Source organism: Adiantum capillus-veneris, chromosome 14 (genome assembly GCF_014529385.1).
Source record: "Adiantum capillus-veneris isolate H3 chromosome 14, ASM1452938v2, whole genome shotgun sequence".
Lineage (NCBI taxonomy): Eukaryota > Viridiplantae > Streptophyta > Polypodiopsida > Polypodiales > Pteridaceae > Adiantum > Adiantum capillus-veneris.
The window spans coordinates 46,601,257-46,745,435 of NC_140944.1; the positions used below are offsets into that span (position 1 = coordinate 46,601,257).

The 144,179-nt window shown below is 41.5% G+C and overlaps 2 protein-coding genes and 1 pseudogene across 2 annotated transcripts; 2 read left to right on the forward strand and 1 right to left on the reverse strand.

Annotated features, from left to right (window-relative positions):
* Positions 1-4,650: 4,650 nt before the first annotated feature.
* On the forward strand, positions 4,651-5,007 carry LOC147442320 (large ribosomal subunit protein uL15x pseudogene; annotated as a pseudogene).
* A 25,162-nt stretch (positions 5,008-30,169) lies between these two features.
* LOC147442321 (uncharacterized) lies at positions 30,170-72,822 on the forward strand. Its single transcript, XM_086528541.1, has 4 exons — positions 30,170-30,280; positions 30,455-30,500; positions 70,375-71,908; positions 71,980-72,822. The coding sequence occupies exons 3-4, from the start codon at positions 70,385-70,387 to the stop codon at positions 72,748-72,750; spliced, it is 2,295 nt and encodes a 764-aa protein (XP_086384667.1). The 5' UTR covers positions 30,170-30,280; positions 30,455-30,500; positions 70,375-70,384; the 3' UTR covers positions 72,751-72,822.
* Positions 72,823-73,601: 779 nt separating this feature from the next.
* On the reverse strand, positions 73,602-76,747 carry LOC147442322 (uncharacterized; the record flags this gene model as incomplete). The annotated part of the gene is made up of 8 exons (XM_086529360.1): positions 73,602-73,678; positions 73,843-73,927; positions 74,028-74,099; positions 74,317-74,379; positions 74,994-75,101; positions 75,829-75,939; positions 76,022-76,162; positions 76,298-76,747. Coding segments are annotated over 8 exons (1,107 nt in total), but the record flags the coding sequence as incomplete, so codon positions are not given.
* Positions 76,748-144,179: the final 67,432 nt, after the last annotated feature.

Here is a 144,179-nt window from a genome sequence, read left to right on the forward strand (position 1 = left end):
CATCTAGTTTATGGACAGGAGGCACTTGTCCCCATTGAGGTAGAGCTCTCAAGCTTGCGTGTTCTTGAAAGAGTGGCAAAAAAACCAAAAGAGGTTCTACATGAAAGGATCTTATATCTCCAACGACTTGAGCTAGATAGAGAAGAGTCCATTGATCACTACATCACCAAATCGACAAGCCAAAGGGACAAAATCAACAAGAAGCTCAAGGGGAAAGGATTGAAGGAAGGTTTGTTGGTTTTTCAGTATGATAACCGACTTGATACTCGACTTGACAAAAAAAAATTGTAAAGATGGGAGGGACCTTTCATGATAAAAACAAAGTTTGGGAATGGCAGTTATAGATTAGCAGATTTATCAGAAAAACTCCACAAGACCAGAGTCAATGGATGGAGATTAAAGCCCTACTTTCAACGTATCAATCCGTTGATAGGAAGTCATCTACCTACATCGTCTAAGCTCCAAATTGGCATGGCTCCCTTCGGCTTGGCAAATGATCCACCTATTTTTAAAGCTTTGATGTGCAAAGAAGAACCAGCCTTGGAATCTGAACATACCCAAGGCAACCCTCCCATCCCCGATTTATGGGATTGAGGTAATGAAAAGCAGCTCTAATGGAGTAAAAGAGTGCATGTCGCTCCTCCTATTATTAAAAAAAAAAGGAAAAGAAAAAAAGAGAAAAAAACAAGAAATAGAAAGAAACAACACTATCCTCCTAAAGATATGAATATCTCTAGGCTTGGGGGAGGGCTAATATGAATGGCATAAAATGGTAACCATCTTTTTGCAACATTTTTCAGCCTACTCAACGTCCTCTTCCTCATATGTGTATATATTTTTCTACGCTATTAAGTTATCTAGAGTAAATTCCCCCTCTTCGTTTAACCTTTGTGGCGACACATATATTGTACTCTTCCCAAAAATGTCACCTTAGTCATATATTTATATTACCACCCTTTTCTTTCTTGCTTTGTAAATAAAATTAAGCATACAATAACCAACTATCTACCCCCAAACTTTCTTACCTCTTGTGAATTAGTAGTAGAAAAATAATATATCCATCTTCCATCCCATATAGATGAATTACCATGGAAAATAAACTCTCCACTTGTCTTTACCAAAGATTCTGGTCCATCTCTACAAGTCTTCTATGCCCCCTACATAGGTGGCCCAATATATCTTAAGAATATACATATAGTTTTTCTCCTTTCAAAAAGACTCAAATTGTATATTCTTTTCACAAGAAAATAATATTGGGCCCTCCTCTATTTGATTAAGCATCATACCCTTTTGAAAAAGCAGGATTCCCCTTGGATGCGTACAAGCAAAGGGCCGATACAAGAAGACTTGGAAGCAAAAGGTTCCCTAGCCTAGTGTGGACCTTCCAAACCGAATTCCTTGGTACATGGGCGTGAAGAATAGTCCAAATTCATATCAAACATGTTGAGAAGGTCAAATTTTCCTTTTGAAGCATGTCATTCCGAGCTACAGGTAAAAAGTTATGGTCAAAATAGTGTAAATCTGTCAGATTCGCAGCAAAAGGGAACTGTAAATCAAGTAAATCAAGAGGGGTGAGATCTTATTTTTCCCCTACTCATCTTCTAGAAGAGCAATGACTGTTCAAAGTCACTTGCATGTGATGGGACCAACCTAAAGATGCTTTCTAAATGCCAAGACAGACAAGTTGAGATACCCCGCAGGAGCCACCCGTAAGGCCTCATGGTGGGGCCCACCTACATTATGCACCCCTATGGAGCCTTCACGGTCTAAAATGAAATTTTTGGTGAATAAATAGTCCCTTTTATGTCTAATATGCAATGAGTGGTCAAAGGACACTTAATTAGGGCTAATCACTCACCCTAATTAAGTGTAGCATAATCCCACTCCTACACAACTATAAATAGCCCCCCTTGGAAAGACTCAATGACACACACCTATATTTTCAACTTCATGTTGTTCTTGATCAATAGTAGAGAAACCCCCAACTCTCCCTCTTTCATATCCTCCCTCCTAACTCTCCTCTTTGGTGGAAGTGCAACTCTATCCTCCACTCTTTCTATTCTACAATCTCTTACTCCATCAACCCAATAAATCATTGTAGCACCTTAATAACTTGTAAATACATCATGATCTCTCTCATGGTTAGGTTAATGATCATTAAATCATCTTCAAACAATCAAGTGTCACAATTCGTGATGGTTAGCCAACGTCTGTCTACCCCTTAAAATGTGTGCAAGAAATCAAGTAAGTGTTCTACTCTCAATTTACCATTGGTTTGTTTCTCCACACTTATTCAATTAGTCTAAAGAAAATTCTCACTCCAACTCTCTTTTGCTTCATTACATATGCATGTGGCTACCTCTCATGGTGATTTTATTTGTCACGGCATTGCATAGATGGAGATGAGCTCTCTATGCAAAGTGTGTTAGTTCAATGTAGGTGATTCTCTTGTGTGTTTGAGAGGCAGGTCTTGTGCGCATGATTTTTTTATGAGTGTTTGAGAGAGGAGGAGTTTAGATGTATCATGGGTATTCTTATGGGGAGAAGGTGAATGCTATTCCACAAATTGCATATTTACATTTGATGCACGGCATTGGGTTGCATAATCGTTGATGGTGTCAAGTGTCCAAAGTGTACATAGATTAAGGGTTCTCAAAGTGTGTTGCTTGAGTGGGTGAGTGCAAATGTTATTTTGATTGGTTTCCTTCTCCAGTCCCAAAAGAAGGTGGTGCCCCAAGTAGTGTGCATACCTCTTTACGAACATTTTGTGAGGGTAGGCCCATTGGTTTGGGTTTAGAGGCCCCATTTCAAAAAGCTCGCCCTCAGTGCTTATAATAGGTGAAGAGGGTGCGATGGATGTTGACTCTCGTGGATCAAGACAGAGGTTGGACCGTTGTTTGGTGCTAGATACTATTGGAATAAAATAAAAATATGCCAGCTATCATTCCTCGAGAACCCAAAGGGTAAGGGTATGAGCATCCGTTCAGATCACTCATCATCATCCTATTTAACTACCCTATGTATCCACACATATCATCGCAATCCAATAACGCCTAACCACCTATCTGTGTGTATTGTCTCTCTCTCTCTACCTTTGCTCTTCTCCTTCTTTGTGTAACACACACACACACACACACACACACTAATGGAATATCTCATATACTGCACAGTCTTTGTGCCTCTGATAGTGGGAGGCCTCCTGGCCTTTCACTCCACATGGTATCAATCGCCGGGTACGGGCCCGGGACCTGCACCCTATGTCTGTTGAAGATACCCTGCATGGCACCATGCACAAGGCTTCAACAATCGCCACGCTGCACGTTGAGCCTGCATTCAATGAGAGATCCCTTCAATTATTTACCTCTGGTGGCAATGACGATACTTCCTCTAGCCATGCCCTCTACGGTGCTGAAAAGCCTCTCCATGAGAAATCCTGTAATGCGGCTCATTCTAGCTGTAATTCTCAAGCGGCCTAGGCCGGATGCCCACCTACAACCACTACGCATCATTCTTTTGAGAGAATCCTTTCCATGTTTGAAAGATTTTATGCTCCTGACGAAGAGAGTTTGGGCCTCTCTTACCATACCCACAAGCACACCCCTGGATGTGATGCCCAACCTGTCTGTTCTAGTCTGTTGCAGCAATTATATCAACCACATCTGACTCTCTAATTGGCATTGAGCCTCTGTGGTCTGCAGTGTCATCATCATCTGCTATGGTTTTTGAGGTCAGGATGTTGAAGATATCACGTGCTCCTACGTCATGCTCATCAAGAGTGTCCAAGAAGGTTTTGATAGTAGCAACCTCATCATAGGTTCCAACAATGAATGCTTCATCTAGACTATTAGCATCACCATTGTCGAGAATGGCGGCATATGTGGTTGCATGCAGGTTAGTAGGTTTTGCAGGAGAAAATGCGGAAGCCACGTTGTCAAGGTAAAGTGTTGCCTCTGGCTACCAGCTCAGCCCACGTAGCCACTCTCTGCTTATTCCCCACACCTGCTCCAACCCTCTTCTTAGTCTCTCCATAATAGTGCTCGGATAAGTTGCTCCAACCCTCTGCTTAGTCTCGCCATAAAGGTGTGTGTATGTGTGTGTGTGTGTGTGTGTGTGTGTGTGTGTGTGTGTGTGTGTGTGTGTGTGTGTGTGACTGAGAGAGAGAGACAGAGAGAGAGAGAGATAGACCCAATTCAGACAGCACGACGGAAGAAAGGGATGTTTTCAACAGCTTCCAGGAGGAACTTGTGCATAGCCATAAATTCCACTCTACAGCCGTTCACACAGAGCGGTGGTAGAGAGAGGGGAAAAATCTTGCGTGGAGACTTAAGTTGGCTGCAGGCTACCGTGTCAGAGCGGAAGAGAGGTTCGGGCGGGGGGGGGTCGGCACAAAAATTTGGGGGGGTGGAAGAGAAGCACCCCTTTTCTGCTGTGACGTGGAAGAAACTTTTCAAAGTTCCACCGCCCTTTGTGAACAGAAGTTGTCAAATGGAAACCTTTGATTGGACCATGCTACACATAGCCTTTTCCACCGGCTTGATTTGAACCCAGCCATAATAGTGTGTGAGAGAGAGACTCCACTTCAAATAAGTAATCTTTTGTAGCAGAGAGAGAGAGAGAGAGACTTCCTGGTTCGAGAGTAGGGAGGCTTCCATGACGACCAAGTTGAAGAAGAACAGGAAGAAGAGAGGTCACATCAGTGCATGCCACGGAAGAATTGGCAAGCTGCATAGGAAGCATCCCGGAGGTCGCGGTAATGCAGGAGGTATGCACCACCATCGCATTCTGCTCGACAAATATCACCTTGGGTACTACGGGAAGGTAGGTATGCGCTACCTCCACAAGACAATGAAAAAGTTTCACTGCCCAATTGTGCGAAGTCTTCTCCGGAAGGAAAGGGGCCAAGGTGATGCTCCGCCCACTCCTCTGGTCGTTAACGCCAAGTTCTTCTCTAAGCTTGTGGAGAAGAAGATCAAAGAGACTTGTGGTGTTGTCCTTATCACTGTTTAAGGCCAGATCTTCCCTTCTATTCATGTGTAGGCGGATGACGAGGTTTTTTTGCTTCTCAATAAAAAAATTTGTATGAGGACTTGCAAAGATGGGTTTTGATGTCCTAGCGATGATTGAATTTAGCGGACTTTCCCTTTATTAAAAAAAAAAGAAGAGAGAGAGAGAGAGATAGATAGATAGATAGAGAGAGAGAGAGATCTGCTTGACGAAGAGGAAGCAGAAGCAGTAGCGGCATAAGCAGTCATGGCGGTAAGCACCGCAACAGTGGATGTAACAAGCACGGAAGAGAAGACACCAACCCCATCAGGTGCTCCAATCGTGGGCGACATGTGCCCAAGGACAAGGTTGTCAAACGGTTTCTTGTAAGGAACATTGTTGAGCAAGTTTCTGTGTGAACCCAAAAAAAGTTCTCCCCAATTTCAATAAGGTACAATCTAGCACCAAAGATTGCAAATACACATTGTTCATATTGGCTCCAACCTACCAATACGATCTACCAAATCTACTTCCTCTATAACTTCCCTACAAGCACTTGCCATAATATTATGTATTGAGAAACCCTCCTCCACAACATTACACGCGCACACACACACACACACACACACACACTTTTACTTGTCCAAGCATCTACCATGGCTTGAATGTTGATGACCACAAGCCATGATTGGAGGAGAGAGGATAACCTTGGATGATCAAGGAGTTAATATAAGTGTGGATGATTAAAGTTTCCATAAGTAATGCTCTACACATTTAGAGACAATGATAGATAGGTTGTAATATGTAATTTGATGCTAGATGTTTCTATTATGATTTAAGTTCTATATATCTTGTGGGGTTTTCCTCTTTTTTATGATTGCTCGGAAATGTTTGCTTGGAGTTTGGAATTCCTCATCCTGCAGTCAACCATGGCTAGGCACATAACCATTTATGGATGACAATGTGGACACAAGATTGTTCTTATGTTTGACGATAGCATCTATGCACTTTCTATCTCTTTTTTGATACAGCATTATGAAATTACTAATGCATTCAATTTTCATCCATTAACTCTAATGGGAGAGTAGGTGAAGATAAAGGCTATTGAACATGCTAGTGGTGAGTCATGGCCAATGTCAGTTCTAGAAGGTCCACATTGCTATTGAAAGTACACAAGGCATTGGAATGAAGGACACACTAGTAATAGTCCGATGGTCCCTCCAGAGTAGTTGGTATACTACATGCAATACCTTCACACAAAGCAGCCTACACATGGAACTCAAGCAAGCAAAGGATATCATTTAAGTTCAAGAGCTACCTATGTATTATGATGGACATGTGGCACTTGTTACCATCTTTTGATCTATTTGTGCACGAAATTATGACAATTGCAACATGTTAATTTACCATGGAGAATAAGTTTGCACAAATAGAGTTTTGGAATATGCTTAGGAAGATGGTCTAGAAGCAAGGATATGACTGTGTATCAATCTGTGTGTGAACACATTAAAGGAAGAGTATGGCTCTTTTGTTTGAGACTATTTTAATGTGTGTGTTAAAGGAAGAGTATGGATCTTTTGTTTGAGACTATTTGAGATGCAACATGGTTACTTTGCTACAATATACTCTGTAGAGTAACTATTGATATCTTGATCTAATATTTTTCATTGCTTATGCTCGCTCGGTTTCTTGTTTTCTCGGAAGTACTCGCTCGAGTATTGGGATTCCTCATGGGCCATAGACCTACCAAATCTTGTCCAAATCACATGAAACTTGCACAACACATTCACCAACACATCACCAACCAATTTGTGTGGTCAGAAGCAAAAATTGGTGAAGTAGACATCCTACAGAGGATGTCTATTTGAATTTTTTGGCCTACAGAGGATGTTTGTTCATTCCATATCCAATCACCTCATCATCAACAGCTCATATATCAATTTTGAAGCCATTCTAATCATTTTTGACCCCAACCATCAAGATACACTTTTGGAGTCCAAAATACACCACACAGGCTCTTACAAGAATCAATCCTTGTCCAAATCCAAATCCAAGATTATAGCCATGTTCCATCGACCAAGGACTACCCACATAACAAATCTCATGTCATTTTGATGAAATAGACATCCTACGCGTAGGATGTCTCCAGCATAATTTAGGCCTTCTGTGCAAAGAGTGACATCATGGGAGCCAATACCATGGTGTAATGTCATAAAATCTAATATCTAATATCTAACCAACCCAAATGATTTTTTCGTATTAAATTGATCACTTAATGTGGGAGAATAAACGGGAACGAGTGTTAAGATATAGACATGTGCTTATAGATCTATCTCAACACGAGGCCAATGGTAAAGGGGCCCAAATGAGAGATGGTCTATCAAAGAGAAATGCTAACAAATGGAGCACAAGACCTTAGGGTTAGCTTCATTGAAGACCTCCAATAATGTGTGTAAAAGGCCTTTGACCTTAGGTAAGCTAGGGCTGAGCTTGAGGCGCGGGAACCCGACTCAGCTCGAGGTGCTTGTCATGCTTGATGACTAAGGTGCTTGAGGTGCTTGATGATTGAGTTGCTTGAGATGCTTGAGGTGCTTAATTATTGAGATGCTTGAGATGCTAGGGTTGCACTTGAGGTGAGAACCCAACCCAAGCTTAAAGTGCTTATGAGCCAAGCTTGTGGTGGGAACTGGGCCTATGCATGAGGGGCTTTAGGTGTCAAAAAGTCAAACATTCAATCCCTACAAGGAGGGGGGTAGCCCTACATGAGGGGGGATGAGAGAGAACACCCACACACTCACACAAGGCATGCATGGTACAAATAAAGCAAAAGGGACACTTGTCAAGTTCCTCCTCATGTTGCCCTCATGTTGCGCCTGAAGCCTATTGGTTGGCCACCCAAGGGGTCCAATAATAATTTAGGAGATTTAATTAATTGATTTAGCATTTATCTAGCCCTCTCTCTCAAAAGGGAAAGGGGGACACTTGTCTCAAGGCTACCCTTGCTGCTTGTAATGCCTCCTGCTTGTGATTGGCTAGGCTTGGAGGGGTCCAATGAGCTTCAAGCATGAGCTACAAGGGGGGGGGTCAAACCAAGAAATCTAGGGGGTTGCGTAGGGGGTATACTCACCCACACACACTCACAAACACTCTCATTGTGTGCTATGCAAAGTGAAAGAGCTCCCTCTCCTTCTCCAAGCAAGTAGAGGTTGAGAGCCTACACCAACCCTCTTGGATATGGAGTGCAAATCCAACCAAGAGCCATGCTTCAATGCTTAAGCTTGCCATCTCCTTCTTCTTCATTACTATGCTATTATGTATGCTACCAACAAGAGTTATGATAAGTGAGGAACTAAATCTTTCTCCTACGAAATGTTTCTTCTTCCTCGTCCCTACCCTCATTCCCTGCTAGCTCTCTCCACCTTCGAAGGTGTTAGAGGTCTTGGGACTAAGGCTTGGGATAGTTAAAGATTTCTTCAAGTTTATGTTATGTTTGTGATGCATGAAGCTTTCCATCTTCATTGCATTACCTAAGTCACAAGGAACACAAAGATTGTATTGTAACAAGTCTCTCTTAATGGGAGAAATCATAATACAAATGCCTATTGGAGGGGGGACCGTATCCACATAAATCCGGTCCTCAACTGTTGTCATGTTCTCTAAATTCTCTCTCTTGCAAAAGTATTGTTCATGCCAAGTTAACTAATTGCTATGATTATGTTGCTCTCTTCAATTATGTTCACCCGCTATGCTCACAAAGTCATTTCTCAAAAGTACTCTCATTAATTTCCGCTACTCTCAAATTAAATAGGGAAATTTCATTACATTGGTATCAGAGCATTTGGTTTCTCTTTTCTTGCTTAAGAAGAGAGGTCCTTAAGTAGCCTATAAATGGTTGATGTTGTTAATTATATTAGGGTAAGTGGAACTGGGATCTATTATCGGTTTTGTTGAGCCCACTATGTGGGGGATGGTGCACACCTCGGGAGCTTTGGACTTAATAATGGAGTCTTTTTAAACTTGCCTACGGCTTTACCATTATTGAGCCATAAGAAGTCCGAATGGAGCTAGCCCTTGGAAACTCTGCTATGTTAGACCTACTGCTCTACTCTCTATAATTAACCACTTCGAGCTGTGGGTGTAGATACGTAAGAGCCGATTTTCAAAGGCTAAGAGGAGTGGCAACTAAGGTTTTGAATTGCCAAAGCATACACTAAGTACATACATAAATTTTGTTAACATGGCTGACAATAATCAAGAAAGTAGAATGAACATTGATAGCTTTGATTTTTCACATGAAGGTGCTAATGATGATGCTCCCATGTTTGTGAATTATCTCATCACTAGGTTGCAGCAAGCTATTGGCAACCCTACTTTGCAAGCCGAAGTTACTCAACAACTTCGTGCTTATGGAATTTCCCTTCCTCTCCAGAGAGCTTAGGAGGCCTCTTGAAGAGACCCCCAAAAGAAGACTCTCTCTCATTTGAGAGGAGGAATCCAAAGAGCAATAAAGCAATGAAAGTTTAAATTCCTCTGAAGATGTGTCTCCACGAAGACGGAGGTCTAGACGATCGCCCACTCCTCCCAAGAGGAAAAGATCAACACATAGTCCTTCTCCTCATCACTCTGAAAGGCAAGAGAGGAAACAAAGGAAGAAAAGGGCTAGGAAGAGGTCACCCTCTTCTCCTTCTTCTTCACCTTCCTCCTCTTCTGACGAAAGTTATGGTTATTCTCCTAGAGAATACAAGAAGGGAGGACATCGCAAATCATTTCCTCCATGGCGAAGGTCACAAAAGCTAAAGAAGTTCAAGGAGGGAGGAAAGAGTATCTCTTTTCTCACCTATGATGGCACTTTCGGTGCTACAGACAAAGTGTTGGCCTTCATCCAGCAATTTGATGCGGCCTTTGGAGATGAGGGATCCACAAAGTCCTCTAAGCTACGCCATGTAGCTATGTACTTCCAAAAATCAGCTCGTCAATGGTGGGCTAGCCTTCATGCAAATGGTGAAGCCCCAAAGACATGGAAAACTCTACGAGTTTCCATCATGAAGCAATTCCTTGCAAGCGATGCAAAGGACAAAGTGCTTACCGAATGGCGCAGCTTGAAGCTCCTCTCCCATGAGTCTATCCACAAATATGTAGACAAGTTTTTGGATTTACATCTCAAGGCTACTGTCTTTCAAAAGATAGACTTTGCCGAGCAAAGGCAGCAATTTTGTGCGGGATTACCTGAAGAGATGGCCAAATACATCAACTCTCAACGGCCTGGTACTATTAGCGAAGTAATCCATCACACCATGGTTGCTTCACGCATCAATTTCCATCAAGGGGCTAGACGTAATGTCAAGCCCATGGAAAACAAAGACAAAAATGATGCAAAGGGAAAAACCAATGTTCAAAATACTTCCCAAGTCAATTCCAACAACAAAAACAATCGGTCCAAGGATGTTAGAAGCGGCTAACGGCTACACCAATTATGCACCAAGCTATGGATCTGCCATAGTGCACAATATTTACTTTTAATTGTATAGGGCTTGGGCTCATTTAGGAGTTCCAAAGTTGTATGAGTCTAGGCTAGAGAGCTCACTTTATCCCATAGTTGAAGGGTTTGAGGCCAAAAGCTATGAAAGAGCCCTATGCTTAATGAGAGGTCATTCTCGAGTGGTCCTTTTGAGAACTCTCTCCCTAGAGGAGTTCTTGATGGCCTAGCCTTTGAGCTTAATGCCCACGCTTAGAAGGCTAGTGCTATTCACATGTAATTAGTGTAATCCTCTCTTAATTAATATAGTCTTCATTATGTTGTCAATCATGTTTATCTACTTTCCTTCATTGTTTTGAAGTGTTGATCTTCTCTAATCTAACTCTTACTTATGCTAAGCTACTCCGATTAGTGAAGTCCTTATCTAGCTCTCTCGATTAAGTGGAGTGGACGTACTCGTGATTGAGGGATTAAAGTTATCCTCTAATGGCGTGCTTGTGTGTGTGTGTGTGTAGGTTTAAGAAGCCTTGAGCTTAATTTGATTATGTGTGACTTGATTTGGACACCATGATGGGCATGGTTGGGATGGCCGACTTGAATGCGATCTTGTGTGCTTAATCGTCAACGCATGTAATTAGAGTTGTGCTTGAGAGATTCCAAGATTAGTGTGTTTCACTTCGTTGCTTGACGTGTGTAGATGATTTCTTGAAATTGATGCTTGATGTGCGATTAGCATTAGTTGATTTGGGATGATTTCTATTTGCATTGGAGGATGCACGCTCTTGAATCCTCTCAATCTTTGCATCGGATGACGCTCTCGCACATTCTTTGTGTCATGCTTCCAAGCCCTAGCCGGGTCATGCTCTTTCTCTCCAAATTGATAGATTTTGTGGGAGATTGCCTATGCTATAGCGAGCCTCTAACATTGGCGCCGCTGCCGGGGACGGGTTGCCTACGCTAGTGGAGTTGAGGTTGCAAAAGATAAGAGTAATTTGATTACCGATTTCTTGTAATTAGGTAGGATTTGATTTGTGTGTAGTGTAATTAGGTTTAGTTTCCGCACACCTCACATGGGCAAAACATTGCAAGAAAACATACTCACAAAACCTCAAGCTTTATTTAGAGAATAAGGCGATGAAATGGGGAGCATAGGGTAGGGGAATGAGAAGGGAGAGAGTGGTAGAGCACATGGCGGATAGGTGGGAGTTGATGGCAAAGACTCGCACGAGGATTATGGCCATCATCCTTCATTTAGTTGCCCTTCATCTTCCATAGCCAAGGGTGTAGAGGTCAGGCTCAAGACAAGCATGGTGATTGCGGTAATGGTGATGGTGTGGATGTGTGTGTGCACTAGGCACACACAGTGCATAGTGTATTCTTTGGTGATGTTGTCTGTGTGTTTAGTTAGGTAGGATTTGATTTGTGTGTAGTGTAATTAGGTTTAGTTAGATGTGTATAGAGTCATTTCACCCCAAAAACCCCTAAAATTCTCTTTTGATTTTGCTAATTTTTCACTAACCTTTACTAATTTTTGCATCCCATTCATGCTAATTTCGTGCTAATTGTACTAATTCCATGCTAGTTTCATGCTAATTGTGCTAACCTAACCACCACTAATTTTTATTTGGAATGTATGCTAAATCCCCTTAATTGAGGAGGATCATCACTCTTAGTTGCTCTAATCTATGCCTAATCATGTGATTGAGTGTTGATTTTGGTTAATTTTGGACCGAATCGGAGTTGCACACATGTGTGTGCATGATGGAATCGTCGCGTGGAGCAAGGATTAGCTCGGATACAATCAATTGTAAGTGGATTGACCTGCTCCGTTTAATTTTTGATTGATTAAGTTGATCCCATTGAGTTGCTAAATCATTGCTAAAATTAGGTGTGTGTGCCTAATTGTGTGTGCAAATCACTAAATTGATGCGTATGTGAGGCTATTCCAGTCATGGAGTAGGCCTAATTGCCAAAATTTGGGCAAAATTTGAATGTGTGTGCCCATTTTAAATAACTTTGATGAGAAGATTTATGGTCAAATGGAACACCTAAATGCTTGTAGATTGATGATTTTGCAAGAAATGTGTGTGCAAACATTAGGAATTGGCCTAATTTCGTTGCTAATTGAGCAAAAAAATTGGATTTGTGCACCTAATTTTTGTGTGTGTGCAATGCTAAATTGAGTTAAAATTGGATCAATTTTTGATTAAAATTGAGTTGATTTAGCATGTATATACTCATGTAGGTGTGATCAAGTGTGCAATTGATGAAATGCAATGAGTGTTTAATGAAATTTTTGCACAAATCGACGGCCTAAATTTAGGTGTGTGTGCCTAATTAATGGCCAATTATGCCTAAATTGGGGATGAATAATTGGTATTTTTACCAATTATGATGATTGATTTGGCCTAAAAGATCGGTGTATTTGATTGATTGACTTTAGATGACTCCATTGCGCATAATTGAGAATGATTTTATGTATTGCCATTGACTTGTATGCCATTTCGATTGGATATGGTAAAAATTTCATTAAATTGTGCATTTACGAGTCGCCATAATCATGAGCATGTAGCCTCGCATACCAAAAATGACAAGCCGATTCGGTTTGAATGATTAGGGTTTTGAGATATGAGCGATTAATTTTGCAATGATTAAAAATCGTGTTTGAATTGGCCAATGTCTTGTGCCAATTTGATATGCATAATTGAGGATATCAAATATGAGCCAATGAGTTGCGATGATTGATAATTGGGTTGAAAATAGCCAATAATGATTGGATTGCTCATTTTGTGCGTATGCAATTTTCAATTGACGGATTTGAGATTAACAATTGTGCGTGGAATTTTTTCGATCCAAAGTGTGCATTGAAATGGATTTTTGATATATCTTCGACTTGAGACATCCTCATTTTCTATCATATAGTTTAGTCCATGAACTTTGATACGAGAGTGTCCCTCCCATACATGATCTCTCATCTCTTCCTCGATTCTAAAGAGCCCCAAGAAATTTGCCACAACGGTTATTCTCAAGCTCAAGCACGCATCATCGCCCTTAGGTCATCACGCGAACACTCTCTAAGCAAGAAATATTCCAAGTATTATTTTTGAAAAAAAAACAAGCAAACAAAAGTGGTCTTCAGCGCTGGCACCGAACACACACACCACACACACCTTTTTTGTACTACAAGCCAAGCTAAGGCCAGCCTGGCAGCCTTGACGCACCACCCACACACACACACTGCAAGAGTCCCAATTTCTCTCTCTGTCTTGCAGAGGCTCCAACGCCGAGCTCCCCGTATCCCTTGGCTCGTTTGTCGCCTACATGCCAGGCTCACGCCAATGGACACACACACAGCCCTTTTGTCTTTTTTCACAGACCCCGCAATGATGCGCCATCCACACACCCGTGCTCGGCTCCGTAACTCTCCTCTCTCTCGTGGCTTGTTGTAGCCCAACGAGATAGCTGGTGATGCCTTTCTCATTATCCTTGCTCGGCCTGCCACGTGATCAGTCGAATGATCACACTTTGGCACACGCGCACACGCACCTTGCCATGCTTACACAAGCATTGTCACTGAAGTGAAAAGAGCTCTTTTCACTGAAGTTTTAGAGTTTTTCACTGAAGTGAAAAGAGCTCTTTTCACTGAAGTTTTAGAGTTTTTCACTGAAGTGAAAAGAGCTCTTTTCACTGTTCTTTTCACACTAAACAAATGTTAATTATTCAAGCAATATTTTTCACACAAATCAGAAAAAATTGACAGATGAGAAAAGTTATTCACTACTATGAAAGAAAGAGTTAAACTTTTGCCTCAAGTGAAAGATTCTGCAAAAAAAAAAAAAACATGTGCTACTCGCTTTTAACTTCAATGAAAGAATTGTGTGAAAAAACTCACATATGCGAAGTCTGAATTGACTCAAGGGAAAAATGACTTCTTGAGTTCAATTAAGAAGAGTGAAATGTTAAGATATTCCTCTCTTCAATTTAAATTATATAAAGAAAGTTTTATTTCAAGCCTGCCTCAATTAAATAATGAGAATAGCTAGCCTCGGGTTAACCTCTTTACCTGTAGAGTTAAAAGACCTTGTAATATACAATAAATAGAATTTTGCATTTTAATAGCCATAGCAATGATCATATCATGTATACCAAGTGAAACACAATAATAGAATTTGCATTTTCATATCCAACAAGGTGAAGAAGGTGAAAAGTCACAATGGCCTACATAAGAGAACGAGGGCGGGAATGGGAATGCGTACGTGACATTGTCCTCAAAGCCCCTTTTTACAAAAACCCCTCTTCATATAAATAAAAAAGCAAATGTCAGCATTGCCACACAGTGGTCAACATATACATATGACAATGCTTAGTTAGTGCCCCGGCCCTCTTATCTTAAAAGTTTTGCCATCATTAACGTGTCGTGTGGCGCTAATCGACAAACTTTATCCAACAATCCACAATTGCTCCGAACAATTCAATGGCCTTTTTTTTAGACGAACAAAAGTTAATTAAAAAGAAGAAAGATACAAGGCTGTTCCATGGTTTATTACTAAGATCGTAGTAGCACAAAAAGAAACCCCCTCCCTCTCCCCCACTCTTCTCGCGGCCTACTCTCTTTTGAAATTTGCATTTCTATTCATAATTTCAATGCTAAGTTTGCCACTCAAATAGTGGTAAGAGTCTATACATGATATCCACATCCTGGATATCCATTTCTTTTACAGCAATGGCCTCCATTTCTTCACGGTCTATGATGTCCATCAACCTAGTCACCTTTTATCAACAATACAAAACTATGTGAAAAGTAAATTAAAGAGGATCATACAAATTCTCTTTTGCATGAAACTATACCTCACATTGCTCTTTATTCAACTCTTTCTCAGGTGAATCTTTTGATCTTGGGGTGACATTGATTTGATTTTCCTAACATGCACATCATAAAATTAAAAAGAAAATAGAGGTACTTCTGCGTAATTTAAATGAAAAAATATAGCATACAACAATAATACCTTCTCATCGTCTTTCTCCGTATATCTTAGTGGTCTCTTCCATTCTCTAGAGGGCCTCGATACACATGGAATCTAAATAATATGCCTCATAAAATTGAGCAATGGAACATTATAATGCATAGTATGCAACACCAATGCTTCAATATTACAAGCAAAATAAAATTTACCGTCGAATCTTTTGGCATGGAAGAGAATTGTTTACTATTTGTCTCCTTCTCCTTCAACACCTTCACCTTCTGTGAAACCTTACAGTTTAATTCTCCATATCTTGTTAGATATTTAAACTCATAAATCAAGATGATAGTAAAAAGTCACCTTTGTTGCTTTTGATGCAATAGGTCGTTTTCTTTTGTTGGTGCACCTTTGGTTTTTAGTGCTACCTTGTTGGTTTTCATTATTTTCCTAAGGTTTACAAACACTTTTATTCATCAAGAAAGACAAACTTTTTCACATGCACTACAAGAGGCTATTCATATTAGCGACGTTCACATAGCGACGTTAAAAAAAAAAAATTCGGTATCGTTATGAGCGTCGTAAATTTCTTTGTAACTTTGCGACGTTCATGGTGACGCCGGTTGGACTAAAAAAATAATCGAGCGCGCTCAAAAATTCAGATCTCAGATCTGAGTTTTTCGACACCTTCAAGCAAGGAGCAGATAACGCTCTCTCTCACTCTCTCTCTCTCTCTCTCCACACACACACACACACACACACACGAGGAGAGGAAGGAGAGCCAGGTATGCTCCTTCCCTCTCCTCATTCTCATGTTCCCTTCCCCTCTTTCTCTCTCCCTCTCTCTCTCTCTCACACACACACACATAGTGTTTTTGAGAGAGAGAGAGAGAGAGAGAGAGAGAGAGAGAGAGAGTACAAACAAAAACAAAAACGCACACACACATACATAAACAAAGAATGCACACACACATTGAGAGAGAAAAAGAGAGAGAGAGAGAGCATGCATAAACAAAAAACGCACGCATTGAGAGAGGAAAAGAGAGAGAGAACATGCATAAACAAAAAACGCACACATTGAGAGAGGAAAAGAGAGAGAAAACATGCATACGATCCAAAAAAACGCACACACATTGAGAGAGAAAGAGAGAGAAACTAATTTAACGTCATAGGAAACTAATTAAAATTAAAAGACCTAAAGATCTAGCCGACGAGGAGTTGAACTCAATACCTATTATTCAAGAGGGAAATGGCATAATCAATCTATTATACTTGGCATGGGTGATAGAAAGGTTATACCATTTATCTCTTTTTATTGGCACACACATCCACACACGCGCACACACACAAGAAGAAGAGAGTTATAACGTCGTAGGAAACTATCTTAAAAGACGTTAAAGATTAGGTTATATGTAGACTTACATTAAATTAGATTTAGGTTTATTTTTAACTAGATTTACGTTTATTTACGCTAGATTTAGATTTACGTTATATTATATTAGATTTAGGTCTCCATAGACTGCGATGCCTGCATGAAGCGGGTGAAGAAAGCCCTCAATGGAATATAGGGTATTGCTGCCTTCACTCATGGTGGGCTCCGTCGATCCAAAAGTACTGGTGAAATGTCTTCAGAAGATAGGGAAGAAGGTGGATCTTCAGGGCGGCAAGAGTCACTACATCCCCGACACAATGACCATCTAGACAACCTCTAATCATTCAACAGCAACTTCAAAGCTAGTAACAAGAGCAAGAATGGTCTAAAGGGCCAATTGCTGTTGTCAGATGTGGATGGAGATGAGGCAGCGTCACCGCCGGAAGTTAACTCTCACATCTTTAGTGATGAGAATGCCAACTCTTGCCGAGTTATGTGAAAAATTATGTGTTAAATCAGTTTTAAGGTTCTTATAACCCCTGTTAGTTTAGTTCTTTGTTTTTAATATAACATAATTTACGTTAGATTTAGATTTATGTTATATTAGATTAGACTTAGGTTTATTTAGGTTTACCCACACACACACACAAGAAGAAGAAGAGAGTTTTAACGTCGTAGGAAACTATCCCAAAAGACGTTAAAGATTAGGTTAGATGTAGACTTACGTTAAATTAGATTTAGGTTTATTTTTAGTTAGATTTACGTTTATTTAGATTTACGCTTATTTACGTTAGATCGAGTCCACGCAAGAATTGCTTACGGTTTAGGGTTTAGAGTTAGACGAACAGTGAAAAGATCTACTGTGAAAATATGTTAAGATGCTGTGAAGTGCTACAGCTAGAGAAGAGGCAAAGGGGTTTTGTCCACTACATGCAGTATCATGTAGACGTGGGTGTGTAGATTTCTTGTACCCACAAATATAGGTATTGACCAATAAAGACGAGATTATAACCCGGTGGTTCTGATCTCCGTGCACCTCTAGACCGAGGTGTGCGGGGATTGGACATGACTAGAGAATGTGAGGTAAAGAGAGAGAGAGAGAGAGAGAGAGAGAGAGAGAGAGAGACAGAGAGAGAGAGAGATAAGACGAAGAATGCCAATAGAATATTAAATTTGTTGTCCAGGTTATAAGTTTTTTATCCTCATTATGAGTAGCGACGAGGATGTGGGACCGTCCAACCGAAACACCTATCTCTCAACGAGGGTCTTATGTCCTTGTAATCAATGCAAGCATGCTGTGCGACGGACAAGACGTGTTTCTTTGCAGCACGTTCGCGAATTTGGCGAGTTCGATCCATCTATTATAGATCGAGTTGTTGCAATTATAACTCGTCGGACTCTGACGCTGGCCAACAAGCAGCAATCTTGCAACCCAATAGACGTGTTCGCAGGCGCTTTGGTCAAGCAGCATATGTGAGGCCACAAGATGTAGCCTCTGACAGCTCGGGGGATGATCATGCAGAGCACATTCCCAACGAGGCAATGTTTGAGCCCGAGATTGATGAAATGATCGAGACGATCATGGATTCAGAAAGGCTTATCTATGATGATATAAAAAGTGAAGCCGATACGCCATTGTATAATGGAGCACGTATGTCTAGATTGAAAGCACTCTTGTTTCTTCTCAACATGCAGGCAAAGTTTGGATGGAGTGACACTAGCGTCACAGCGCTTTTCAGGTGATCTATTACAATTAGTTTACTTTAATGTAACTCTAAATGTATAATGATCTGATAGATTTTTACACGACTGTATCATATTTTTATGTTGTGTAGATTGCTGAAAGAGCACATACTACCAGCTGACAATGTGATGGCAGATTCCCGAGATGAAGCAAGAAAGATTTTGCGAAACTTGGGGATGGATTACAATTCTATCCACGCTTGTCCTAATGACTGCATTCTTTTCAGAGGGGAATACATAGACATGGAGAAGTGTCCGAAATGTGATTCCGAAAGATATCGAGTAGATCTCCATGGGACAAAAATTCCACAAAAGGTTTTGCGACATTTCCCTCTGCTTCCTCGCATCAAGCATTTCTTCGAATGTAAGTCCATGGCCGCCCTAGCATCATGGCATGAAGAGAATAAATCTTCGGATGGTGTGCTACGAATTCCTACAGATTGCGTAGCGTGGAAACATATAGATGGAACATGGTCGGATTTTGCCAGGGAAGCTCGAAATTTGCGCTTAGGCTTGGCTATGGATGGCGTAAATCCATTTGGTCAAAGATCAACATCTTACAGTGTATGGCCCGTTGTCATCGTCAACTACAACATTCCCTCGTGGTTGACTACGAAGAAGGGGCACCTATGGCTAAGCTTGATTGTGCCAGGGCGATATAAAGTGGGGAATATGGATGTGTATCTTCGTCCACTATTGGAAGAGCTACAACAATTGTGGATTGGCATAGAGGTGGTGGATATGAGCCGACACACAGAACGACGGAATGCTTTGATCAGAGGCATTCTAATGTGGACCATGCATGACTATCCCGAGCTAACAGAATGCTCAGGTGATCTATTGACACTCCTCACTCAGACACTGTAAATCTTGTTTTTTTCCATAGTTGATCTATTATCATGTGTATACATGCAGGGCTTCAAACAAGCGGATACAGAGCATGTGTCACATGTGGACCTAGACTGAATGCACGTAGGGCACCCTCACTGAAGAAGCAAATCTACGAAGGTCATCAAGCGTATCTTCCAGAGAATCATGTGTTACACGACGGCTTTTTGGGAAGAGAGCCACCAAGGATGTCTGCACAAGCATGGTTAGAGCAGAAGGAGATGTGCGATGACGGATTGCCTCCAGGGATGAAGAGACTATCTCTATGGTACGAGTTACCATACTGGCCCCGACTCATGATCAATCACTTGCTCAATCCAATGCACATATTCAAGAATGTGGGTAATCTACTATGGGACCATCTGATCGGCAAGAAAGATACTTTGGGAGCCAGAGTTGACCTTAGAAATGTGGATCGTATGGAGCAATATTGGCCGCAAACAGCGTCTGATGGATCGATAAAACTCCCTAAAGCACCATGGATTTTCACAGGAGCCCAAGAACGCAAAGTAAAAGAGACCATTCGATCTTTGCGGACCCCCACTGGCGTAATGCACTCGCTCCGAACGTGTTTTACTAAAGAAGGAAAGCTTACCGGTTTGAAGTCACACGATTGGCATAAAATGTGTCAGGTACGTTCATAGTGGACTTTAATATCATTGCATAAAATGTGGACTTTAATATCATTGCTGCATATACTTTACAGTTTATTTTACCGGTTGCCATTGAGGGATGTTTGTCTCTCGACATCCGTAACACAATCTACAAACTTGCAAAGCTGGTGCAATGGATCTCACAAAAGGAGATCAACGTAGACTCCATACCATTCGCCAAACTAAATGCTGCGGAGCTTGTGTGCATGTTTGAGAAACATTTTCCTACTACAATGCTAACCATTCAGGTGCATCTTCTTGTTCACATAGTTGATGAGGTGGAAATAGCTGGCACAGTTCATTCCAGATGGATGTTCTTCTTAGAACGTTTCATGAAAACGCTTAAGGGATATGTGCGTCAAAAGGCACGTCCGGAGGGTAGCATGGCAGAAGGTTGGTTGGTATCAGAGTCCCTAGTGTACATTGGAGAGTGGCTAGATGGATTTGATAAATCCCGGGGCACGCTATGGCGAACCATAGATGATGAGCGCATATCTGGGATTGTCATGTGCAATCTCGGTGTTGAGAAGAAGATGACGGAAGATCTAGAGGCTAAAATCAACCGATTTTGCATGCTTCACAATCCAGTGATGCAAAAGTGGATTTCACAATATGAGGATGCAAAGCAAGAGCGACAAAGGGCACGAATCGAGTGGAGACGGGGAAGACGACCACCGATGCACTATTCAACGGTTTTGGAGAGCCTACCAACCTTCATGAGCTTAAGATGGTTGCACAACCAATTGAAAAGCGCACAACAATGCGGTGACGAAGTGACTGAAGAAGAGTGGGAGTACTCTCGGGGTTGCGCGAACAAGGTAAGTTTGCAATGTACGACTAGCAAGTGACTTTATTTATAAACGTTTGAACGGCCACTCATAATCTTTGTTCGTTGTAGTATAAGTCATACACAGCAGCATGGTGTAAAGGTCGACATTTTAGGGTGGAACGAATCGACAAAAAGTGTTTTACTCAAGATTGTGGAATCATGGCAAAATTTGAACAGTCTAGTCGACGACGTTCCTCTGATGCAGATCCTGTGGTGGCGGAACTCACTTACTTCGGCACGCTGCAAGAGATTTTGAGGATCGATTACAGAGGATTTTTTGTCGACTTGTTCGACGTGCAATGGTTCAAGATAATCATGGAGGGTCGCAACGCTACTGTGCGTAGAGGAGAGTCTGGTTTTCTTGAGGTGGATTCTACTAAGAAATGGACTGACCTAAGAGACACTTTCGTACTACCCGAGCATTGTGAACAAGTAAGTATGTAAATAGTTAACATCCCCCTTTTACAAGTTATGTGCTTGAAAGCTCTCATGTAAGTTATGTGGCTCTGGCAGGTAATATTTCATCCTACAAAGTCTACATCAAACTGGTGGTACGTCATAGAGGTAGCCCCTCGTAGTGCAAGGACGTATGAAGGCTACCATGTGCCAATCACAACGGCATCAATGGAGGATATCAGAGAAGATGCTCAATCAGAAGCCGCTGCGGTGGTGCCAGACGAGCATCAAGATGCTACTACTCTATATGGGGTGCATGCAGAGGAGCTACAAAATGAAACAGAGGATATGTGTTTAAACGGAGAGCTCTATATAGATATAGGAAGTTATGCTGAGTTATGCGAGGATGAGAGAGAGATCTCTTAAAGCCACAAATATTGTATTTGAACAATTTTGCTCCGTGTTGTAAAAGCTCTGGCTCTCTAAGTACCTTCCATGGTGTATAACGCTCTTTTCTACTCGCGCTCACATCTTTTGATTGAAAATTCTGAGTTTTCGACTTGCCTCTTCTATCACTCAATTCATTGCGTCATTGTATTTATATGCGTCATTACGTCATTGTATTTAATGGTCTTTGCGTTATTGTCTACTCTATTCATTCAATATTAAGTTTAAATATTTGTGTGTTTAATGCAAGTATGGATGATGAGGAGTTTCTTTCTTCTTTGTCACCGCAGTAGAGACAGTGGTACGTGGAGCGTCATCGCTCTGGCGCATCATCGCGCGTTCCTACACCATCCGCATCTCCCTCTCTTTCGGAGCATTCGGCGCGCTCCGAAGCTTCAGCGTCGACGAGACGAGCTTCACACTCGTTTAGACACCGGCGCTCTAGTGGTGGCGGTGGCGGTTGTTGTGGAGATTCCGCCACCGATGCCTCCACACCGCCACTTGTTCGACGAGGCTCTTTACCCTCCCCTTCTTTGCCCGCCCCCACACCAGCCACAGCATCGCCATCTACGCCAGGTTTTGCACGGCTGACTGTTCCTAGAAGCTACACACCTCTACCTACTCTGCCAGAAGCCAGCCCACTCGACACTCCTCGCTTCGGGGCCCAGACGCCGGTGGAGACACCTGACGTCCGTACCCCCATCGACACGCTGCTAGAGACCCCTGCCGGGACACCCAGGTTCACGCGTCACCGGCCAGAGGGCTTGTCTTACTCCATCGACTTCAGCGGCGACACCATCATGGATGATGACGGCAAGAAGGTGATCTCGCGCATGCGTGGTCTTTGCTTTCAGCTGTTTAGACACTACATACTAAACAAATGGAGTGAAGTACCAAGTGATTTAAAAAACAGAGTCATCAGCATACTTCATGATGAGTTTCCCGTTCCAACACGGTATCAGCGCTTCAATGAAGACCTGATGAAGATTCGAATGCGCGAATACTGCAAACACAAGTGTTCCGAAGTGCAAAAAGCAATCAAAAATGGGTGGAACAGGCCAGATTGGCTGGCCAAAGAAGATTGGAAGAATGCGAAGAAAGCAGCGCGCGAGAATCCCGACAAGTGGAAGCAACAAAAAGATGCAGCCAGAGCGCGAGTAGAGGCAGGGAGCTCGCACCACTTGGGGAGCGGTGGATGGGCATCATTTGAGGCCGATTTTGTAAGTGTTTTCACATTGCTCTTTATGTTCGATAGTTTAGGGTTTATGAGTTTTTTAATTCTAACATAATGAAATCTTTGTATGTTTTGACAGTGGTCGATGACAGGACGTGATCCCACACCGTACGAGCGGAGTACGCAGGCAGGAAGGGCTTAAACGCCCTGATGGACATTCTCAGTTCTCGCAGCGGCATGGTTAGTATTAGGGTTTACTCTTTTTTATTTTTTGTATTGTTTTATAAATGTCGTTATATGTTTATACTTACTGAAAGCTGTCTTATTGTCTTTTTTTGCAGAATCCGACGGATACGCTGCTTGGACGCGATGAGACGTCTGACTAGACGACGTCAGTTTAGCCGTAGCTAGATAGCATTAGTTTAGGGTTTCTCATAGCTTATGTATCATGAGACGGATTTTATACGTCTTTTTAAACCATGTATATTATTACATTTGTCACCGGAGTTCCTTTTGCCAATCAATTCTTTATGCCTATGATGTTGTACAATTGTCATTATTACATTTTCCAATCAATTCATTTTGCCTATGATGTGTACAATTGTCAATTTTGCAAACAATGCGTCTTTTGGGTGACTATTTTGGGTCTATTATCTACCCTTGCACTTTTTTTAAAAAGTGAATCAAGTACAATATGGTTGATGGGTGGCAGGGCATTCAATGCCCTACCACCAAAAAAAATTCTCTCGGGCGTCGCTATAACCGTCGCTATTTATGGCTCTGTAGCGTCGCTATAGTCTTCAGTGTAAACGTCGCTATAATCGTCACTATAGTCTTCAGTGTAAACATCGCTATAATCGTCGCTATGAGCTTTGCAAGAAGGATGGAATGGTAACCCCTTAACCGAGCGTTTGTATATCTTAGAAAAACGAGAGGAAGAGAGACAGTTGGCTGTGAAAAATGCTCTTGTGGAAAAGGATAGGAGAAAGAAGTGGTTTGATCGCCATGTGAAGGACAAGGACATCAAAGTTGGTGATAAAGTCCTTATGTATGGAGTACGTAAAGAGAAGAAAAAGTTGAAATATGCTGGTAAAGGACCATATAGAGTATGTGAAATTACCCCACAAGGTACCCTTCGTGTGGAAACTCTTGATGGAGTTGAAACCATTGGATTCCTCAATGGGAGTAAATTCAAAAGATATTATGATCCTTTAAGCCAAGAAGAACTACGGGCCATTCATCAAAAGAAGGCCGCCAAAGCACAAACCGAGTTAAAGAAGATACAAGCTCAAGCTGAGGCTAAGGAGCGACAACAACGTATAAGACAAAACCGAGAGGCTAACCTTGGAGTCACAAATGCATTCCACGTGGAAATCGAAGAGGATTGGTTGGACTCTCACACACCTCTACGATACCCTATTGAGTTAAGTGCCTATGGAAAAGTGCTATATAACGCCTTATTGGACACGGGTGCTAAATATAATCTGCTATCCTATGGGGTGTGGTGTCAGTTAGGGAAGCCACCTCTATCTGAGAGTATTATCCAAGTCAAGGGTGTCAACAAGAAAAAAACTATGGTTTTTGGAATCTGGCACACTTCTGTCAGTTATGACAATGGAATTGTAGCTCAAGACTTTTTGGTCATGCCTACTGGAACTATGGAGGGTAATATAAACCTAGGACGCACGTGGATGATAGCCACCAAATGCACTGTTGATTGGGGGACTGGGGGTGTCACAATGCAAAAACCAACTCTTATCCCTACCACTCAAGCCATAGTCCCTGAGATATTGCCTAAGGAAATAAAACCCAAGACATTGCATGTCCAGGAGGTTGAACCATACGTCCCCATAGCTCAACTCTCTAGATCTTCAACTGATGTAGTTGAAAGAAAGCTTGAGACACACAACAACCATCCTAATATAACAAAGAAAGCATACAAGTGGGTCCCTTAAGCTTCTTTAGTAACCATGGCTGATGCTAAAAAACGGAAGCCTCGTAAGAAACGTCCCACTCGCTCCAAGAAATGAAAGAAAACGTGGCGCTAGATTCCTAAACGACTATTAAAAGCCCAAGGATACTATAAAGGAAATGATCAAATCTGGGTGCCCAAACGTAAATTTTACTCTTACCTGTCACCTGACCCATGTAAACCAAATCCTGTGGCTCCAAAACAAATTGAAAATCGTGGAAAGGAAAAAATCACGGAATGCGACACACCTGCTCCAGAGCTAGTTTGGGTACCAAAAAAAAAACGATTTGTTCCACCTAGCTCGGGAACAGTAAAAGCAAATGAAGCTTCTTGCTCTTCATGTAGTTCCTATACGGAAATAGAAGCTTCGACACAACATCCACCTACCATTGTACATATCCGTACAAGCAAGAAAGAGTTTGCACCTCCCGTTGTAGATTCACCACCTCCAACAATGTTGCAAATAAAGTCATGGGCGAGTACCTTACCACCCTTGCAACTAGATGAAACACATAGGGTGATCGAAAACTATTGGTTAAAGCCTTTACCCATAACAACTTGGAACAATTGGTTTCAAAAGGTGACGACATCATTCCAAAAAGTATGATCTACCCAAGGAAGGGGGGAGTGTTTGCTGACATCCGTCATTCACTTGCTTCCCTCTCAACCTTCCTCCCTGACCTCTCAATCTCCAATCTTAGGGAATGTATATATAAAGCTACCCTATGATCTAGATATATCCTATGAAATAAATGTCAAATAAATATCCACATATATCTAATTCACAACAATGGAAACAATATAAATAAATAAAAAACCTTCAAAAGGTAAGGCTTTACCATTTCATTTGAAGTGAGTGGTTGTAGACGGGCCTCTAATTCATCAACAAACAATTGTTCCTTACTAGAAAGAATAGGTGATTTATGCTTGTACATACATTGAGTAGGCTCCTTAGCAAACAAATATATGGTTAGTTACCATCTCCAATACACTTTGAGCTAAGTAATTGAAACAAGAACTGAAAATATAGATGCTCACAATAGAGGAAGTAGAGACACTTATTGCACTTGTCATCATTTGTAAGAGAGAGCCCGATCCTAAAGTCAAACCCTCCTCGTTTTGAGAAGCATAAATCTCCTAGGAAAAAGAACGATGAGCATCATGACAAAAAGCAAAAATAGATTTCACCCTAATTGAAACATGCAATATTAGAGATGCTACCTCATTTTGTTGGAGGTAACTTCGGACTTTTAACACCTCATTTTGATGGCCCTATTCCACGTGCAACAAATAATTAGTTAGTGAATACAAACATGTCGGCATGCTTTTATTAACATTAGCTTAACATTACCATGTAACCATTCAAGTAGCTTTTGTCTTGTTTTTGGTTGCAATCCCTTTCCTAGTCATGTAAAAAGTAACACATCAGACTAAGCATATCTCACACATTTAAAGAAAGGCAAATATCTCTTACCATCTTGCCAATATCAACATTGGAATTATCCTACAAAAGATACAAAATAATTTTTTCTAAATTTGCGAATCACAAACCACAACATAGTAACCTCAAATAAAATTTTGATTACCATATGGACACTTGAAATAGATATATCATCTTCCCTTGTATCATAAAAGTATGGACTTTCAATTTCCACCACATAGTCAAGTGGTTCAACTACAACATTGCTCTAAAGGAGGACAAAAAACCAAAATCTAAATTTGTCATTTATAGATGTGGCAACAAAAAAATCTAAACCACCAAAAATTGGGAAGCAACTTACATTGGAAATATTTGAATTTAGATTAGCGTTGAGACTCTCTTCTTGTGCGTAACATCTTTTCCTCGTAGCATCAATAGGCATATTCTCGTCTTCATCGACATGTGATGGCAATGAGGGGAGGTTATCGTTTTTAGAAGCATTTGTGCCTTTATTCCTATTGTAATGTCTCCACCCAATTACCTTGGCATAAGCATCCGACACTTCCCAATGTATTATATTATCCTTGTCAAAGTATAATGGCTTTAGAGTATGCATTTTAGACATAATGAAGCTCTTAAGGGCCTCTCTTTTCTCCACATCTCTTCTCAAATTAATTTGAGAGAAATCCTCTACTGCCATATTGTTGAATCCATTTTTGAACCAATCCTTTCGAATTAAGTCCATGCTATCACAATAAGACTTGTGTTGCACCTTGTGAAACTTTTGTAAGAATTCTTTTCCTACAACCGGAAACAAGTGGCGAACTTCTTTCGGGCGAAAAATTCTTTCATAAGTGATTGGAGTGGCATGAGGATGGGGAGAGGGTTCCGATGATGTTAATGCAAGATTGGATGCTATATTACGCTCAACACGGGAAATAACTAGTGAAGGATTTTGTTGAGAGAATCCATGGGAAATCTCTTGCCCTTTCAATAGGTTTCGACACCATCCCACTAGCATATGTCTATGTGTCATAGAAACTACCCCCAATTCCAACCAACCCTCTGCTGTCATAAAAGCAAGGCATTTACCATTCACTTTTCCTACCCTAATGTTGTGGTAATATTCCATCGTATCACAAAAATTTTCCACAAAATGTATCACAGCTGGTACATCCCAATTCAAAAGGGTACTAGCATCCATATTGGGTGTGCAGCTAATGAACAAGAGAATGAAAAGACCATTTTCTTATGCTATGTTTTAAGGAAGCATTTTCTTTCCGTATGATGAACAAAAGAGAGAAGGTTACCAATTAATTAAGCTTGTCATCGTTTAATGGACAACACCAAGGCTCCGTTGTCAAGCTTCAATCTTTAGAAGGATGAACAAAACAAAGAAGGTTGCCAATTAACCGAGCTTATCATCGCTTAATGGGAGAACACCAAGGAGTTGTGAAGCTTCAATCTTTAGAAGAAAGACAGGCGCTGTTGTAGCAAAACTAAGGTTGCTTATATGCACTATGGGCAAATCCCCAGATCTCCTTGGCCCTACCCAAGTTGGGCATATCCTACAATCAATGCACTCCTTGAGACAACATTGCATATCCCACAATTAGTGCTTTTCAATAGACGACATCTTGGACAGGAAGCTCCTAAAGTATGTTCTGTGCTTTATGAAGTGTACCACATTAGGCATACATGTCGACCAAGGTAGTGCAAAGCATGATGACCAAGGTAGTGCCAAGCACGATATTTTGTTTCAACAACTACTGACTAACAATATCATCCCGAATTCTTTTGTCCATATTACCATCTTGTGTAATGCCACATGCCTTCAAGGTGCCAGTGTACTTGATCGCATTTGGAGAGATGCCCTCTCTCTACAACTATTAAAAAAGATCTCTCTCTTCCTTACCTGACCTTGTTGCATCAATGCACTCCTTGAGATAACATTGCATCATGAGAGATGCCCTCTCTCTGCATTAGCTGAAAACAACCTAGAGCATATGCATTTCGATAGACACCCTCGCTTAATAGCCGCTGAAAAACGCCCGACCTTGCCCAAGTTGGGGCATATCTTGCAATCAATGCATTCCTTGAGACAACATTGCATCATGAGAGATGTCCTCTCTCTGCATCAGCTGAAAACAGCCTACAACGTATGTGATTGCATTTGGATACACCCTCGCTTCACATCCGCTAAAAAACGCCCAGAGCTCCTTTGCCCTGCCCAAGTTGGACATATCTTGCAATCAATGCACTCCTTGAGACAACATTCCATCATGAGAGATGCCCTCTCTCTGCATCACCTAAAAACAGCCTACAACGTATGTGATTGCATTTGGATAGATACACTCACTTTGCATCTGCTAAAAATGCCCAAAGCTCCTTGGTCCTGCCCAAGTTGGACATATCTTGCAATCGATGCATTCCAAGAGACGACATCCCAAACAGTAAGCTCCTCAAGCACTTTTGGTGCTTTATGAAGTGAACCACATTTGGCATACATCTAGACCAAGGTAGTGCCAAGCACGAGGTTGCATTTGCTGAAAATGGCGGAGAGTTCCTTGGCCCGCCCAAGTTGGTGGGCATATCCCGCAATGAGGCATGAGAAGCAGAGATCCTAGAATGCAACCACCACATTCGAAAGGGAAAGTGAAAAAAGCTGAAATGTAGCAATGGGGACTCAAGAGCCCATTGGCCGTGGAGTTTCAATGTTGAAGGGATTTGTTAGTGTAGGTTGGATTTTCTCATCACGTGTGACGTCTACACTCTACCTAGAGAGAGAGCATGGAGAACATCTGGAAGCCAAGATGGCCTCACTATATGAAGATATTTCTATGGAAAGTGATGTGGGGTGCTCTGCCAACGGGCAATAAGATACAAGAAAGAGGAATCGGGTCCGATCGTTGCTCGGGGTGCAAAATAGCTAGTGAAGATCTAGCCCACCTTTTCGTTGGGTGCTAGGCTATCAGTGGCATGGCTGGAAAAATGTGCAAGTGGGTACAAAGGACATGGCAAATCAAATTCTTCAAGACTGATCTGTTCTTTGGTAACAACAGGATGGGAAGTCCTGCTCTTCTTGTTTGCACTCTAATAATAAGATACTACTTCTTTCACCATATATGGCAAGCAAGGAACCAAATTTGACCAACTCCGACAAAAGAGGAATTCATTTATTGAAGAGATTGTTAGTCATGGGCTGTTGAAAGAAAATATCGTCCTCGGCAATGCCTTGCTCGATATATATCTCAAATGTGGTGAACGCATGTGGCACTACGCAAGACACTGATATGGGGAAAACAATTCACGACCATGTTGTTAGTTAGGGGCACTACGCAAGACACTCATATATGGACAAAAGAATTCATGATCGTACTGTTAGTCAGCGGGGCCGTTGAAAGATAACATCGTGCTTGGCAATGACCTTGTCAACATGTATGCCAGATGATAAAATCCCTAGCTCTTCAAAAGGACATCCACTTAAGAAGTTCAATTCGATTCGATGATAGAGATCGACATGTATGCAAGGTGTGGTGTACTTTAGTATGAGTTTGTAATATGCAATATGGCTAGAGAATATGTGGCTAAAGTAATCACGTTTGATAATACTATAACATAATTGAGGATATATCTTGATGTTACGATGGACTTGACCTTCGAAATTTTATACACTAAACATAGCTTTTTTTCGTGGACTTGAGCCTCAGCCTGAGGCAATATACTCTTTCGAATACTGCCTGGGGTCAATACGATGTGTAGATTATGGTTTGGAAATATTTTTTAATCCAAGAGGGATACACGTTTTCGTAGCTTTGCAATTTCTCAGGCGTTCAACATAAAAAACAAAGAACAGAACGTCGACAGAGGCGGGGAACGTCGAACGAGAGACAGAAGGAGACATCGAACGAGAGACAGAGGGAAAAACGAACGCCAGAGAGGAGGGAAGGCTGGAGGAAGGAAATCAAGGTTTGATCATCTCTGGAGCTTTGTCTGTACTTGGGGAGTGTGTGTGTGCGCGCGCGCGCACGTGCGCGCGCGCGAGAGAGAGAGAGAGAGAGAGAGAGAGAGAGAGAGAGAGAGAGAGAGAGAGAGATGTCACTATGGTAAAAAGGAGGAGCACACAGTTTGCAACACGTGCAGGTCCGAAATTTCTCAAAGCAAAGCGAGGAGTATCACTTTCCCACCGGTATGCAAGACTGACTCCATTTCGTAATAGCTAGTGTATCTGTGGGTGACGATTGTGTGATTTTTTGTTGCCTTGTATTATTTTGCGAATGAAAATATTTGTTCAAATCTTGGAGTAGACATCGACACCCTATGTTGGTCAGTTTTTTTTCGAAATTCATGCCTGTAATAAGAAATACCCTACCATAATTGCTTCGGACCTCGCCTTTTTGATCAATTTCTTTGTTTATTATGAATCAATGTGTGAGTATCTGATGCTTATGAGAGCACGCATTAAACGTATAATTGTTAAGCAAATTTTAAAGCTGATTATCTTGTCTTTAATATAAGGAATAGATGTACGCTTGTTTATCTTTGGCCGTTGGTCTATAGTAAAAGTTGAGTTTGTTAAGTTGAGTTTGTTGATGCATCAATGGATAGAAATGATATTAGATATCTTACTCGTCGTAGAAAGTTTGAAATATAGAGTCTTACTTATTTTGCCTACGCCTATGCCATAACTCGTAAGTTGGAACCTTACAGCCTGATTATGATATGTGATATCAGTTGGTTAGTCGACCAAGTCTCTATCTTGGGTGTGAGCTATTATATACACTACAACATAACCCAAGATCTATGCACGGTCTATGGGATCTCCCCAGGGACAGATATGCTCGGCTTGCCCTGGAGTCATCTCGACAACTAGCTCTACAAGGCGATACAACATGTTGCTATGGACAAATGACAGCATGGTTTCAGTCGCATGGTCTCAACATGGATAGATTACCTCTGCTTCAATACTCCTTGGATGCACCCTCCCTGTCTCTCACATGGACAGAGATCACCAGACTCATACGTCAGGATCTGATTCAGCTAAATACCAGGATAAGATGCGCTATTGGACAGATACACACATCTCACATTAGCTCCAGATCGAGACTAGCCATTTTCGACGTAAATATGTTTTTGCTACCTCGTGCATGCCAGTAGATGCACAAATATTACTCATTAAGACATAATGCTTCCGTATCACTTTCATCTAGTTGTGCTTCACGCTCAAACCCAAGCTTTGCATTTTTCCATTTCTGACAAGCACCTAGAAGGGTAGACCAAACTAGAGGATGTTCAGATGATGGCATCATCATAATTACTCTCATAGCTTCATAGAAAGGCCTTTCTTGTCCAAAAAGATCAACCATGCAAGTGTAGTGCTCTTCATTTGGTACAATGTGATATTTTTTCCTCGTGTTATCAAAATACAATTGGCCCACATTGACCAGGACTGAATGAGTGCATGCATCGAGCACATTAATGAAAGAGGCAATAACTGGGGAGATGCCCTCTAGTTGCATGCATCAAAAACAGTCCAGAGCTTCCTTGGCCACCAGCCCTTGTTGGGCATCCCCTCCTATGAGTACATTCCAAGAGACAAAATTTGGAGGGAATTCCTTACTCCACATTCGTTCAAAATAGTCTAGGGCCTTCTCCTCCTGACCATGTTGGGCATATCTATAATCAATGCATTCCAAGAGACTGCATGTCGGGTATAGGAAGCTCATTAAGAACTCTGTGATTTCAAAAATACATCACATTTGGCATACATATTGACCAAAGCTTGACAAAGCACACCATTTTTTCTTAAGAGCCCCTAACTAAAAATCTCATCATTAAATGGAACCAAACTTGCTAGATGGTCAGGTAGCCTCTTTTAGTGAAATCATTCAATGTCTCCTTATCTCAAAGCTTACTTTATAAACATTTGTTGCGATCTTGGGACTTCCCCCTGAACTCTTTTCTACCGCAGTCAATAGTATGGGCTAAATCTTGCATGCCTTAATCTAGAAACTTTGGTCTAATCTCCTCAAAAAGAAAATTGTCGACTACATCATGAACGTGTAGGTATCATTAGCGGGTGTAGAATTACTAACATCGGTAATGGATAGAGCGCGTATGGCAAGCCGTAGGTCAAACAGATAGAAGAAACGTCAAATACACAAGCCGTAGGTCAAATCCGGTTGCGTTTTTCTACGGAAAAACGCAAACGGACTTCGGAAATGGCTCCTATGCCTACTGAAACCATCCGTAGACGATTAGGTAGTCTTTAGGCAATGTCAATAGCGCGTATGGCAAGCCGTAGGTCAAACGGATAGAAGAAACGCCAAATACACAAGCCGTAGGTCAAATCTGGTTGCGTTTTTCTACGGAAAAATGCAAACGGACTTCGGAAATGGCTTCTATGCCTTCTGAAACCATCCGTAGACGATTAGGTAGTCTTTAGGTAATGTCAAGAACGCGTATGGCAACCCGTAGGTCAAACGGATAGAAGCAACGCCAAATACACAAGCCGTAGGTCAAATCCAATTGCGTTTTTCTACGGAAAAACGCAAACGAACTTCGGAAATGGCTTCTATGCCTACTGAAACCATCCGTAGACGATTAGGTAGTCTTTAAGCAATGTCAAGAGCGCGTAAGGCAAGCCGTAGGTCAAACGGATAGAAGAAACGTCAAATACACAAGCCGTAGGTCAAATCCGGTTGCGTTTTTCTACGGAAAAACGCAAACGGACTTCGGAAATGGCTTCTATGCCTTCTGAAACCATCCGTAGACGATTAGGTAGTCTTTAGGTAATGTCAAGAGTGCGTATGGCAAGCCGTAGGTCAAACGGATAGAAGAAACGCCAAATACACAAGCTGTAAGTCAAATCCGGTTGCGTTTTTCTACGGAAAAACGCAAACGGACTTCGGAAATGGCTTCTATCCATACCGAAACCATCCGTAGTTCATTAAGTACTCTTAAAGCAATGTCAAGAGCGTGTATGGTAAGCCGTAGGTCAATGGGTTTGAATTAACGTCAACTACACAAGCCGTAGGTAGCCGTAGGATGTTGAAGAAACTATGGAACTAAAAGAGGCAAAGGGGTTTTACCCGCTACATGCATTGCCATGTACACGTGGGAGTGCACGTATGTGTCTACCCATATAGGATTTGACCAATAAAGACGAGATTTTGAATCGGTGGTCCTAATCTCCGTACACCTCTGGACCGAGGTGTACGGAGATTGGGCAAGACTAGAGAATGTGAGGTAGTTTACATTGTGAGGAGTATATATATTAAAACAACATGGATAGCATGTAGGAGGCGTATACATGGTATATTTTTTTTGAAAAGTTTATGTAAAAACGAAGGGAACTCTGCCGAAATTTCTCCGGGAGCACGGTTGATTTTGGTGCTGCTCGCTTTCTTGGGCAGAGGGCAGGAAGTCTGGCTGTGGTGCCTGTGTCCATCTTTTCATAAGGCACAGGCCAGGCTACCTGCCCTGTACCAAGAATTTTTTTTAATTGTTATGGTCGTCGATATACGCGTTGCTATACCCGTCTATACCAGTGTCGATATACGCGTCGCTAAGAAAGCCTTTCCACGCGTATATCGACGCTCTTTGCGACAGTTTCACAGGGACGCGTGTATCGACGCGTATAACGACGTTAAGCGTCGCTATATACATCGATAACCCCCTTTTTTGTTGTAGTGTTATGAAGGAAGTATTGCTAGATAATACATTAAGTATTAAAATCCCCATGTGTGTATCTTATCAGGTCTTATGGATGAAGCAATTGATCGAGATTTAAATGATGAAATATTGAATTCAATAATAGGATTTCAATCTATTTGTGATGAGCACCATGCTTCTGTGGATCTGCAAGATAAACTCCTCAGACACCTATTTGAAGGAATAGGTACATCAAAGGGAAAGCGCTCCACATCTGAAACGCAAAAGAAGCCTCTGGCTTCTCTCTTGATGCAAAAGTCGATGGATTGGGATGGGAAACTTAACGACACACAAGTCCCATGCAAGTGGTCGGACATAATCAAGCTTTACAAAGATATGGGGATGGTTCCACTTGAAGAGTGGAAGTTATGTCTTGGAGATGAGGCCAACTCACACCCTCCCCACTTAATGAAACCAAGCTTGGAGGATGAGCATGACCACAAAGATGCACTAAAGTGTCATTGCCCAAATATGATTCTTCTAAGAGATTGTAACATATGCTGTGAAAGATGTCCTTTGTGTAGCAGAGGTAGAAAGGACATAATGTCTTTTCACTTTGTCTCTTTGATAAGCGAGCTAAGACTCTTATGTAAGAGCGAAGCAATATGTTGGGATTTTCTTGCCATGTGGAGAGCAAGAGAAAGATGGCTAGGCAAAGCTAGTCATGAACATCCAGAGTTTATAGATGAGTTTTGGGATGGAGAGAAGACAAGAATCTACCAAGATTTTTGGAATCCGGACAAGGAGTGGGAAGCACCTGTACTATGTGATAATCCTAGGTGTATGCGAGCACATAGAGCTTTTCCAAAGGAGCTAATGTGCAAGTCCTTGCAGAGAGGATGCATCGCTGACCAAGAAGAGTATACTTTTAGGTGCTCAAAGTGTGCAAAACAACTATGTGCGAGAAGGAATTGGGTCAAGGTAATCCTTTCCTCTTTCTTGATTCTCAGACATATGCTTTACTCTATGCTAATAGAAGCTTGTGTTATAGGGAGATCCAAGAAATTTGGCTCTTCTTCTTCATTGGGATGGATTTCAAGCTGCATCAACAACACAAAAGGATAGCGCTGTTGTGGAAATTGTTGTTTTAAATGGTGGCAAGAAGTCAATAGTTGGATCTATACCTGTTCTTTTCTTGCCCTTGTCTAATGAGCAGCTTAAAAGAAAGCATGGCGACGTGTTTTCATCTTTTCTTCAACCATTAATGGATGAGCTTGAAACAGCTTTCTTGAATGGCTTTGATGTTGACTATGCTATGCCCAATACGGCCATTTGTGATGACCTTCAAGAGGGAACAACAAGATTAAGATGCATGTTGATGGTGTGCGCGGGTGACCACCCTGCTCAGTGTAAACTTGGTCAAGTAAAAGATGGCAGAATGGCCTTTTGTAGGCGAGACAAGGCAACATTAGAGTTTCAGCGAGATAGTAATGGCACACATTGCTATGTCTATTCAAACAATAGATATCAAGGCAGATATCCACCTGAGCGACGACATGTAGATGACTTGTGGGAAAGTATTAAAATGTCAAAACGATGTACAACAAAGGAGAAGATGGAAGAGACTTTAAGAGATGCAGGTTTAGTAGGTGAATCTGTGCTGTGGAAACTCTATCATCTTTATGGATTCGATATCTCTAAAGACCTTGCATATGATGTAATGCATGTGCTACCCTTAAATCTCTTTCAAAAATACATAAAGAGATTGATGTCATCAGCTTCTACTCAAACTAAAAAGAAGATTGATCTTGCCGTCAAAGAAGTTACCAATTCTATTCCAAAGCCTATTTTGAATGCAGATAGATGGCCAAAACATGCTACTACGCAATTCAAAATGTTCAAGGCAGAGGAATGTCAAAAATTTATTCAATGGTGCCTACCGCATGTCCTCAATGTGGTCGATGGTATTAGTGAAGAGGATAAACAACTTGGGATACTTTTAATTGACATCGCCCACATATTTTTTGATTGTAGCCGGCAAAAGGGTTGGACCCAAGAATACATTGATGTTTGTCGCTCCTTATTCTTATCATGGCGTATTCTTTCTGAGGAGTATTATGGTGCCAACTCTTCTCCTCTTGAACACGTGGCAGGTATGGTTAAGTGAAAAAGTAATTCGTTTTGGTTAAGATAAAAGAATTTCTATTCCTATTCCTAAAAATGTTTTGTTTTTACTTGAAGGTAACGGAGAGATCCTAGATGATGTTTATCGACATGGATCTCATGATGGCACATGGTGTTTTTCGCATGAGAGAAATGTTTCCAATTATTTGAGCATTCACACCAACAACAAGTCTAATGAGATATCTTACAGCAAGTATCATAGTCGAGTTTTGTGTACTGAAATACACAAACAACTCGATGTAGAGAAGGATGGTCTCACAAGTTGTGAAAGAGATATGGTTCTTATACATTCATGCTTGATCTTGCCTGAAAGTTTCGTTCATGGATCAAAAGATAAATGTTTCCCGATACATGAAAAATTTGCTTTTCATACATCTTCTGAGAAGAAGGCCAAAAATATTTGGAATGCTTGTCTTCGATTGGTGTCATGCCCATGTCAGAGCATGATTAAGAAGAAAGGAGTTCTTGTGGGATCAAAGAGACCAAAGCCAATGGACCTCGGCATATTAGAGAAAAATGGGATGATAGAGTTTTGGTTGAGCAGAGATGGTTATGCGTTTACCTTGGATGAAATCCACGCAAATGCATAATTTTACCACAAGGTGTTTATGAATAATGTGAAGTACACTGTGGGGGAGTTTGTGGTCATCCAAGTGCCCAACATTTTCAGGGGATGTTTAAAGAAAATATTTGCTCATGAACAAGAAGGGGAAGTGAATGTCTTTATCATGGTGAACAGATTACTAGACAACCTTGAGACACTCGATGGGATCTCTGGAATGTGTCTTATCCGCAAAAGCTTGAAGACAAACTGTTCTCTCATAGTTTTGCCTATTGATTGTTTGCAATGCAAGTTTTTTTGGCTTAGTTCAAGGTTGGATGAAGAAGAGATACTTTATGAAACTAGCGGCTCCAAAGTTCGCTCGAGATTAGTATGTCCAGGAGAGGTGGGGTGTATCTCGCAATGGATTGAGGAGGGTGACTTTGTCCTTGCAAGGCAGACTCAAGATTTGAATAGCAATGCATTTGTGAGAAGTGTGGATATGGACAACAAAAGGGCACTTGTAGCATGGGAAGATGAGGAACATGGACAAGAGTGGGTGGATTGGAAACATATCTACAAGGTTATGCAAGGTATTTAACTTATGTTCAGTAGAATACATCTATTTTACTTTGTTGTTTTTCTTTATTTTGTCATGGAATCATGTTTATATTACTTCTCTGTCTTATGGTTGTTTGTAGATAATTCTATGCATTGCAATCCTGAGACGACTTGACTATGGATTGTTCGATCATCCAACGAAACTATTTTATTTTTGTTAGCTGGTGCATAATACTTGCACTAGCAGTTTTGTCAAACAATGATTTTGATATGTAAGCAAATCTATGTTTCTTGTTGGACTTTGCCAAAAGCTTAGGTGACTTATTTACAGTTTAGTTTCACCAAGTTCCTGAGGTCGATGCAAGTATGTAAGAGATCAAAACAGGTATGTAAGAGATCAAAACAGTGACGCAATTAATGCATTTGGGCAAAATTGATAACTTGTGCGCTTTTTGTTAGTGGTGGGTTTTTCTCCGTTTTTGTTTTTGTTTCTTTTCTTCCTTTTTTATTTTGTGGGACAATGGTGGTAAATGAAAAGGCACGTATTGTTGTTGTATTGCTGGCAAGACTGGTGGTGGGAGCAGCAGAAGAGGGTGCTTCGGTGGAGCTGAAGTATGGACAATGCTGTTCCCCATGACAGGGACAAGCCGCAAGAAGGCAGCAGGATTATGAGGGAGCTTAAACAGGATTGAAAGCAAAATGGAAAGGACTGAATGACTTGATTCATTCAAATGATTCGGCCATTATTCTATGCCTCTTGACATTGCCAGTAAAGGCATCCCCAGCTGTGTCTTGGGGTCTGTGGTCTCTTATGGATGCTTGTGGAGGGGATTCTAATCAACTTCATCATTTACTTCATGTGCACTACCTGTTGCCTAGTGGCATGCTGTGGCTTTGGGAGCACGTATTTTCGCACAGAAACTTCATGGGTGTTAGCATGACGAGTCAGTGACTCAGGAACTTTAGGGCGAGTCAGTGGCACAGAGACTTTAGGGCCAGAATCCAGCATGCTTAAAGCCCTTGGCAACAAGCCTTGCTTTGTACTTTGGCTGACTATCATGAGCGGTGATCTTATACCTGTAAACCCATTTACAAGGTAGAGCCTTTTTGCCCTGTGGTAATTTAACTAGCTTCCATGTCTTGTTTTTATGCAGAGCTGTCATCTCTGACTGCATGGCCAATTGCCAATTCCCGGAGTCCTTCATTTTCACTGCTTCCTTGTAACATGAAGGCTCATTGCAATCAGTCAACATGACATAGTTCATAGATGGAACAAACCTATCAGGAGGTCGCGTGATACGTCCAGATCTACGCACAATAGGTGGCTCAGGCTCAGCCACAACCTGTGGTTCCACTCTATCGTGTCCTTGCTCCTCTTGAGCCCTGACATTTTGTCTTGCACGTGCAGGTCCATCTTCTTGGAAGACAACTCTTCTAGTCTCCTCAACCCTCTCTGGTTTAGAATGATATTTGGATTCATTAAAGTGAACATCATTGCTGCGGACAACCTTTCTGGATTCGGGATCCCAAAGTCTGTACCCCATCTCACCAGAATTACCATAGCCTAGAAAGATGCACTTTCTACTCTTTGGCTCAAGTTTGTTCCTAAATTCCTTTGGAACGTGAGTATATGCCTCACAGCCAAAGACTCTGAGATGCTTGTATGAGGGCATTTTGCCTGACCATACCATCTCTGGCACTGAATCCTTCTGCAAAACCTTGCTAGGAGATCTATTTACAAGATGAACAACTGTTGATACAGCTTCAGCCCAAAACCCATTTGGCAGCTGTGCATTAGACAACATACTTCTGACCTTGTCTTGTATGGTCCTATTCATCCTCTCAGCAACACCATTTTGAGGAGGATTGTAAGGAGCAGTAAGTTCACGTTTTATACCTTTTGACTCACAAAAGTCCTGAAAGGCCTTTGAAACATACTCTCCACCATTGTCAGTGCGTAAGCATTTAAGCTTCTTGCCACTCTGATTCTCCACAAGTGTCACAAACGTTTTGAAAACACTAAACGCTTCATCCTTGTGCTTGAGAAAGTAAACCCATACTTTCCTCGAGTAATCATCTATAAATGTCATAAAGTAAGAAGCTCCCCCTAGAGATAGGTTAGGCATAGGTCCACACAAATCACTATGAACAAGTGCCAACTGTGTATCTCTTCTACTACTTCTATGCTTATGTGGCTTTTGTGTTTGCTTACCATATAGACAATGTTCACAGAATTCAAAATCATTAAATGAAAATCCAGGCAAATAACCAGAACGAGACAAGATTTCCATTCCCTTCTTGGACATATGTCCTAACCGGCTATGCCACAAAGAAACGTTCGGCTGCTCGGTTACATTGATTACATTTTTAGAGACATTTGATACATAAATCATGTAAAGTCCTCCAGACTTTACTCCATGTGCTACTGTCATAGAACCCTTGGATATCTTCCACATGTTCTGTCCAAAAGTGGTGACGTAGCCAGCATCATCAAGTAAACATGTGCTGATCAAGCTCTTTGTAATTGTGGGAACATGTCTCACATTCTTCAGCATGAAAGAAGAGCCATTCTGAAACTTCAATTGAACATCTCCAACACCTAAGATCTCACATTGCCTAGCCGAACATGATCTTTAGTGGTCACATAAGAGGTAAACCACTCCTTGTTTGGAGACACATGAAGTGATGCCCCTGAGTCTATAATCCAGTCACTCAGTGCATTTCCATCAGATGCTGTAAGAAGAGCTGAGTCCATTGTATTCTTCAAGAAGTAGATGTCTCCTGACACTAGACTGTCATCCTCTGCAACAGTGTTTGTCACATTTATTTCTTGAATCTTCACTGAGGACTTGTTCTTCTCACCATGGTCTTCAGCTTTCTCTTTGCCTTTTTCTGCTTTCCATTCTCTGCAGTCTCTTTTCATGTGACCCTTCTTGCCACAATGGTAGCATTCTATGTCACTCTTGCCTTTAGCACTGTGGGACTTGCTACGAGATTGATTCCTCTTTCCACCTTTGTACTTTTCTTTGGTCCTTCCCCTGACAACTAAGGCTGTTTCTTTGCCTTTGTCCATTGTCTTTCTATTGGTTTCTTCAGTAAGCAGACTTTCTTCTACACCTGCTATGTTCAAACCATCTGGAGGTGCAGAATTACTCAAAGCTGTGCGAAAAGTGTCCCAACTTTCCGGCAATGTGATCAACAGGAACATAGCTCTAACAGGTTCATCAAACTTGACACCTTGAGCTGACAACTGACTATAGATTGTGTTGAATTCATTCAGATGATTGGACATAGGTGTCCCTTCTTTCATCTTCAAGTCAACAAGCTTCTTAAGCCAGTATACCTGTGAAGCTGCACTCTGCTTCTCATAAAGATCACTCAGCTTTAACCATGCTTGATAAGCCGACATCTCGTCTGCTACATTGAAGTAAACGCTTTCTGCCAAAGTCAGCATAATGGTAGAAAGTGCCAATTCATCCATTTCGCTCCATTCATCTTCGTCCATATCTTCTGGTTTTATCCCCTTGAGCTTTATAGGTTTTACCTGCTTCTTTTGTACCAACACGTGCCAAATCTGCTTCTTCCACAATGGTAAATTGGTTCCATCCAGCTTCTTGATATTGTAAAGAGCAGTGTCCTGTGATCCAGCCATAGCTACGCTTCACAGTGGTTTACTTTCCTGGGAAAAATTCGGCAGAGTTTCCCCTGTAAATTGACCTCTGAACCAATATCAACTTGTCAAATGAACCAAGAAAGCTTCAGATTCTACATAAATTTTGGCAGAGTCTCCTTTGTAAAATGGCTCTGGTGTACTCAAAAAACAGACCAAAAAACAGCTCAAAAAACACTGTCTCTCTGACACTGTAAGCTGCGGGTAAACCTGTCCTGCACCTGTACTGTCTCTCACTGTCCTGTCACTGTCCTGCAAGCATAGACTGTGATAATGCCTCAACGGCAGTAAAGCAAAGATGCAATCCGAACTGTCTAACTCACAGTCAATACATCCTAGCTGCCTATCTAAGGGTGCTCGAGGGATCGCTCCAAGACCTGTATCACCGAAAGGATCTCAACATTCGAGAATCCCCCAGCTCAATAAAACCTCACTCGACCCTCAACAAAGGCTGCAGTAAATCTGACAGTACATAGACTTCCCACAAAGTCATACATCCACAAATTTCCCACTGTATGTTGTAACCGTTGCGGCGGTTGTTTGCTGCGTGACTTACAGCCAGCAAACCCTCAACAGACATACATCATCTTTGACAATACATCCCATGTGGAAGTACCTGCAATGTCAGGATGAAATCTGGAATATCAAGCAGCAAACACAAGCTACCTGATGAACTAGTGGATGTCGCCTACAGTCTGTGTGTAGATGCGCCCGTGTCGTATGTGACACGCCTCCAAGAACTATGAGCCGTCCTTCGATGAGTAGACAGCCACAAATCAACACTCTGGGAGTGTCGATATCCTCAGCACCTGCAGTCGTAGGCCGAAAACCCCAAATTTGCAGAGTCGGATCTGCACCCGCCGAGACCACGTAGTCGAAAATGGACTGTGCAGACCTTTGTCGAAGCCGAACGGTGACCGAGATGACCTCAGAATGAAATTCTGAGCACACCAAGCCCTTCGGGATCTCCCACAAGATTTGGGGCCGTGTCTTTGCCTATCGAATTTCACTCCAATCTGAGCTGGTGACTCTAGCCTCCTGCAGTGCTGCCCCGAGCCTCGATCTGAGCTCTGATACCAGTTGAAGGAGTACGAGCGGAAGTGCGACGCGAGAGAGAGTGCAAGAAGAAGAGCACGACGATATGGTGAACTCGCTCTATCGTAATGTGTAGAGCATAGTGAGTTCTTATTAGGTTTTAACAAAAGAATATGTGTACATACCTGGCGGCCCGCCCACTTATTTGGGCGACCACATTGGGCTTTATACCCCAACAAGAATGCTGGTCGAAAACTGTAGCTCCGCGAGCTGGCGAATTCGCTGTCTCATCTCAGTCCCGACTCTATCCATGTCAACAGAACTATCTCCCGTACAGTATAGAGCTTGGAGACACTAGGATCGTGTGCCCCCCAAGGTGTTTGAGGTGTGCCAAAAGATGTGTCGAGAGGTGTGCCTGGGTAGAACGGGGATCGTGAGCGAGGAGGGGTTGAAGCATCTGTGGACCCTCCTCCACAGCAACCACCACCTCCACCTGACGATCGCCGAGATCGGCGAGTGCACCTGTGCTGCGGAGATGAGGACAAACCCGTCTCTGCCCCACCCCTAGGTGTCAAAGCGACCGTGATGGGAGAAGCAGGCGTCGTACCCATAGGCGTCCCCCCCCCCCCCCATAGGTGTCCCCCCCCTCCCCCTAGGCGTCGGACTCTCGGGTGTGAAGCCCGGAGGCGTAGTACCCGTGCCTCTGGCTACCGAGTACTGAGAAGCCTCTGCCATCTGAGCAGGCGTCATTCGTGTAACGAAGCCCACGAATGCATCTGCACTCATAGAAGCGGGATCTGGAAACTCGTCTGCCATACTAAAGTCCTGCACAAAGAAAGTAAAATAAAGCGTCAGAACACAGTTGTTTAAATTAACTTTAAGCTTAATTTTAAATCAACGTCTTGACACAAACACTTACAAGCCTAGGCCTCGACGAGTGAGGCATCATCAATAAGATCTTGCACCGTATCATCGTCTATCTCTAATTGCAAACATAACTCTGTCCCAACTCGTTCTGACAGATTGTTTTCATCTATTGCATCTTCATCTACAAGTGTCAATTCTGGCTCGTCTGCGTCATCCCTCGTATATCTGTCAGCTTCCTCTGCCATACCTTCGTCCATCTCATCTAATGTCATAGTAGTATGGACGTCGTCTGACTGACTTTCCTCCAAGAGATCTTGCCCTTCAAATACTTGTTTATTTCTTGGAGCAACCTGAACCACAAACCACCATTGTCGCTCTCGAGGGTCCGGTACAAAGACCACTTGCTCGCAATGTTCGGGGAGAGCAAATGTGTCGCTCGCATCTGTCCAAACCTTTGTAGAATCTATTTGCACAAGTTTGTTTCCATCTCTGTGTATGGTTGCATTGCGACTAGAAGTAATCACCTTGAACCACTTCACATCCAACAAACACATCTCAAACCGCCTCAAGCTTACTTTCAGGATATCTGACACCAGACCACAGTAATCTAGGTTGCTAGTGCTCTCATTCGTGTCTCTGGCACTGGCCCTGCTCTTTTGCATGAAACTAACCATTACCCCATTGTCAAACGTGTTTCTTCTGCTGTCAATTTGTTGTGTTCTGAAACGCTTTCCATGCGACCACAGTGCCATGTATGTATGATACTTCCAGTCACATCCAATAGCCAGCTCTTCCTCTTCTAGAGATATGGGTTCTCCGATCTGTCGAGCTGCTCTCACTGTCTTGTCCAACCATGCCATTGTAGGGAATTCAGATAGAGGAGCGAGATAGTCTGGCCATTTTCGAAGTCCGTTTGCGTTTTTCCATAGAAAAACGCAACCGGATTTGACCTACGGCGTAGAAGCCATTTCTGAAGTCCATTTGCGTTTTTCTGTAGAAAAACCCAACCGGACTTAAAAAACGGCTTGTATTTTGGGCGTTTCTTCTATCCGTTTGACCTACGGCTTGTTATATGTCCCCATCCAACCTTTTTTGAGGAGGAAGCTTGTCTCTAAGAGCAACGACGGCGCTGTTGTTGCTTCCTAGATGACTTTCATGTGTAAAGGTGAGAGTTGAGCTTCGAATGTATTTTGAGCTGGTCAAATGAAGTCTGAGGCTACATCAGACGATCCAGGTCACTTTGGCTCGACATGCACAACGCCCGGTCAGACTACTGACCATGGAGGAGATTGATGAGGTCCGCCAGCGACGCGACAGATGCTGGATCTCCTATGATCTACCTATCCCAGCTAGCTGTTTTCGCTGCTTAGTCCACACCCAGCAGTTTAGGATTCCATAATATTTTATTTTGTCATTTTGTCATCTTGTTATTCTGACTTTGTATCAGTCTACCACATTGTAACTTTCTGGTCTCATAGGTCACTTTGGCCTTTTGAAGAGTTAATATAACATTTCATTTCATTTCCTTCTTCAATTTTAATTTTTTACGCAAACCATAATTCTCTCTCTCTCTCTCTCTTTAGTTTTAATTTCTTACGCACATTTTTCTCTCTCTATCTCTCTCTTTAATTTCCTACACACACACACTTCTCTCTTTCTCTCTCTCTCTCTCTCTTTCCTACACACACACACACACACACACACCTCTCTCTCTCTCTCTCTCTCTCTCTCTCTCTCTCTCTTTCCTACACACACATACACACCGCTCTCTCTCTCTCTCTCTCTCTCTCTCTCTCTCTTTCCTGCGCGCGCGCACACACACACACACACACACACACACACACACACACACACACACACACACTCCGCTCTCTCTCTCTCTCTCTCTCTCTCTCTCTCTCTCTCTCTCTCTTTCCTACACACACACACACGATGTGGAGAGAGAGAGAGAGAGAGAGGGGTTGGGGGGGGGGGGGGGGGGGGGGGGGGGGGGGGGGGGGGGGGGAAGAGTGCCATAATACCTGCTGTGCAGGTTTCGGTCAAGATATGAGAACGCGCGCGTTGAGGGCGAAAATGGCCCCTTCGCACGGGTTCGCCTTTTTTTCCCCCAAATTTTTAGCGTCGATATGTCCGTCAATAACTGCGTCGATATACACATGGAAAACTTTACCTTTCTAGGCTAATATCCACGGGCATATCGACGCAGTTATCGAGGCACATATCGACGGAGTGTAAGAACATCTATATGGATGTGGAAAGGCACGGGCGTCGATATATAGGGCATCGATAACTTTGGGTTATGTTGTAGTGATTGGGTGGATTTGTCTTGGCTTTTTGCGTGTAATCGGATTTTCATACACCATATATACGGTCAAGCTCGCGCATTGCATTATGGGAATATATCAGCATAATTCCATTATTGGAATCTATCTATCTACTCTTCAGCGGCCTCTCTCTCTCCCCCTCTCTCCCTCTTTATTGCGTACAAAGGGGCTTGTTTTTGTTTTGGACTTTAGCTTTCAGGTCGCAGATTGTGACATGTGTAAAGGGCTCCCCCTTCCGCCATATTATGTTAGTAGATTCCCATCTCATCGAGATTCGAGAATGTGTGGGACAGTTACTTAGAATATGTGGAAGATCCCTAGTCTACTGAGAGGTGGAGTCCATCCATCATGGCCATGAGTTGGGTTCACGCTGATTGACAGACATACATGGAGGGAAATGCACGATGGAGGTAGGCTACTGCGTCGCGCAGAGAGAGAGAGAGAGAGAGAGAGAGAGAGAGAGAGAGAGAGAGAGAGAGAGAGAGAGAGAGAAATCTTGAGTAGTAAGTTTTTTTAATTTACGGGATCGGGTCCACTCACACTCACCCACCCAATAACTGTGGGGATTGAACCATAGGGGGTGCAAAAATGCCCACAACCTCTAATCTCTCTTTAAAAAATGAATGAAACACCAAGGTAAATCAATTTCACACGAATTTGAGGAGCATGAGAATGTGGCAACGTATAAGGCAGAGGGTGAGCGCGTGAGAGCTGAATTTTTGCAAGGAGCGCGCTTGCAGCCCCGGCAACACACACACACACACACACACACACACACAGAGAGAGAGAGAGAGAGAGAGAGAGAGAGAGAGAGAGAGAGAGTTGCAAGGTCGAGGAGCTCAATCGCCCTATGAAGGCTCTCGTCTGTATGTAGCATTGCGCTATAGCGAGGAGTTGAAGGCTCGTTCAATATATCTATATATATAGGTAGATGTGCGTGGACTGAGGTGCACGAGATACGTAGTGGGAGGCTCAGAGCTTAAGAGTGCCCACAGCTCTAGGAGTTTATCCGCAGCTCGAGGCTGCAATAGTTGAGGTCTCGACTTGAGGGGAGAGCACCCCTTGAACTGTAGGTACCGCAAGCTCGGTGCATATTACCCGCAGCTCGAGGGGACACTTGCTAGCATTCAACCTGTGCCCGCCATGCCATGTTGGTCAATAGAAAGGGATCCAACATGCGCATCCACGTTGGCTGCGGGCATGTTAAATCTACACATTAAAGTAGAGATTCTAAAGGGAAAATAAGGGAAATGTTGCCATGTGGATGAGCATGTCAGTCTTTTTAATATAGATATTAGATATGGCGGAAGGGGGAGCCCTTTACACGTGTCGTAATATGCGACCTGAAGGCCAAAGTCCAAAACAAAAACAAGCCCCTTTGCACGCGATAAAGAGGGAGAGAGAGAGGCCGTCGAAGACGGCTAGCAGTACTAGTGTATATTCATAGATGAGTTGAACTGGGACAAGCCTTATTCACCGGTGACCCATCTACCATATATGCCACAAGGTTACGTAGATTTCACAGCCACGCCCACGGTATGTGTGCACAATTGAATGTGTGTGATGTTTTGAACACGCTTGAAAAGTGTATTAGCCAAGAATTTTTTTACAAATTCCCACTATAATTCACACTTTGCGGATTACGACAACATCATGAGCTTCTGTACGTTAGGCGGCTCGTCTTATATCACAGTGTGCTATCCTCTTGACTGAGTCCCACGAGGTTCTGGAGAAGTAGGCACCATGGGACAAGGGCTGGGAACTGCGGCGGTCAAATCACATGAATCTGGGCCGTCTGATCGACAAAACTCGGCCAAAAAAATGGAACTCAGGTGGTAGCAAAAGTGCATGCGTGGCAAGGGGGATTGCATGCGTGGCAGCACAGAGAACAGGCAGTAGGTACAGAGGCGGGTCGAGAATAAGATTTCAAAACAATGTGCGGCGCATGCTCATTTGAATTTTCTGCACACAACACACTCCAGAATTGGCTTGGGTAAGCTTGTGCCTCAATTGCTTTTGCATGCTCTCTGTTTTCTTTTGCAAGCTTCAAAACTCTTTGTGCGAAGCCATAGCCCTTGTTCTCGGTAGGGTTTTGCAAGGCACAATCTTCCACAATGGGGCAGGGTTTGGAGGGTTTAAAACAAGGCATGGCGCCTAGGAGCTAGCAGGGGAAAGAGGGGCTAGAAGAGCTTGGCTGAAAATCTGGGAGAAACCAGAGCACTTGTGCAAGAATATAAGGAGCTTGATGAATGAGCTTCACCATCAACAGCCATAGCATTTTTGAGATGAAGGCGAGACGCACACATGGAGCCCAAGCACATTTCATACTTTCCTCCATATGGACATCACCATTGTGATGAATCTCTTAAGAACAATGCCTACTTGATGTTGGAAGTACTTCTCGGCAAGCATGTGAATGCCAATGCAAACCTTGATCCCATTGAAAGAGCTTAAGGATGGCTGTGTGTGATATATTGAGGAGGCCTTTCCTTTTCTCACTGCGATCGAAGTCGAACTCAAGCTTTTTGGCTATGGAGACACTAAAGCTTCATCTACACTCTTCTTAGCTGGCACCCTCCTGCTTTTTTGCATAAATTTCTACTCACTCTGCTCTAGATCTCCTCTCGAGATTGTGCCTTGGCAAAAAATTTCACAACTTTTTTCCTTTCTGATCTAGATCTCTGGAGCTTGCCCTATCAAGATTCAAGCGATTTTCAAAAGCCAGATCTTTAACAAATGCATGACACGAGGCAAATCCATGACAAGGGGAAACAAATCCATGACAAGATTGCAAGGCAGGGTTTGTTGCAGAACCACATTGCACTGGGCAGTGCTCTAGTGGACATGTATGCCAAGTGTATTGTTGTCTCAAAGGCACAACAAGTACTAGATTCTCAGAATGTTACCTCTTGGAGTGCACTGATTGCAACATATGCACAAGCCGGTCAAAGCACTTGACTGATTTGAAGAGATGAAGTACGAGGGTAGTGACATGTGCTTATGTGCTTAATGTGTGTAGTCACGGAGGTCTAGTAGAAAAGTGCCAAGCATTTTTTGTGAATATGGGCACCAAGTCCAGAGTGTTAATGTTACAGTGCTTAATGTGTGTAGTCACCGAGGTCTAGTAGAAAAGTGTCAAGCACTTTTTGTGAATATGAGCACCAAGTCTAGAGTTTTATTGCTACACTTGCATGGTTGGACATTTAGAAAAGGCAGTAAGACTGATCTAGGACATGCCATCTTCTGATTATTCCATAATTTGGCATACCCTCTTGGATGCTTGCCACAAATGGACAGATGTCAATGTAGGGAGATGTACGGGTCATGGGACAGAAGGCACAAAAGATCGAAGCCATGACGATCAGGCATGTGTGGAACAACTCGAGTACTGTTATTCATGATTTTTCTATTGGGGATACAAAGCATCCACAAATCAATGTATCGATGCAAAGCTAGAAGATAATGTACATAAAATCTCATAGAAAGGGTAGGCTTGCATTGGGTTTTATGGGATATTTGCTATGTCATCATTCTGAGAAGCTCTATACAATTTCATCCACCAACATACACACTGATCTTGACGCTTGTGCACAGAGGCTTGCTTGAAAGCTAGTCAGATGCTCTAGTCACCATGTACACATAATGCGGAGAGCTCGGTAAGGCAAAAGAGTTACTTGACATACATAAGATAAGTGATGTTTTCACATGGTGAGGGTATTCTTCCAGATGCAATGATTTTAAGACAGGAGTTTCTTAAGAATGACATTGTGCTCGGCGGTGCTCTTGTGGACATCTATGCCAAATGCAACACTCTTTTAAAGGCATGATAAGTGCTTGAGGGGCTGCCTTCTCGAAATGATGTCTCCTGGAATGCACTTATTGCAGGATATGCACATGAAAGGTCAAACTGAGATAAGGGGAAACAAATTCATCACGAGATTATAAGGAAGGGATTGTTGCAAAACCATACTTATTTGGGCAAGGCTTTTGTGGACATGTATGCCAAGTGCAGTGCTGTTGCCTATGTCTTGAAAGAAATTGGAGTTGTTCTCAAGGGGAAACAAATCCTTGATGAGATTGCAATGCAATAGTTGCTATATAATAATATTGTGTTGGGCAGTGTTCTTTTGGACATGTATGCCAAGTGCGGTGGAATTTCAACCACCCGATCAAGATTCAAAGCGATTTTCAAAAGTCAAGTATTTACCATGATGAGATTGCAAGGCAGGAGTTGCTATAGAACAACATTGTTGATCTAGTGGACATGTATGCTAAGTGCGGTGCTGTCTCAAAGCCACGACAAGTGCTCAATGGGCTGCCTTCGTGGAATCTTATCTCTTGGAATGCATTGATTGCAAGATATGCACAAGAGTGTCATAATAAGCAAACATTAGATTGCTTTGAAGAGATGAACTACAAGAGGTTGTGTGCTCTTGTGACGCTTTTAGCGACGAAAATACACTAGCTTTTTATAACCTCCGGCGTCGCTAAGAGCATCGATACGAGGACGTCGCTATACGCGTCACTATGACAGTCGCTATATGTTAACCCTCGTGGCTCACGGACACCCTATCGCCTACGACGGACACTGTAACTGTATTATTTATTTAAGTAGAGTCAGGCACCGGGCTTGTCGGTCCAATAGGGAAAGGTAGAGTGATCGTCGATGAGAGGCGCACTCTAACACGAACATGCTAGGGTTAGTTGGCTAAGCATGGGCGCCCAAGTGTGAATGGGGTGAGCTCACATAAAAGCCAATTAAACCTAAAATTGAGTCATTCTCTCATTGTGCAATAGAAGCTGCTCTTGCTCCATCTCCACCTTCTCCTTCACCATCTCCTTGTGTGTGTGCGTGAGAGAGAGAGAGTGTGTGTGTGCGATCGAGCGTTGCGGCGGCACGACGGCGGCGAGGCGGTTGAGCGCGGCGTAGCGGCGTCTCCCTCTTCTTCGCGGCGAGGAATCCTCTACGGCAGGAGCATAAGGCGGTGAGTGACACACCCTTTGCTCTCTTGAGCTTGCTAGTTTAGGCTTGTTGTGTACTTGGAGCCATTTGTGGCTCGCACACGGTGTATCGGCAAGTCCCTTGCTTCGACAGTGCGGCAAGGAGCGCACATTTTTGGCGCCGCTGCCGGGGAATAGCCTTGCACTATGCCCAAGAGGCACTTTGTGCTTCTTGTATGAGTGGTCTGCAGTAGGAAAGAAGAGGGAGAGGAAGGCGTATTTTTTCTGCAAGTTGTTAATTCTGGTTTTCTGTTGCGCACAGTTTGCAGTTTTTGTTTTTCTGCTACGTACATTTAGTATTAGTTAGACAGTTAGCAAAATTCTGTTTTTCTGTTTGTACACAGTTAGCATTAGTCACACAGTTAGTATTTCTTGCGTTTTTTTTCATTTTTCGTGTTTTCACTGCAAAGTTCTGTCAAGTTTCAATTTTTGTATTTTTTGTGTTTTCTGGTTTGTGCACAGTTAGGTGCACAGTTAGTTAATTAAGTAGGTTAGTAATTAGGTGAACCACTGATTAGCAGGTCAGTAGGTAGGTGGGACAGTAAATAGTTAGGTGAGGTCAACGCGCACCAAAACGCGTACCAAATAATATCTCAAAAAAAAAAAAAAAAAACGAAAAATAAAAACGTGAGCTAGGGGGAGGTTAGATTTTCGAAAATAAAAAACGTGAGTTATAAAACCGGACGGGTTGGTTTGTATAAAAGTTAGATCGGGATCATTTCCCCAAGCCCAAGCCCAAGCCCAAGCCCAGGGCTCAGTCCTATGATATATACTAGACTCACTCTTATATATATACCTTACCTCCTCAAGAGGGAATGAGAGCATGTGGGACAAGTCCTCCACTCTCCTCCCTTCTCTTCCCACTTGCACCTTTAGACTTGCTATTTGGAGCCTAGTTCCCCAGCTAGGAAAAGACTGTTTCGGGCTTTTCTGGAGCAAAATAGAACCAAACGGTGGGCTGTAAAGCACAGCGCGTCCCTCCTAGCGATACGCTTGTTTCGAGCTATCACACGGTACATTCCACGACACGCTCTAAAAAATCTAGCAAAAAAACAAACAAAAAACACGCTAAAAACTAGTCACAAGGCCTCCTAGAGCAGCTTTTTGACACCTTAGGGTATCAAAAGCACATGCACTTACGCTCTGGGCGAGTGCTAGAACACGAGCATATTGAGGGTGCCTCTGTTCATACGGACACCCATTACCCATCCACGATAGGCTCTAGACCCTCAGCGGGGACACAAGGTAGCACCACCCAAGACCCTAAAATAGCCGCTAGTGATTCCTCCTCCGACTCAGATATCATGGAAGCATACCCTACCCAAAACACTGAGAGAGAAGGCCATGCACCTCCCGAAGCTCCACAGCCTAGTACTAGTATGTTTAGCCGTTTCATGGAAACATTAGGTAGAGCTACTCGCTCGGAACCTGATGCAAATGAAGCACACGAAGGGGGTGGGGAAGTGGACTCTCCTTTCACATCACACGTGGACCCCACACCCCCAAAGAGTGTCCATGTGGATATCCTGCCAACTTCTTACCAAGAAGGCCCTGTTGAGCTGCCTCCTTCAGAAGTTCCCTCTAGAGTACCGTTGGTGACAAGTAAAACCACGGGGAGCAACATTGCTTCTACCTCACAAGAAACCGTTAACACGTCGACTCTAGAAGGATTGTTCATTAATGATCATTGGATATACGACCTCCACACTTAGGTGTTGACGGATCTACACTCTGGCCACACCTACCATGTAGGATGGATAGAGATTGTACAATCCACCTCTAGTGCCACGAGCATCGAAGATCAACAGAAAATGATCTGTAATGTTATCCATGGCATTATTCAATCAGAAAGGCAAAACTGAGGGGTAAATATACTCTCAACTGGCCCCATGAGATTTCTGGATACGAGCAAGGCTCACGAGCAAGGCTTAACAGCCTACTCTATCACAAATGGAGACTCCTCTAATGAGCCCCATGGACCCATCTTACGTCATTTCACCTGGGGTCTCTATACAATCTGAGCCTCCGAGCGACAACTTTCGCTTCCCTAACTTGGCTCAACCCTCTATTAAGGAAAACACAGTGCTCACTCCAGGGATAAGCCTGACAGAGAATGTACCGATGACATCTACGGTTAGCGCAGTGCCACTACCTAGTGTCGTAGTACCTAATATGGGGCCTCGACCGTATGTGCCTCTAGCCCCTTATGCACACATGGCCCCCACACCTCCAATTGTACCACTTGTTTATGCTCCTCGAGTGCCGCTCCCTAGCCCTTATCCGAGTGGACCTATGCCCGGTTATGTTCCATATCTTGCATCATCCACACATATGCCAAGACCGGTACCCGTCCCTCTCCCACATATGATTCCAAGAGTACCTCCACCGGCCCTGCCTCCTCACATAGGTGACTTGGCAGTGTTTGCTCAAACCATAGGTCGATCTATCGCGGAAAATATGCGTCATGCATCTGATAGAGAGCCTAGAAGTAAGGCAGTACAAATTGCCAAACTCACACAAAAATTCAATGGGGACGAAGATGCTAGAAAACACGTTGAAGTGTTTGAACAAGTATGTGATTCCTTAGGGGAACGCAACGAACTACATAAGTGCAATGCCTTAAGCTTGACATTAAGTGGGAAGGCTGGAGATTTGTATAGAACCCTAAGGGTGGACGAGAAAACAATCTACCCTACCCTTCGAAGGTTGTTTCTAAAGGAGTACATGTGAGAAGGTGTGCTTTGGGGTGTAGCATCTCAGCTACAGAAGGCCGAACGTAAGGAAGGAGAGTCAGTAAGGGACTTCATTAGTCGTCTAAAGCACTTAAACTCACTGCCCTGTAAATGAGCGCTTCAACAATAACCAACTGCTTGATTGATTCATTCGAGGGTTGAGGAATGAAGGAATCTATAATGGACTAGTGATTAGAGGTATCACAACCTGGGAAGATGTCACTGCCAATGCAATCCAATTAGAGGACAACTTGATGATAGCAGGCATGAGGGTGTCTACTGACACGAGATCCACTAGCTCACAAACCATTGAGTATGAACCCATGACTGCAAAGCCCATTGCCAATGAGCCAAAGGTATTTGAGACATTCTTGAGAGACCTCACCAAGGCAATCCAAGAGTCTCTTAAGGATAATCGACCCCCTCAAAAATAATCACATGTATCCAAGAAGGGAGCAACAATGGTGTTCCATTTGCTTAGGTCCACATAGCACTAGTGAGTGCCCTACGTTTAGAGTAAAATTTAATGGAACTTGCAACGCATGTGGTAGGTATGGTCACCAAGCTAAGGATTGTTTAATGATCAAACGTATGATGGCAAATAGACCACCTGTAGCCTGGACGGATGCACCTCGAGCTCCTGTATTGATGCCTGCTCCACCTGTTGAGCAACTACCGCAACACATGGTCCCTAGATCTCAAAATGTTGTACAAGCTACACCGCTACCACCTCCTGTGCTAGGACCGCAGCCCCCGCATCCAAGAGTCGCCCCTATGAACCAAGTGGGTTGCGAGCCATCAAATGCTTATGCAGATGGCTGTGAAGAGGAAATAGACACTAGTATTGCCTACGGACTTGATACATTGGAAGAGTGTCCTATATACTACATGGAAGATTGTTGGGGGCAAGTCAAGCCAGTTTATCAAGCTGCTGCTCTCGCATCCAGAGGTCAAAATATCAACACCCAGGCTAGGAGGCCACCTCTTCAATGCTACGAGTGTGGTGGACCACATCGGGCAGCGGAGTGCCCTATTAGGCTGCAAAAGAATGCTGCACAAATGCAAATGAATCAAGGGAGCACTTCTGCAATGCCAATACTCACATGTAATCGTTGTGGCATAGATCACTTGATTGCCCAATGCCCCTATAACCCAAATGCGCCTAAAATCACACCCCTAAATTTGGTCGAAATTGCTAGTGTGACATCGCCAATACCACCCGTCGCACCCGCTTATGCGATTACACGGTCCATGCTTCAAGGGCCAGGCCATATCCTCGAAGAGAGAGATACCGCGTTAGTTATCTAAGCAAAGAAAAAGAAGACACGAAGGAAGAGGTCGCAGAATACGGGAAATTCAAAGCCAAGTTCCAAAAAAAACATAGGAACAGGAGATGACCCCGTGTATATGAATGACCTCGAGGATGATTCAGATTCAATCGAGACAATGGAGACTAGAACCAATACCACAAAGGGAAAGACCGACAAAGAAAACCATAACATGGAACCAAATGAAAACCGAATAAGAGAAAACCATAAAGAGCCTCTGAAAACACCACAAGTGTTTCCAAATCCAATCCAAGACCCCCAAGATAAACCGCAGGGGCAAAAAGGGAAGAATCGTAAAAAGAAGATTAGGACGTACCCAAACCCAGTAGACGAGATTAAGCAGGTGAAACATCTAAGAGGTTTAGTGGAGGAGACTCAAAGGAAACCAGAACCAGAACCCATGCATGTCAAAATTCATGACACAGTGTTTCCCACGCAAGCTCATCCACCCCACATGAACCATAGACCGTTAGCCATATCTAGTATCATCCAAGAAGGGAGTGAGGACGGGACATCAGAAAGTGAGCATACACCCTTCTTGTTGGAAAGGATGTTTAACGAAGGAATACCTGATCCCATTGAGGAATATGAGATTCCATCCTCACCAGTTCCTAGTCAAGGACCTACACCCTGCAAAATGCCAATGAATGTTGCCAAACTAGTGGACTTCATGTCTTCTGAGGTCCGAACCACGATCATAGCAAAGCTGTATGGAGATCCTGAGTTATTCCTTGCACTTCGAGCATTCCTTAATGGAGAGCTACGAACGGGATTACCGCAGTTTGCGCAACCAAATAGGCCTGACTCGATTATGATTGATGAGGAAAATCATGTGCAATCACTTGACTTAGATGGACACGAGTCTGTGATCGAGGTACCCATTAACGAATTAGGGCAGTATTTTGAAGGCGACGAGTCTAATGCGACCCTACCCATCACTACCAAGGGATTAACTATAAAGGGAATTCTTGATGGTGGTGCGGGAGTTAGCATCGTTACAAAAGATTGTTGGGAATCCATGGGAAAACCCCGCCTCAATGTCACTAACATTGTGGTAAAGATGGCAAATGGTACCATAGCCAAACCTATGGGGATGCTCAAGGATCTTAAGATCAAAGTTCTAGGACACAAGGTACGACATACGTTCATTGTAATGGATTTTTCTAAACACCTTATGTCATATGAAATGATTTTAGGACGACCATTCATGAGGGAAGCACAAATGGTTCATGATTGGTCTAAAAATCATGTCTATTTGCAATTCCAAGACTCTGTCCTTAGAGTGGATTTGGTGACTGGTAAGGTACACCCCTTAGGGAGTAAAACCATTATTGATCATCGCTCTGACACCACAGTTCACTCGGCCCCACTACAATATTGTTACACTTGTAAGAAGGATACAGACATTGGCCAAGATTCTCCTTACATGGATGTGTTACCGGGTATGAAAGAATCAGACAACGTAGACTGGGTACACCTAGCTGCAACCATAGATACCTGGGGAAATAGAGGAACCACTTGGGTCACACCAGAGGGGGAAGAGGTACCACAAATTGCACCTCTGAACATGATAAGTGCCATACATGCATCTTCTAAGGGCAAGGCAATTGTGGACCAATCTGACAGTGACACCGATAGCTCAATAGAAGACTTTGACCAACACGACTTGGACACTGACTCCCAGAGTGAAACGGATTCTGAATCTCATGAATTAGAGAGTGGAGCAAGTTCAGAGTCAAAACATTCGGAAGGACCGAGCACATCAACCGATTATAGCTCCCCCGAGAGTGAAGAGGACACCAACGAGGACTCCTTTAGTGAGCCAGATCTAAATGCAAATCAAAAGCAGGTCTCAAATAAAAAAAAGAAAAACCTTAAGAGGCGTCGATATCGAGCCAATGTACGTGCTAGGATAAAAAAGAAGAGATCCTCAGCAGAATGGCTCAGTTATATAGGAGCATGTGATGCTCATCGAAAATTGGTAGACAATTGGGGTGAATATCTCCAAAATGTTATGTGGTGTAGACCACGACCCCATGACATAGCCCAATTAGAGATCATAGACAAGCCAAAGTTGAGCCGCACTGCAAGGAGGCGTCAAAACCAAGAGTTAGCTCGACAACACAAGAAAGCAGAAATGGAAGCACAAACCAAAGCACAACCAGAATCCACAGACTTGCATCCTGCACCAAAACATTTCAAATCTTACACCACAGGGGAAGTAAAGGTTGTGTACACAAAAGCCCAAAGAATACCTATCGATGGGAATAATGGAATCTATGATGGTCAGGAAATAGTTAAAGAAATAGAATTAGCTGACCCTGGTGAAGAATCAAAACCTGTTTTTATTGCCCAAGACCTCACAGAAGTTGAAGAGGCGGTCCTCAAAGAGCTTCTCAAGGAATTCAAGGACGTATTCGCTTGGACATACCATGATATGAAAGGTGTTCCACCTTTTGTGGTCCAACATACAATCCCTATGATTAGCACTGCGAAGCCCGTACAACAAATACCCTACCCGATGAATCCTAAGTACGCAAAGATCATTCAAGAAGAACTAGAAAAGCTTATCAAATGTGGGTTCATATATCCTATTGAACACTCTGAATGGGTGTCTCCAATAGTTATCGTGCCAAAAAAGAATGGGAAACTCAGGGTGTGCGTGGACCTCAAAAAAGTTAATGCAGCTACTAGAAGAGACCATTACCCCCTACCATATTCCGAACATGTACTCGAAAGAGTTGCAGGCAAGGAAGCTTATAGCTTTCTAGATGGGTACTCAGGCTACAACCAAATCACGATAGCGCTAGAGGACCAAGCTAAAACTGCCTTCATCACAGAATTTGGCGTGTTTGCATTTCGTTTGATGGCTTTTGGCTTAACAAATGCCCCTGCTACATTCCAACGATTAATAAACACTGCTTTTAAAGAATATTTGAGAGAGTTTTGTGAAGCTTTCTTAGACGACCTTTGTGTTTACTCTTCTTGGAAAGAACATCTATCATGTTTGCGGAAGGTGTTTGAAAAGTGTAGGTTATATCGTATCTCATTGAACCCGTTCAAATGCCAATTTTGGGTCAAGCATGGAGTTATTTTAGGGCATATAGTATCCAAGAATGGTATCTCAACCGATGAGAGCAAAATTAAAGTGATTCTAGAGTTACCACCACCAACCAATTACAAGGGAGTTCAAAGGTTCATGGGACACGTGGGTTATTATCGACGGTTTATTTTATTTTTCGCTGAGATAGCACGTCCTTTGTACAAGCTTCTCATTGAATTTAAATGGACTGAAGAGTGTGACCAGGCCTATGAACAATTGAAGAAAACACTAGCAAGTGCTCCGATTTTAAGGACACCTAACTGGGATGTCATTTTCCATGTGCATATTGATGCATCAAACTTTGCTATTGGGTGTGTTCTCACTCAACCAGGAGAACATAAATTGGACTATCCCATTAGCTTTGCAAGCCATCAATTGAACGATGCTGAAAGGAACTACACCACTACAGAGCAAGAAGGTTTGGCAATGGTTTATGCAGTAAAGAAATTTTGCTACTACCTTCTGGCAAACAAGTTTGTATTTTATGTGGACCATCAAGTGTTGTTGTATCTGGTAAACAAGCCATGCTCCACAGGAAGAATCACACGATGGTTGTTAATACTTCTGGATTTTGATTTCACGATTGTAGTGAGACCCGGTAAAAGGCACGTCATGGCTGATCATTTGTCTCGCATACCCAATGGTGAAGCCCCTACAGGAGTTGATGATGAATTACCCGATACTTCCCTATTCATAGTTGAGACTATGCCTGAATGGAGTGAGAACATTGTTAACTTTTTAGTTAATGGTTTTCCACCCAAGGAACTTCGTAAGGATATCGCTCGAAGGCTAGTAAAAGAATGTGAACCCTATTGTTTGATTGCCGGAACTCTGTATAGATTAGGCAAGGATGATATTCTTAGGCGTTGTGCCGGCGAGGATGAATATTTGTATATCTTGCAAGAAGCACATATGGGCATAGCAGGAGGACATTTTTCAGGAGACCTGACTGCTAGAAAGGTGCTGCAATCAGGCTATTGGTTGCCAACTTTATTTAAGGATGCATCACTTTTTACAAAAGGGTGTGATGAGTGCCAACGTTACAAGACCACATAGCGCAAAGACAGAATGCCCTTACATCCTATTAAAGTAACCCAACCATTTGAAAAATGGGGCTTAGACTTTGTAGGTCCAATTAGTCCCGCAGCTTGCAACACTCAATCTCGATATATTCTAGTTGCTACGGACTATGTAACAAAGTGGGCTGAAGCTATGGCTTCACAAAAAGCTGACGCAAGGACAACAGCTAAGTTTCTTTTTGAGAACATTATCACAAGATTTGGTTGCCCTTTTGAAATTGTTAGTGATAATGGTACCCATTTTATAAATGAGGTAATAAGAGAGCTTACCACGACCTTTATGATATCCCACCATAAGTCTACACCTTATTATCCGCAAGCTAATGGACAAGCCGAGAGCACCAACAAGACTCTAATCTCTATTTTAACCAAGATGGTAGAAGCTCATCGCATTGATTGGGATTTGAAGTTGACATCTGCTCTATGGGCTTATCGTACTGCTTATAAAGTGGCTATTAATTGTACGCCATTCAAAATGGTATACGGCCAAGAAGCGGTTATGCCTTGGGAGTTTGTCATTCCTAGTCTTAGGGTAGCTTCGCAAGAAGGATGGAATGGTAACCCCTTAACCGAGCGTTTGTGTATCTAGAAAAACTAGATGAAGAGAGACAGTTGGCTGTGCAAAATGCTCTTGTGGAAAAGGATAGGAGAAAGAAGTGGTTTGATCGCCATGTGAAGGACAAGGACATCAAAGTTGGTGATAAAGTCCTTATGTATGGAGTACGTAAAGAGAAGAAAAAGTTGAAATATGCTGGTAAAGGACCATATAGAGTATGTGAAATTACCCCACAAGGTACCCTTCGTGTGGAAACTCTTGATGGAGTTGAAACCATTGGATTCCTCAATGGGAGTAAATTCAAAAGATATTATGATCCTTTAAGCCAAGAAGAACTACGGGCCATTCATCAAAAGAAGGCCGCCAAAGCACAAACCGAGTTAAAGAAGATACAAGCTCAAGCTGAGGCTAAGGAGCGACAACAACGTATAAGACAAAACCGAGAGGCTAACCTTGGAGTCACAAATGCATTCCACGTGGAAATCGAAGAGGATTGGTTGGACTCTCACACACCTCTACGATACCCTATTGAGTTAAGTGCCTATGGAAAAGTGCTATATAACGCCTTATTGGACACGGGTGCTAAATATAATCTGCTATCCTATGGGGTGTGGTGTCAGTTAGGGAAGCCACCTCTATCTGAGAGTATTATCCAAGTCAAGGGTGTCAACAAGAAAAAAACTACGGTTTTTGGAATCTGGCACACTTCTGTCAGTTATGACAATGGAATTGTAGCTCAAGACTTTTTGGTCATGCCTACTGGAACTATGGAGGGTAATATAAACCTAGGCCGCACGTGGATGATAGCCACCAAATGCACTATTGATTGGGGGACTGGGGGTGTTACAACGCAAAAACCAACTCTTAGCCCTACCACTCAAGCCATAGTCCCTGAGATATTGCCTAAGGAAATAAAACCCAAGACATTGCATGTCCAGGAGGTTGAACCATACGTCCCCATAGCCCAACTCTCTAGAGCTTCAACTGATGTAGTTGAAAGACACTACAAGAGGCTCTTCACATTAGCGACGCTCACACAGCGACGCTCAAAAAAAAAAAATCCCGGCGTCGCTATGAGCGTCGCAAATTTACAAAGAAATTTGCGACGCTCATAGCGACGCTTACAGCGACGCTCATAGCGACGCCAGCTGGGGTAAAAAAAATAACCGAGCGCGCCCAAAAACTCAGATCTCAGATCTGAGTTTTTCGGCGCCCTCAAGCAAAGAGCAGGTAACGCTCTCCCTCACTCTCTCTCTCTCTCTCTCTCTCTCTCTCTCTTTTTCTTTTACACACACACACACACACACACACACACACGAGGAGAGGAAGGAGAGCCAGGTATGCTCCTTCCGTCTCCTCATTCTCATGTTCCCTTCCCCTCTTTCTCTCTCCCTCGCTCTCTCTCTCACACACACACACATACACACACACATAGTGTTTTTGAGAGAGAGAGAGAGCGAGAGAGAGTGCAAAAACGCACACATACATAAACAAAGAATGCACACACACATTGAGAGAGAAAAAGAGAGAGAGAGAGCATGCATAAACAAAAAACGCACGCATTGAGAGAGGAAAAGAGAGAGAGAACATGCATAAACAAAAAACGCACACATTGAGAGAGGAAAAGAGAAAGAAAACATGCATACGATCCAAAAAAACGCACACACATTGAGAGAGAAAGAAAGAGAAACTAAGGGAGCGTCGTAGGAAACTAATTAAAATTAAAAGACCTAAAGATCTAGCCGACGAGGAGTTGAACTGAAGACCTATTATTCAAGAGAGAAATGGCATAATCAATCTATCATACTTGGCATGGGTGATAGAAAGGTTATACCATTTATCTCTTTTTATTGGCACACACATCCACACACGCGCACACACACAGGAAGAAGAGAGTTATAACGTCGTAGGAAACTATCTTAAAAGACGTTAAAGATTAGGTTATATGTAGACTTACATTAAATTAGATTTAGGTTTATTTTTAACTAGATTTACGTTTATTTAAGCTAGATTTAGATTTACGTTATATTAGATTAGATGCGGGTCTCCATAGACTGCGATGCCTGCATGAAGCGGGTGAAGAAAGCCCTCAATGGAATATAGGGTATTGCTGCCTTCACTCATGGTGGGCTCCGTCGATCCAAAAGTACTGGTGAAATGTCTTCAGAAGATAGGGAAGAAGGTGGATCTTCAGGGCGGCAAGAGTCACTACATCCCCGACACAATGACCATCTAGACAACCTCTAGTCATTAGACTTACGTTAAATTAGATTTAGCTTTATTTTTAGTTAGATTTACGTTTATTTAGATTTACGCTTATTTACGTTAGATCGAGTCCACGCAAGAATTACTTACGGTTTAGGGTTTAGAGTTAGACGAACAGTGAAAAGATCTACTGTGAAAAGATGTTAAGATGAAGTGAAGTGCTACAGCTAGAGAAGAGGCAAAGGGATTTTGTCCACTACATGCAGTATCATGTAGACGTGGGTGTCTAGATTTCTTGTACCCACAAATATAGGTATTGACCAATAAAGACGAGATTATAACCCGGTGGTTCTGATCTCCGTGCACCTCTAGACCGAGGTGTGCGGGGATTGGACATGACTAGAGAATGTGAGGTAAAGAGAGAGAGAGAGAGAGAGAGAGAGAGAGAGAGAGAGAGAGAGAGAGAGAGAGAGAGAGATAAGACGAAGAATGCCAATAGAATATTAAATTTGTTGTCCAGGTTATAAGTTTTTTATCCTCATTATGAGTAGCGACGAGGATGTGGGACCGTCCAACCGAAACACCTATCTCTCAACGAGGGTCTTATGTCCTTGTAATCAATGCAAGCATGCTGTGCGACGGACAAGACGTGTTTCTTTGCAGCACGTTCGCGAATTTGGCGAGTTCGATCCATCTATTATAGATCGAGTTGTTGCCAATTATAACTCGTCGGACTCTGACGCTGGCCAACAAGCAGCAATCTTGCAACCCAATAGACGTATTCGCAGGCGCTTTGGTCAAGCAGCATATGTGAGGCCACAAGATGTAGCCTCTGACAGCTCGGGGGATGATCATGCAGAGCACATTCCCAACGAGGCAATGTTTGAGCCCGAGATTGATGAAATGATCGAGACGATCATGGATTCAGAAAGGCTTATCTATGATGATATGAAAAGTGAAGCCGATACATCATTGTATAATGGAGCACGTATGTCTAGATTGAAAGCACTCCTGGTTCTTCTCAACATGCAGGCAAAGTTTGGATGGAGTGACACTAGCGTCACAGCGCTTTTCAGGTGATCTATTACAATTAGTTTACTTTAATAGAACTCTAAATGTATAATGATCTGATAGATTTTTACACGACTGTATCATATTTTTATGTTGTGTAGATTGCTGAAAGAGCACATTCTACCAGCTGACAATGTGATGCCAGATTCCCGAGATGAAGCAAGAAAGATTTTGCGAAACTTGGGGATGGATTACAATTCTATCCACGCTTGTCCTAATGACTGCATTCTTTTCAGAGGGGAATACACAGACATGGAGAAGTGTCCGAAATGTGATTCCGAAAGATATCGAGTAGATCTCCACGGGACAAAAATTCCACAAAAGGTTTTGCGACATTTTCCTTTGCTTCCTCGCATCAAGCATTTCTTCGAATGTAAGTCCATGGCCGCCCTAGCATCATGGCATGAGGAGAATAAATCTTCGGATGGTGTGCTACGAATTCCTGCAGATTGCGCAGCCTGGAAACATATAGATGGAACATGGTCGGATTTTGCCAGGGAAGCTCGAAATTTGCGCTTAGGCCTGGCTATGGATGGCGTAAATCCATTTGGTCAAAGATCAACATCTTACAGTGTATGGCCCGTTGTCATCGTCAACTACAACATTCCCCCGTGGTTGACTACGAAGAAGGGGCACCTATGGCTAAGCTTGATTGTGCCAGGGCGATATAAAGTGGGGAATATGGATGTGTATCTTCGTCCACTATTGGAAGAGCTACAACAATTGTGGATTGGCATAGAGGTGGTGGATATGAGCCGACACACAGGACGACGGAATGCTGTGATCAGAGGTATTCTAATGTGGACCATGCATGACTATCCCGGGCTAACAGAATGCTCAGGTGATCTATTGACACTCCTCTCTCAGACACTGTAAATCTTGTTTTTCCCCATAGTTGATCTATTATCATGTGTATACATGCAGGGCTTCAAACAAGGGGATACAGAGCATGTGTCACATGTGGACCTAGACTGAATGCACGTAGGGCACCCTCACTGAAGAAGCAAATCTACGAAGGTCATCAAGCGTATCTTCCGGAGAATCATGTGTTACGCGACGGCTTTTTGGGAAGAGAGCCACCAAGGATGTCTGCACAAGCATGGTTAGAGCAGAAGGAGATGTGCGATGACGGATTGCCTCCAGGGATGAAGAGACTATCTCTATGGTACGAGTTACCATACTGGCCCCGACTCGTGATCAATCACTTGCTCGATCCAATGCACATATTCAAGAATGTGGGTAATCTACTATGGGACCATTTGACCGGCAAGAAAGATACTTTGGGAGCCAGAGTTGACCTTAGAAATGTGGATCGTATGGAGCAATATTGGCCGCAAACAGCGTCTGATGGATCGATAAAACTTCCTAAAGCACCATGGATTTTCACAGGAGCCCAAGAACGCAAAGTAAAAGAGGCCATTCGATCTTTGCGGACCCCCACTGGCGTAATGCACTCGCTCCGAACGTGTTTTACTAAAGAAGGAAAGCTTACCGGTTTGAAGTCACACGATTGGCATAAAATGTGTCAGGTACGTTCATAGTGGACTTTAATATCATTGCATAAAATGTGGACTTTAATATCATTGCTGCACATACTTTACAGTTTATTTTACCGGTTGCCATTGAGGGATGTTTGTCTCTCGACATCCATAACACAATCTACAAACTTGCAAAGCTGGTGCAATGGATCTCACAAAAGGAGAATGACGTAGACTCCATACCATTCGCCAAACTAAATGCTGCGGAGCTTGTGTGCATGTTTGAGAAACATTTTCCTACTACAATGCTAACCATTCAGGTGCATCTTCTTATTCACATAGTTGATGAGGTGGAAATAGCTGGCACAGTTCATTCCAGATGGATGTTCTTCTTAGAGCGTTTCATGAAAACGCTTAAGGGATATGTGCGTCAAAAGGCACGTCCGGAGGGTAGCATGACAGAAGGTTGGTTGGTATCAGAGTCCCTAGTGTACATTGGAGAGTGGCTAGACGGATTTGATAAATCCCGGGACACGCTATGGCGAACCATAGATGATGAGCGCATATCTGGGATTGTCATGTGCAATCTCGGTGTTGAGAAGAAGATGACGGAAGATCTAGAGGCTAAAATCAACCGATTTTGCATGCTTCACAATCCAGTGATGCAAAAGTGGATTTCACAATATGAGGATGCAAAGCAAGAGCGACAAAGGGCACGAATCGAGTGGAGACGGGGAAGACGACCACCGATGCACTATCCAGCGGTTCTGGAGAGCCTACCAACCTTCATGAGCTTAAGATGGTTGCACAACCAATTGAAAAGCGCACAACAATGCGGTGACGAAGTGACTGAAGAAGAGTGGGAGTACTCTCGGGGTTGCGCGACCAAGGTAAGTTTGCAATGTACGACTAGCAAGTGACTTTATTTATAAACGTTTGAACGGCCACTCATAATCTTTGTTCGTTGTAGTGTAAGTCATACACAGCAGCATGGTGTAAAGGTCGACATTTTAGGGTGGAACGAATCGACAAAAAGCGTTTTACTCAAGATTGTGGAATCATGGCAAAATTTGAACAGTCTAGTCGACGACGTTCCTCTGATGCAGATCCCGTGGTGGCGGAACTCACTTACTTCGGCACGCTGCAAGAGATTTTGAGGATCGATTACAGAGGATTTTTTGTCGACTTGTTCGACGTGCAATGGTTCAAGATAATCATGGAGGGTCGAAACGCTACTGTGCGTAGAGGAGAGTCTGGTTTTCTTGAGGTGGATTCTACTAAGAAATGGACTGACCTAAGAGACACTTTCGTACTACCCGAGCATTGTGAACAAGTAAGTATATAAATAGTTAACATCCCCCTTTTACAAGTTATGTGCTTGAAAGCTCTCATATAAGTTATGTGTCTCTGTCAGGTAGTATTTCATCCTACAAAGTCTACATCAAACTGGTGGTACGTCATAGAGGTAGCCCCTCGTAGTGCAAGGACGTATGAAGGCTACCATGTGCCAATCACAACGACATCAATGGAGGAGATCAGAGAAGATGCTCAATCAGAAGCCGCTGTGGTGGTGCCAGACGAGCATCAAGATGCTACTACTCTATATGGGGTGCATGCAGAGGAGCTACAAAATGAAACAGAGGATATGTGTTTAAACGGAGAGCTCTATATAGATATAGGAAGTTATGCTGAGTTATGCGAGGATGAGAGAGAGATCTCTTAAAGCCACAAATATTGTATTTGAACAATTTTGCTCCGTGCTGTAAAAGCTCTAGCTCTCTAAGTAGCTTCCATGGTGTGTAATGCTCTTTTCTACTCGCGCTCACATCTTTTGATTGAAAATTCTGAGTTTTCGACTTGCCTCTTCTACCACTCGATTCATTGCGTCATTGTATTTATATGCGTCATTACGTCATTGTATTTAATGGTCTTTGCGTCATTGTCTACTCTATTCATTCAATATTAAGTTTAAATATTCGTGTGTTTAATGCAGGTATGGATGATGAGGAGTTTCTTTCTTCTTTGTCACCGCAGCAGAGACAGTGGTACGTGGAGCGTCATCGCTCTGGCGCATCATCGCGCGTTCCTACACCATCCGCATCTCCCTCTCTTTCGGAGCATTCAGCGCGCTCCGAAGCTTCGGCGTCGACGAGACGAGCGTCACACTCGTCTAGACACCGGCGCTCTAGTGGTGGCGGTGGCGGTTGTTGTGGGGATTCCGCCACCAATGCCTCCACACCGCCTCGTGTTCGACGAGGCTCTTTACCCTCCCCTTCTTTGCCCGCCCCCACACCAGCCACAGCATCGCCGTCTACGCCAGGTTTTGCACGGCTGACTGTTCCTAGAAGCTACACACCTCTACCTACTCCGCCAGGAGCCACCCCACTCGACACTCCTCGCTTCGGCGCCCAGACGCCGATGGAGACACCTGACGTCCGTACCCCCATCGACACGCCGCTAGAGACCCCTGCCGGGACACCCAGGTTCACGCGTCACCGGCCAGAGGGCTTGCCTTACTCCGTCGACATCAGCGGCGGCATCATCATGGATGATGACGGCAAGAAGGTGATCTCGCGCATGCGTGGTCTTTGCTCTCAGCTGTTTAGACACGTGTAGGCTCAATTTGCTCTTCCATTAGCTGAACATGACGGCTTATTGTATGGTAGCAGCAGTCGAACATGCAGGTGGAATTTCTGGTCCGCATGGACTGTTGAAGCTATGAGCGCAAGAAATTTTCTCGCCATTTCTTTCAAGCGTCGGCAGCTCTCTAAGTTGCGCCTACACGAAAATCTAAATCTAACCTTATTTTAAATAATAAAAAGAAGAAAATGGTATAACCTTTCTATCACCCAAGTGTGGTAGATTGGTTATGCCAATTCCCTCTTCAATACCAGGTAAATAACATAAATAAACCTAAATCTAATTTAATATAGCGTAAATAAACTTAAATTAATAAACTTAAATCTAATCTAATATAACGTAAATCTAAATCTAACGTAAATAAACCTAAATCTAATCAAACATAAATCTAACTAAAAATAAACCTAAATCTAATATAATTTAACTTAAATAAACTTAAATCTAATTTAACGTAAGTCTACATCTAACCTAATCTTTAACGCCTTTTGGGATAGTTTCCTACGACGTTAAAACTCTCTTCTTGTGTGTGTGTGTGTGTGTGTGTGTGTGTGTGTGTGTGCGTGCCAATAAAAAGAGAAAAATGGTATATATAACCTTTCTGTCACCCCCAAGTGTGGTAGATTGGTTATGTCATTTTCCTCTTGAATAACAGGTCTTGAGTTAAACTCCTCGTCAGCTAGATCTTTATGTCTCTTTAATTAGTTTCCTACGACGTTAAATTAAACTCTCTTCTTCTCGGGTGTGTGTGTGGGTGTTTGTGCACGCTAATAAAAAAAGGAAAAAAATGGTATAACTCTCTCTCTCTCTCTCTTTTCCTCTCTCAATGCATTCTTTGTTTATGCATGTGTGTGTGCGTTTTTGGTTTATGCATGCTCTCTCTCTCTCTTTTCCTCTCTCAATGCGTGTGTGCATTCTTTGTTTATGCATGTGTGTGTGCGTTTTTTTGTTTATGCTTGCTCTCTCTCTCTCTCTCTCTCTCAAAAACACAATGTGTGTGTGTGTGTGTGTGTGTGAGAGAGAGAGAGAGAGAGAGAAAGAGGGGAAGGGAACAGAGAGTGAGGAGAGGGAAGGAGCATACCTGGCTCTCCTTCCTCTCCTCGTGTGTGTGTGTGGAGAAGAAAGAGAGAGAGAGAGGGAGAGCGCACGTTACCTTGCTTGCTTGAGCGCGCGCCGAAAACTCAGATCTGAGATTTGAGTTTTCGGATGCTCTCGGTTATTTTTTTTTTAGCCATGGCAACGTCACTATAGGCGTCGCTATGTTACAAGTAACATAGCGACGCCGTGGTTTTTCATGTTTGAGCATCGCTACTATTAAGTATCTCTTGTAGTGATGCAGTGTGAGGGCATCCTTCCAGATGTTGTCTCTTGGAATGAACTAATTGTAGGGTATGCACAAGAAGGTCACTTCCAGCAAGTGCTTCACTGCTTCGAAGACATGCAGTGTGAGGGCATCCTTCTAGATGTAATAGCATGTGCTTGTGTGCTTAATGTGTGTAGTCACTGAGGTCTAGTAGAAAAGGGCCAAGCACTTTTTGTGAACATGAGCATTAAATATGGTGTGAATCCAACTCTAGAGTGTTAACTCGCATGGTTGAGCTTTTTGGGCATACGGGGCATTTAGAAAAGTGTGACGAGCGGAGGCGATTGTCTGCCCAAAACCTTCTACCTGCATGGTTAGTATCAAACGTAGAGAGAGATACACGTTGAAGACTTGCGTTTTCTTCATTATTGCTGTACATAGTTTACATGGGGCTGTAACCTACATCTACAATGCTGTGGGGATGGATGATGTGCTTGCATGACATGAATGTGCACGACTATGGGAAATGCATTGGCCCTAAGGACCCTACTGCTGACCTTGATGCCTACCCTATGGCCTAGCACAAGATGCTACAAATGAAGCTAACGCTTCACCTAAATACTCCCCTACAATGCTGGTTGGCTGATTGTACGACAACAAATAGGAATATTCATTAAAAATACGATATTAGCTTCTTGCTAAATTGATAAAAATATCAGATAAAATCAGTGATTTATCTAATGACTTTTCTGATGGCTTTTTTGATGAGTCTGCTGAATCTTCTGTTGCGAGAACCATGTCCATGTGCCCAATGTGCATTGGCACGTGACACCCCTCCGACTAATCTTGAAGAAAGGATTTCAGCTTCTGACTCCTGCTGAACTAGAATGCTTTCTTTAACCTTCTGACTATATCTTCTCTGACATGTAAGTCATGGAATGGTGAAAACCACCTGATCTTGATCCCGATCTCTGAGAATGAATGGATCCCCACTGCCCGACTGTTTTTTTGATGGTTTTACCAATGACTCCATTCCGACGGTGTTTCTGAAGAGTATACTGATGTTTACGATTTTTCTTAGTAAGCCATTTTCGTCAGTAAAAATGTCGATATTGGGGTCACCTGTATGTAGTAGTGAGGTCTTCTTTGTTAGAGCAGAGCTTTGCGAGGAAAGCTCATCGTCAAATGATTGCTACCAGGTGTGGTGAGACCTAAAATGAATTGTTGCTATAGAGAGTACAATGCATTTTTATTGAGATATGGTGAGTGGGACTAAGCTCAAACTTTGAAGGCTAGTAGCCTATCATGGACCTATACCATCCCTCTTTCAACAAGCTCGTGATTCTCTAGAGTAATGTGCATTATAGCCTTTGATTTAGAGCCGAATGGTGATGATACAACATGTCCATATGCTTACGGCTCTACCTCACTTATTCTAGGAGGAGTAACTAACAAGTGTGAGGGGAGCACCCCACATGTGAGGGCTATTCTAGAGACCTGGAATCAGCCCATTGCCACTCATGATGCGAATTAATGGATGGGAGCCTTCACACACCATCAAGGTCATCGGTCGGGGGGCAACCGATCAGGACCGTACATCCACTGTCAATTACTAACGGTAATTTGACCATGCGTCGTCAGATTAAAGACACATCAGCAGTCGTAATATCCAGTGCATGGCAGCCTGAAGGTCAGCGTTTAGAGTGGCGCAGTTAACAGTCTGCAGGCGAATAAATGCTCTCCACCTCAGTCATAAAAATTCTAGCTCATCATTGCCAATCATCTCATGGCAACTCAGCAGCCGGAATGCATAATACCATAATCATGGCCTCTTCATTCAATCGCTGCAAGCCACATCAGCGCATGGAATAGCTTCTCCTTGCAAGCCAAGCCATCCCTCGCCTACTGCTGTGCTCTCGCCTTGTCAGACAACACCATCCACAACTGTACACATTATGATTTGCTTGGCCCTCCTCCCAGTGACCTTGACGGCCGGGAATAGTCATTTACTGACCATTCCCATAATATTGACTCCCACCATGGCTCCCGGCCTGGTCAATATTATGGGGAATGGTCAGTAAATGACCATTCCCTACCCCATAAGGTATTTATTACAGTTCAAATCTCATATGAGACCATAGGATGTATATGCTTTAAGTGGAAGAGGATGGCTAGCTTTGGAGCTTCATAGTGATGGAGATGCAAATTATTATAGAGATCTTAGGTTATAGATATTTCGTAGATGAGAGAATAGCTATTTCTCTCTACCACATAATTTGTCCATTAAAGAGCAGGCGCTTCATTAGTAAGGATCCTCAAAGCGAAATCCCATGCGAATCAGGTACAAGTGTGAATGGCCTCTTAACGTGGCCATGGAAAGCCGGGGAATAACCGAAATGTGTGAGAATTTAAAAGTTATAAACCATGAAATACAAATTCCTTCCACTAATTTTCACGCGCACAGGAATTTTTGCGTGGTATTAGAATCCCTTGTATTACCCAATTACAACTCGCCAAGTGGACACATTCTCCTTGCAATATTCGTTGTAAGCATCTTACACTGAAAAGGGTAAAATAAAGAAGGATGGAAAGTCCCTTGCGTGAATTTCAAGTAGGATGGAAAGTCCCTTGCGTGAATTTCAAGTGGGAAAATGCATGGATGAATTTCATCCCTGTTGTTGCACACGCCCCACCAATCTTGCATTCCTGTAATTTTAGCTTGCATTGATTCGCAGAGGCAGTGAAATGGAGAACTTTACCGAACACGACCGCCTCGCCTTGCAACTCCTCGATGTGTCCACTAGAAGCAATGCGCCGGATGATCAGGGCAGGCACTGGATGGCAGTGGACATAATCACACAATCAATGCTGCAAGAGTATGTTAACCAGAAAGGCCTTTATGAGGATGCAAACATTGCAGGTTTGAAAGCGGAGGGCGATCGCTCCAGACGTGAATTCTTGGAAGCCGCGCATCTGCAGCCCCCTGCGCAGTTTCGGCTGATTGACTGCAAATCCACATGTCTTGAAAATCAGGTGGTAATAATCGATTGGGCTGATCGGAAAGTAGGTTACACTGCCATTTCCCACACTTATGGGATGGAGGTTTATGATGTATTCAACTGTGAATGCACCTCAAAGTGCTTTGCAAAAGTGCCACGGTGTTCTGGTAAACCCTGCCCACAGCATCTTGATCCTAGTGATCCACGCGACAGAGTTGTGAAGGACATCTTGGGTATGTGCGCAATTCTCATTGCGGCAGGTGTGGAATATGCATGGCACGATGGTGTATGTATTGCGCAGCACGACGATGCCGAAGTTGAAGAAACTATCAAACATGTGGGCTGGATATATGCCTATGCAAGGGAGACCATCATTTTTCTGCATTACGTAGGGAGCCCCATGGCAGTGATCAGGCATGACGGTGATCTTGACTCCCGGTGGCAAACAAGGGTGTGGACATTTCAAGAGGCGGCTGTGTCAAAACGCAGGCGATGCTGTGTGCGTGTTGGAATAGGCAAATTGGGCGATTGCCAGAGCCTGCAAGAGTTGGAGGGGAAAGTAAGTCTTTGGTATCAGGAAGAGTGTAGTAAGGTGGCAGTTATTGAGGAGGAGGTGCTGTGGAAAACAGTAACGGAGATCTACGTCGTGATAGTGCGCTTGTTAGCTGGTGTAGCAGCAAGTAAGCATGATCCAATTCTGTTTCACAAAGCATGCAAGTGGGTTGTTTGCATTAGTGATTGGATCAGGACTTTGTTCCATACATGCTTTCAGTTCCCAAGCCTAGCTATAGCACTAGAGTTTTGTTCTTTTCGCGACAGCAAGCACGAGGGAGATCGAATCAACAGCATTCTGGCGGTGGCAGGGGTGAAGGATTTTGTGGCTCCAAAGGATATTCAGATGGAGGCCTCAACAATTGAGTTCTTCAGGAGGCAAGGAGAGCAAGGTCTGGCAAGGGCTGTGTTCACGACGAATGTGCTGATCCGCAGAGTCAACAATCAGGATGGGCCAAGGCATCACACATGGGTGCCTGATTTGTCCAGCCCCTTGAAATCAATCTACGAACATATCAAAGAAACTAGTCAAGAGGAGGCGACGCAGGTGACGATGAGCTCTGTGGAGAAGTTCATTGGGTTTAGTGTGCTGCAGGATGAGAAGCTTGAACTGAGCGGAGAGCTGGCATGCGTAGCCGTCAGGTTTACGGCGAGGTCGAAAAATAAGCAAGATCCAACGGATGCAAGAGGACTTGAAGGATCTATCATTGTTCTCCAGGTAAAACGAGTGCGCTCCTTTACCTCTTTTGAAGCATATAATGCAGGGTGTAACAATATGGAGTAGTGCAGGTGGGGCAGAAGTACTATCCTGTGTATTTGGCCATGTATTTGACCGCAGAAACAGCTGGTTTCACGGCATCACTAGCGCAAGCATCTACGTTGGAAATGGGCACAGCAGTGGTTCCAATCCAAGGTCGGGAACCCGAGTCTTCGCTTACGGAGATTCATGGATACAGCAGCAGGCCTGCTAGGGCAGCGTGGCGCCGGGCATGTGAGTCTTTGCGCAAAGCAACACTCGCATTTCTGGAGCACTGCGGTTTAATTGCAGCTGCTGCGCCAGATCCACCAGCTGCTGCGCCGTCTGCGGTGGACATGGTGAATGCAGTTGAAACACAGTTAATAAACACCGGCGCGCTTGGAGAGGCGTGCTCGGCGATGGAACCGGGCTGGATGGCAGTTCTGCCCTATGAATCAGCCACAGGCGTTCTGGCGCCGCTTAGTGGAGCTCCTGCGTTGGTACTGGGCCTTGTGTATATTCCCACGTTATCCTCAACCATCAGCAAACCCCTGGTTCAGGGACGCCAGATACAAGATGGAGAAAGCTTTTGGGCCCATTTGGTGTTTCCACTGGAAGCTCTCCAACGCCATCGAGATCATATTGTAAGCCATGATCAAAGACCCTCTTCATGGGATTGGAGAGTGCCCGCTCTCTTAGTCCAAGGCCACTTACACTCTCCCGTTTCCAAAATTGGCTGCTTTCACATGGGACGAAACCTCAAAGACATTCTGCTAGTGCTCCGCCCTAACCTCACCATCCTCCATAAGCTTGTTATCATCTAAATATTTTCATGTCTACTCACAAGGAACTTCGTGATAAATTTCTATTTGGAAAAGAGACCTATTTTTCTTTCAGGATTTCTAGTTTGAAATGTAAATTTAGATAGGTATTTCTCTTTTCAATATGAGAAAAGAAGGACGTTTTAATTTCCATGTTGGGATATAAGAGCATATTTTTCATGATGTAAATATTTCTAGGAATATTTACCATAAAGAAATCAAGACTTTGCCGCGTAGGTTTTACTTATCACATCATGGAAATTGGAATTTTTTTACATGGGAAATTTCTCACTCCCAACTTGAAAACTTTTCCACTTGGGTATATTATAACTTCCACATGGAAAACTTGTTTTCCAATTTGAAAATATTGGACATGGCAAAGTTAAAACTATAAATATATGTATTGGCTACAACCAGGGTTGTTTTTTTACAACCACCCGTTTCTTGAAAAAACCAAAGGTTTTATTATTTTCTTTGCGCTTTAGTGTAATTTATAAAGGGTAGCTCACATTTCACATGTAAAGAATAGGTAAAATTCATGGCAAAAAGGCTAAAGCAACCCGAGTAGAATGCCATCTCACCCTTCCAAACTAGTAGAATGTTTCTTCCAAGCTACTTGTTGACCAACACTTCCAAAAGACCACATCTACCCCTCACCTTATGGACACATATCTCAAGGTCTCATATACCTAATTTTGTCAATATTGCTATCATATTACATTCAAATACACATGTCTTGCAATTTGGTACCCTATCATTAAAATATTACATATTTTTTTAGATTATTTTTTAATAAAAATGCTTAGAGACAAATTGCATGATTACTTTGAAACAATGCTGAAAACAATTTAAGCTTACTTCCGAAGATCATTTAGAGGGTTTATCACCATGTAGATGAGCGTAGATGAAGAGAAATTTTGAGGTTTCGATTCTAAAATGAATAGAATTACAAGGGCCTTTAAATAGAAGCTTTAGTGGAAGCAATCCATTCTATGTAACATCTCAAAAGATGCTCTTGCTGTGATTTGCTAGTGCAACTTTTAAAATGTACTTTGTGTGTGCTTTTTAATTCTCTTATAGTTGGCCAAAGTTGACCATACATGTCATCTACATCATCTAAGTTCAATGCATCCATTGCAATTGCCTCCATGCAATCATTGTTCAATAGCTCCACCACAACCTAAAGCATCCAAAAAAACAATAATTAGTAACTAGAACAAGGCATGCCAATTATCTATAGCTAAGCGACATGTCTAAATACAATATTACTTTCATCTAACCTCTTCATCAAAGCTCTCATTGACCCTTGGTGGCATTTTTATAATTCTACATGACCTGGTTACTTTAAGCATCTACACAAGAAAGAACCATTAATCAAAAGGTGGCATTGACAATGTCAACATTTTCACACATTTAAATTGTTCAAATTAACACTCACTATTGAATGATTTTGATCACACATAGAAGGGGGGATTTGATTAGAGAGATCACCAAGTACCTACACACACTGAATTTTTTTTATGGATCATTATCTACTCTAACAACATAAGAATTAACTCACAAACATACCTTCCTATCACTTGAAGTTGGTAACTTCTTCTTCTTTTTAAGAGGCTCTTTGCTCGAGGTGTTCTATGAGAAAAAGCTCACAGATTGTTTGTCATTGTTGTAATTTTATAGAATAAACTTAAAAATAGAGTTAACTCATGGTGCCAATGGTTACCATCATCGAAGACAAGCTTGCAAACTTTTTTTGTTTTCTTCTTTGTATTAATTGCATTTTCCTACAAACCACAAAAAATTAAGTAGAGTAGAGGGAAAGATAGAGAAAGAAGATGTTGTGGTGGGTGAGACAAATAAGAGTAGAGCTTATAATTTACAAAGCTATTTGATTCAATGTCATCAATCACTTGCTGACATGAATCAACGGTCAAGCGTTGCACAACGATATCTTCATTTATCTCAAAAGACCCTAAAGAGTCTCTAGCGTTAGAGGGAACCATGTTTTCCTAACAACACTTTATAATCAATTTCTACTATATGAACATGAACATTTGAATTTCAAGAGTTTGTTAGTGTGAATTTCATTTACCTAACAATAAGCCTAAGGGATTTGTTTTTTGAAAATGGAGAGAGAGAGAGAGAGAGAGAGAGAGAGAGAGAGAGAGAGAGAGAGTCTAACTTTTTTATTAAGATACTTGTCTTGTAAATTGCTCGAATCTTGGACATAAATCCTCGAAAGTTACTTGATAGTCACAAGCATATTGTATCTCATGAGCAATGGCCGACACATTGACAATTGTGTTTTTGTTCAATGGTGGCTTTACTTCATTCGAAAATGGTGCAACATTATCCTAAGAATTTGAATAGAAGAAATTAGATTCTATCAGATGACAAAATGGTAAGCAATACTCACTATGTTCAAAGCTAAGATTAAGAGAAAGGGTATAATCCCAAGAAAATAAAAAGAGATGATAATAGAAGAAGAAAACTTTAGCAAACTCTAATGATAAAGAATGATGATTGCCTTTTCCTATTCTATTATTACAAGAATGACATGACATGGACTTGCACTTTACAACCTCAAGCATGTGGAACAAAGATAAAAGAAACATTTTCCTAAAAGCGAAGACAAATGATATAAAATACTAATCTTTCACACTCAATCACTAGTCTCTAACTTACAATATTATCTAACAAGCCCTTGGACTTTCTGAATTCAATAAACATTTCTAGAGTGCACAAAGAAAAATAGAGTTCATACACACCCATACTATCTCACATTTCTGCACAAGGTATTAAAATAGGGTAAGAAGATACCATCTAATCTACTTATAGTAAAAACATTTTTCAAATCTATTGGATCTTGCTTATATTTGCAAGAAGAATACTTCATTGTGCAATTTCTAAGGATCGCTTTAGTGAAGTGTTGTTCCCGCGAGTCGATGTTTGCAATATTGGCGATAGACAATTGCTTTTACCATTAACAATATACAAGTAGGAGTCAAGGGTGGAGTCAAATATCACAATAATAAATTAAAACTTTAAGTTTCCTAGCATCATGAGCTCTTTAAAACTTACTCGTTGAGCTTGACTTCTTTGAAGATCGTGAGAGTCATCCAAGCAACCTTTATTAACATAAGGGTGAAGAACTTCATAGCTTCTTGGTACTTCCCCTTGTAGCCAAGCCTCCTAAAAAAACATACATATATAATTGTTTCAAAAGGATATGTCTATATTATAAGGTTTTAAAACCCATTTTTTAAAGAATTACCTCATCGGTATTATCAAGGGTGATGACCCCTTGGACTAGGCCAGTATAGAATGCACTTCGAGGAGTCTCTTCTTTGAGCAATGTAGTTGATGCATTGCTCATAGCGCAACCTTGGGTAGACTCCATGGGAGGTATATCATCCTTGACAAACTCGTTCTAGAATGAATGAATGAAAGAAAGAGAGAGAGAGAGAGAGAGAGAGAGAGAGAGAGAGAGAGAGAGAGAGATTAGAACAAGTGAGAGATACATAAAAAACTCACAAGATACATAATATACATATTGGTAATTCGTTTGTGGATTGGTGTGATTATGACCAAGACTTCGATCAATGTTGTTGCCTTGAGCATAGCATCTACGTCTTTTTGCATCCACCATTCTTTTGCCACACTTTCTAATGTAGTTTCGATGTTCCAAGACCTTCATGTACACATCTTCAATTCGCCATGGCAATTCTCCAAGTTTTCCAAAGTGGAGAGGTGGATTGTGCTCCATATTTTTTTTGATAAAAGCGAGAATTTGATCCGATTTTTCACGACTATTGCGGAGATTCATGAATGAAAAATCCTCTTTGTCTTGCCCGCAAAAACCCATGTCAAACAACTCTCTAATTTTTACCATGCCCTTGTTAAAAGATGCCCATGCTTCTCGATAATGTTTCACAAGGAAGTCTTTCCCAACGGTGGCATACATATCTTTTACCTTCCTAGGATAGAAAATCTTATCATACGTTTAGGTGCGCATCATTTTTAGGGATCCGTTCTTACTTGTGATAAAGTCACTAACTACATTGAAAGTTTTCTTAGAGTGAAAGCGCTTGAGAAAATCTATGAAGGCACAAATTTGTCATGGTTAAGAGTAAGTTTGTTTATTTTGAACCTTCAAAATCATTATTCTTGAAGTAATGCACCAGTTTTGGCACTATTGAAGTAAATTCCTTATCCATTGTCAATTTTTATTGTATTATTTTTGAATGTTTTAATACTTGATTTGTATGTGGTGTTTGCTCAAAATGTTGCAGGCTACTATCTCAACATTTCTTACTCTCAAACAACCTTGGGGGGGTCATTGCAATAAAAAAATGCTTATCATGTGGGTTCAATATTAGGGATTATTTTATTCTATATTTATTCACATTTTCACATACAAAAGGGTGTTAAAAATATGATCTTGAAAAAACATTTATAGATTGAATTCTTGAGTAAACAACATCCTTCTTACATCAAGAGATGAAGTGAAAAAGATGTTGAGCAAGCTTGGACTTGATTACAACACCATACACGCATATCCCAACAATTGTATTTTATATAGAGACAAATATAAAAATAAAAAGGCATGTTTAAAATGTAAAACATCTCACTATAAAGATTTGAGTGGACATATTTCTCATAAGGTGCTTTGATATTTTTCATTGGCACCCCGTATACAATACATATTTTGAACCCCAAATTTAGCAAGATTTATGGATTGGGGAGCAAAGAATGCAAGAACGGATGGGATTATGAGAATTCTCTTGGATTGTACAACTTTTAAACATATCAATAAAAGATGGCCCAAGTTTGAAAGAGAACCACGACACATTAAGATAGGCCTTGGCTTGGATGGTGTGAATATATGCTCCATGCGCTCAAGTAAATGGCCAGTAGTTCTAGTTAATCTGCCACTCTTTATTTTCTTTAAAAAAGAGAATTTAATTTTATCCGTCATGATTATAAAAAAATGTTAAGTTAAAAATATTAATGTATATTTGGCACCTCTAATTGACGACCTCCAAGAGTTGTAAAGAGGCATAGAAGTGCTTAATATGTCAAAACCAAAAAATGAAAGGAGATTCAGAGCTCAAAGAATTTTAGCATGGACTATACATCACTGTCTTGGCTACGGATTCTATGCCGATAATAATTTGTATTTAAGTAATACATGCAGATACTGTTTATTTTATTGTATTTTTTATCATCATACTAAATATTTTACTATGGACGTAGGGTGCTTAATCAAAGGTTACAAAGCTTGTCCCTCATGTGCTGATTGGTTGAAATCTACATATAGTAAGCATGTCAATAAAAATATATACCTTTGACACAGACGATTCTTACCCAAAGATCATTTGCTACATTGAAGCACACGAACGGGACATTTCAATGAAAAGGTCAAGAATGGACAATGTTCAGAACGGATGACACCTGTAGATATGTACCTAAAGTGGACCGAAGGGCCAATTATTGATCCGGAGTCACAACTTACAAGCGACAGAGATGATGACCAATATCTAGCCTACAAAATCTTTAGTTCACTAATGGTTTATCACCGACATGTAATGATCTAATGGAATTTACAAGAATGTATCTTGGAACACCTATGCTTATGTATTCCAATTCATGCCTATTTTTGCATTCCACAAATGTGAAATTGGTTCTTCCATTTCTTCCCCGACTACTATTAATTAAGCCGACTATGTTTCCATGTGTATATGGTCTACCACCTACATAAAGTCTTTGGCTTTTTGCATGGGTAATGTCTCTATCTAAAAGAGATGCTACATTGAAACACAAACCATAAGTGGTCATGCTATGGGTGTAGTGCACCAAATTGATGCCAAGGACCCCATCCATATATGGGTGGTGGAACTTGCAGACTTTGTGCCATGAATAGGCCACGTCCTCCATTTGGAAGTCTAGAAAGAGCTATCATGTAACGAGCACCCCAAAAACAAAAAACATCTCCATCTGTAGGAAGAGATCCTACATGCCATCCCCCATAGTATCTATGATTACATATTTGCACTAAAGACAAAAGACAATTGTGCAATGCATAATCTCCACGAGTCTCTCCCTCAAAGCCAGGAGGCAAAGGTTGTTGCAAGACGTCCATTTGCAATTCTTGGATTGCATGATGATGTCGTGTGTGAGAATGACAAGTAGCTTGATCATAGATGGCATCCTCATCATCAACTAGAGATGCATGTCCCTACATGTGAATATTATTGACACAATTAGCTATAAGAATTGAAATAAATATAAATTAGAATAAGGAATACTTACCATAGGTTGATCTGGATGGTGGTGCATGAGCATAAACACCCCAGTCCGACTCATGTGAACGACATTGGCCTCGCGTTCTTTGCGACGTAAGACTCAACATCTATCGCACCAACATGGAATCCGCTCCTTTTCATAATAAACTAAAGGTGCTCTCTTTGAAGGCTCTTCTTCATGTTCCATCGTATGAGAGTGGTCTCCATGTCTATAATATGGAGGCGATGGAGTACGAGACTAAAATACTAGTGTGTGTGTGTGTGTGTGTGTATGTATGTACATACATACATATATACATACATACATGCGTACATCTATACTTACCGTTACATACATGAATGCATGCATATATACATACATACATACCGGCCGAACACGAGCAAAGACAGGCACAAGGCACACCGCCTTTACCTAACAATCTCCCACTAAAGGCTGTGTGCTGATAAGTGGCGAGAAGACTAGACTACAACTAGTATGTACAGAAGGTGAGAGAAGACAACTCTCAACCTATGCCCACTGGCTCACTCCAAATACGTGAGTGCATCTGTAACTGGCCTAGCATAAACGCAAGGTGTGTACCACTAGGGCTAGAGCCACGATGACACTCTTTTGCTGCAGGTATGTAGTGAGAACCTGCAATGCTCCACTATGCACAATTCCAGTGTCATTCATCGCACGACTGACAACTCCCACTGCAAATGCACCAACCACATAAGAAAGATCAGGTCTCGATACCAAAAGGTCAGACATGAGAGACTTAAAAGATGATGAAACATGCACTATGTGTGCCAACCTATCGCTGTCAGCAACCTCAGTGCCAAATGCATCCTCATTAGGAATCACCTGACTATGCATCACAATGTCAACACCAACTGGCAAAGGCATCTCCACTAAGAAATACTGCAAAACCAAAAAATCAGCACCATTAAAATCAGCCTAAAATGTGTTAGACTCATTGTAAAACTATGCATCAGTCTCTGGTTCAAACTCACCAAGTTGTGCATTTCCGAGAGATATCACTGTCTCCACAAGACAAATTGTGGGACGCATGTCTAACCTCACCACCTATCTTATTGTAGTATTAGTGATAACCACAATTAATTTGTCAAACCATGGGACAAAGCTGACTCGACTAGTCAATCTCTCGGAAAACAACTAACAACTTGCATCTAACTCAAGCTACACTCAAGTGATTGAAATCACCAAAAGCGAATCGCTCATCGGCAAGCAAATCACATCCGTTACAGCATCAAATGACATCCAAACGTAATGAAACTTCTAGGACAAGTTTATAAGACCTAAGCACACATGCCTATGGCCTCAAACCCCACTTTAGGTCAAGTTCCAAAATGGCGATTATTAACAGCAGTGGATTTTTGACTTAGTCAATTTCGACCCAGAATGCATCTAAATGCTTAGCAATGATGCCCCAATACCCCGCCTATGCTTAGTTTTTTATTTGAACATGTAAATTCCTAGTTATGATGAAATTAGGCTGCGGGTCGCCGATGCCAAAAGCTACGAAATACTATTAATGGCTTACGTCAATGCGTAGAGCTCTTACCTGCGGTTGCAATGCAACAAATGCATTTGCAATGTGACAATCAGAGAGGGAGTAGGAAGAACGAGAAGGAGAGAAGTGAGCGCCGTTAGTTCACGCTGTGTATTTCTTATCCAAAAACTTATAAAAAACTTACAAAATTGGCTTTTATACCTTAGCCAAGATTTTTGGGTGGTCAAAAGTAATAATCTGGAGTTCTACCAAAGCTGGAAATTGAATGATTGATACAATCTGGAAGCTTGTAGCCCCGGCTCATTAATTTCAAAGTTTACCAAGAAAATAGGAGTTACAATATTCTTGATTTATCAAAATAATAATTGTTTTTGTCCACGTTAGCTTGCTGCTAACATTCCCCCCCTCCTCGCCTGTGTCGTCCCTTGACACAGCTTTATGGGTTGAAGTAATCTTCCGATTGACGGCAGGTGAGGTGATCCTTCAATGCTTCCAGTGGCTTTTGGTATTTGTTTTGCGTTCTTTGTCTGGCACTTGCAAAAACTGCATGGTGACTTTGTTTTTCACTTCCACTACTGAGTATCCTACAAATCTTGCTGTCAGGTTGCTTATCACACTGGCGCAAATATCTTCGTTCGCCAGGTGAAGAAGCCACTGTAAAATGCCTCCTCAAAATCTAGCATATTGTGCGAGGGCAGAAACATGCATCGGGCATAAAAGCCATAAAGAACTTCCTTTGAGGGCTGCCCACTTAAATCATAGCAGAGACCTTTGTTTCCTTCCAAAAATGAGAGCCATGGAGCTCTGGTCTGCTCACGATCATTGAAGACCTGTATGCATGTGAGTAGCATCCGACAAATTTTTATATAACATGGCACATGAGAGATTTGGTAAACATTTGAAGAATGTCATGGAGCTCGTTAGGGTTTTCACCATGTATTCTTCTATTGCTTGGCCTCTCTTTGGAGCTGGTAGCCTGGGAAAATTTAGCCATGTTGGCCGCTTCTTCTACAGTGCTTCGTGTGCTTGCCACGTCCTTACTCGCGATACCAGACAAAATGTGGGATCTTTCTATATGGCCGCGGGTGCTCTTGTGAACAAAATCAAATATCTTGGATTCTTGTTCAGCCAGCTTAGCCTCCACTTTGGGCAGTCTTGATCTGCGCCATCTTCTTGCATATCCTTGTATAATCTTTCCTTTACCTATAAGAGTTCTACCTTGATGAGAGGGTATGGCAGGGATTGTTGGTGCCATTGAGCATTGATTTGATTGGGAGTGAGCCGAGTGACGTTGACAGAGTGTAAAACTCTCAAATCCCAATCCATAGCTGCCTTCCACTACTCATCTACCTCCAAGGAGATCTTGTCCTTTAGTGCGTCTTCTTCAGCCTTTGACAGCTGGACCATCGGCACTGTGTCTTCCTCTGTGATTTGGATTTGAAAATCTTTTCCACCACTCAGCTCTGCTGTAGACTGCGTCTCAAAGTCAGCAAATGAGACCGAGGGGATTTCCACTTGGGGCGACTTTGAAGTGCTTGCTTCTTCCTGTATATCCGGCTTTCCTTCTTTGAGGAGTTGATTCATTCTTTTCAATTCTGCAATTTCCTTAAGGAGCTCCTCCTCTCTTTGGACCCACATGAGTGCCAGGTCTCTGCGTTGTGATTGTTCCAGCTTTAATTCCAGTTCTAAATCTCTATTTTGCTTTTCAAGTGCTTTATACACTTCATCTGTTTCCTTGATCGAGGCCACGGCTGGATTTTCTCTTAATTGCCGCAAGAGAGTGGCATGATCATTAATTTTTTGTTCAGAATACTACAGAGATGCGTTTGATATACTTGAATCTTCTGAGCGGACAGAGAGGTGGTAAGAAACTCATTTGTTACTTCTGTCAACTACTCATCTTTCACTTTGCAGGCATCAGATAACTTAGTCAGGAGGTCACCCAACTCCTCCATTTCCTTCTGTTGGCTGTCCCTAGCTATCTGATGCCGTTTTGCTTCATTCTTTAGCTCTTGTACTTGCCTTTGGAGATCAGTGATAGTAGCCATTCTGTCGTCGAGATCGCCTTGAAGAGCATCGATGACCATTTCTAATTCTTTGGCTTTAGTACTGCGGTTAAAGGCTGCTGAGCGGAGTTTCTCCGTCATGATTTGCATCTGCCTTGCATACTCGTTTATTTGTAGAATGACTTCATCATTGGACTGTCACTCCTCCTATCTTGCAAGTTGAGATGTGCCGGCAGTCTCTTGTGTTGCTTCTTGCTGTGTTGTTATTGCTGGTGTTTCTATAAAGATGGTTGATTTTCCTTGGCCATCCTGAGGTTTTGAAACCTTGGCAGTTGCTGACTGAGTGGAAATTACTGTTGTGGTCTCAACCCTTTCCGTCTCCATGGTTGCAGGCCTTTTCGACTTCTCAGTCTCGGTTTCTTCATCATGTATAGTGGTTTTCTCTTTTTCTGTATCTTGCTCTTTATCAGTTTCATCCGCCTCCTTGTGACTATCCTCGGTTGTCTTCTCTGGTGTTGGTTCATCTTCCTTTTCTTCATGTTGCTTGGCGTGGTACGTTTGTTGTGTAGCTTCCGTTTGGTGGGTGAAATCGGAATCTTTTTCCTTGTCGATCTCGGCTTCTTCAGTGGTCTCTTGGCCTGGCGGTGATGATGGTGGAGTGGGCATGGGCTGGTCCTGTTGTTCCGATGGTGGTGAGGTGGGTCAGGGAGATGCCTAGCCTTGCTCTTGAGTTGCTTCTTCCTCAGCTTTCTTGGCCGCTTCTTCTACCTCTTTCCACTTTAAGGCTTCTGCCTCTTGGTACAGTCTTTCTAAATGATCCTTAGGATCCTCAGCCTCTTTCCTTGAATGATGTTTCGTTTGAAGTCCCTTCAAGCCGGTGGGTACCCACTTTTCTGGGTCTTTTTCCTGTGCTTGCCTAGTGCGCTGATACGCCTATTTTTCTCTTTCAAATCTCACTTGCTTTTGAGCTGGCTCCTCTTGGTGGGCATCCACAACTTTCCTCTTCATCTCTTCCCTCCTAGCTCTTTTTTCTTCGTTGTTAGAGCTTTCACTGCTGTGCCACTCTGATGAGCTGTCATCTAATTCATCACATGATTTAAATGATTGCTTACCAGATCTTGTAGATCTTGGAGAGGGTTGAGCTTCCAAGATCCATGTGTTATGATCCGGGGCAAGCGGTAGGTTGTTGTCCATGCCAATGGTATGATAGGCTATTTTGGTCAATACTTCCGGCGCGCCCAAGTATGTTATCTTTCCCTCCTTTTCGGTGGCCTTCAATGTTGTCAACACATATTGCGCGTGGTCCACAGGTTGTCTCGTGATTGCCTTCAGAACTTGTGTAAAAGTGGTGGCCACGGCGTGATTTGGTGTTGTGTACCTTGGTGGCCTTTTTGCTAGGAAACGGAAATGTTGATGGTACAGACAGGCTGGCTCTTCCACCTGCTTGTGGATGAGATTGGCAAATGTAGCCGCAACTGTTTCCTTTGTAAACGTGCCCGCTGTTTTCCTCTCTCTTGACCGCATGGTTATCCCTTTAGTAGGCAATCTGAGTGCCTATGCCACTATTTCCTTTGTAATTACAACCTCTACCTTATTTCCTTGGTTGTCTGAGATTTGGGCAGTTCCATCTTCCTTGATGGTGGACAGAAGCTCGTAATCTTTCTGAAAGTCTACTCCGCAGGGCTCTTGTTCATAGAAGTGTCGGAGTCCCAACCTGCGGTTAGCCTCTTTGGTTTCTGGCTTTGCAGCTACATCATAGACCTCTTTAGGCAAGAGCTACAACTCCACCGGATGCCCTTCTTCACTCTTAAACCTGCCCGTGAAGACCATGGTATGGTGTTCTTCTAACTGCTCTTTAGAAAGGTAAGATGACTTTGCTAGCTTTACTGACTCGGGGTCCAATTGATACGGGGACAGTTCTTGCAGTTTCTCCTTTTGGTTTAACTTCTTCTTGGCCTTCTCCGCGGCTTGCATTGCTCCTGTTTAGTGAATAGAGTGCAAAGTTAGCAGAGTTGTCAGATTTCCTTTGGGATGTCCTTTTTACACTGAAATGTTGATAATCTGGTCCAAATTGCTTCAAATCAATTTTTGAACAAGCAAAGATGTATAAAATCATGCAAGGAACAAAACTGTATGGTCAAAACAAAAATTTGCAACCAAAGTAAATAATCGCGATTATTTACAATTGGGAAAAATTTCAACTTTTTTGCAAACTTGGCTTTATAGGATTGAAGTATGTGCCAATTACATGCTATAAGAGAAATATGGACTCATTTGGATGTACAGGGTGAAAATGGTACTAGATTTTGGCTTTAGGTCTCTGAAACAGTAGATATGAAGGAAATTTGAGATTTTGAAATCCAAATTGACTCAAAATTGGCTAGTGGGCTTATCTCAACATGCTCTTTGGATATAGGATGACAAATTTTCCAAACTGCCCCATTTTGTCAAAAAAGTAAATAATCGCGATTATGAACTTTTCTTCCAAAATTGACATTTTTTGGCATAGACTGGTTCTATGCATGGTATAGACCTTGGGTATGAATTATGAGGTGATTTGGATCAAGAAAAGTTGTTCATAACCCAATATTGGCTTTCACAGACTTCTTTGCGTTTTTTGGCAATTTTACAAGTAAGGGGTGGTCATTTTAGCTCATACTTGATTTTTGGCATGTAATAGGTGTGTATGCATGATAGGTGAGGCGAATTGACAATTTCCAAGCAAAACTGTTGCAAAAGTAAATAATCGCGATTATTTACAACAATGATGACAAAAACTTTGCATTTCACATAAATTTGACCTAAACATGTTTCATACACCTAATACAAGTCCTAAATTGAATTTGGTCAAGTTTGGTCATGCCGGAATCACTTTATGCTATGTCGACTATGAAAGCACCGTTTTTTGTGATTACTCTGTCTGTTGGGTTGGTCGGTCAACTTTGAAGCTTTGGACTTGTCCGTAACATCATCATGAAGCTACCTGTCCAATTTTGGCTGATTTGGAGTCAGTTTGGCATCGTATGTCGAATTTGACGCTTTGTAACCTTCGAGCCCTTTTTCACTTTTCGAGGGCTTTACTTGATGGATTTCTCCAAACCAATCATATACATTGTATATGAAACTCATTAGCAAGCCATCTATGGAGTCAGGTTGGAATTCTGGCCTTTTCCAAAAAACCCTAATTCTCTACTGGGGACCCCCTTCACCCCAGCCAAATGATCATCTGATGGTATGGAATGGTTCTATTATGTTAGGGCACCCTATGGTTCAAATCCCATCCGATTTGGTCAAGCTGGTAGGCTTCTATGGCCACTTTTAGGTCGTAAGTCTTCGTGCACTGCTCAGCTTCTAGGGTTTTTTCTAGGGATTTAGACTAGCTACTGGCCGTACAAAATGGATCATTGATTAGTATGGAACTTACCCCTCACGTCTCGTGTGAGACGGCATTGAAAAAGGTCAACTGTGGGCTTCGAAAATGCCGTGCGAAAGAAGCCGAAATGCTCTCACTGCAAAGGCTCCAAGTGGAAATGAGGTGGTTTTAGCCTACGCTAGATATCTATACCTCTACTTCCCGAACCGATTTTCCCCAGATTCCCTTGTTAGTCCTATTATGCCATGAAATCTATGTTAGGCTCAAAAAGTTTCCAAATCGGATTCTAGTAGCTCATTCTGCAAGAATTTTGCAAAAGTAGGCTTGGCCGCCTAATTTGGGCTTCCCGTTGTCAGGAGTTTTTTGGAGCAAGGGATTGCGCATATGTACATACACATGCAGGGTGCATTGAATAAAGGTTTGCCCATTTTCCATAGCCAGGTGGTTATGTGGGGCCCACATGTGTACAGGTAGGACATGATATACATAGTGCATCGATTTTCATCGTTACAAGTACTAGTGTGTTTTTCTACAATAATGCGGAGTTGGTAGCACGTAAAAATTCTCGAGGAATCTATCCGCAGGCCGACGACATGAGGTAAGTAGGTGCATTAGATGGCATCTAGTGGCGTCAGGACGTCAAATGGGGTCAATACTTGCACGTGGATGAGTACGGACACAACGTGGATGTTTTCTTGTGATAATTATGCAGAAAGGTCGTCATGAGGACCATATTGTGGGGCCACCTCATGTGGTGGCGAGACGCATTATTGGAAAAAGCTGAGTGCCAGGTGTGCGGATGATGCAAAAAGGTGACAACTATGCACTGCGAGGTCAGTTTTTGGCCTGTTCGGGGTCCGTTTGAGGTCATCTAAAAGGCCAAGGGTGCCCAAGTAATAAAGCTAAGTGTGGGAACTAAAAAAAATGAGAGAAGACCAGGAAAAACGTGGAGAAGAGAGGAGGAACAGCCGCAGGTGTGTTTTTGGGGTTTTTGAAGCTTGTTTTGGCCGTAAACTGCTCATCCGAGGTCGGATTTGAGCACTTTGACATTGTAGATTGGGGTTTTGGGCCGTTCCGGACGCAATGGCGCTGTCCATTTTTTCCAAATTCCTCATAGATTTTTTGCTTTTTTTGTGTAATCTTCTCCGGTGAGTGAAGCCTCTGCTTAACTTTGTGGTTGTATCTGGTGTATTTCCTCAATACTGTGTAACCTATTTGTCCCATTGGTGTTGGGCTGAGCTTCATTGAGTCTAAAAAACAAAAATTTGCCTCCTTTGAGCTGAATTGAGAGTGTGTGTATGTGAGTGGTGAGTGGGCAAGTGGGAAATCTCTCTCTTCTCACTCCTTGTGTGTGTTTCCTGTCTCGGCCAGGCGGGTTGTGTAAGCCGAGTGGTGCCCCATAGTGTGTGTGTGTATCATTCCAAGAGTGTGTGTCGGGTCATTATAGAGGCGTTCTGTGTGTTTCCATCCCGCTCACATTCTTTTGGCGCCCCCACGGAGGATCTTCTTCGAGTACCTTCTGCTTCGATCTTCAAGCTTTGAGATTCAGGAGTACAGGTTGCAGGTTGCAGGTTGCAGGTTGCAGATTACAGGTTACAGGTTACAGGTTACAGGGACAGGTACAGGTACAGGTGATTCACACAGGTACAGGTAGCTGGAGTACAGTGATATACTAGCAGTGATGTCACTTGCAGTTGTTGTGGGTATGCATCACTTGGCGCCTATTTGAGCGCATTGTCTGCTAGATTGTACCTTACTTGTGGAAAATGCCATTGTACGCATTTGTGGAGCCATACTTGGTTGTATTTGGCAGTCCCAGCCATTTCTGAGACTTGGTCTGGAAGATAGTCATTTCTGAGACTTGACTATACGTGATTTGCATAAGCCTTCGTGGGGGTCGATAGTGTGAGGTTTTATTGAGCTGGGGGATTCTCAAATGTGGAGATCCTTTCGGTGATACAAGTAGTTGGAGCACCCTTTTCGTGACCTCGCCATAGGTTACGTACTAGTGGTTCCTACTTGATGCTCGGGTTCTATTGTTGGCAGTTTATGCATACATATACAGTCTATATTTTGGGTTCCTACTGCTCTACTTCTGGGGAAACTCTGCCAAAAATTTTTCAAGTTATGATAGCTGGTCTTTTGGTCGTTTGAGCCATTTATGCTGTTATGCTGCTGAAATTCTTGCAAAATCAGAGGATAAGACAGGTGTGCTTTCTTGGGAGATGCATGGTTGGCTTTAATGGATGATCAAAATGGACCTCAGTTCACTCCTTTTCATTTAACACAGAGAATCCAGATAAATGTTCATGTGTCCAGGAAGATTTTTTTCCAGCAGCGCATAGTCTTTATGCTCGGGCCAAGAAGATTAAGAGAGATCCTGGAATGCCCTTTGCCTGTTGTAATTCCGATGATGAACTATGAAAACTCATTTGATGTGCATGTGTCTGTCCTTATCTAAAGTTGAGCTCCATTGAAGTTTCTGGGAATTGAGTCAGTAAAAGTTTTGGGTTCTTGCACCTGTGTTCAAAGGGTTTCTCAAAGCATTGTAACTTGGGTAGCCATGGCTTTCTCTTATCCAAAATTTCATGGAAGAAGTGGTGAAGATGCGGAAGACTTTTTGGAGCAAGTCGAGGTGGCATGCATAAGCAACAATATGTGTGATGAGGACAAGATTTTGAGGCTATTTGGATTGCTTTTGAAAGATGAGGCCCGTGTTTGGTTCATGGATTTGGAAGCTAAAGAAGCAGTGGCTTCTTCTTATGGTTTGAGTCTTGACAATTTTATAGAAGCTTTTTTAGAGCGTTTCCAGGTTGTGGAAGATGCAAATGCAGTATGGAATGAGCTCCATGCTCTCAAGCAAGGTTCTTGTCAAGGTGTTGATGCCTATGTACAAGGTTTTACAGATTTATGGACTCGTTGGTGTGTTGCTCTTAAGGATGAGACCCCCCCTTGTTCATTGAAGAAAAGTTCTTTTGTTGATGGTTTGTCACCTTGGTTGCGGTTCGAGGTTGAGTTGAAGAGGCCCGAGTCTTTTGAAGATGCGGTATGCATTGCAAAGCACAAGGAATGGAAGTTTAAGCGTCTTGAGGAACATGGTATCAGTACAGGTATGCATGTGCAAAATGGATTTGGCATAGAAGATGAAGTTAAGCCTAAGTAGGGGAAAAATAGCCTATCCTATGATGTTTCTCGTTTCTTCCCAAGGTCTATTGTGAAGAGTAAAGAGGTCTTGCAGGTTGACAGGGTTATGGAAGAGCCTAAAGAGGTGAGTAATGCTTTGGATACGGGATTGAAAAGTCTTGAAGAGGATGCATTGGCTACTTGTGTACCTTGTGATTCTGGGTGTGAGTGTGAGGTTGAGGTTATTGATGATGAGCACGTATCTTTGGATACTAGTTCCTTGGAAATTAGGGAAGAGGGCAAGGTTGAGAGCCATTTTGTGGATTTGTTGGAGGTGGAGCCTGTTTTGAAGCCATATGTTGATGGATGTGCAGTGATTGAATCGATTTGTAAGCATGATTGTGGTTTAGAGCAGGGATCTGTATTCTTGGAGACTGATGAACCCATGCTAGAAGCTACAGATAGTGGTGATAGCCATGATTATGATGTGGATGAAGTTATGTGTGATGATGAGTATGCTTATGATGATGAGAAGGGGTTTGGCATATATGAGTCCAATCTCAGCTATGTGGATGCCTATGCTAGGGATATATGTGTTGCGGGGATACTTTTGTGCTTTGGATATCAACAACTTTACCTTCACACAATGATTTTAGCTACTTGGGTGCATGATTTGCAGGTTGTTGCTATGGCTGGTGAAGCCAAGATGCCAGGTGATGAGTCACTTGAGTTGTCTCTATCGGTTGGGTTGAATGTGGCATGCAATATTTATGCTTTTGGAACTCCGGACAGGGCGGATGTGTTAGTTGGATATGCCTATGGTGCATTTTGGTTGATTGTTGACAAATGTAGGTGTGGCGTTATGATGCTTCTTGTGAATCAGGCGATATGTCTTTGGCCTTTTGATCCAGGTGGAATGAGCATCTACTAATGCTGCTGCTGAGCATGAAGGCTCTAGCAGGCTAGGGGGTGGGAAAATTATGTCAGGAGTTTTTTGGAGCAAGGGATTGCGCATATGTACATACACATGCAGGGTGCATCGAATAAAGGTTTGCCCATTTTCCATAGCCAGGTGGTTATGTGGGGCCCACATGTGTACAGGTAGGACAGGATATACATAGTGCATCGATTTTCATCGTTACCAGTACTAGTGTGTTTTTCTACAATAATGGGAAGTTGGTAGCGCGTAAAACTTCTCGAGGAAGCTATCCGCGGGCCGAAAACATGAGGTAAGTAGGTGCGTCAGATGGCATCTAGTGGCGTCAGGACGTCGAATGGGGTCAATACTTGCACGTGGATGAGTAAGGACACAACGTGGATTTTTTCTTGTGATAATTATGAAGAAAGTCATCATGAGGACCATATTTTTGGGCCACCTCATGTGGTGGCGAGACGCATTATTGGAAAAAGCTGAGTGCCAGGTGTGCGGATGATGCAAAAAGGTGACAACTATGCACTGCGAGGTCAGTTTTTGGCCTGTTCGGGGTCCGTTTGAGGTCATCTAAAAGGCCAAGGGTGCCCAAGTAATAAAGCTAAGTGTGGGAACTGAAAAAACTGAGAGAAGACCAGAAAAAACGTGGAGAAGAGAGGAGGAACAGCCGCAGGTGTGTTTTTGGGGTTTTTGGAGCCTGTTTTGGCCGTAAACTGCTCATCCGAGGTCGGATTTGAGCACTTTGACATTGTAGATTGGGGTTTTGGGCCGTTCCGAACGCAATGGCGCTATCCATTTTTCCAAATTCCTCATAGATTTTCTGCTGTTTTTCTGTGTAATCTTCTCCGGTGAGTGAAGCCTCTGCTTAACTTTGTGGTTGTATCTGGTGTATTTCGTCAATACTGTGTAACCTATTTGTCCCATTGGTGTTGGGCTGAGCTTCAGGGCTGAGCTTCATTGAGTCTAAACAACAGAAATTTTCCTCCTTTGAGCTGAATTGAGAGTGTGTGTGTGAGTGTGTGTATGTGAGTGGTGAGTGGGCAAGTGGGAAATATCACTCTTCTCACTCCTTGTGTGTGTTTCCTGTCTTGGCTAGGCGGGTTGTGTAAGCCGAGTGGTGCCCCATAGTGTGTGTGTGTATCATTCCAAGAGTGTGTGTCGGGTCATTATAGAGGCGTTCTGTGTGTTTCCATCCCGCTCACACCGCTTCAATCTTCTGATTTTGTTGAAAATTTTTATGCTTGTCCACCTTGTCTTTCTGATCACCATTGTGTCTTCCATTTTTCCATCTGAGTTCCTTGATATTTATTATTAATTTTTGACCTTTTTATTTGAAAAAATCAATGAAAATACAAAAATGCTCTAAAAAAGCAAAGTGAAAATCCAATAATTAAGAAAATACCTTGAAAAACACAGTTTTATTATTTTTTGTTGGATTTCTCCATTTTTAAGCCCGCTTTTCAACAAAAATGATGAAAAATATCGAAAAAGGACTATTTTTTATGGTTTTCTGATAATATATACACTACTTACACTCATCGGGAAGATATTATAAGTGAATTTTTCCTTGCTGATGAATTATAAGGGTATTATTAGGTAATTTTGCAAAAATCACACGTTAACATGAAACGTTTTTCTCCCTCTTCAAACATTGCCCTTAATTACTTAGTATTTAGTAGTACCCTTCCACCCCTCCTAGCTAGATGGTGTTCTCCGGGACGACTACGTGCATGGATTGAACAATTGTGTCTATGCATAGCCGTGATTGGCTCTACCATGATATGAAGATCAATGTAATTCAACTCAATATGCTGGGTCTTGAGTAAATAACTCAAGGGTTTCCGATGTCGAGGTTTGCTGTTGATGTCTTCCAATGAGCAAATCTTGTAGCCTTTGTGCTCTCTGTTTGATAGTACCATCAGGTTGTTTAAGCATGCTGATTGCTTGAGCTGTTGGTAGCACTTTAGACGATTGTCGAGTTTCTTTTTGCCATTGGTAGCTCGGTCTACTTGGTGCATGGTTTTTGAAAGTCTGTTGAGACTTAACTCGCCACTGTTTGATTGGTTTCACGTTGTGTGGAGAAGATAAGTACTCCTTTTTCTTCCAAACCTTTTTCATGTTAGGTTCCTTGTTCATAGATGCTCGATTTTGTGCTCGAATCCTTGGAACCGTCTTCTGTGTCTTTGGTGAAGTTTTAGGTACCCAGATCTGATTTGGTTTATCAACAAGTTGTGCTTTTGGTCCCCAGATTTTTCTGACTCCTTGCATGCTACTTGTAGCATTTGTTTGTTGAGGGGATGGAGAAGATTTGCTTTGTGGATTGGTCCTCTGATTGCATCTTTTCCATTCCTCTTTGCTTGGTGCAATAGAAACAATGAGTTGCCCTCCTTTAAGTGATAGCTTTAGCTGATTCGTATCCCAATCTGGTACTGCCTTGTAAGTACGCATCCAAGGAATGCCAAGAATCATCGTCTCATTCATGTGTTCATCTGGCAAGCATACAAACTAATGTAGACATGAACATCCATGTACTACCACGTTCAAGTTGACTACTCCCAATGTTGGAGTTGGATTCTTGTTGCATCCTTTGATTGTTGTTATTCCTGCGGTTAATGCTTGACTTGTTGCTTTCCTGTATGTGGAATAACTGACTGCATTTACTCTAGATTCTGTGTCTACCAAAGCATTGGTGCTATGATTATTGAGTTGTACTTTGATGCGCAGATCCATTCCATCTAACCAGTCGTCATCTGTTGAAACTGCGTCTTTAGGTAATTCCCATTGTCGACCATCTGGCTCCAAAGTATTGATGGGAATCGGTATCTATTGATTCTTGAGAGGAGCTTTACGGTTGAGTACCCAAAGTCTAGCTTCCTCTTGGGGTTCATCAATAACCTACTGTCACTTCATCTTCCTTTGTTTGGCGTCATGAATTCTCTCTAGCAATTCATTGGTTGGTGGAAAATTGTATTTCTTTAAAGGACATCCACTAAGTCCCCTTTCTTGAAAATTTTGGTAATTAAGTGGGAATCAAAAAACTGTTTTTGTTTCCTCTTTTGTGCATAGATATGAGCTACAGCAGTTAGCCTCTTCTCGTCTAGCTTTTCCAAATCTTCAAGTCTTTCTGACAATTCATGTCCAATCCACTCAAGAGTTTGTGCTACCCTTAAGGTCGGCAATAGAAATTCTATTCGCAGTATGGCATCAAGACCATAAACAAGGTTAAAGGGTGTAGCATTTAAAGCCGTTTTGAATGAAACTCGATAAGCCCATAGAGCAGCATGTAGATTCATTTCCCAGTCGGTCCTTCCTGAACTAACCACTTTGGTCAGTACTGAGCTAAGAATTTTATTTGTATGCTCAGCTTGTTCGTTTGCTTGTGGGTGATAGGGAGCTGATTTGTTATGGATAACCATAATCTCATTAAGCAAATACTCTATTACCTCGTTGAGGAAATGAGTTCCCCGATCACTGGCAATCTCTATTGGCAGTCCATACCTTGTGAATACATACTCATATAAGAATGCAGCAGTGGTTTTGGCATCATTCTTTTGGGTTGCCTTAGCCTTGGCCCATTTGGTCAAATAGTCTGTAGCTACAATTATATATTGAGCTTGGGTTCTATAAGCAGGTGGTTGTATCGGTCCAACAAAATCTATACCCCATTTTGCGAAGGCTCTAGTCCCCATCATTGGTCTTCAGGGCATACTGTCTACCCGTGTTGGTATCTTTTCTCGCTGATAAGCATCACATCTTCGAACATATTCTTTGGCATCTGCAAAAAGTGTTGGCCACCATATGCCTGTCATCAAGATTACTCTTGCGGTGGTCTCACTAGAAAAGCGACCTCCAACTATTCTAGTATGTGCTTGTTCTATAATCGGAATATACTCATTTTCATTTGCACAAAGACGCAAATGTTGATCTTTACCTCTCCGATACAATTGGTTCCCAATGAGAGCATAGTCTCTTGCTTCCGTTTCAATTGCTCTTTGATGGTGTTTACTCATATCCTCAGGAAATGTTCGGCTTGATAAGTAAGTAACCAGATAGTTACTCCACTTAGGAACATGTGACATTTGAAACAATGTTACATGAGGAATAAGTGGTTGTTTTTGAAACTGAGGGCAATCTTTTACAAAATATTGAACATCTTTTCTCATAGTGGGCCAAAATAATCCAAGTCTCAAGATTCGTTGCATAGTTTGGTCTTCCGCAAAGTGAAGTCCTACTATGGTAATATGTGCTTGACTTAGGTACTGATCCTTTTCTTCAGGGTTAATGTATAAAAGCAATTTTCCATTTCGATTTCTTTTATATAGCCTCCCAGCTAGTAATTGATACATAGCCGATTGCTTGATTAAATCAACTATGATAGGAAGTGGTGAATCCACTTGAGCTATTGTCATCAATGACACAATGTTTTTCGACCATCTAGGTATCATTTCCATGGAGAACAAATAGGCATCTGGTAGATCATCATCTACCCCTTTTGGTGATTCCCTTGAAACAATCCTAGACAAAGGATCTGCTCGTTGATGTGTAGTGTCTTTTTTTACAGCCACAATGAAATCAAATTCGAGAAGAATGATGAACCATCTCACTATTCTTCTTGTGTTGCATGGCTTGTTGACCAAATATAACAAAGCTTGGTGGTCAACAAAGAACACAAACTTGTTGGCCAATAGGTAATGTCTATACTTTTTAACGGCATAGATCATTCCTAGTCCTTCTCTTTCAGTGGTGGTGTAATTCTTTTCTGTCATATTTAATTGTCGGCTAGCATAAGAAATAGGAAAGTCAATTTTTCCATCTCCTGGTTGGGCTAGTATACAACCAATAGCAGAGTTTGAAGCATCTACATGTACATGGAATACCTTATCCCAATCGGGTGCTTTCAATATTGGAGCTAAGGTGAGAGCTTGCTTAAGCTTCATGAAGGATTCTTCACATGTCTCAGTCCATTCAAAGTGCGTTATCAAGCTATACATGGGTTTTGCAATTATAGCATACATGTAGATAAACTGTCGATAATATCCACAATGTCCATGAAGGCTTGTACCCCTTTAACTATTGTTGGTCTAGGCAAATTAGCAATGACCTGAATCTTTTCAATATCGGTAGCTACGCCATTTTTAGACACTATGTGTCCAAGGATTTTCCCTTGTCTTCCCATGAATGTGCAGTTTTCCGGGTTTAAGTAAATCCTGTAAAGTCTACATTTCTCGAATACCTTTTTGAGGTGTTCAAAATGATCAGCTCGGATTGATGAATGTACACATAAATCATCCATATATACTTCCAAGAATTTTCGAAGATAATCTTTGAAAGCATGGCTCATCAATCTCTGAAATGTGGCTGGAGCATTAGTTAACCCAAACGGCATTACCCGATAGGCAAATATACCCCATTCTGTTGCAAAAGCAGTTTTATGCTGATCTTTTGGGTCAACCAAAAGTTGATTGTATCCTGAACAACCATCTAGAAAGCTGTAAGCTTATTTTCCTACCACTCGTTCTAAAACATGCTCAGTTATCAGAAGAAGAAAGTTGTCTCTAATGGTAGCTGCATTCACTTTTTTGAGATTAACACGCACTCGTAATTTCCCATTCTTCTTAGGTACTACCACAATTGGAGACACCCAATCACTGTGTTCAATTTTGCAAATGAATTCAGCTTTCTTTAGTCTTTCAATCTCTTCTTTGATCTTCCTGGCAAATGTTTCGTTATAAGTGTATGGTCTCTGTCTACTTGGTTTCGCATCATCTCTCATGGGTATAATATGTTGATAGATTTCTGGATCAACACCCTTGATATCCTTGTAAGACCAAGCAAAGATATCCCGGTATTCCTTTAACAAGCTTAGCAAAATATTTTCTTCTTCTTTTGTTAGGTCATTTGCTATGTAAGCCAGTCTAGCCTCGTCTCTTGGTTCAGCCAAGTCTACCCTTTTAGCTTTTTCAGGTCCTTCGTAAGACTCGCCTTATTTTCGTAGTTCCCTACCTGGTTGTTCGATTATGATTTTCCAATCTTGGAGAGTATACTTTTTGTAATGGGATGGAAGATGTAGTACATCCTTCCCATCCTCTTCCGTGGTTTCCATTTCGGTGGTGTATATCTCCTTTAGATATTTTTTCAACTCTTGATATTTGTTTTTCCACTTGACTCTGGTCATGAGTGGTTTTTTATCCTGATGTTCTTCATGAGCACCCTTCCTTGTTTTTCTCAATGTCTGAGACATTTTTGAGTTTCCCTTTGAAGGATATCTGCCAATTATTTTTTCCTTGACACAATCACTAGAATCTATCTGCATCAGGAATTGTGTTTTACTGGAGACTGATGGCATAGGTCATGCTTTCACAATTTTGGTGTCTCTCTTTCTTCTATACCATTTTTGTCTTCTTGATTTAAAAAACTTTTCCTCCCCTCCCCTTAAGAGAAATTGAGCCTTCGTATGTTCCTTTTTGGAACCTGAATCTTCAGAGGCAGTCGAGTGTTCATCTAACTCATTAGTTACATCGTAATAGAGGTGAGAAAAGACTTGTTGAACTTTCATCAAGTCCTTTGTTTTCTCATCCTTGTTTTCAATGTTAAGGACTGACATCATTTGGATGGGAATTATGTCGTAGCCATCCTCATTGCAAAATTGAGTAGGCATAGACGTGTTCACACATACATCCATTGTCGCTAAGATTTGAGTCCACTTGAATGGTTTGAATAAATGTTCTGGAAAGGGTTCTAGTATGTAAGATTTGTCTGTACAGTCCCTTTCTAGGATACATTCCTCTCATCTTAAGCCTCCATTTTCTGAAGCTTCGCACATCTAAATAGGAGTGTCTTTGTTTAGCCAAGATGGGAGTTTAGTTTCAACCGAAGAGACTGAATCAAACTCTTGGATGGGTGTTTTCAAGACGTCTCTATAGGTGTGGTCTTTTAGATTGAATCTTGTTATAGATTCCACCCACTTCAAGTACAAATATGTTGAGAGAGAGAGAGAGAGAGCACAGAAATAGAACCCCAAAGTGTGTAGAATACACACATGAGATGATGTATATATAGATGGGACCTGTGTGCTATATATAGAGAAGACATATATTGAGTAGCTTCACATATAAGCTCAACACCCCTGCTCAAATAAGGGTCCCTAACTGTGGATGAAAAAACCCTTGGGGGATCAAGGGAAAAACCCATAGCTCTATATATACCCACTGTTATATTATAAAAAACATTGAATATACAAATGTTCATGAGGAGCTACATCACTCCTTTTACAATGAATATTTTATGAGAAGCTACATCACTCCTTTTACAACGAATGTTTTATGAGGAGTTATATTACTCCTATCCTATCAAATATAATAATGAATACAAAGATTCAATAAAGATGTGTAAAGGCTATCTATTAGCTCATAATCAGAAGTGTCTCCGTGAATCTGCTATGTAGCTTGTATCGCATCACCAAACATGTCTTCATGTTGTCATCAATATGACATCACCAAACATGTCTTCATAAATCTTTTATTGTCACCAAGTTTGTCTTCATAAAATCAATTCTTTGATCAATCCTACAGAGATCATAGACTCAAAAAACATAGTCATGAAAATTATTAGCATCGTTAGTAAAATAATTACGTTCACAATGCCATAAGAGATGGTTCGTGATGCCACTCTTTTGACGACATATACACACACAATAACATATGGTACATAAAGTATGAACGTAAAAGTACAATATGCGTGATTACGTGATGCAAATGACATGTGTATATACTACATGCAACGACATTTATCAACATCATGATATCATCGAAAATAATCATTGTATCATCGAAACAACATCATAGTATCACCGAGAATAACCATGGTATCAACAAAACAACATCATGGTATCACCAAGAATAACCATGGCACCAAGGAAACAACATCATGGTATCACCGAGAAGAATCATTATATCAACAAAACAACATTATGGCATCACCGAGAATAACCATGGTATCAACGAAACAATATCATGGTATCACCTAGAATAACCATAGTATCAACAAAATATCATCATGGCATCACCGAGAATAACCATGGTATCAATGAAATATCATCATAGTATCAACGAAAATCACCATGACCAAAGTACTAACAAAACATCATCATGGTACCATCAAAATCACTATGGTATCAACTAGAAATTACCAATAAAACGACGTAAATTATATCTCTAAAAGAATAATTATACGAGAATCAATGAATGAGTATATCATATAACAAAAGATCATACCAATAGTAGCTTGATACAATTTGGACGATCATCAATGGCTCGACTGAATCGAAACGAAATGTAACTCGCTTCTGCAGCAAAGTTACGTCAGTAACAAATATATGATTGATGAAGAAAAAATATCATTGAGAAGTTTTCAATTATGAGGAAAATTAAAAGCAAAAAGTAAAATTTTTCTTTTCAAACATATTCACAGTCCGAATGATAACCCAAAATCGGTGCAGAATTTAGAGAAAGTTTCTTCTTCAAAGAAGTACACCACATCAATTCCGATGGCTGAAGCGAATAGTTCTACAAAATCATGTTGTAGACCACATTGATTCCATTGTCTCAAGCGGGTAGTTTCTGCAAAATCGTTTTCAATAAGGAGAAAAATCGAAAACAAAAATCGAAAGTTGCTTTTCAGACATGTACGCAGTCCGAGAACGACAATTCAAAATTGGTGTAAAATTTGAAAAAATGTATTTCTGCAAAGTTGTAGACTACATCGATTCCGTTGCCTCTCGTCGGTAGTTTCTGCAAAATCGTTTTCAATCAGGAGAAAAATCGAAAACAAAAACCAAAAGTTTCTTTTCGGACATGTACGCAGTCCGAGAACGATAACTCAAAATCGGTGCAGAATTTGAAAAAACTTCCTTCTGCAAAGTTGTAGACCACATTGATTCCATTGTCGCTAGCAAGTAGTTTCTGCAAACTTGTTTTCAATCAGGAGAAAAATCGAAAACAAAAACCGAAAGTTGCTTTTCGGATATGTACGCAGTCCGAGAACGATAACTCAAAATCGGTGCAGAATTTGAAAAAATCTCCTTCTGCAAAGTTGTAGATCACATCGATTGCGTTGTCTCACGGGGGTTGTTTTTGCAAAATCGTTTTCAATTAAGAGAACAATCGAAAACAAAAACTGAAAGTGGCTTTTTGGGCATGTACGCAGTCCGAGAACGATAACTCTAAATCAGTGCAGAATTTGAGAAAGCTTCCTTCTGCAAAGTTGTAGATCACATCGATTTCGTTGTCTACACAAGTTAGTTACTGCAAAACTGTTTTCAATGAGGAGAAAAATGGAAAACAAAAACTAAAAGTTGCTTTTCGGACATGTACGCAGTCCGAGAACGATAACTCTAAATCAGTGCAGAATTTGAATAAACTTCCTTTTGCAAAGTTGACCACATCGATTGCGTTGTCTCATGCGGGTAGTTTCTGCAAAATCTTTTTCAATCAGGAGAAAAATCGAAAACAAAAACCAAAAGTTGCTTTTCGAACATGTACGCAGTCCGAGAACGATAATTCAAAATCGGTGCAGAATTTGAAAAAAACTTCCTTCTGCAAAGTTGTAGACCACATCGATTCCGTTGTTGTAATAGGACTAAATTTTGAAGTTCTTAAAGTAAAAAAGAATGTAGTAGGACATATCTTTCGTTTAGCACGATTTAAAAGATTATTGAATAGTCTATTAAATAGAGCTTATATAAATGAGTTTGAGATATTAAGAGAGAATATATATTCTTTTTTTTTTACTAATACACTAAACACGTATTTGATAGAGATTAATGAATAAGAGATAGTCTGTCTATGAACAGTAAAATTGAGATATCTATTAATATAGGTATTTTATATTTATGTGTTCTAGCTCAAATGCATGGGTAAGCTCAAAATAACTTGAAAAAGTAATGGAGACCTAAAAATAGAGGTTTTATGAGTCGTGACCTAAAAGTTGCGTTTTCAGCCAAAGAAAAACGTTTTCACAATTCTGTATGCGATGCCTTGTAGACCATACCTATTCCCGTCGTTTTGAGTACCTGGATTGCTTTGTTCTGAGTTTGTTTGTAAAAGTTATGATGAAAACAAACAGAAGGCAGCAGCAGTGTAGTATATAGAAGGGCAGATAGACATACAACAACATACAACTCTCCTTGCTATCAACCAAGAAGTGGATTTGTTTCTTCATGGAAGACTATTGCATTTGAGATTATGAAGGTATACTTGGTGCGAAAATCGAGTTGATTGAACGCCTAAAAAGCGGCTATTTTGAGAAGTTGCAAGCTTTTCGTGGAAAAGAAAGATAAAAGCACGATGGGTGGTGCGTTTGGAGATCATTCACAGATCTCCTCTTCTGCAATTGCGATTGCGATTGCGATTGCGAGTGCGAGTGCGAGTGCGAGTGAGATGCTGCATGCAAGCGGGCTGAAGCTCGGGGATGGTCGGGAGGTTCGAGCTATGTATAATGGAGTGCGCCCATATATTCCATTGCTCCTCTATTGTATCAAAACTCCGCAAAAATCCATCAATACAAAGATCTCTTTCTCTATATTTTGCTGTCTATCTCTATTATTCTGTTCTTGTGACAATTGGTATCAGAGCAAGCGGTTGATTCTGGACATGGAAAGATACGAGAGGAGGATGAAGGAGCAAGAAGACCTGATTTGGCGACTACGAGAAGATCTAGAACAAGCAAATCGGGAGCGTGGTGAGGCTCTGCAGGGAAAAGCAGCACGAGAGCCTGATATCTATGTGGATCTTGATGGCAAACATGAAGACGAAAACCATGCTACTCCACCAGGAAATAATAATCATTGTGGCGGCACTGGGGCACCTGGCGGTGGTGACAGTGGGAACGGTGGTGGTGGACGTAGAGGTGGTCAACACGAAAAAGAAACGATGACGATATGGGAGAAGCGACAAGCAAATCATTCTTAACGAAGGATAAGTTTAAAGAGTTTGATGGCATAAGAAAGATATGCGAAGATTTAGAAGCGTGGATTGAAGAACTCAAAGATTTGGATTATACTTTCAATATCGAGAACACAATCACTAGACTTTCGAATGCTCGAGTAAGGTGACCGATAAGACAATACGTACCACGATGGTTCAATTGGAGACTTTTGGCGATGCGTACGATGAAGGTAAGTCATCTACCCCTTCTTTGTGATGTTTTATGTCTTTAATACGTCCTTTGAAAGCTTCTGTGATCGAATTTATGCGTAAAAGTTGAGATTTAAATTTGAATTTCTTAATTGATTTGGATAGTATTCATTGCTTCTTATTGTCTAAATTTATTGAGAAATTAAACTTGAAATTAAATTGAGAAGTTAAAAGATTTCTGGACTTAACGAGTGGTAATAATATTTGAAGAAAGAGTTAGTAGAAAATTTGTTTTTTTCTTCTTTGAAGAGTCGGAAGCATAAAGATGATTCCTATATCATAAATATTGATATGCATGATGTTATCATTGGTATCAATTAGATGATTGAAAATCATGTTATTGATTTGTTAAGAAAGAAAAATATGTCTTTAATCATTTGATGATGATAAGTCACACTCTTCGTGGAAAGAAAGAGATTCTAAATCTAGTTTTGGCCATGGAATTGATAAGGTGCCTTAGATAAGAGTGTGAGACGTTGCTTGTGTTTGCTAATGAGATTAAAGAAGAATCTCAGGATAAACAGAAAGAGACAAATCCAGAATTTGTAGAGGATCTCTTATATGAATTTAAGGATGTGTTTCCGGACGATTTTCCTGGTATACCTCCGCCTAGAGTGGTAGACCATGCCATAGATCTATATCTAGGAGCAACACCTTACTTAAGGGCTCCATACAGATTCAATATTGATGAGCTTAAAGAGCTCAAGATACAACTTGATGATCTTTTGAAAAAGGGTTTCATTAAACCTAGTGTATCTCCTTGGGGTAGTCTTGTGTTATTCCAAAAGAAAAAGGATGGTACATATAGGTTATACATCGACTATAGGGAATTAAACAAACAGACCATTAAGAACAAATATCCTCTTCCTCACATAGATGAACTACTTAGTCATTTGAGTGGTGCCACAATGTTTTCAAAGGTTGACCTTCGTTCTGGCTACCATCAAATCCGCATCAAGGCCGAGGACATTCCAAAGACTGCTTTTCGTACACGTTATGGGCATTATGAATTTACAGTTCTTGCTTTTGGTTTGACTAATACAACAACAAATTTCATGTTCTTAATGAATAATATTTTTCACCCATATCTTGATGACTTCATTTTGGTATTCTTAGATAATATTTTTGTGTATTCTACGAATGAAGAAGATCATGCATTGCATTTAAAGAAAACATTTGAGGTTTTACGTGAACATAAATTGTATGCCAAAGCAAGTAAGTGTTCTTTTGCAAAGGATCAGATTGTGTATTTGGGAAGAGTGATTTCTAAAGAGGAGCTTCACATTGATCTTGATAAAGTTAAGACTATGTTAGTAAGAGATGTAAGAAGCTTTATGGGTCTAGCACAATATGAGAGAGCACACATTAAAGGTTTCTCTAAGATAGGAAGTCCTTTGACCGAATTGACCAAGAAAGACAAGGGGTTTGTATGGACTTCTAGCTGTGAGACTGCTTTTGAGACCTTGAAGGCTAAAATAACGGAAAATTGTGTTCTAAAAGTTCCTAAGATGGGCAAATCATTTGTTGTGTCCTGTGACGCTAGTGGTGAAGAATTAGGTTGTGTTTTGACACAAGAAGGAAGAGTGGTTGCATATGAGTCTAGGAAATTAAGACGACATGAATTGAACTATGCAACACATGATCTAGAATTGCTTGCTGTTGTTCATGCATTGAAACATTGGCGTCATCTTTTGCTTGGTGTCAAATCTGAATTGCGTACTGATCATCAAAGCTTGAAGTATATTTTCACTCGGCCATTGTTAAACAACAGACAAAGGAGATGGATTGAATTGCTGGCTAAGTTTGATTTTGATTTGAAGTATTTGTGTGGAAAAGAAAATAAAGTTGCAGATGCATTGAGTCGTAGGCCCATGTGTAATTTGTTGACTGTTGTGCGGTCTAATTTGATTGATGATATGCATGATGAAGTTGAAAATGATTCCTTTTATATGCCTATTTTGAAATTCTTGCGTATAAGGGAAATCTGTATTATTATGACCGCTTGTGTATTCCTGCAAATTCTACTTTTAAGAGTCAAAAATTCTGCATGAGTGTCATAATTCACCTTTTTCTGGTCATCCTGGATTGAATAAGACATATGAAAAGATTAAAAGTTCATTCTTTTGGCCGCGTATGAAATTGGATGTTAAGAATTATGTGCGTGAGTGCTTTCAATGTCAACAAGTTAAGATTGAGCATAAGAGGATGCCTAATGACCTTCAACCCTTAGAAATTCCTTTACAGAAGTGGGAGTATATATCCATGGACTTTATCATTAGACTTCCTACTACTCGTGGAGGGTATGATTCGATCTTTGTGGTGGTAGATAGACTCACAAAACAAGCTCACTTCTTTCCTGTAAAAATAACTGGTACTGCATTGACCATTGCACGCTTGTTTGTGAAAGAGATATTTCGTTTGCATGGCATGCCCAAGAGAATAGTGTCTGATAGAGATTCTAAGTTCACTTCTCATTTCTGGAGAGCGAATTTTGACTCTATAGGTACCCTGTTACGCATGTCTACTGCTTTCCATCCTCAAATAGATGGGAAAACGGAGAGAGTGAATCGTATTTTCGAAGATATGTTACGAATGTATGTCAATGAAAACCAATCTAATTGGAATGAATATCTGCCTTTGGTTGAATTTCCATATAACAGTTCATATCATTCATCTATTAGGATGACTCCGTTTGAGGCAATGTATGGGTGTAACTGTCCCACACCTATTAATTTTCTTAACTCGAGGAATAAGGTAGAACTGTCACGTGAGATGCTTGATAAAATGTATAGCGAGTTGGCCAAAATCAGGGGAATATTAGAGAAGCTCAAAAGAGACATAAACTGCATTATGACAAGAAATATCATGTTGTGGAGTATGAAACTGGTGATATGGTTTTCTTAAAGGTCATTCCTGAGAAGTCTCATTTTGATTCTTGGAAAGGATAGAAGATTGTCTCCACTATTTGATGGCCCATTTAAAATTTTGAAGCGCATTGGTTCATTAGCTTACAAATTGGAATTGCCTTCTCATGTTAAAGTGCATCTTGTATTCCATGTGAGTTTATTGAAAAGTATGTTCCTAATGTGAATCATGTTTTACAAAACAACTCTAAGTTGAAAGATGACGGACCATTGACTGTAGAGCTAGACTTAGTGCTAGATAGGTGTGTTAAACATCTGAGAAATAGAGACATTGTGAAAGTTTTGGTTAAGTGGAAGAACTATCCAGTATAGGATGCATCATGGGTTGATCTTAGTGTTTTGCAAAGAGAATTTCTCTCTCTTTTCAACTATGAGGACATAGCTAATTCTGATAAGGGGAGAATGTAATAGGACTAAATTTTGAAGTTCTTAAAGTAAAAAAGAATGTAGTAGCACATATCTTTCGTTTAGCATGATTTAAAAGATTATTGAATAGTCTATTAAATAGAGCTTATATGAATGAGTTTGAGATATTAAGAGAGAATATATATTCTTTTTTCTAACTAATACACTAAACACGTATTTGATAAAGATTAATGAATAAGAGATAGTTTGTCTATGAACAGTAAAATTGAGATTTTTATTAATATGAGTGTTTTATATTTATGTGTTCTAGCTCAAAATGCATGGGTAAGTTTAAAATAACTTGAAAAAGTAATGGAGACCTAAAAATAGAGGTTTTATGAGTCGCGACCTAAAAGTTGCGTTTTCAACCAAAGAAAGACGTTTTTCGCAATTTTGTTCATGTTGCCTTATAGACCAGAACTATTCCCGTCGTTTTGAGTATGTGGATTGCTTTGTTCTGAGTTTGTTTGTAAAAGTTATGATGAAAACAAACAGAAGGCAGCAGCAGTGTAGTATATACAGGGACAGGCAGACATACAACAACATACAACTCTCCCTGCTATGAACCAAGAAGTGGATTTGTTTCTTCATGGAAGACTATTGCAATTGAGATTATGAAGGTATACTTGGTGCGAAAATCAAGTTGATTGAACGCCTAAAAAGCGGCTATTTTGAGAAGTCGCAAGCTTTTCGAGGAAAAGAAAGATAAAAGCACGATGGCCCTATGGTGCATTTGGGGATCATTCACAAATCTCCTCTTCTGTGAGTGCGAGTGCGAGTGTGAGTGCGATTGCGATTGCGATTGCGAGTGCGAGTGAGACGCTGCATCCAAGCGGACTGAAGCTCGGGGGTGGTCGGGAGGTTCGAGCTCTGTACAACGGAGTGCGCCCATATATTCCATTTCTCCTCTTTTGTATCAAAACTCCGCAAAAATCCATCAATACAAAGATCTCTTTCTCTATCTTTTGGTGTCTATCTCTATTATTCTGTTCCTGTGACAGTTGTCTTACGCGAATAGTTTCTGCAAAATCATTTTCGATCAGGAGACAAATTGAAAACAAAAACGGACTGCTCTGATACCATGTTGAGAGAGAGAGAGAGAGAGCACGGAAATAGAACCCCAAAGTGTGTAGAATACACACATGAGATGATGTATATATAGAGGGGACCTGGGTGCCATATATAGAGAAGCCATATATTGAGTAGCTTCACATATAAGCTAAAAAAAATAGTCATTTCTCCAATCTTGGATAAGCTGTAGCTGTCGCAGAAAAGGTCTTCCCAATATGATTTCATAGTTGAGTTTTTTCCCAAAGTCTACGATGGCAAAAGTGTGTTGATATTCAATTCCACAAGAGTTGACTATCACTTTTTCTAGTATCCCTAATGGTCTTTCAATGTGTCCATCAGCAAACTGCAATTTCATTTGCGTTTGTCTAATGGCTGGCTGTTCCCAGGATTCCCATACTGCTTTAGTGGCTATGGCTATGCTAGCTCCACTATCCAGTATTGCAATGATTTCAATGTCATTATACTTCACTGGGAGGGTAGTTTTTTATTCTTCCCCTTCATAATATTCTCCAACCTTGTTCATAGGAACTGATCAAATCTCTTTGTATTCGGTTTCATTTTTCGAGTTTCCCAGATTCTTAGAGATTAACCCCGTTATCCCCACCTTTTCTAGGGTTTTCTGTAAATCATTCCATAAGAATGGTCTGAGTTACAACAGTTCTTCCAAAGTAAGAGTGCATTGGATAGGTATAGACATGATTGAATGAATGTTGTCTACTTCTACGGTCTGTTTGGCTCTTTTGACTTGAGTGGTTTTGCAAATGATAGATTCATCTTCGCTATCTCCCAAGTAAGAAGATAATGTTTTTAATGTCATTGGTTTAGATATCCCTGAAGCCTTTGATCCGAAATCCCTGTATAAGGATTGTATATCCATGTTTATATCAGATGGTAGGTTATCCAACCAGACTTCCTCTATAGGAGCTGACTTTAAAGTTAGGCTCCCCTCATTGATCTCCCTTACCTTTTCCCATAAGTGTCCTGGCCAGTCTTCCTCTACGAATGGAATTCCTTCTAAGGCATCTTCACTGTCCGGCACTATGAGCTTTGGTTCATCTGTTTCAAGGTGGGGTTCTGCCACCACATTAGATTTTTCTTTCGTTTCTTCTACCGCAAGCTCTTCCGGTTTTGCAATACTTTCAAGCTTGGGTTTTTGTTTATCCAGCATTTCCTGCGTGATTCTTACCGAATTTTGATAAGCTTCAAGCTTAGCTGCTTCTATGTTTGGGGATGGATAGTTTTGCCATTTGTTTTCTATGTTTTGGTGTGCTTTAAGTCCTGCTTGGTAGGCTTCCAAGCCTGCATTGATAGGCTCAAAAATTTTATCAACCAGAATCGATCCTCTAGATTTCACTGTTGTTTTCTTGAATTCACTGCCAGTTTCTTTAGACTTGTCCTGGGCTAGAATTTTTGCGTTCTCTTCGTTTTTAACCTGTTGTTTTTGTTTTCTCATCTCATATCTTTTGCTTATGCTCCTTTTGATTCTTTGAGAAGAAACTTTTGTGTTCTCCAAATCATCTAGAGAAATTGTGTTTCTTTTTCTTTGCCTGGGCTCTAGTGATTACCTTGATTGGAACAATTGGTTCGCTCTTTGATGAGCTATTAGGCATCACTTGGACTATGTTGACTACAGTTTTTCCCTTATTCAAAGGATTTCTAGGACAATCTTCTGAAAAGTGTACTCCCTTTTTGCAACATTGTATGCAATAGGCTTCAATTGGTTTGAGGTTTTTGTTAGGCTCTGGACATTCGTTCTTCCAATGGTCATCAGCACCATAGTTATGATGGTCATCAGCACCACAGTTATGATAGTTTCCTATTCTTGGCTTCATCACGGGTCTTCCCATGGGAGGTCTGACACCTTGATTAGCTACATAATACATTCGTGCAAGCTCTGGTGGAGCATGCCATGGTTTCCTCCATTGGTGGTGGATGTGGGCTATACCAATCTCCCTCTACCATTACTGTAGATGGACTAGGATCTGCATAGGTTGTAACAGGTACTAATGCTTGTTCATCTATGACGGCTTCTAAGTGCATGTACTTTACAGGCACCACATTATGTCCTGAGTAAGGAGGTTGTTGTCCCAACACAGATTGAGGTGTCTCCATACCCATTGGTGGTCTTTGAACTTGAGCCATATTAGGCTGATATATGTACATGGGTTGCACCTAGGGTCTCATGGGCACGTACTGAACATTCCCATCATACTTTGGTCTGAAGTAGAACTCGTGGGTCTCGTGGTTGGTCCATTTACCTTCGATTGCACACCATTTTTGTGGCCTAATTGGTTGTCCTTGTGGGGATATCCCCTATCCTGGTCCTCTCATAAGTGCTTTTTGCATGTTGCTCATCATGTCATTCATCCTTTTTAGCATATCTTCTATGGCTGAGAGTGGTGCCGCAGCAGCCGTTCCCACTTGTGTTGGTTTTGTGGATGCAGTCTTCTCGCTTTGGTTATCCTTAGGGACATACTCTTCATTGAAGATCTCACAATTGTATCCTAGGTAGATAGAATCAGACACACACGCTGTCGAGAAATTTGCGGTCTTGCCAGGAAAGCACCGGGCTTATGGCTGTGAGAGTTTGTGAGAGAACTCGACAAAAACTATATGAAGGAGTTAAACCATAGATGCCATGAAGACTAGGGTTTGGAAAGAAGTACAATCAAAGAAGCCCACCCATTCTCTCTTACACTCCCACGCACAAAGAAAGAACACAAAAGAAAATGTCAAAATAACACAAAGATGAAAACATCAAGGCTATGGTCATATCGTATCATGGGTAATATGAAAGGGTTAACAGATGAGTTAATGGCATTCAATCTTGGCTGCCCAAATAGGCTACGAATTGTTCTTTGGAATTGTAGTTTTGTGCTTACCATAATATATATATTTTGTCTAGTGATTGGGATTAATTGTGTGTACAAATCCTCTTGGTTCATAGCAAGATAACTACGCTTACATCAAAAGAAAAATTATAGTCTATGAGAGGTAGTATGATGGGATCCGGTGATAGAAGTATTTCATTAAGCCTTTCTGGGCCAAAGAGAAACACTATACGTTGTTGAAAGTGTATTTTTCGGCTAATCCATACGTTAATTCTAATAGATCGTACAAAGTGAAAGTGATAGAAATGATCATCATGTGGGTTATTCATCTAGGATAGTATGTGAGAAATGTAGATATGAGAGAAGTGAAGAGATGAGAAGTTTCCCTCCCAAGCCCTATTCTTGCCCATAGGCAATAAGGATACTGCGGGGAGAGATGCACCTGTAGCAAAGAGAACCTAGAGAGGATGAATTACTAAGAATGAGAGAGATAGGCTTGGTTAAGGAGATGAGATTAGATACATCTATATATATATATATATATATATATATATATATATATATATATATATATATATATATATATATATATATATATATATATATATATATATATATATATATATATATATATATATGTTGGATTAGAGATGAAAATGAAAACAACAAGAAATCAAGAAAACATCAATGTAGAACACATCTTACTTGAAACCCTTCGGCACCATTATTGATGGGAGAGAGAAGAAGAGTGGATAATTCCACTTTGATTGATACACCAAGTGCAACACCTTCTTTGATTAGAGTTGATCTTCCAAGGTTAGCTTGTTGCAAGAATGGCTAGTCTCCCTCTAAGAGAAAGTGTAGGCTCGGGCTTATGTTAATGGCTAAGTACAATTAGGCATTACTATTCACTCTCTCGAGAATTCCTCTCATCAATGGCTTGAATGCTTGAGTTCCTTCCAAGGAAGAAGAGGTCCCCTTTTATAGGTGAAGGGAACCCACAAGGGTTTACACAAGAAGAGAGGAGCAAGTGTGAAGAGGAATTGGAAAAGTTGGAAATGAGCTGTCCCTGCAAGATGTGGGCACACTGGGGTCCAGTATTTTGATCATATCTCCTCAACCGTAGCTCCAAATAAAAAAATAAAAATATGGGCAGAAACTTCAGCTCATTAGCTACGATTTGCGTGTTAAAATCATTCTCCAATTCGGATTGGAACCTTGTGTGAAAAATTCATCAAAATAGGGTCCATTTATGGCAGCAAAAGTCTTCATGTGGTCTCCTTAGCCTTGACTTTCATTTAATTCCCAAGGACACCTCATGCCATATGAAAGCAAGACATTTCTCCTTGACAAAGTTTTGTAACCATGCTTGCAATAATGCATTAAAATAAGTGTATCTTTGAAATCATGCCACCTAGTGTCCCACTAGGATTTGATTCCCTCCTAGTAGCTATTTAAAAAGAAATATAAGAAAAATATGAAAAATACATAGAATATATATAGATTGGAAATTACCCTAGATATAGGATCTAGATAGGGTGTGAGATAATAATGAGATGGTAGAAAGAAAGAATCAATGCTTTTTGCCCCAAGTTAAAGAGGTGGAGCTATTGACACTTTTCCCATAGTATTTTTTGATGGTAAAGTAAGAATACATTACCCTTGAGATAAATAATAAGATGAGATAGAAAGCTTATTTTTATACTTACATATGCATATGTACATTATAGGAAATATAATTATGTATCTAAAAAGTTACAAGATAACTCTTGTAGCATGTGTTCCCACTATGTACATGTCACAGCACGATATCCACCCCCTCTAAACCTGCACATCCTCCGGTATGTGTCAAATTATTTCTTTGTAAGATCAACCCGCTTGTACATATTCCTTGCTTTCATCTTCACTGGATGATTCCAGAGCTTCATTTTCACTTTGATCTTCACCTGTGTTTTGCTCTTCCTCCTCATCAACATTTTCTGGATCATTGTCTCCTCTTCTCTTAAACATTTTGATCCTTTTTCCTGCAATGGGAATCTTTAGTTCAGACAAGCTGTAAGTAGCATTTTCATGCACATGTTTTACAACATATGGTCCAAACCATCGTTTTGAAAACTTACGCATGAGTGTGTGTTGGTTATCAAGGCTACTATCATACACTAAAACCCAGTCACCTTTGTCAATTGCTTTGCTCCTGAGCCGATGTCGCTTATCAAAGTAGTCCTTGTTTTTCAATCTTGCATTTTTGAGTCATTCTTTTGCAGCCTCAATGTCTCCAGGTCTTCTCTCTAGTTGCCTTATGCGCAATGCAAGGAGATCTTCCCTACTAAGCCCCTCTTGCCAAGGTAGTACATTCCATGTGGGAATTGTATCCTCAATCGGCATCACTGGATTTTGACCATGCATTAGCTCCGCAGGCATGTAGCCAGTTACTGAGCTATGTGTTGTACGATCAGCCCATAAAGCGTATGGTAACAGTTTTGGCCACTCACCAACTCTTCCTTCGCAAGCCTTGGCCAAAGCTTTGATGATAGGAGGGTGCCCTCTTTCACTCTTTCCATTGCCTTCAGGGTTGTAAGCTGTAGTAAGAGAAAGCTTGATCCCTAATCTAGAAAAGAACTCCCTTGCTTCTTCGGCATCCAGTTCACCTCTGTCTGCAGTGATCTTTCCCACACAACCATAACGGCAAATCACCTCATCAAGAAGGAATTTGCACACATCTTCTGTGGTTTTACCTCTTAATGCTCTTCCTTCAACCTGATTAGTTAGGTCCTCTCGTGCAAGAACCAAGTACCTCATCTTCTAGAGTCCTAAAGGCATTGTGACTAGATCCACAACCCATTTATAATGCATGGCTAGTGGGTATGTAGGGTGCAATCCATCACGATGTCGGACATTTGAATACATTTGACAAGTTACACATGACTCTACAAATTGAGATACATCTTTATACATACCCTTCCACCAGTATTTTTCTTTCAACTTGGAGAAGGTTGCCCACACACCCCTGTGTCCAGCCCATAAACTCTCATGAAACTCTTTCATGAGCTTTAATTGAGTCTCTTTTTTACATATAACCCTTTGTGGTGCAGCACCCTTTTGTTTAGGATGCTTCCACAAGTAACCATCCCTCAAAAAGTAACCATATGCTTTCCTGCGTATCCTCTTGAATTCATGTTCAGACCAATCATCCTGTTTTGTTAGAGTACTCAAGTAGCTTCCAATAAGAAGCCAATCACCTTCATAAAGATCTTTCAAGAACAATTCAAGTGAATTAGTCATGCAGACATTGTTACCTTTGACATGAGAGATATAATAGAATTTTGTGCCTACATCATCTCCCTCATCAATCATTTGTGACTCATCTTCATACCTTGCCCTTGATAGCATATCTGCCATTGTATTGTCTTTACCTGCAATGTGCTTAAACTTGGGATTTAAGGACTTAATGTAGGCAATCCACCGCAACATAGCAATGTCTGGTGTTGAGCAGCTTGTAATCATCCCAAGAAGTGGTAGACAATCTGTTTCTACAACCACACATGCACCAATTAGGTACTCTTTCCCACTTTTCAAGGCTGTAACCATACCCCATAACTCTCTGTTTATCTGTGGATAGTTTCTTTGGTGAGCACTTAGTACCTTTGCTCCAAATCTTACCACATACCTGTGTCCTTCTTTGTCATCTTGCCCTATTGCCCATCCAATCCCTGTAGGACTGGTATCTACTGTCACAATCACTGGCCTTTGACACTCATAGTCTACCTTTCTCAAAGTAGTTGCTGACTGGAGTAACTCCTTTAGCTTTTTCATGGATTTTACATGTGCTTCTGTCCATTTAAACTTTTGATTCTTTCTAAGCAGCTGATAAAGAGGATCAGCTACATGTGCATAATGTGGAATCCAAATAACATAGAAGACACATGCTCCCAGAAACCTTCTAACCTCAGTGATGTTAGTGCATGTTTCTTTCATTATTTGGATGGCATCTACCTTTGATGGACAAGGTTTCCTACCATATGGCCCGCACATGTGCCCCACAATGAGCACTTCATTGACACCAAACATAGACTTTTTCCCTAACAATGTAAGATTCACTTCTTCCAACCTAGACAAAATTTTATCACAATCATTTATGTGATTTACCACAAACCTGCGACATCCCTTGAGATCCAAAGCTTCAACTTTGTCACTTTCTTCACATCCTTTGATAGGCAAATCATCAATGAAAGGCATTGTGATGTGAGGAATAAAGTCACGTAAGACCTTATTCATCCCATTCATCATATGTGCAACCGAGTTGGTTGCTCCCTGTGGCAAGGTACACATCCTTACCAAACCCAAAGGTGTCCTCATGGTTGTCAAGTCTCTGCTTTCGATTGCAAGCTGAAATTGATCATACCCTGAGTAGAGATCCCCCATTGAGTAGATTGCTCTCCCTGCAAACGCCTCTGCAAATTCATCCACAATTGGACCTGTACCTACATTTCTAATTGTCACCTTGTTCACTGGTTGCATATCTTGGATGAAGCGTAGAGAACCATTCTTCTTTGGAACTGTGAACCACCTGTTTGAGTATGGAGCACAAGAAGGCTCCAAGATTCCCATTTTGATTTTCTCATTCAGTAGCTCTACTAACTTTGGCAAATGAGCCTTTGGAACTGGAATAGGCCGTAGATTCCAAGGCACATGAGGTATTGTGAAAATTACCATAGGAGCTACAATATAAGGATCAACACATCCTATCTCATGTGGCTCAAATGCAAAAGCCTTACCATGCTTTGAAAGCATTTCTTTGAAGCACTTTGTCTCCTCCTGTGTTAGAAACTCCTTGCAACCAATCTGCAACTCTTGAAAAGACTCCTTTGTGAAGGTATGCCCGATCTTTTTAGGATTCCGCAAACTTGGTTGTAAAGAAGCCTGTTCAATCTTTTCCCTGTTGTTGGGTGGTAAGGGTGAAGCTACTGGTTTCACCTTCTTTGCTACACTCTTGTATTTAGTTTCAACATGGACTTCTGGGCCAACTGTCTGGCTTTCTTTAAAGGCTTCTATTACTTGATACATTTCCATAGAGTAAACTTCCACAACTTCATTTTCAAGATGCACACTAGACCTCATTATAGCATCAAGCTCACCCATAGTATCTACAAAAGAAACTTGTTCACACAAACCCAAAACATTTTCAGTAGGCTTTAGGAACCCACTCTTTTTCATGCCTATTTGTACATTATGCACATATTGCCTCTCATATCTCTTCAAATCTTCAAGTTTTGTAAAACATACTGATCCATTCCTTGTTACCAAGGAGCTCATCGAGAAAGTTTCACCTATTTTTGGATCAGGCGAGACCCTTTTTCTTTCTGTACCATTGCAATCCCGCTTTACAATGGTACTTGGCCAAAACCCATCATTTCTCTATGATCATGAAACTCTTTGCTTACCTTTGGTAGAGGATGTTCTCTAAGGTTGTCACGATTTCTTTCATGGTTTACACAGACTGTGAGAAATTGGACAGCTCGTTTACCATCTTTGCTACGTATTCTAGCATATGCTGAACCATCGTCCATAACCTTTGTTTCCATTCGAACTCCCACAATGTAGGGTTGTCCAAGGATGAGATGATATGAAGATGTATCCTGTACAAAGAAGTTTTGGTCAATCTTTACATCACCTATTGTCACCTTCACACCTGGACATGCTGCATACAATTCACTGGATGAATTGTTTGCCACTTTTACCATCCAACCATGATCTGTGTCCATTGGCCATTTGCACTTGTTGTAGAGACTCTTTGACATTATGTTTATTTCTGAACCATGGTCAATCAAGGCAACAAATGGCTCTTCAAGATCACCTACCTTGACCAAAGTTTCTGTAGTAGCCCTTGCCCAATGACTTCGTGAATAGTAACTCCTAGGAATATCTTCAACTTCTTCATCATCATTTGAGAAATACACTTGCTTCACTCTCCCACTAGATTGGTAGCATCCTACCACAGCTCCATCATTCTCCTTATTTTGCAGTTGCATCCCTTGTGTCTTTGAGGTTTCCCCTTCAACTTGTGGATGAGAAACTTCAGCAAGGGTTTGCCTCTTTCTCTTGATGATGTCAATGATCTCCTCATGGAATTCACGCTTTGCAATGCCAAGAACTTCTCCCAGAGTAAACTCAATCTTGCTATTCAAGATCCTTTCCTCCAAGACTTTCTTTAAATCTGTAGCAACCTCAATATCAGATTGTAGTTTATAAGTTGGGCCTTTTGTCTTACCTTTCGTTGGCTCTTTCTTCTTTCCTGTTGTAGACTCCTCCATGAGTACTTCAGGTGGAGATGCTCCTTGTGTTGAGGGTGTTTGAGAAGGCATTGAGTCGCTTCTTCCCCCACTTCTAGAAGCTCTTTTTGATGGTCCTTCATCAGCATTCTCACGTCTGCGCTTCTCTTCTACAATTGCCTCATTTTGTTGGCATTTTGTAATGTAGGCATGCACTGACAATGAGTCCACTGGATCATTCCATCCTGTTTCTAGACGTATGCAATCACCTGCTTCATGTAGAATCTCTTTTGTAAGCTTTCCCTTTTCAGCTAATTGCATGACATTTGGCCAAATTTGACCATGATGGTCACTCACCTCTTCATCACAAAAATGTTCAATTTTTACTCCATAAGTAGCTGCCTCAACTGAAGAGGTGGCATGCTTGGTTGCCATATCTTCAACTAAGGTTTGCATTCCTCCCTTCCCAAAGTTAGTTCTCAAGGGTAGACCTGTCTCTCTTAAGTGGATTTTACCATCCTTAAAAAAGACAACATCTTTTGACAAAGCATCACTAAAATCATCACAATCCCTTCTTACATGGTCTGTACTATCACACCAAATACATCTATTAACAAACCCTTCTTTGGGCTGTTGTCTTTGCCTAGGAAGTGGCGCTGATGGTTGGCCTTTTTCTTCAAGCTTTGCAAACTTCACCTTCAAGTCACGCATTCCCTTCACAAGCTCATCTAGCACGGACTCATCAAACTTAGGAGCGATAAAAGTAGGCTTTACCATTTTGTCAGAAGTTGAGGTGGAAGGACTTGTAGTGTTTACTACCATCTTGTCCCTTCTTCTTTGTCTTTTGGCAAGCAGTGAGACAGCACCTTCAACCTCATTCCGGTCGGTCTTTAGTCCTTGCTCAGCATCTTTATCTTCAAGAAGAAGCTCCAAATTTTCTTGAAACTCTTTACCTGCAGCTTGTAAGAAAAGATCTGTCTTCTCTGCATCTAGTGTGGCCCTTTCTGTCCTAGTGAGTTGTGCATAGCGCCGCTCAAATTCCCTAAGTAGCTCTGTTATTGATAGTCCTTGCTTTGGCTTGACTACCCATTCTAAGAATGTCCTTTTGGTCACTCTCTCCGAGTCCTCCATGAAATATTCCTCTTTAAAGCTACTTTGAGTTCTTCCCAATTTCTCCCATGCCCATCTTTAATTGCCCTAACATGCTCCCTAATTTCTGGAGCAACAACTAGCTCAAAGCTTTGAATCATCTCACCTTCTGACACGCGATGCAACTCCATCTCCTTCACATACTCGCGTAAGTACTTGGTTACATCTCTGCCATTGAACTGATCCATTCTGTTGACGACCGCTTGTATGGCTTTCGTTGCTGAAATCTCCCTTCTTTTAGTAGCATGTTGTTGTTGCATGAACATTGCAAATGCTTGAAACATTTGCATTGTTGCTGGGTCAAAATGCATACCCTGTTGCTCAACATGATCACCCATGGTTACCCATAAACTCTCACCCTGGCAGTTTCGCGTCGGGTTCACCAAAAATATGTCGAGAAATTTGCGGTCTTGCCAGGAAAGCACCGGGCTTATGGCTGTGAGAGTTTGTGAGAGAACTCGACAAAAACTATATGAAGGAGTTAAACCATAGATGCCATGAAGACTAGGGTTTGGAAAGAAGTACAATCAAAGAAGCCCACCCATTCTCTCTTGCACTCCCACGCACAAAGAAAGAACACAAAAGAAAATGTCAAAATAACACAAAGATGAAAACATCAAGGCTATGGTCATATCGTATCATGGGTAATATGAAAGGGTTAACAGATGAGTTAATGGCATTCAATCTTGGCTGCCCAAATAGGCTACGAATTGTTCTTTGGAATTGTAGTTTTGTGCTTACCATAATATATATATTTTGTCTAGTGATTGGGATTAATTGTGTGTACAAATCCTCTTGGTTCATAGCAAGATAACTACGCTTACATCAAAAGAAAAATTATAGTCTATGAGAGGTAGTATGATGGGATCCGGTGATAGAAGTATTTCATTAAGCCTTTCTGGGCCAAAGAGAAACACTATACGTTGTTGAAAGTGTATTTTTCGGCTAATCCATACGTTAATTCTAATAGATCGTACAAAGTGAAAGCGATAGAAATGATCATCATGTGGGTTATTCATCTAGGATAGTATGTGAGAAATGTAGATATGAGAGAAGTGAAGAGATGAGAAGTTTCCCTCCCAAGCCCTATTCTTGCCCATAGGCAATAAGGATACTGCGGGGAGAGATGTACCTGTAGCAAAGAGAACATAGAGAGGATGAATTACTAAGAATGAGAGAGATAGGCTTGGTTAAGGAGATGAGATTAGATACATATATATATATATATATATATATGTTGGATTAGAGATGAAAATGAAAACAACAAGAAATCAAGAAAACATCAATGTAGAACACATCTTACTTGAAACCCTTCGGCACCATTATTGATGGGAGAGAGAAGAAGAGTGGATAATTCCACTTTGATTGATACACCAAGTGCAAGACCTTCTTTGATTAGGGTTGATCTTCCAAGGTTAGGTTGTTGCAAGAATGGCTAGTCTCCCTCTAGGAGAAAGTGTAGGCTTGGGCTTATGTTAATGGCTAAGTACAATTAGGCATTACTACTCACTCCCTCGAGAATTCCTCTCATCAATGGCTTGAGTGCTTGAGTTTCTTCCAAGGAAGAAGAGGTCCCCTTTTATAGGTGAAGGGAACCCACAAGGGTTTACACAAGAAGAGAGGAGCCAGTGTGAACAAGAATTGGAAAAGTTGGAAATGAGCTGTCCCTGCATGATGTGGGCCGACTGGGGTCCAGTATTTTGATCATATATCCTCAACCGTAGCTCCAAATAAAAAAATAAAAATATGGGCAGAAACTTCAGCTCATTAGCTACGATTTGCGTGTTAAAATCATTCTCCAATTCGGATTGGAACCTTGTGTAAAAAATTCATCAAAATAGGGTCCATTTATGGCAGCAAAAGTCTTCATGTGGTCTCCTCAGCCTTGAGTTTCATTTAATTCCCAAGGACACCTCATGCCATATGAAAGCAAGACATTTCTCCTTGACAAAGTTTTGTAACCATGCTTGCAATAATGCATTAAAATAAGTGTATCTTTGAAATCATGCCACCTAGTGTCCCACTAGGATTTGATTCCCTCCTAGTAGCTATTTAAAAAGAAATATAAGAAAAATATGAAAAATACATAGAATATATATAGATTGAAAATTATCCTAGATATAGGATCTAGATAGGGTGTGAGATAATAATGAGATGGTAGAAAGAAAGAATCAATGCTTTTTGCCCCAAGTTAAAGAGGTGGAGCTATTGACACTTTTCCCATAGTATTTTTTGATGGTAAAGTAAGAATACATTACCCTTGAGATAAATAATAAGATGAGATAGAAAGCTTATTTTTATACTTACATATGCATATGTACATTATAGGAAATATAATTATGTATCTAAAAAGTTACAAGATAACTCTTGTAGCATGTGGTCCCACTATGTACATGTCACAGCACGACAACGCCTCTAGCGTTGTATGCTTTTTACCATAGAGTATAGCATGAAGTTCTTTTTTTAGCAGTCCCTCCAGAAAGAATGATACAAGTCTCTCTTCTGCAGGTATCTTCATCTATGGGCATCTAGAAATGTATTGTTTCATTCGAGCTGCACAAATCCCTAACAGACTCACCATGTTTCTGTTTGAAGCCGTAGATTTGAGCTATCGTATTATGTTTAATCCCCGTTTTAGAACAAGCAGCTACAAATCCTTGAGCTAATGTATTCAAATCCATGATTGACCTTGGTGGAATGTTTTGGAACCATGTCAAAGCTTTTCCTGCTAATGTCATTCCAAACCCCTCAAATTGAGTATGGAAATTGAATATAGGCTCTGCTCTTAGCACTTGCTTGAAGCTTGCTAAGTGGTCATATGGATCCCCGGATCCATTGTATTTTCTGACCCATTTTTGAATATCAGCTGGTCTAACACGTCTATTTGGTTCAACTCCCGGTCTTCTGGGAGTTGGTCCTGTTCCGAGTCCTTCAAACCAGTCTGTTGAAAATAGTGACTCATGTAGCCATGGACTGGCCTTAGTGTCACCCATTTTTCTACGTGATGAGGTGGTTTCTGGTTTCTTCATATTACTCTCAAATGATCTCTCACGATGTTCGTCTCTTGGAGTGGTTTCTAGTCCTTGACCCAATATCCAATCCTGTATGGAATACCCTGAGTATTTGGTTTGTTCTACCTCCTCAGGAGTCATCATAACAAAATTGTTGTTATAACAATCCCTAAACAAGTAAGTTGGTAGATCCGTGGCTCCCTTATCTTTGATTTTGAAGATATAGATGATCTTCATGGTCATCAATTGTCCTAGTCTAGCATGAGAAGTCTACAAAAGATCTTTTATGTTTCTATCTTCCCAACAATAGACTCCGATTCTAGGATTTTCCGTACTAAGCCGTTTGAAAGGCTTCAAGTCTACTTCATCGTATCCCTCGAATTCCAAAGTTGGTGGTCCTTCTTTTGCTGACATATCTGAGATTATAGTGTTTACTTCTACGCCCCATTTGTCTACCACGTCAAGATTTTCAACTTGTACATATTGAGTTCCATTTTGATCCATGTATATTTTTCCTTGTTTGTTTGCCCTAACTTCTTCTTCGAGCTCAATACCATGGTCATCAATGCGAATAGCATACTCTTCATTAGGATCCAAGTAAACTTAGGCTCCATGACGATTAGTCTTGTAAAAGGAGAGTATATGCTTATAGCACATTGTCGTTCCGATTTCCAAGTGAGTCGAGTAAGAAGACATTTCGGATGTGGAATCTGAAAAACTGTCCGAGACTTCTTCAGGAATTGTGTGCAAGGAATTGCCTTGATTCACGCTTTCTTCAGTGGGGATACTCTACTGGTGTTTTCTCTGAATAGGCCTTGATTTACTATTACACGACCGGATCTAAGATTCATATAGACTTATGAAGCCCTGGTTTGAGTACTCACGTTAGATTGACTTGTCGTCAATTTCTACTTGATTCACTTGCAACTTTCAGTCAAGCCACTGATTCCTTGTTTGCAACCTGATTCCTGTACAAAATTAATCAACGTAGCTATTTTTCTATAAGGACAATAGAGCTCTTGAGAACTCCAGTGATTGGTCTCTGTATTTTGCTTCAATTTGTGCTATGGAAGTCAAAATTTTGATTTTCAGATTCAGCTTAACAAAATCAAAGGTCTAACGTGCAACCTGTAAACTGAGTTTATCTGTACCAATTTTGATCCGATTGAACCCAAAATTGCCCTATGGCCTTATATTATGCTGGTCTACCACTACATAAGCCCAAAAGCCAAATTTGAAGTCTCTGGATAGCAAAAGTAAACAATCTTGATTATTTACTTTTGTCACTTTTTTACCCTTTTTGGATTGGTTTGGCAAGTATAAAACTTGTTAGAGCCCTTGGGCAAGTTTCAACAAGTTTGGACAAAATTTGATCAAATTTACCCACTGTTCCGTGTCCGCAGACTCTGATTTCGAGAATCTGGCTTAAGTCTCACTTTTGTGGTCCAAATTTCACAAAAATTGATTTGTGGAGTCTAATTGATGTTCTTGACCTTATGGTACACTCAAATTTGCAAAATCACCAAGTTTTGAAGCAGATATAAATAATCGCGATTATTTACTTCTGACAAATTTTTGTAAAATTTTTGTCCCCACTTTGACACAGATTTATTAAGCAGCTTATGTTAAGGTCACTAGCCAATTTTCATCAAGTTTGGACAATTTTTGGTGAAATGGTCATCAATTATCTGTCCGTAGACTGACTTTGCAATTTTTGTCACATTTTTCACTCCAATGATCCAAATCTTACCAAATTTGGTTTGTGGGCTTATTACAACACGGTAAAGCTAGTGGTATGCCAACTTGGTCAAAAAAGTTCAGAAACAAGATAGATGTAAATAATCGTGATTATTTTCTTCTGTCAAAATTTTACAAGTTTTTGGTCAACTGAGCATATACACATGTTTATCACATCAATATAAGCCTATGAATCAATGTTCAACAAGTTTGGATAATTTTTTTCTCAATTCACACTCAAGGTTCAAAAAGTTAGTACAAACTTTAGTTTTTACCCAGTTTTTTGCCAGTTTAGCGATCCAAATCTCTTGGGCCTTTACAAAAGTTGTTTGTACACATGCAATGAGTCAATGTTATGAGTCTTGGTCAATTTAGAGCAGAAAGTTAATAATTGCAATTATTAACTTGAGGCTTGAAATGAGCAGTTTTTTGCAATTTCTCAAAGACAGTCTTTTTATGATGTTTTTTAAGCCTATAAATCAAGTCAAAACTTAATTTGGCCTAAAATATCAAGAAAAAGTAAATAATCTAAGTTTTGGTCAACTTATTGAAATTGTTACCTCAAAGTGTCCTTGAGCTTACCCACTGGTTCAGACAACTCTTAGGCTTACTCCCCAGTTGGATTGTGTGAATTCAAGTCTTTTCGTGCTATTTCTAGTTGTGGACCTAAAATTCTGTAACTTTACCACCTCACACTTGATTCTTTCATAGAGAGCAATGCTATGAAATCCACCTCGGATCCTACTTACCCAACTCCTAGTTTCTCATGCAATGGGGTTGTGGAAAGTGTCCACAAACACTCATTTTCTTGTGTTTTTTATGTTTTTCAGAGTCTTGATCTTAAGACTTGTCTCATCTACGAATCATTCTCCAAATCCTAATTTAAATCTACAATCCTACAATGCTAAAGATACTCAGCAAGTACGATTATTTCCAAGCTACCTCTACACAACAAAAGATGACAATCTTAAGCTATGAGGTTTCTAAAAGAGAGTTTTGAACTCCAGGCGAACCTAGAGGAAGTTAAAGGACAATTACACAAGACGCTCGTATCTTTCCCTAGTTTAGGTCTCTTCGATCCCCGGCAGCGACGCCAAATGTGGGACGCATGTCTAACCTCACCATCCTATCTTATTGTAGTATTAGCGAGAACCACGATTAATTTGTCAAACCATGGGACGAAGCTAACTCGACCAGTGCATAGAGGCTACAAGAGGTTGTCAATCTCTCAGAAAACAACTAACAACTCGCATCTAACTCAAGCTACACTCAAGTGACTAAAATCACCAAAAGCCAATCGCTCATCGGCAAGCAAATCACATCCGTTACAGCATCAAATGACATCCAAATGTAACAAAACTTCTAGGACAAGTTTATAAGACCTAAGCACACATGCCTATGGCCTCAAACTCGACTTAGGTCAAGTTCCGAAATCGCGATTATTAACAGCAGTGGATTTTTGACCTAGTCATTTTTGACACAGAATGCATCTAAATGCTTAGCAATGATTCCCCAATACCCCGCCTATGCTTAGTTTTTGATTTGAACATGTAAATTATTAGTTATGATGGAATAAGGCCGCGGGTCGACGACACGAAAAGCTATGAAATACTATGAATGGCTTACATCAATGCGTAGAGCTCTTACTTGCGGTTGCAATGCAACATACGTATTTGCAATGTGACAACTGGAGAGAGAGTAGGAAGCGTGAGAAGGAGAGAAGTGAGCTCCATTAGCTCACGCTGTGTATTTCTTATCCAAAAACTTATAAAAAACTTACAAAAATTGGCTTTTATACCCTAGCCAAGGTTTTTGGGTGATCAAAAGTAATAATCTGAAGTTCTACGAAAGCTGGAAATTGAATGGATGATACAATCTGGAAGCTTGTAGCCCCGGCTCATTAATTACAAAGTTTACCAAGAAAATAGGAGTTACAATATTCTTGATTTATCAAATAATAATTGTTTTTACAAGGAGAACTCCAAAAATTGGTGTCCATGTTAGCTTGCCGCCCGCTAACACAAATGCACAACCGGCTCTACATGCAGCACATCGGCAAAAGAGACATGTCGCGTCTTGTGCTCCAAACATGGCTGCAAAAATAGAGAGACTACACCGTCTTGTGTGTTTGAAATGTGCAAAGGGTATACAAGACCTCTCCTAGCACCTCTAGCTAGCACCAATGATCCCCTATGCATCACAAATTACCGCTCTCCAAGCAATACACAATGTGCACAACTCTGCAACTGACGCACTGAAATGTGGCTCTGATTGAGTCCTGGTACATAGCGTACATCACGTAGCGTAAGCAATGCACTGCTAGGTAAAGACAAGCAAATATCTTCTATCTTTGGTATATCCAATCCAGATCAAGAAAGAAGAAATACCAAAGATAGGATTCAACACAATTTGAACATTATGATGCCTTTTGGACTTATGAATGCTCTTGCATCTTTCACTCGCCTTATGATTGACATGTTTAGAGAACACCTTAATGATTTTTTTCTTGTCTTCTTTGATGATATTTTACTTTACTCAAAGAAAAAACATGAATATGAACAACATGTGCAGCAAGTACTTGAACTTCGACACCACAACCAGCTTTATGCTAAGCATATCAAATGCACCTTCTTCATTGACAAAGTGGAATACTTGTGATTTATTGTATCCAAGGATGGCGTCTCTATTGACCAAAGCAAGATTGAAGCCATTGTAGCTTAGCCTACACCTAAATCTATCAAACAACTATGCAAATTTCTTGGATTAATGAGATGGTATCATACTTTTAATGAAGTACACAAGATTTGTCAAATAAGTACATAAATTTATTGGATTAATTGGATGGTGTCATACTTTTAATGAAGTACACAATATTTATCAAAGAAGTACGTAAATTTATTCGATTAATTGGATGGTGTCATACTTTTATTGAAGGGCTATTCTAAGATATCTTCTCCATTGACTAATACTCTTAAACAAACTAAAGTATTTACTTGGAATGATTGGGCTCAAGCTAGCTTTGAGGAACTCAAAGAAGCTTTGGTGAACACTCCAGTTTTATGGCTCCCAGACTTCACAAAGACGTTCACTGTCCTCAGTGGTGCAAGTGGACAAGAAATTTGTGGAATTTTATCTTAAGAAGGAAGACTAGTAGTTTACGACTCTTGTATATTATGCACTCATGTGTTTTGTTAAAGAACTACCGACGAGAGGCGCACCACTTATCTTACTTTTACATTATTTCTACTTTGATCGGTCACAATGTGGCCGCCCATGTGTCAATGGGACATATCCATATAAAAGGATTCGTGTGCGCACGAGGGTGTGTGTGTGTGTATGCTAGAGAGAGAGAGAGAGAGAGAGAGAGAGAGAGAGAGAGAGAGAGAGAGAGAGAGAGAGAGAGAGAGAGAGAGAGAGAGAGAGAGAGAGAGCATTGCAGCGGCGGCAAGGCAGTTGAGCACGACAACGGCTCCCTCTTCTTCGCGGCACGGAATCCTTCACAACAGCAAGTGCAGAGCATTGAGTGACACACCATTGCCCCCTTTGAGCTTGCTAGGTTAGTTTGCTTGTGTGCTTGCAGCCATTCATGGCTCGCACATGATGTGTAGCAAGTCCCTAGCCTTCGACATGTGCGGTAAATGCACACGTTATTGGCGCCATTTCCGGGGAATCGCCTTGAACCAAGATCAAGAAGCACTCGATGTTGCCTCGTGAAGCTACTGTTCACCATTAAATGGTTCTAAGGTTCTGTTTCTTGCTCTGTAAATGGTTATAAGGTTCTGTTTTTTGCTCTGTAAATGGTTCTCTCAAACAGCTTTTTGTTGTATTATTTAGTTAGCTGAACAGTTTGTAAAGCTGCACTTTTGACCTGTAAGGCTTGTAGCTGTACGGATCTGTGAGCAAGGTGGTGCGTTAGGCTTGCTCTATTTTGTGTAGACCCCTCTTGCTTTGCAACGATGTGCGTGTGAGGTCAGTGCCCACACGGCCCGACCTTATCCACATAAAATATCTTTCTTGAAAAAGAAGTTTTTTTTAAAAATAAAAAAGAAATATATAAAACAAACGCCCAAAAAATTTAAAATTAAAAAGAAAAAGAAAAAAGAGAAGGACAAGAAGAAAAAAAAAAGCGTATATTAAAAGAAGGGTTCGAGATCATTCCCCAAGCCCAAGCCCAAGCCCAAGCCCAAGCCTTAGGCCTCAATCTTATGATATAGTATAGACACTACTATATATATGTAGACTACCTCCTCAAGAGGAATTGAGGGCATGTGGGATAAGTCCTTCACCCTTCCCTTCACACTTTCACCCTTAGACTTTCTAATTCTAGACTTCTTCCCTACTAGAAACAGAATGTTTTTAGAATTTTGAGGACATTCAATAATAGAATCGTGGGCTGTAAAGCATGACACGTCTCTCTGATCGAGATGCTCATTTTGAGCTATTATATGTCATATTTTGTGGCTTGGTCAAAAAAAAAATAAAAATAAAAATTTGAGAGTAAATTTGGGTTGCAAAACACCCAAAAAACTAGGTCAGCTGTCTTCACGAGCACTCACCAACACTTCTAGGGTGTCAAAGTCACATGCACCTATGCTCTAGTCGTGTGCTATAAGACAAGCATATAGAGAGTGCCTCCGTTTACACGGGCACCCACTATTCCTCCACATTAGGCTCTTTGCCCTCAGTGGGAACCCAAGGTAGCACTACTCATGACCCACATATTACATCTAGTGACTCTTCCTTTGACTACAACATCATAGAAGGTTACCCTACCCCCAATCCCAATAGTTCAAGCCAAGACATGCATGCCATGGGCCCATAGACCGGGCCAAGTGCGTTTAGCCGCTTAAAAGAGGCATTTACTAGAGCCACTTGCTCCGAACATGGAGCTAGCGATGTAAATAAAGGGGGTGGAGAAGAAAATTCACCCTTCATGTCTAATCTAGACCCCGTGCTCTTGGAGAGTGTCATAATAATCAATATCTAATTCTCCTAAATGATTTTCTCTTATTAAACTGATCATTTAATGTGGGGAAGTGCCACGGGAGAAAAAGCTAGAATATTGGTTAAGCTAGCAGACCGGCCACAATAGGGATCCAAAGGAGGGAAAATAGGGATCCAAAGGGGGGGGCATCTGCAAAAGAGCCATGTGCAACAATGGGCTAAAAAGACCCTAAGGTTGAGTCCATTAAGACTTCCAAAATGCTAAGGTTCCAAAATTCAAAGGTTGTGTCCAAAGGTCAACCCTAGGGGAAATTGGATGCTTTGTGTGTGACCAAAACGTCTTTGCATATCCCTACATGGGAGGGGGCGATCCCTTCTTCTAGGGGATGAGAGAGAAAGTCACACACACACACACACACACACACACACACACACAGGCTCCCTTTACACAAAGGGAATTAGAGACACATGTCAGCTCCCTAGCCCAGATGCCCACAAGGTGTGCCCAATTCCTATTGGATGGCCTTGGAGGTGGACCAATGAGATTTAGGCTAGAGTAAATCTAGTTTAATTAATTTAAAAACACTTAATAAAAGAACCAATGAGAATTAAGTCTCCTAGATGACTATTGGGCAGTCTCCGAAGGGGTCCAATGAGCATTCAGGATCCCAATGGCTTGCCTGATTCCTATTGGCCAGGAGGCAAAGGGGTCCAATGAGAGTTTATTTTAATTATTAAATTACCTAAAGCTCTCACAAAAGGGGAAAGGGGGACACATGTCAAAAGGCTATCACTTATGCTGCTTAATGGTCATTGGCTTGACTTGGGGAGGGCCAATAAGGCTGGAGCAAGAGAAAATAGCAAGGGGGCTCGCCCAAGAGAGAGAGGGGGCTGATTTTTTCAAGGCATTATCACACACATACTCACACAATCTCATGTGTGAAGAAATAGAAGACTATCTCTTCCCAAGATTTAATGGAAAGCTCATCACCTACTCCAAGCTTGTGAGATAGAAGCCTACATCAACACACTCTTGGCATGTGGATGCAAATCCAACCAAGAGCCAAGCTTCAATGCATGCTCATCTCCTCTAACAAGTTAATTACTAAGCTAAAGCTATGCTAATATGAGTAATTATGTGAGGAGATGTACATCTTTCTCGTAAGATACTCCTTCTTCCTCTCAATCTACTCTCATACCCTGCTAGCTCTCACCATCTTCGAAGGTGTGTGAGGTCTTGGGTCTGAGAACATGGATAATTAAAGTTGTGTTTACTAAGTGTTTTGCTTAGTGCATGAAGCTTTCATCTTCATTGCACTAGCTAGTCTTGAAGGAACACAAAGAATTGTATTGTACAATGTCTCTTTTGATGGGAGAAACCATTATACAAAGCCTTTTGGAGGGGGGACCGTCTCCATGCAAATCCGGTCCTCAACTGTTGTCAATAGCTTAATTTCTCTCTCTTTTGAAAGTATTGTTGATGCTATCTAACTAGGTGTTATGCTTTTTTTGTTGCTCTCTCCACCCAAGCACTCTTGTAATTCTCATTAGGAATCTATTCTAATGAAATGCCCACTATGGTCATGCTAATTTCCGCTACACACAAGTTATTAGGCCATTAAATGTTACATTGGTATCAGAGCAGAAGGTTCTCTTTTCTTGCTCAAGAAGGGAGGTCCTCAAGCTAGCTATAAATGGTTGGTATTATTAATTACCTGTGAGTAAGTAGAATAGGGATTTTTCAGCCTTGCAGTGCGCCTGTCTTTGTGCAGTTAACGGGGCATCACCGTCGAGAGCTATGGTCTTAATAGTGGAGTCCTACGGGGCTTGCCTACGGCTTAACCACTTTTGAGCTATTAGAAGCTTGACAGGAGCCGGTGCTGTTTTGGTGTCGAATGACCCTCTCGTCTATTCCTTGCAATTAATGGTATTTGAGCCGCGGGTACAGTAGCTTTAGTGATTTTTCTAAAGGGGTAAAGAGGAATAGCAACTAGGGCTTGAAGTGCCAAAGTACACCTAAAAAGTTTACACCTAAAAGTTGTTAGAATGGTTGACAATAGTAAAGAGAGTGAAATTAATGTTGATAACTTTGATTTTGCTCATGAGCAAGCTACTAATGATGCTTCAATGCTTGTTAACTATCTTGTTTCTAGGCTTCAACAAGCCATGGGCAATCCATCTCTCCAAAGTGAAGTGCAACGGCAGTTTCGTGCCAATGGGATTCTCCAAGCTCATCACCATGACGAGAGAATACCTAGGAAGCCTCCTTGTGAGACTACCAAAAGAGGTCTCTCTCCGATTCGGGAAGAAGAAGAGAATCCATACGAAGGGCTCAAGAATTTACTTCTTGATGATGCATCTCCTTCCCAAAGGAGAACTCAAGAGCCTCCATCTAAGGAACGAGAAAGAAGTGAGTCTCCTGCTACCTCGGTGGAGATATCTCCACGAAGACGGCGGGCTAGACGCTCTCCATCACCACCAAAGCGGAGAAGACCATCACACTCTTCTCCACGCCATAATTCAAAGAGGGATGACAAAAAGAAAGAGAAGATGACAATGTGTACACGTTGCATCTTTTTTGGAACTTGAAATCATTCTCAAAGCTACTTTGCACACACCAAAAGCGGTCTATCAACGTTACAAATAAAATGAAAATAGTTGTATATACATTATGCCACATTGAAACTTTATGAAAGTTTGGACAAATATTTTTCCATCTAATCCTCCCCCTCCTAAACGTCGTCCACATGCACGTACGTTTGATCACCTTGACTCTACATAAACCCGAACCAAATTAAACAAATATCAAGAGCTCAAAATAATTGATACAAAATTATTTGTTTAAACTTACTGCTTGTAGTGATCCAGCCGCTGCATCGAATTATAACTTGCATAAAAGTGGTCCAATTTTCATTTTGAAAGTTTCTAAGAGTTACATGCATGGTAGAGAACATTTGGAGAAGAAATATTTCTAATTTTTTCAGATAGACTTTATACGCGTTGTGAGCGGGATGAAAACACACACAGCGCCTCTATAACGACCCAACACACACTCTTGGGAAGATACACACACACACTATGGGGCACCACTCGGCTTACACAACACACCTGGCCGAGACAGGGAACACACCTCTGGAGTGAGAGGAGAGAGACTATCCACTTGCCCACTCCACACAGACACACACACACACACACACACACACACCCAAAAAAATCAGCTCAAAAGAGAATAATTTCTGATGTTTAGATACAATTGAGCTTGGGCCAACACCAATGGGGCAAATAGCTCACACAATATGGGTAAAATAAGCCAGATACAATCACAAACTAGAGCAGAAACTTCGCTCATAGGAGAAACTTACACAGAAAAATAGCAGGAAAAGAGTGAGGAATTTGGCAAAATGGACAGCGCCATCGCGTCCGGAACGGCCCAAAACCCCAGTCTACAATGTCAAAGTGCTCAAATCCGACCTCGGATGAGCAGTTTACGGCCAAAACAGGCTCCAAAATGAGCAAAAACACAGCTACGGTTGTGCCTCCTCTCTTCTCCACGTTTTTTCTAGTTTTCTCTCTATTTTTTCAGTTCCCACACTTAGATTTATTAGTTGGGTACCCTTGGCCTTTTAGTTGACCTCAAACGGACCCCGAACAGGCCAAACATTGACCTCGCAGTGCATAGTTGTCACCTTTTTGCATCATTCGCACACCTGGCACTCAGATTTTTTCCAATAATGCATCTCACCACCACGTGAAGTGGCCCCAAAAAGTGGTCCTAATGATGACCTTTCTGCGTAACTCTCACAAGAAAACACCCACGTTGTGTCCGTCCTCATCTGCGTGGAAATATTGACCTCGTTCGCCCTCCTGACGCCACTAGATGCCATCTGACGCACCTGCTGACCTCATGTTGTCGGCCCGCGGATAGCTTCCTCGAGAAGTTTTATGCGCTACCAACTCCTCATTATTGTAGAAAACACACACTGGTACTGGTAACAGTGAAAATCGATGCACTATGTACATGCTGTCCTACCTGTACACATGTGGGCCCCACGTAACCACCTGGCTCTGGAAAATGGACAATCCTTTATTCGATGCACCATGCATGTGTATGTACATATGCGCAATCCCTTGCTCCAAAAAACTCCTGACATAATTTGCCCACCCCCTAGCCTGCTAGAGCATTCATGCTCAGCAGCAGCAACACTAGTAGATGCTCATTCCACCTGGATCAAAAGGCCAAAGGCATATCGCCTGATTCACAAGAAGCGTCATAACACCACACCTACATTTGTCAACAATCAACCAAAATGCACCATAGGCATATCCAACTAACACATCCACCCTCTCTGGAGTTCCAAAATCATAAATATTGCATGCCACATTCAACCGAACCGATAGAGACAACTGAAGTGACTCATCACCTGGCATCTTGGCTTCACCAGCCATAGCAACAACCTGCAAATCATGCACCCAAGTAGCTAAAAGCATTGTGTGAAGGTAATGTTGTTGATATCCAAAGCACAAAAGTATCCCTGTAGCACACATATCCCTAGCATAGGCATCCACATAGCTGAGGTTGGACTCATATATGCCAAACCCCTTCTCATCATCATAATCATACTCATCATCACACATAACTTTATCCACATCATAATCATGGCTAGCACCACTATCCATAGCTTCTAGCATGGGTTCATCAGTATCCAAGAATACAGATCCCTGCTCTAAACCACAATCATGCTCACAAATTGGTTCAATCAATGCACATACATCAAAATATGGCTTCAAACCAGACTCCACATCCAACAAATCCACAAAATGGCTCTCAACCTTGCCCTCTTTCCTAATTTCCAAGGAACTAGTATCCAAAGATACGTGCTCATCATCAATAACCTCAACCTCACACTTACACCCAGAATCACCAGGTACACAAGTAGCCAATGCATCTTCTTCAAGACTTTTCAATCCTGTATCCAATGCATTACTCACCTCTTTAGGCTCTTCCATAACCCTGTCAACCTGCAAGACCTCTTCACGCTTCACAATAGACCTTGGGAAGAAACGAGAAACATCATAGGATAGGCTACTTTTCACCTGCTTAGGCTTAACTTCATCTTCAATGTCAAATCCATCTTGCACATGCATACCTGTACTGATACCATGTTCCTCAAGACGCTTAAACTTCCATTGCTTGTGCTTTGCAATGCATACTGCATCTTCAAAAGACTCGGGCCTCTTCAACTCAACCTCGAACCGCAACCAAGGTGAGAAACCATCAACAAAATAACTTTTCTTCAATGAACAAGGGGGGGTCTCATCCTTAAGAGCAACACACCAATGAGTCCATAAATCTATAAGACCTTGTACATAGGCATCAACACCTTGACAAGAACCTTGCTTAAGAGCATTGAGTTCATTCCATACTGCATTTGCATCTTCGAAAACCTGGAAACGCTCTAAAAAAGCTTCTATAAACTTGTCAAGACTCAAACCATAAGAAGAATCCACTGCTTCTTTAGCTTCCAAATCCATGAACCAAACACGGGCCTCATCTTTCAAAACCAATCCAAATAGCCTCAAAATCTTGTCCTCATCACACATATTGTTGCTTATGCATGCCACCTCGACTTGCTCCAGAAAGTCTTCCGCATCTTCACCACTTCTTCCATGAAATTCCGGATAAGAGAAAGCCATGACTACCCAAATTACAATGCTTTGAGAATCCCTTTGAACACACGTGCAAGAACCCAGAACTTTTCAATTCCCAATCCCCAGAAACTTCAATGGAGCTCAGCTTTAGATAAGGACAAACACATGCACATCAAATGAGTTTTCATAGTTGATCATCGGAATGACAACAGGCAAAGGACATTCCAAGATCTCTCTCAATCTTCTTGGCCAAAACATAAAGACTATGCGCTGCTGGAAAAAGATCTTCCTGGACACATGAACATTAATCTGAATCCTTTGAGTTAAATGAAAAGGAGTGAAATGAGGGCCACTTTGATCATCCATTAAAGCCAACCATGAAGCTCCCAAGAAGGCACACCTGACTTATCCTCTGATTTTTTGCCCAAATTTCAGCAGCATAACAGCATAAATGGCTCAAAAGACCAAAAGACCAGCCATCATAACTTGGAAAAATTTTGACAGAGTTTCCCCATAAGTAGAGCAGTAGGAACCCAAAATATAGATTGTATATGTATGCATAAACTATCACAACAATAGAACTCGAGCATCAAATAGGACTCACTAGTACATAGCCTATGGCGAGGTTACAAAAAGGGTGCTCCAGATACCTGTATCACCGAAAGGATCTCCACATTTGAGAATCCCCCAGCTCAATAAAAACCTCACGCTATCGACCCTCACACGAAGGCTAATGCAAATCGCGTATAGTCAAGTATCAGAAATGACTATCTTCCAGACCAAGTCTCAGAAATGGCTGGGACTACCAAATACAACCAAGTATGGCTCCACAAATGCGTACAATGGCAGTTTCCACAAGTAACGTACATTCCAGCAGACAATGCGCTCAAATAGGCGCCAAGTGATGCATACCCACAACAACTGCAACTGACATCAGTGCTAGTATATCACTGTACTCTAGCTACGTGTACCTGTGTGAATCACCTGTACCTATACCTGTAACTTGTAACCTATAATTTGCAACCTGCAACCTGTAATCCCGAATCTCGAAGCTTGAAGGTACTCTAAGAAGATCCTCCGTGGGGGCGCCAAAAGAATGTGAGCGGGATGAAAACACACACAGCGCCTCTATAACGACCCGAAACACACTCTTGGGAAGATACACACACACACACACACACTATGGGGCACCACTCGGCTTACACAACACACCTGGCCGAGACAGGGAACACACCTCTGGAGTGAGAGGAGAGAGACTATCCACTTGCCCACTCCACACAGACACACACACACACACACACACACCCAAAAAACTCAGTTCAAAAGAGAATAATTTCTGATGTTTAGATACAATTGAGCTTGGGCCAACACCAATGGGGCAAATAGCTCACACAATATGGGTAAAATAAGCCATATACAATCACAAACTAGAGCAGAAACTTCGCTCATAGGAGAAACTTACACAGAAAAACAGCAGGAAAAGAGTGAGGAATTTGGCAAAATGGACAGTGCCATCGCGTCCGGAACGGCCCAAAACCCCAGTCTACAATGTCAAAGTGCTCAAATCCGACCTCGGATGAGTAGTTTACGGCCAAAATAGGCTCCAAAATGAGCAAAAACACAGCTGCGGCTGTTCCTCCTCTCTTCTCCACGTTTTTTCTGGTCTTCTCTCTGTTTTTTCAGTTCCCACACTTAGATTTATTAGTTGGGCACCCTTGGCCTTTTAGTTGACCTCAAACGGACCCCGAACAGGCCAAAAACTGACCTCGCAGTGCATAGTTGTCACCTTTTTGCATCATTCGCACACCTGGCACTCAGCTTTTTTCCAATAATGCATCTCTCCACCACGTGAAGTGGCCCCAAAAAGTGGTCCTAATGATGACCTTTCTGCGTAACTCTCACAAGAAAACACCCACGTTGTGTCCGTCCTCATCTACGTGCAAATATTGACCTCGTTCGTCCTCCTGACACCACTAGATGCCATCTGACGCACCTGCTGACCTCATGTCGTCGGCCCGCGGATAGCTTCCTCGAGAAGTTTTACGCGCTACCAACTCCTCATTATTGTAGAAAAAACACACTGGTACTGGTAACAGTGAAAATCGATGCACTATGTACATGCTGTCCTACCTGTACACATGTGGGCCCCACGTAACCACCTGGCTCTGGAAAATGGACAATCCTTTATTTGATGCACCATGCATGTGTATGTACATATGCGCAATCCCTTGCTCCAAAAAACTCCTAACAGCGTATAAAGTCTAAGGGCCAGATTTAAAGCCTATTTGATCAAATTAAGAATGCCAAGTGTTCCACTTAACTCTGACATCACATTTTACTAGTCAATTCAGTGAGAAGAACATATACAAGGAACCAATGCTTCCAAACAAATTTTGGACTAGAAGTACTTGCATGTTCTTACTTATCAATACTGAATGTTACTAAAGGGAGAACCACCATTGACAAAGATTTGCATAGTCTAAAGTTTTGTACAAATAGCCAGCAACAAGGTCCAACAAGTCAAGGCCAATCGAAAGTGCAATCATTCAACCAATTGGAGAGATGAAATAGCTAGAGTAAGAAAGGACAAAGCGAACTTTTAAGGTTAAAGGTTTAGATTGGTAGTGGTGTGTTAAGGAATTGATGTATTTAAGATCAGGAAGAAACCTCCAAAGAGACCAAAAATCACAAGGAGATCAGGTCAGCATAGTGTCTATGGATCTAGATAACTACAACAAATACAGGGATACTGTGGTAAAGGTGAAGATGGTTTTTGCAATCACCAAAATACCTCCTCTAATAGACCTTCCTAATGCCACCCTAGTTTTTGACAAAAAGATGACTAAAGTTGCGACTAACCAAGGAGCGATAGGAATCTATGAATACTTGAATGGGAGATTCAAGACATATTTCTGATGTCTAGCACCATTATCCTTTGAGCTGGGCACAGAAAAGACTTTGTACTTGTTCTCATATGAATCAAGTTAAGGGAGTCTCATAATATATGTTAACAAATATGGACGATAGTATATGCCGATAGAGAAAGTAGAGGTAGCAATATTGATAGCCACTAGAGTAACTCCAATAGACCTCGCTGCCACTCATAGACTCCTGTCCCCAGTAAATCCACCAATCCCTTTGAGGAAATAGAGGATGCGACCAAATTTTCATCTAGGCAAGCGGGAACTATAGAAACACCAATTTTTCCTTCGTATCTCAGCACAAATCTTGAAGCATTGCAATCATGGTTGTGACCTACAGTGACAAGAGAACAAGAGTTCTATAGAGGCAAAGTCCCTATTACAAACGGATTGTATGTGACCCCTATAGTCTCACCCATGCCCTCTTACGCGTATTCTTATCCCAAGTATAGCAAGGAACCAACAACTATGTTGACCACAGTACGATTCCCCTATATAGAGAGAATTCCAAGTCACAAGCTAAGCAATTAAAATGGCGTGCCATCGAATAGAAATGGACAAATCATGTTACTGAGGAATGCTACTACAATAAGGGATATGTTTGAGAACGAGAATATATTCCCCAACTGCAAGTAGCATCACCTCAAATGCCACCAATACCTAGATATACTACAGGGAATTTTCCAGGACCAGTTGGGATTGAACGACCACAGCCTGTTTTAGGGAAACAACCACCACAACTCCCAGGGACAAGACCGATAGGGGTGAGATATACTCCTGTTGTGGAAGAAACAGAGAAACAAGCCTTAGTGTTTGTACCTATCTATTATGAAGAGCCAAGTGGAACAATGGCTTGTCCGACATAGTACCCACCAAAAGAGTTGAGAGCACCAGAACCATGGAGCATGATCGGCAATATTGGACCACCAACAGCGGCACATGTTGCAGGAGAAAGTAGATATAGTTTCAATGAGAGAACATTGTTTTTCATGGCCAATGGAGGCTTTAATGGACCAAGCTTGCTTACCAATCGAGGGGTGCTCAAGGACCTCCACGACAATCATTGGGACCATGCTATAAATGTGGAGGCGACCATCTTATGAAATACTGTCCTCATACAAAATTTTTCTGAGTCAATGCGTATTGTCCGGACTGTGGCATCACTCATTTGATCACCGATTGTCCAAAAAATCAAAGCAAAGTGGTTTAAAAAAACTTTAAACATTTTGGAGGTGATCCCTTCAAGCAGTGGTTCAAAAAACAAAACAGTATTACCTATTTAGGTTATCACACGAGCTCAAGCTCAAAAAGAGAATGGAGGACTTGTAAATGAAGAACCAGGACTGAAAACACCCAACATTGAAAGAAAAAGCCAACGAAACACATGGGAGGCTAGAAAAGCATGTGTAGAAGTTAGGAAAGAAAGAGAACAAAATGTCCTAGCAGAAAAAATACAATGAACCAAAGACAGACTGGAAAAACTTGAAAGGCAAACAGTTCAAAAACTAGAAACACCAACAGACATAGAGCTTGAGAAGAAGGGGGAATCAAAAAGTCCGGGCAGATATGTGCTAGTAGTGAAAGTAAAGGAACATCTAGACGCACTCATGAAAGCATATGACTCAAGGCTTAAAATTGGCCAAAATCAGGAACAAAAATGGATGACATATCCCTATGCTGAGCTAGAAAAAGAGAGACTGGAAATGTGTCAAAATATGATCCAAACAACGCAAACCTTACTAGAGCCAACTGCAATGAAACAAGTGGAGGAGGTAGAACTTCCAGTATCAATACCAAGGAACCCTGCAACACACAGATGTAAAAATAATAATTGTTGGACTGAAAATTGAATTAGAACCTGAACATTCAAATTGAAAAACGTGGGATAGTGCTAAACTCAATAGATCAAACATCAGAAGGTCTTCCACCTATCATACAATAATTGTATAAAGGGGAAGAGGGCTTGAATGATCTTTGGAGATATATAAGGGAAGAAAATGAAGTTAATGAACTAAGCCAAATGTTTAACAAAACCAATATGGGAGAAGATGCCTTCCTTCCTCCTATCGAAGAATTTGAGATAGGATCTCAAGAAAATCTAAAAATGCACTCGTATTGGGGAGACAAGGGGCTCGTGAAATCTTGGGATAGTCAGCCTATATCTCTGAGAACTTTGCCCTCTTATATGGGAGAATATGAAGCAAAGTCGGACGTGAAGGTTGTTCCATCACAAAAACTATCTACAAGGAATGGTATGGACTCCCAGGGGTTGATAACCTCCTTATCAAATCCAGTGACTTGTACCATTACTCAAGCTGAGGTTCTCATAATAATACCTAATATGTGGAATACAGTAGGAAAATGTCTCAAAAAATTTGGAGTAAGGGATCTAAATTCACGAATGCGGGAAGGAATTCAGAAATTAGAGAAACCTCAAGTAAACATGCAATCAGTGTCCTTAAACAAGGTAGGAGAATACTGTGAAGGGAAAGATAGCAATACCATGGTCCCAGTTGAACTAGAAGGTGTCACCACCATGGGAATTCTTGACAATGGAGCTGGTGTATCCATCACGACAAAAGATGTATGGAAGAAGTGGGGAAAACCAGTATTAAAAACCACCACGATGAAGCTACAACTGGTTGATGGTTATGTGAAGAGGCCCATAGGGATTTTGGAAAAAGTAGTTGTTACATCTTGCGGAATTGAGTATGAGCATACCTTTGCGATAGTGTAGTTTGGCGAGAAAAATAACTATGATATAATACTTGGACGACCCTTCATGTGACAATTAAAGATGGTTTAAGATTGGGGATACAATCACATATACCTCAGACAAATGGAGTCTACTATTAGAATAAACCTTAAAGACCATAGCTACAAAGATGTGGAAAGAACTTGGGTAGAGGAGTTTGATTCTGCTATGATAGTAGGGTCAAAACTCCCAGCCTCGCTAGGTAAACCAAAGGAGTTATGGATGTGTGGGGCATCCTCTTGTGAAAGGCTAAAACGAGAAGAATGTATTCTAGATAGAGAGATTGAGGATACAAAATACATCATGGAACCTTTTCTAGAAGATTCCCTAGAACCTTTAGAATGGACACATATTCTATAAACCTTAGATGTGTGCGCTATTGCGGAAGAGCTGTTAAGTATGGAGCCTGATTTACCCTTGTAATTTTCTGTGGTAAAAGCGCACATTTGTAAGGCCCCCATTATGAGGACAAGCCATCGTGCGTGAAGGAAAATCACTCACCGGAAACCAAAATTTTCACGGACAAGAATCAGGGGGAATTTTAAAGGCCTTGGGGGCGGAGGCCCCCGAGACTTTTTTCGCCGGAATATTATGGCCGGACGGCGGCCGGAAAGTGGTCAGAAAACAACCGGTCGGTTGGCCGGTGGCCGGTAGTCAATGGCCGATGGCCGGTGGTCGGAACTCAATGGCCGGTGGCCGGTGGTTGGAAGTCAATGGCCGGTGGCCGGTGGCCGAATTCAAAAGCGGACTTGTCTTCTCAAGGGCGTCCACACATGGGCGGATTGGAGGGTCGGATTTGGACTTATTCGCACAAGGGCGGCTACACATGGCTGTCTCTCATAAGAGAGGGCAGCCCTTTTGGCCTATAAAAGGAGGCCATTTCTACACACATTTCATAGTGTGAAGTTGATGCAACAAGGTGAGTGTGAGGTGGTGAGAGTGAAGCAAGGCGGGAGCTCCATTAAGGGTATAATCCCTTTGTAAACTACTTCTTGTTTTGAAGTACTAAAGCCATTGAGTGGCTGCTTTCCCGTGTACGTAGCCCACATTGCGTGAACCACGTATATCGTGTGTACTCTCTCTCTCTCTCTCTACTCTATAATCTCCTGTATATAAATCTGTCTCTCTCCATTAATTAATCTACTCAATTATCTATTTAGCTACGTCTTATTTCCTAACAACTGGTATCAGAGCAAGGTTTGCTCGTAGCTAAATTATCTCAAGGAAAGGATTCCTTGAATTGAGTGGGAGTTATGGAGGAGGAAGGGAAGCTCAAGATTGAGAAGTTCAACGTCAAAAACTACCAACATTGGAAGATGTAGATTGAAGACTATCTCTACCAGAAGGACCTCTATTTGCCACTAGGCGGTCTTGCGAAGAAGCCCGCAACAATGGCAGATGAAGCATGGATTGTCCTTGATCGAAAGGCACTGTGAACAATCCGGTTAAGCTTGGCGCCAACGGTGGCCTTCAATGTTATGAGATGAAGACCACGGAGGACTTGATGAAGTCACTTGATGACTTCTACGAGAAACCATCGGCATCCAATAAGGTATTTCTTATGAAGCGCTTGCTCAATCTAAAGATGGCAGATAATGGTTCAGTTGCAGAACACCTAAATGACTTTAACACAAACATAAGTCAACTTCGATCAGTGAAAATCAGTTTCGATGACGAAGTGTGAGCTCTCCTTCTACTATCATCTCTAACGGATAGTTGGGACAACCTTGTGATGGTTGTAAGTAATTCTATCTCTGGCACAAATACTCTTAAGTTTGATGATGTTGTGGGTGTTCTCCTAAGCAAGGAAATGCGAAGGAGAAGCACAGGAGAATCATCAAGTGCTGCACTATCAGTGGAAACAAGAGGAAGGCTTAAGGAGAGGTTCAAAAACCAAAAGGGTCGTGATCGCTCAAGGCGGAGCAAGTCACGCACAAAGTCAGTTCTTGAATGTTGGAACTGCGGCAAGAAGGGCCACGTCAAGAAGGATTGCTGGTCCAAGAAGAAGAAGGAGAGAGAGTCTCAAGACAACAAGCCAACATCGGAGGCCAATGTGGCAGGTAAAGTAGAGCAAGATGCTCTAATTCTCTCATTAGACAATGTGTCTAATTCCTGGATAGTAGATTCCGGGGCTTCATTCCATGCGACACCACACAAGCAACATTTCCAAGACTACACCAAAGGTAATTTTGGGTATGTATACTTGGGAGATGATGAAGCTTGTGAGATTGTCGGCAAAGGTACAGTTTCTGTCAAAACTGCTAACGGAAATGAATGGAAGCTTAAAGATGTTAGGCATGTTCCTTCTCTTCGCAAAAATTTCATCTCTATAGGACAATTGGACAATGAAGGTCACAACATTGCATTCGGAAACAAACGGTGGAAGATCTCAAAGGGATCTTTGGTGGTTGCCAAGGGTGAAAAAGTCGGTACACTTTACTTGTGTACTGTTAGCACGCAACCTTCAGCGTGTGTAGCAACTACAGAAGTTGATAGTGTGGTGTGGCACTACCGATATGGGCATATGAGTGCCAAAGGAATGCAAATCCTTCAAACAAAGAAGCTTCTACCAGGTTTGAAAGAAGTGGAGTTAGAGTTCTGTGAAGATTGTGTTTATGGTAAACAAAAGAGGGTAAAATTTCAAAAATCAGGAAATGAAAGAAAAAATAAAAAACTTGAGTTGGTGCATTCTGATGTTTTGGGTCCTGCAAGTACACCATCACTTGGTGGCTCATTGTACTATGTAACATTCATAGACGATGTGACTAGAAAAACATGGGTTTATGTCATGAATAATAAATCCGATGTATTTTCCATATTTCAAAGGTGGAAAGCCTTTGTGGAGAATGAAACAGGTACCAAGGTTAAATGCCTCAGATCCGACAATGGAGGCGAATATTGCAGCCAAGCTTTTGAAAGCTTTTGTGCTAGCAATGGCATTCGGAGGAAAAGGACAACCCAAAGGACACCTCAACAAAATGGGATTTCGGAAAGGATGAACAGGACAATCATGGAACGAGCACGAAGCATGCGGCTACATGGAAGCCTACCGCTTGAGCTTTGGGCGGAAGCTGTAAGTACGTCTGTGTACTTAATCAATCGGTCAGCCTCAACGACATTGGATGGGGGAGTTCCAGAAGAGGCATGGACAGGTAAACCGGTGAATTATGCATTTCTCAAAGTGTTTGGGTGTGAGGATTTCATGCACATAGATAGAAGCCTAAGATCAAAGTTAGATGCAAAGTCCAAAAAGTGTTTCTTCATTGGCTATGGAGAAGGAGACTTTGGGTATCGCCTATGGAATCCTGAAGATGGTAAAATCTTAAGGAGTAGGGATGTAATTTTTAACGAACAAAATATGTACAAAGATTACTTGGAAAGAAAACAAACAAAAGAAACAGGTGATGAGTACATGGAGCTTGAGGACGGTGAAGACTCAAGGACTGCAAACGGTGACAATGTGCAACAACGTCAACCAAATGAGGAGCCTCAACCTATTCCCCGAAGATCTACAAGAGCATGTAGACCTCCAGAAAGGTTTGTTCCTTCCTTCAATCATCTGTTGATCTCAGATTCTGGAGAGCCCGAATCATATGAAGAAGCTATGCAACATGAATCCAAAGAAGAATGGACGAAGAGCATGCAAGTGGAGATGGACTCACTTCATCACAACCAAACATGGGAGTTGGTTGAGTTGCCTAAAGGTAAGTGGGCACTTCAAAACAAATGGGTGTACAAGCTAAAGGAAGAAGAAGGTGGGAAGAAAAGGTACAAGTCTAGGCTTGTGGTAAAAGGTTTTTCTCAAAAGAAAGGTATTGACTTCAATGAAATATTTTCTCCTGTTGTAAAAATGAACTCAATTAGGCTTGTCTTAAGCCTTGTGGCTGCTCATGATCTAAATCTCGAGCAAATGGATGTAAATACGGCATTCCCTGACGGTGACTTAGAGGAGGAAATCTACATGCTTCAACCAAAGGGGTATGAAGTAAAAGGTAAGGAGAAAATGGTTTACAGATTAAAGAAGAGCTTGTATGGTTTAAAGCAAGCATCAAGACAATGGTACTTGAAGTTTGATCGATGGATGTTGGATCATGGATTCACAAGATGCAACTCGGATCACTGCGTCTACACGGAGAATTTGGGATATGGGAAATTCATCATCCTAATGTTGTATGTTGATGACATGTTGATTGCAAGTGCTAACATGCAGGACATCAAAGACCTAAAAGAGGAGCTATCCAAATCTTTTTCAATGAAAGATTTAGGTGCTGCAAAGAGGATACTTGGTATGAAAATATCAAGGGACAGGACGAAGAAGACAATAAAGCTATCTCAAGAAGATTACATCAAGAAGGTACTAGAAAGGTTTGCAATGCAAAATGCAAAACCAGTTTCTACACCTTTGGCTGGTCATTTTAAACTAACGAAGGATATGTGCCCAAAGACACAAGAGGAGATAGCCTATATGTCTAAAGTTCCATATGCTGCAACGGTAGGTTCTCTAATGTATGCTATGATCTGGACAAGGCCAAACATTGCACATGCAGTGGGAGTTGTGAGTAGGTTCATGGACAACCCAGGTAAAGAGCATTGGCAAGCTGTGAAGTGGATACTTAGGTATCTAAAAGGGACAACAAAAAATACTTTGTATTTTGGAGGAACTGATATTTTTCTAGAAGGGTATGCTGATGTAGATATGGCAGGTGACAAAGATACTCGAAGGAGCACTACTGGCTATGTGTTCACAGTTGGAGGCATAGCAGTAAGCTGGGCTTCAAAGCTGCAGAAAGTGTTTTCACTTTCTACCACGGAAGCAGAGTATGTAGCAATGACAGAGGCAAGCAAAGAAATTCTGTGGCTTCACAGATTCTTAGAAGAGCTTGGATTCAAACAAGACAATTGTGTCTTGTAAAGTGATAGCCAAAGCGCTATCCATCTTGTGAAGAACTCAGCCTTTCATTCAAGGACAAAGCACATTGAGGTGAGATATCACTTCATACGCACTCTTTTGGAAGAGGGACAACTAAAGCTAGGAAAGGTGCATACAAGTGAAAATCCTGCAGACATGTTTACAAAGGTGGTCAACAAGGAGAAGTTGAGCTTTTGCTCATCTTCAATCGGCATTCAAGGATAAGAAGCCAGAATGGAAAGCAGTCACAGGTTTGGTTTGGAGATCAGTCTCCAAGTGGGAGATTGTTAAGTATGGAGCCTGATTTACCCTTGTAATTTTCGGTGGTAAAAGCGCACATTTGTAAGGCCCCCATTATGAGGACAAGCCATCGTGCGTGAAGGAAAATCACTCACCGGAAACCAAAATTTTCACGGACAAGAATCAGGGGCAACTTTAAAGGAATATTCTTGAAAGGACTTTTTTTTTCGCAGGAATATTCTTTTTCGCCGCAATATTATGGCCGGCCGGCGGCCGGAAAGTGATCGGAAAACAACCGGTCGGTTGGCCGGTGGTCGGAAGTCAATGGCCGGTGGCCGGTGGCCGAATTCAAAAGCGGGCTTGTCTTCTCAAGGGCGGCCACACATGGGCGGATTGGAGGGTCCGATTTGGACTTATTCGCACAAGGGTGGCTACACATGGCTGTCTCTCATAAGAGAGGGCAGCCCTTTTGGCCTATAAAAGGAGGCCATTTCTACACACATTTCATAGTGTGAAGTTGATGCAACAAGGTGAGTGTGAGGTGGTGAGAGTGAAGTAAGGCGGGAGCTCCATTAAGGGTATAATCCCTTTGTAAACTACTTCTTGTTTTGAAGTACTAAAGCGATTGAGTGGCTGCTTTCCTATGGACGTAGCCCACATTGGGTGAGCCACGTATATCGTGTGTACTCTCTCTCTCTCTCTCTACTCTATAATCTCATGTATATAAATTTGTCTCTCTCCATTATGTAATCTACTCAATTATCTATTTAGCTACGTCTTATTTCCTAACAAATGGTGAAGCTCCACGAACATGGAAAGCTTTAAGAGCTTCCATTTATGAAGCAGTTTTTGGCCACCGATGCCAAAGACAAAGTACTCACCGAATGGAGAAGCTTAAAGCTCTCTCCCTATGAATCCATCCACAAATATGTAGACAAGTTTTGGGACCTACAACTCAAAGCCATTGTCTTCAAAAAGTTGGATTTTGGAGAGCAAAAGCAACAATTTTGTGCGGGCTTAACCGAAGAGATGGGGGAGTATGTCAACTCCTAAAGGCCACGTACCATATCGGCGGTAATACACCATACTATGGTGGCCTCAGGAATCAATTTCCAAACGGGGGCTAAAAGAAATAATAAGCCCCCGGAAAACAAGGGTTCCACTGAGTCTAAGGGGAAGGACAATGTCCAAAAGTCTCCTAAGGGAAACTCCAACAAAGCTAAAGAGAAGGGAGTTTACAAAGGTAAGAACAAACTCTCTCCTGAAGAGCTTGAGCGTTATCGCAAGGATAACCAGTGTTTCAAGTGCGGCGAACAAGGGCATGCGTACCGCACTTGTCCCCAAAAGAACAAACGCCAAGATCCTCCTAGAGCTTCCTTGGTTGAAATACAAGAGGAGGAGAATCACCAAACTCGTCACAAAGGATCTCCTCTATGCCATGCTTGGGGAAAGGTAAGAGAACATCATGATTTTATTCTTTTTGACCCTGGTTCTACTCACAATTTTATATCTATAGAGTTGGCCACCAAGCTAGGCATACAATCCTACAAGACGGGAGATGTCCTACCCGCCCGCAGACAGTGCCTTCAAGGGGAAAGAAGCTTCAGTCACTCCCTTAATCGGGAAATTGAGGCTTCATGTCCAAGGCTATGTGGACAAAGAGGACTTCTTTATCTCTCCTCTCAAGCCTGGTTGCCGATGTTAAATTTCCTGAAAGGAGAATCTCCTTTAAGTTCAGGGAAAAAGACATGTGTATTGATGCTAAGGAAATGGGTAACACTATCCCCATTGTACATACACCAGCTTTCAACAAGTCAATAAAGAGCTCTATTTCCGTGTACATGATTTTTGTTAAAGATTCTCAAAATGAACCTAATGCTTTAGCAAAAGAAAATAAAAGCAACCAAAAGGAATTAGAGTTATCCAATTTTCTCAAGGGGTTTCAAGATGTTTTTATTGACGACATCCCTTGTGAGCTACCTCCTAAATGAGGTAATGATGACCATGCAATTGAACTTCTTCCACGAAGTTTACCGCCTAACAAACCTCCTTATAGAGTTTCTCAAGCTCAACAAGAGGAGATTATGCGGAAAGTGCATGAGTTAGTTGAGAAGGGAATGGTTAGGCCTAGCTCATCTCCATTTTGCTCACCGGTGTTATTAGTGCAAAAGAA

Coding starts and splice junctions, on each gene's coding strand:
- LOC147442321 (XM_086528541.1), top strand. CDS start 70,385: ATGGAGAACTTTACCGAACACGACCGCCTCGCCTTGCAACTCCTCGAT. Junction 71,909..71,979: donor GATCTATCATTGTTCTCCAG/GTAAAACGAGTG, acceptor GGAGTAGTGCAG/GTGGGGCAGAAGTACTATCC.